Source organism: Callospermophilus lateralis, chromosome 7 (assembly GCF_048772815.1).
Source record: "Callospermophilus lateralis isolate mCalLat2 chromosome 7, mCalLat2.hap1, whole genome shotgun sequence".
Taxonomy (NCBI): Eukaryota; Metazoa; Chordata; class Mammalia; order Rodentia; family Sciuridae; genus Callospermophilus; species Callospermophilus lateralis.
In genome coordinates this window covers 10,895,338-11,039,516 of record NC_135311.1, presented here as the reverse complement: position 1 = coordinate 11,039,516, position 144,179 = coordinate 10,895,338, and the positions used below count along the sequence as shown (strand labels likewise).

The 144,179-nt window shown below is 38.0% G+C and overlaps 4 protein-coding genes across 5 annotated transcripts; 3 read left to right on the top strand and 1 right to left on the bottom strand.

Annotated features, from left to right (window-relative positions):
* Positions 1-6,684: 6,684 nt before the first annotated feature.
* LOC143403812 (olfactory receptor 6K2-like) lies at positions 6,685-17,176 on the top strand. Its single transcript, XM_076862050.1, has 2 exons — positions 6,685-7,587; positions 17,123-17,176. Exons 1-2 carry the CDS (start codon positions 6,685-6,687, stop codon positions 17,174-17,176), a joined length of 957 nt encoding a protein of 318 aa, XP_076718165.1.
* Positions 17,177-30,397: 13,221 nt separating this feature from the next.
* Positions 30,398-31,318, top strand: LOC143403870 (olfactory receptor 6K3-like). Its single transcript, XM_076862151.1, has one exon. The coding sequence runs from the start codon at positions 30,398-30,400 to the stop codon at positions 31,316-31,318; it is 921 nt and encodes a 306-aa protein (XP_076718266.1).
* Positions 31,319-57,309: 25,991 nt separating this feature from the next.
* Positions 57,310-128,783, top strand: Spta1 (spectrin alpha, erythrocytic 1). Of its 2 annotated transcripts, XM_076861554.1 has the most exons (52): positions 57,310-57,333; positions 58,515-58,754; positions 60,045-60,170; positions 61,915-62,055; positions 62,837-62,983; positions 64,988-65,121; positions 65,677-65,821; positions 69,095-69,249; positions 70,287-70,422; positions 70,559-70,660; positions 71,977-72,114; positions 72,746-72,856; positions 74,846-74,923; positions 75,064-75,219; positions 76,635-76,839; positions 78,250-78,431; positions 81,657-81,900; positions 82,686-82,808; positions 85,965-86,182; positions 87,070-87,162; positions 89,634-89,771; positions 91,707-91,858; positions 92,391-92,577; positions 93,968-94,069; positions 97,859-97,950; positions 99,900-100,044; positions 100,850-101,031; positions 103,073-103,172; positions 103,283-103,480; positions 104,216-104,359; positions 104,903-105,006; positions 105,703-105,865; positions 106,081-106,212; positions 106,712-106,849; positions 107,034-107,138; positions 108,414-108,622; positions 109,706-109,826; positions 110,481-110,602; positions 111,275-111,407; positions 115,360-115,458; positions 116,141-116,303; positions 116,875-116,951; positions 118,497-118,706; positions 121,130-121,426; positions 122,175-122,287; positions 123,374-123,391; positions 124,198-124,249; positions 125,481-125,668; positions 126,555-126,608; positions 126,997-127,143; positions 128,022-128,166; positions 128,658-128,783. In XM_076861554.1, exons 1-52 carry the CDS (start codon positions 57,310-57,312, stop codon positions 128,781-128,783), a joined length of 7,254 nt encoding a protein of 2,417 aa, XP_076717669.1. The 2 variants fall into 2 exon arrangements, with proteins under 2 accessions (XP_076717669.1, XP_076717668.1); XM_076861553.1 differs by lacking the exon at positions 57,310-57,333 and having other exon boundaries at positions 115,360-115,457; positions 116,131-116,303.
* Positions 128,784-135,261: 6,478 nt separating this feature from the next.
* LOC143403294 (olfactory receptor 10Z1) lies at positions 135,262-136,203 on the bottom strand. The gene has a single exon (XM_076861263.1). It carries the CDS (start codon positions 136,201-136,203, stop codon positions 135,262-135,264), a length of 942 nt encoding a protein of 313 aa, XP_076717378.1.
* Positions 136,204-144,179: the final 7,976 nt, after the last annotated feature.

Below are 144,179 nucleotides of genomic sequence, written 5' to 3'. Positions count from 1 at the left end.
ACCCTTCTTGGGTTGGAGGGTCGATGTCTCGGGCATGGGTGTGTCTTGCTACAGCCCCATGGGTGAAGCTATGCTCACCTGTTCCTTTGTAATACAACCCCTTGCCCTGTTTAGGATAATCTTCCATGGAAGTGCCTTGTGTGTGTACCCTTCTCTTACTGAACCCTTGGGTGTGGCCTACCCAGGTGTCAGTCAACCTGCTGACAGTGGACATCATGAAGATAGACTCAGTCCCCTGAAACCTGACCCCTTGCCTCATTTGAATAGCTTCTCCTCAATAAAAGGGGTCAGCGCATGCTCTAGCTCTCTCTCTTTCTGCGGACCCTTAAGATCAGAGGAGCTATCACAGTGACCTCAAATAAAAAGATATTTGTGTCTCTTGTGGGGTTATTTCATGCAACCCAATTAGCTAGTTTAACTGGAGTGACCCCTGAGCCTTTTAGTCACGAGAACTGAATCCTGGCACACAAAAATAATAATTCTATGCCTCATAGAAATATTTTCTGTTCCCCTAATGTTTCTTTATTGATTTTTTTTTGGTACTGAGGATTGAACCCAGGGGCATTTAACCAGTGAGGCACATATCCAACCCTTTTTATAATTTATTTAGAAACATGGTCTTGCTAAGTTGCTTAGAACCTCATTAAATTGCTGAGGCTAGCATTGAACTCTCCTGGTCCTCCTGCCTCAGCCTCCTGAGCCTCTGGGATTACAGGCTTGTGCCACGGTACTTTATTTTATTCTTAATACTACAGAGAAGCATGTACTTCAGGTGCTGAGATCATAGGTCATATTTGGTGTTGGGTTAATTACTGTACAAACAATTGAGTAGGTGACATCTTCACCTTTGAAAATTTACTATTCTATGTAGAATTAGTCCAAAAGATGGTTAAGACATAATAAATGCATATACTTACAACTATAATCAAATTAGTAACATTTAATCCATTAATCTAAAATTATTTTCTCTTTCCATTGCAGTGCTGATCTAAATGATATTATATTAGTTTTAATATAATAAATACAGAATCTTCTTCTTCTGTTTTGTTTTTGAGACAAAGTTTCACAGGATGGCCTTGAACTTGAATCCTCCTACCTTAGCCTTCCCAGTAATTAGCATGATTGTCCTGTGCCACCATGCCTGGCAATTTTATAATCCATGTTTCTATTAACTCAAAATTATATTCTGACTCTCTTGCAAGCCACACAGTATTTATAGCCCCTTGTTTAATCATAGTGACATGTCTCCTTCATTGGATATACAAATTACCTCTCTACCTTGAACCTTTATATGGTTTTCTGCTTATCATCATTCTTATAAATATTGCAAGAATCATGTTCTTACATAAAGATCTTTGGATTAAAATTGTTTCAAGATAAATTTCAGGAAATTGATTTATTAAAGAAAAATGTGCAAATATATTTACAGCTCTTGATAAAAACATTGTTTTTGTAAATAGTCATACAAATAATACATTAGTTTAACACTTCCAACACAATTTCAATAGTATGACACCTTGCATAGAGATTAAATGAAGAACTGTAGTTGTGGTGTGAAGCACATCAATTCTTTTGACTGGCAAGTTAAAGTTGTAGCATTACTATAACAAGAAATTGTGATAAATTGAGTTATAGATCTCAGTTCTTCATATCCCTGTGACAGATTTATAGATCCACAAACTTGCAATGAAAAGACTCATGGTAGGTCGTGTGTATTTTCAGGACTCACTATATGGGACTGCCTTTTTCTCCTTACTAGGCTATTGGGATGTCAATGGACATTGGGAGTTTGAGTGTGTCCTTTTGTATTTGGGTTTGTCCCCTGATAGCTGCTTCCCTTTCAGTCTTGAACCCTGTGAAGTCAGTGCCCCAGAGAGTCATTCAATGGTTCACAGAGTGAAAGACACAAGGAGCTGATGTGAATTCCACCTGCTGAAAGGAGGGTGCCCGGGGACCAGAACCCAGAGTGCAGAGCCTGCAGTTTAGCTTAACTCCTTCCAATGGAGCTGACCTACAGGAGCACAAAGCTAAATCATTGTCATTTCTATGCCCATGTCCATGTGTAACACACTTGATGAATTATGACATTCTGCTGTCTATGGGCTCCACTGACCTTATAGCATCCTAAGATTTTAGACGTTTTAGTTAGCTCTTACTACCTGATTCTTCAGGTAAGGGTAAAATAAAAAATCTCTGAAAATAATGTGTATGTAACATACTTGCACACCATATTGAAGGACTGTAGAATTTTCTACTTTTCTTATCCCTGATGCTTGCCGTATGTACATAAACAAATGTTCAGTTCAGCATAGCACAACATTCATATTATTCTATGTAATATTGTTGTGTCAGGTAAATCATACTATCATTTTTATTGCATATACATTTAGATTTCAACAAGAGTTAGGTAGTGGTGAAAAGTCATTAGACTTCTTGATCATCATTCTGTGAGCTGCTTCTCTTTGCCACATTCTTCCTCCATGTTCAGCCTCAACTCCAGCCCTGAGAAATGAAGCTGAACTTCTATGGATTTAGACCTCTGAAACCCTGAGCCCTCAAATAAACTTTTCCTCCTCCATAATTGTGCTGGGTGGGTCTTTAAGTCACAGCAGCAGCAATGAAAAAGCTGACTAAAACGGAAATTGGTACTGACAGTGGAGTTGTTGCTGTGACTAACCTGACCATATGGATCAGAAGCTTTTTGAGCTTTTTGGAATTGGTGCGAGGAATTTTGAGATGCTTAATACTGCAAGCTAGAAATGCTTTAGGTTGTTGCAAGGAAAGCTTCATGGCTAATTCTGGTGGGAGTTCAGGAGACCAGAAGGCCAATAGGACTGGGGACAATGAAGACAGGGCTCAAGTAGGTTCAAAGAATGACTCTATTGGAATTTTGAGTGAAGACCATTAGTTTGTTATGTTCTGGCAAAGAAGCTGTTTTCATTTTGCCTATGTCTAGAGACTTTCTCTGAGACTTTTTTTTTTTTTTTTTTTTTTTGGTAAGGCTGATTTTAAAAGCAAAAGACTTCTTTATCTAGTGAGTGATATGTCTAGGACGCAGAGCATTCAGGCTCTGGACACTGCTGGTGGCATCAGGAGCAGAACGCAGAACAGAATATTTGAAAAAAAAAAGTGTGTCACATTAGATTGGATAGAGAGAAATGATGGGAGGGGAAGGGGGGATAGGAAAGGCAGCAGAATAGAACAGACATTATGATTGCTGTATGTATATAGGTGACTCTATGACCAGTGTGATTCTGCAATCTGTACAATCAGAAAAAGGAGAAATCATACCCCAATTGTTTCAAATGTATGAATTGCCAAGATCATTGTATTGTCATGTGTGGCTAATAAAAAATAAATTAATTTAAAAAAGTGGACTTGAAAGGCCTGAGTAAAACTAGGGCTAAGGCATTTACAGTTATTAAAGACCTTACTGCCACTAAAGAAATGCTCAGGACTTTGCCCAGAGACAATAGAAAGATGGCTTGAGGGCATCTCGGGAGCCACCAGGACCACACCCATCTCAAGCTCAAGGGAGTAAAGTTGAAAATTATCTTTTGAAGAGACCAGTGGGGCCCCCTTCTTGTACACAGGGGCCTGGGAAGGTTTTCAACCTGCTCAGCCACCCAGACACTCAGAGGCTGCTACAGCAAAGGTCCTGGAGGGAGGACTACTGCTGTAGATGGCAGCTGAACTTGGCATCATCCACATGGTGCTGGTTGGGCAGGAGTACAGGTTGCTGGACTTAGGGGGTCCTGGGGGCTTCCACCAAGATTTCCAAGGAAGGCCTGGGAGGCCAGGCAAAGTGCAGCAGGGTCAGAGTCCCTGCAGGCACCCCCTGAGAAGACAAAATGTGGACATCATCCTGGGAAGGCTTCAGGAATTGAGCAGAGACAAACCAACAGAAAGATGACTTGGGGTTCAACCCACCAGGCCACAGGGGTGGAGCTACCCATGCCCTTTGGAGAGAACATTAAGATCTCACTGGCCCAAGATTCTCGTCTTGAAGCTATAGGACTTGTTTGCACACCTGGGTTTTGAATTTTGATTTAGTCCTATCCCATGTTTCTTAATTTTGTGAATGGAAATGCTTATTCTGTACCATTATATATTGGATGTTTGTAAATTGCTTTTAGGTTTATAGGAGCTCACAATACAAGAATACCTTAAGCCTCAGAGAAGACTTTGGACTTGAACTTTGAGCAACCTCAGAGCTGTTTGACCATGGGAACTCTTGGAAATAGAAAAAATTGTATTTTGCATTGTGAGATGGTTGTGAGCTTTTGGGGCCAGGGGCGGAATGTTATGGTTTGGGGGTGAGGTATCCCTTAAAGCTCACGTAGGAGAAAATGCAGGAAGGTTCAGAGGAGAATTGATTGGGTTGTAAGTGTCTTAACCCAATCAGTATTTTAATCTTCTGATTGGGATTAACTGAGTAGTAACTGAAGTGGTAGGGTGTGGCTGGAGGAAGTGGTAATTGGGGTATGGCTTTGGGTATGGATTTGTGTGTGGCAAGTGGAGTCTTTCTCCCTGCATCTTGCCACACACAAATCCATACCCAAAGCCAGTTACTACTCAGTTAATCCCTCTGCCATACTCTTCCTCCATATTCAGCCACATCTCCAGCCCTGAGAAATAGAACTGGCCTTCTATGCGCTTAGACCCCTGAAACCACGATTCTCAAGGAAAATCTGGTACAAACTAAAGTGAACTCAGGAGTATCCTCTTTCCTAGTAATCCTGTTCCAAGAAATGTTTAAAAGACACTTTTGTTTATTTGTAAGTTGACATGAATGAAGATACTATTTGAGGTGGAAGCAGTTTGGAGCAATCAAGGGCCTATAGTAGGGAAAACATGTAGTCAAAGGCTGAGTGAACCTTTCAGAGCATCATAAAAGTGTTTGATCCTGTGACACTAATGAATGCAAAGAAATAAATAATTCTAGGTGAACACAGGGATATCCTGTGGTTCCTGGGATAACCGATGATTGCCTTTATTCATAGAATTTTCAGCCTTGACTGTGGAAACAATGTGTGATATTTGAAGTTCCATTTTTGAGCCATTCGTAAGAGACCAAGAGAATCATTTGTCAATTAGTAGTCCAGTGAGCTAAGAGCATTCTCACCTCACATAAATGTAAAACGAGTTTTAAAGCAATTAATAACCCTTGTCTGTTCCAATATATGGTGAACATTAAGTTGAAGTTGTCAACATGAACAAGTGAGTTTTAGAAAAATATGTTTCTATCAGTTACCATATGCAATGATACTCAAGAAAAAAATGTGATGTATTTTTTCTAAAATTGACATTTGGGCTGCTATTTGCCATTTTCAAGAAAAGAACTAGAACTTTTTGAAGAAGAGTGCATTCCATATTAGAGGGCAAGAGAAATTCAAGGGGACAATGGAATATCTTGTAGCCTTTTGACAAGATTACTTTCAAAATTCCTAAGTAACATGTAAACGTATAAATGGGAACATTTTAAAAAATCATCAATCTTATAAAATCCATGTGGTTATATGATTGCTTTTATTCATAGAATTTTCAGGAAATGTTATAAGGAAACAAAAAAAGAGCAATTCAATTGCTGATGTGGGATATACAGAGCTACTGTGCTAAGACAAACTTTCTTTGATTTTCTGTTATGGTTTCTTTTTCCCTGAGTCCTCCATCTATACTAAATTTCTTTCATCCATTGGTAATGCATATATCTGACTCTCCCTATATAGTCTTTCTCTCTCTCTCTCTCCCTGTCTCCCTCTCTATTTCTTTTTCTGAACATACATAGAATGCTGGAGTAAACATATAGACTCTCTTGGGATTTCTACACAAATGACTCAAGTAGAAAAACATCCCCATAATGGCTCCAGTTAGGAAAACAGCTCAGGCTGGTAATTGGGAAAACCCCCAATCCCATGGAACTCCAAACCAATCCCAAATGAGATAGCTTGGGAACTCTAGGCACTGGAATGAAATTACTTCTCCTCTTGTCTGTTTTTCCTTCCCTTACCAGGTACTTCTGGTTGGACTGACTTTTTGATGCATTAAAATTCTGAAAACACAAGATACAGATTTTGGCAATCTTGATACTGTAGTGAGGGATTCCACATAGATGCAGCAATGGAAGAAGGGCGCTTGGTTATTACTTGGTTCTACTTGACTTGGTTTAATTTAGGAAACACAATTGCAATTGCACATTCTGCCTACTGATTTCATATAGAAGTCTAAGGCTAATATTTTAGCTAATAATATTAATTTTCATCTATTTTACTTCCATAGCTGACTTCCAACAACTATATTTTTCTGAAAAAGTTTAAAAAACACATTAAATATTTAACATTACCTATAAACTATTGGGTTCTAACTCAGTTTCATTGAATTAGAAACTCTTGGGCTGAGAACCAGCAATCTGAGTTTTAACAAGCCTCCAAGTGGTTCTGATGCATGCTAATATTTGAGAATCACTGGTTCAAAACATTGGATGTGCTTTCTGACTACATTTTTTCTTACTACAGTTGCAGAGTGGTAAGCAAGCATGGAGTACAGGCCATCTGATTTTTCAATTGTATTTCTCTACATCCCTGATATAGGGGTCTACCCAGAGGCATTGTCTCTCAGAATAGTAGACACTGTCTGGAAGCCTTGCGTGCACTAGGAGTTGAAACCTTCACTTTTTCCCTGGAGATGGAGAGCCCCAATCGGACCAGTGCTCAGGAGTTTATCTTCTCTGCTTTCCCTCATTCCTGGGGAGATTCTGTCCTCTGCTTTGTTCCCCTGCTCTTCATCTATGCTTTCATTGTTGTTGGGAACCTGGTTATCATTACCGTGGTCCAGCTGAACTCTCACCTGAACACCCCCATGTACTTCTTTATCAGTGCCCTTTCTTTCCTGGAGATTTGGTATACCACGGCCACCATCCCAAAGATGCTTTCTAGCCTGCTCAGTGAACGAAGGAGTATTTCCCTCAATGGCTGCCTCCTGCAGATGTATTTCTTCCACTCCACAGGCATCAGTGAGGTCTGCCTCTTGACAGCGATGGCCTTTGACCGCTACCTGGCCATCTGCAGCCCTCTTCACTATCCCACCATCATGACCCCCAAGCTGTGTGCCCAGTTGACTTTGGGTTGCTGCGTTTGCGGCTTTCTCACACCACTCCCTGAGATTGCCTGGATCTCCACCCTGCCATTTTGTGGCTCCAATCACCTGGAGCATATCTTCTGTGACTTCCTCCCAGTGCTGCGCCTGGCCTGCACCAACACACAAGCCATCGTCGTGATCCAGGTGGTGGATGTTGTCCACGCAGTGGAGATCATCACAGCGGTGACCCTCATCGTCCTGTCCTATGTTGGTATTGTGGCTGTGATTCTCCGGATTCGCTCAGCTGAAGGTCGCCGCAAAGCATTTTCCACGTGTGTCTCCCACCTCACGGTCTTTCTGCTCTTCTTTGGCAGCGTGGCTCTCATGTATCTCCGCTTCTCTGCCACCTACTCTCTCTTCTGGGATACAGCCATTGCTCTGTCCTTTGCAGTTTTATCTCCCTTCTTCAATCCCATTATCTACAGCTTGAGGAATAAAGAGATAAAAGAAGCCATCAGAAAGCACATGGGACAAGCCAAGAACTTATTTCATAAGACCAAGGACCTGCAGTAAGGTCTTTCAGCTGTGATTATATATGGGAACTGGTTCTTTTTTTTTTATCCTCAACTCTCAGAAATAAGTATTTCAGTGAAACTGGTCTCCTAAAGCTCCCTAGTCATCAAACTTTGCTAACAGCTGATTCTGACATCTTCTCTTCAATCTTTGTCCAATTCCTCATACTTTTGATTCTAACTTTGTTTATTAAACTTCATGTCAAGTTGAAGTCAGTTCATTTTGTTGAAATGATCTGGGTGAAAACTTTAATTCTGATAGAATCGAAACATTTGTTTGTAAGATAGGGTAACTGAAAATCATCTTCCTAAGACTAGTTTTCTCCATGGGGCCTCCAATGGAGATATTTGAAGAATGACCCCACGTTATAAATTGAGTATTCGAGTATTGATGAAGAAGCAATCTGGCCTCAAATAGTGCATCCAATAATCTGTTTCTCAGGATAAATTAAAATCCTAATCTTTGTTTTCACTGTGATCAAATGCATTGTACATTTTTTTTTTTTTTTTTTTTTGTGGGGCCTGTATCGGGGATTGAACTCAGGGGGATTCAACCTCTGAGCCATGTGCCCAGTCCTATTTTGTGTTTTATTTAGAGACAGGGTCTCAATGAGTTGCTTAGTTCCTTTCTTTTGCTGAGGTTGGCTTTGACATCGTGATCCTCCTGCCTCAGTCTCTGGAGCTGTGAGGATGACAGGTGTGTGCCACTGCACCCTGCTGTATTGTACATATTAAATAATAAATTCCTGTTGAATGAATAAGTCAGCATCACCATGCTAAATTTTGATTGTTCTGGGCAATTCATCTATTGTACTGAACAACAATTATTTTTTTCAAGCTCTTTTCTCCCTTGGCTTTTAGGATTTTGGATTCTTTTTTATTCTACCTTGTTAAGGAAGCACTCCCTTCTGCTGATCTTCCTTCTTTCCTTCCTCCCTCCCTCCCTCCCTCCCTCCCTCCCTCCCTCTTTCTCTCTCTCTCTCTCTTTCTTTCTTTCTACTATATGAACTTCATGAAGACCAATGCCTCAGTTTGGATGGGTAAAACTTACAATAGTGCAAATGCTGGGATTTCTAGCTGTCTCCTGCCCACCAACACAAACTCTCTAGTTGTTGGCCTCATTTCCTTGCTTCTGTGGCACAGTCCTTCCCTGAGCCTCACCACTGAATCGTGGATACCTGAGAGCTGGATGGAAAGACAGAAGTAAGGGAGAAGGTCATAGTTTTAAAAAGATCAATGCTGTCTACTAATGAGCTGGAATGGAGCAGAGACAGAAAATCAGAGAGCAGCTGTAGGTCTTGTGTGGAAGAGAGACACACAGAAGGAAGGCTTCAGAGAGCACTAAGTTTTAAAAAAATGAGGGAAATCAAGAAACACTGCTGAGTTCACTTAGCATATTTTTAATGTTCTGCAAAAGACATGAGAGAGCTAGGGTTATGGCTCAGTCATAGAACACTTCCCTAGCAAGTGTGAGGCCCTGGGTTTGATTCTCAACACCACATATAAATAAATAAAATAAAAGTCCAGTGACAACTAAAAAAATTTATTAAAAGACATGAGAAATGGTATTACTTTACAGATTGGGTAACTGTTCTAAATTTACTAATATTTTTATAGAATTAATACACATGACCATCCATTGTATAAAAGGGCAATCCTCTTTGTTCTCTCTGTTTTTTTTTTTTTTGTATATATAATACCTTCCTAGATGTACATGGTATCTGTAAATAATTATAGCTAAAATTACCTCTTTTATTTCCATACAGGTCTACATTCTAGCTAACTTTCCCTCTGCAGACTGGGTTACTTCTTAGCACTCTACTCTCTTCCTAAAACCTTCCATGATTAATTCAAATTTCACTACAAATGATTAGTTAAAGTACTTTTACTAGCAAACCTGTGCATGTGTGTGCTCATGAGAGTGGATTTGTGTGTGTGTGTGTGTGTGTGTGTGTGTGTGTGTGTGTTGGGTAAGAATTATTTTAAACTGAAGGAAACAATAGAAAAGAAAATAGTAAAAGGAAGTTTGTGGTGAGTTGACAATAATGTTACCTTTTCAAGATGTCCTTAGTGAGTGCAGAGAATTATGGAAACAAACACATCTTCTGACTTGTAGAGAGCTCATGATGCTAACTCATTCTTTTTTTTTTTTTTTCTATCTTGACAGTTTATTTTGAAATGATTTAGTATCAAAAAAGAAAAATTAACAAAGTGTATGGGTTTCCAAAATAGCAGACTATGCCTGACATGGACAGTTTCAAGTTTCCAATCAAACAATATGCACACATTAATCACAGGCTAACTCATTCTTTATTGACTTGAAATATATTTCTTTTCCTCCAAATTTTGTTGCTTTCATTAACCAAATTTTAACTGAATTTTATTGGTAATAATAAAAAACAATATGAATCTACATAATTGTAATTTATTTATTTATGTTTTAATTTAAAAATTTTTAATTTGTTTTAATTAGTTGTACACTACCATGCATTTATGCATTTTGATATGTCATACATAGATGAGGTGTAATTTCTCATTTTTCTGATTGTAATGTTGTAGAATCACATGGGTCATGCAGTCACATATATACATAAGGTAATAATATCTGTTTCATTCTGCTATTCTTCTTATCCCCACATCTCCTACCATTCCCTCCCTTCACTCCCCTCTACCTAATCTAAGGTAATTCTATTTTTCTCTATTTACCCTTCTCTTATTGCATCTGCATCTTAGAGAAAACATTCAGCCTTTGTTTTGGGGGGATTGGCTTATTTTGCTTAGTGTGATATTCTCCAATTCTACCCATTTACTGGCAAATATTATAATTTCATTCTTCTTTAAAGCTGAGTAATATCCCATTGAAAGTATATATATATAAAACTATAACATTTTCTTTATCTATTCATCTATTGAAGGACACCTAGGTTGGTTCCATAGTTTAGCTATTGTTAATTGAGTTACTTTAAACTTTGTCATGGATGCATCACTGTACTATGCTGATTTTAAGTCCTTTGGGCATAAAATAAAGAGAGGTATAGCTGAGTCAAATGGTGATTCTATTCTGAGTTTTCTGAGGAATTTCCATTCTGCTTTCCATAGAGGATGGTTGCATCAATTTGCAGTCCCAGCAGCAATGTATGAGTGTACCTTTTCCCCCACATCCTCTCCAACATTTACATCGCCTGTATTCTTGAAGATTGCCATTCTGACAGGAGTGAGATGGAATTTTAGTGCAGTTTTAATTTGAATTTCTCTAATTGCTAGAGATGTTGAACGATTTTTCATATATATGTTGATCAAATGTATTTCTTTTTCTGTGAAGTGCTTGTACACTTCCTTAGCCCATTTATTGACTGGGTTGTTTTTTTTTTTTCAGTGTTAAGTTTTTTGAATTCTTTGTGTATCCTAGAGATTAATGCTTTATTCAGGATGCATGTGGTAAAGATTTTCTCCCTATCTGTAGGCTCTCTCCTCACATTATTGAGTGTTTCCTTTGCTAGGAAAAAAAGCTTTTTAGTTTGAAACCATCCATTTATTGATTCTTGATTTTACTTCTTGCACTATTGATAAAAATGCATATGTCCATGTTTTGGGAACTCTCCATATTAAAGGCATTGTATTTGTAACAATAATTTGTAATAGATATTATCATTTCTGCTGTTATTTATTTTATTTTTGGTGATTCTGGAGATTGAACCTGGGGCCTGAAGCACACTAGGCAAATGTTCTACTGCAGAGCTGCATGCCCAGCCCCTCACTTCTGTTTTGAAAGGGAAGAAACTATGGCTTATCAGGGTTAAATGATTTGTGTATGAGTTACCCAAACCTTCATTCCTGAAGGGTCAGAGCCATTAGTAGTCCTGTCTGAATTGGACTGTAGTTTTCCATATACTGTAATCATAGGTGTGGTGACACTAGGAGACACTCCTAAACACCTCCTGTGTTGCACACATGCTCCTTCCTTACTCTATAAAATAACAGAGCAAACCACCCTAGGTCATCTGAATCAGCCACCTGGCCAACCCTGTAACTTCCTTCTTTGTGCATTAACGCAAGCATGAGGAGTCCCAAGGTGCCCAGGTGGCACTTCACTCCCAGTTAGTGAAATCAGTGCTGAGTCTCCCGGTAGAAGCATTATTCCCATTGGAACCAAAGCTCTAGTCTAGCAGAACATAAAGTACTAGGAGTGGAAAGCAGAACTTTCATGAGTGGCCTGTGTGTACCCTAGCAATATCTGGTGATCAGCAGTGAGGGTTTACAGGGGAGGACAGTGCTGTCTTGCTGGTGGAACTGGCCATCCTATTATATCAATCCTTCAGGCCCCTGGTTCAATCTCCAGAATCACCAAAAGTAAAATAAATAAGTAACAGCAGAAATGATAATACTATTACAAATTATTGTTACAAATACATTGTTACAAAATACATTGTTAAGTATTTTGCATTGTATTCTTTCACTGTGCTTCTCATATCATCAAATAATTATGTTCATTACAATTTAACACATTTTTGAGACATATGCATGAAACCCATGATACTATATACATCTTCAAATATGTAGTCACTTTTTCTAGGAAACCATTATCAGTTTTATGTATGCGTTTTATCACTACTTTTATTTCCATTATTTAAAGCCTGAGGAATAAAGAAATTAGCAGGAAAATAAGGATGCTATGTACACAAAATATTTTCATGTGTAAAATATGTTAATAAAAATTTGGATGACTTTCTTTTTTTTCTCTTTCTTTTTCTTTTCTTTCTTTCTTTTTTTGGTACAGGGGATTGTACCTAGGGAGACTTACCACTGAGCTACATCCCCAGGCATTTTTATTTTTTATTGTGAGAGAGGTTCTCCCTAAGTTGTTGAGGGTTTTGCTAAGTTGCAAAGGCTGTCCTCAAACTTATAATTCTCTGGCCTTGGCATCTAGATTTGTTTGGATGAGAGGTGTGTGCTACCCTGCTTGGCAAAACATAGATGACTCAAATGTGAACTTTAGGATCATTTGTGGAAAACCTCCCATAAGCAATAAAACATGGAATCTGAAGGTTACCATTTATGTTCAATGTTAACTATTTGCTATCATTTTTGGAATATCAGAAATCTTATGAATCTATTAAACCATTAATCACTGAGCAGTTTTTTATCTTTCAGGCAATATAGTTAATTTCTAAGTAACGACATGAACTTTGTCCTTTGTCCTACAAAAGCTTCCATTGAAAAATTGTAGAGGCTCATGAAAGTGCCATATGAAAAAGAATCACAACAAAATTCATAATAGAGGAAGTAGTAATTGTGCTTGGTGAATCAAGAAAATCTTCAAAGAAAAATTATGATTGCTTTGAGTCTTCGAAAGTATTTAGCACATGTTTATCTTTAGATATCTATCTCCATTTAACATACAAAGAGTTCTTGGCAGAAACTAAGGGCAACTGGCCACTTTTAAAGAATGCTTTGCTTTTATGCTTTGCCAATAATAGAGAGGGAGAACTTTTTCTGGGAGGCATAAAGAACACCTCCTATTTAGTATTTTCTCTTGATCCTAATGTAACCAGGAGCTGAAGTGTTCTCTTATCTAGGACATGGCTTTACCTCTGAAAGAAGTTAAGAGATAGTTAAGTCTCTTCCATTGAAATGTTTTCATTACATTTTCAATTCCAGTAACCAATATCAGCTCTCAACGATTTGGGCAATAATTCAGAGTCTTATGACCAAAACGTAACTGACATCTTCCTTTGGCAACACAAATGAGATGTGCTATTTATCTATTATTGTTGTCTTTGTTGTTATTATTATCATCCATTACTCATGCACAGAATAGTATAATGATAAAAAATTAGAAATATCACAATGTCTCATGGATATGGAAAATATGCCTTTGGGCAAATAAGGTGTAAATATTGCTTACAATGAAACTTTTGATGTTTGCAATACATAAAATTTATTTTTTATTCATTTATTACTTTAGGAAAGATTTACCAATATCTTTACATCTATTAAGAAAGGACGGGTTCTTGCACTTTAAAAATAGACATTTAAGGCTGGGGATGTAGCTCAGTAATAGAATATATGCTACACCCTGGGTTCAATTTCGAGCACCACACAAAAAAAATGGGGGCATTATTCCATATATTATTATATTATCATGATGTCTTGGAAATCAGAAAATCATTTTGTTTGGTTTGGTTTTGAAGATTGTTGCTATCATTTCCTTTATTCTAATGTCCTTGCTTCCTCACGTTCCTACCTAAGTGGGTTTTGTAATGAAAAGGCACATCTCTGGGCCAATTGCTTGAAAAGGTATTTTCTCCAAAGTCCCTTAAAAATGTCTCTGAGTGTCTTAAAATTCTTCTGAAAACAATCTAATAATCGGATCCAAGTGCCTTGTAGGTTTAGGAAGAGCTCTTTATCCCTCTCTCTCTATTATTGGCCATGAAAGACAGCGAAGCATTCCTTGAAAGTGGCCCATTGTCTGTCCTTTGAGTCCCAAACTCTCTCATTCAGAATTCAGGTAGAAGTTGCCATAGTTACAACTCCAGCCTGTTCACCCTATATTGTCTGTCCTGATAATTATTGACATCCACATTCACTGAATATTTACTAGTGAAACATCAAGTTTACAAAAGTATAAAAATTAACTGATGAAGCAAACACACTATTGTAATATCAGCCATAATATTTAAAGTAAAAACCTAATTGTCATGGGAATACTTAGGAGAGCATATCTTAATCCCAGTAGAATCACTTACAGTATGTATTAGTGTGCTCAGTCTGCCATAAGAAAGTACCACAGCCTGGAGGTTTAAACAAATGAATTTTATTTTCTTACAGTTCTGCAGGTTGGAGATTCCAAGATCAAGGTGCCAAGCTGATTGATTTCCTGGTGGGGCTCTGTTTCTGCCTTGCAGCTGGCCACGTTCTCACTGTATGCTCCAGTGGTGGAGACAAAGCTTCTGTCTCTTCCTCAGGATAAAGGTGCAAACTTTTGGAACTAGAACCCACCTTTATGAACACATTTAATTATGTTTAATTATGAGTTCCTACTCACCAGCTCAATCTCCCATACAGAGATACTGTGATTAAGGTTTCTGCTTATAAATTTTGTGGGGCCAGGACACACATGTTAAGCCTGTTATTGTGTGTGTATGTGGAGGGTGGTGTTGTAAAAGTTGAGCTGGATCATGATTTCTTCTTTTTCTGAGTAGAGGAAACACTGATATAGAGGAACCAAGGTGAATGATATAAATTCTTCTTTTTATTGGTTCTTTATAGTTTTACATGACAGAATCCATTTTGACATAATTATACAAGCATGGGATATCTCTTGTTCTAATTCAGACTCCAGTACTTCTCCTTCCCCTTCCCTCTCCCCACCCTGTATTTCCTTCTCTCTCTGGATCTTTCTTCTGTTTACCCATGGTTATTTTTAAAACTAATTTCTAGTGGATGTACACAGTGCAGAGATTCACAGTGGTATGTCCATGTATGTACATAGGAAAGTTATAGCAGATTCATAAATTCTTTTAAAACAGAATAGAAATGTTAGGGGAATATTTTATGCTTATTATGAAAGTGTGTTTGTGGTTAGAAGAGGCAATTGACTGTTAAGGTGAACCTCATGGTGTGGCTGGCTAGGGAAAATAGAGCCATTATGTACTGGAAATGCTGGCTCTATTCTAGTGATTCATTTCATGTTAGCATGTTGCACAGGACACCGAATATAGTAAGTACTCACCAAATATTTGAGTGAACATATAAAATACATTATGAATGGATGAGTTGAATATCTAAGTAACTTGCAAAACTAAATTTCTAAGAGCCCCATTTCTTTTTTTTTTTTTTTTTTCATCTGAGAGGATGACAATTAAGAAGCTAATTGGATTAGACAATGGTGAATGAAGGTAAGAGGGAAGGTGGGTTGGAAATGGGAAAGCCAGTAGAATGAATTTGACATAAATTTCCTATGTTCCTATATGAATACATGATCATTATAACTCTGTATCATGTACAATCACAAAAATAGGAAGTTATATTCCATGTATGTATTCAAAATTCACTCTACTTTCATGTAGACTGAATTTTGACATATTAAAAAAGAGCACATTAAAAAGAGAAAATTAAACAAAAAATATTAGCACTGAATTTTATGCTTTTACGGGAAAGTGGGGTCTTTTCTTCTTCATTTACGTGGTCCTCCTCGCTGGGAACCTTATGGTATTCTTTGCCATCAAACTAGAAGGATTCCTGCTTGCACACCCCCATGTATTTCTTCCTCATTATCCTCTCCTTCCTAGATATCTGGATACCAAGACCATCATCTCCAGATGCTCTCCCATCTAGCCAGTGAGTGGAAGACCGTCTCCCCGCTGACTGTCTCTTGCATATGTATTTGTTGGCCTTCTTGGCCTTCCTGAGTGGTTTAGTCAGCTTTTTCACTGCTGTAATAAAGGACTTGACCAGACCAACTGTAGAGGAGGAAAGGTTTATTTGAGGACTCACAGTTTCAGAGGTCTTAGTCCATACAAGTCCTCAGGGCTCAAGGTGAGACAGAGTGTCATGGCAGAAGAATGTGCAGAGGGAAGCAGCTCACATGATGGAGAGAGAGAGAGAGAGAGGGAGGGAGGGAGGGAGAGAGAGAGAGAGAGGCAGATAGACTACATTACACTAACCAGATATAAAATATATACCCCAAAGCCACGTCCACCCAATGACCTCCTCATTCCAGGCACACCCTTGCAGCCTTCAGTTACCACTCAGTTAATGTCTATCAGGGATAAATTCACTGATTGGGTTCAGCCTCTCACAACCCAATAATTTCTCCTCTGAACCTTGCTGCATTATCTCACATGTAAGCTTTTAGGGGACACTTCACATCCAAACCATCACATTCTGCCCCTGGCTCCCAAAAGGCTCCCACTCATCTGACAATGCAAAATACATTTGGTCCATTCCCAAGAGTCCCCATAGTCTCAACAGTTTCAAGATTGCTCAAAGTTTGAGTCCAAAGTCTTCTCTGAGGCTCAAGGCAACCTCGCCTTGTGAGCTCCTGTAAAATTAGAAGTAATTTACAAGTATCCAATATATAATGGAATAGAAAAAATATTTCCATTCACAAAATCAGGGCCATAGAAAGAAGGGATAGGACCAAAGCAAGACTGAAATCCAGCTGGGCAAACAAGTCCTGTGGCTCCATCTCCAGCATCTTGGGCACATGGCAAAGTAGTCTTCTTTCTTAAGAGCTTGTTTAGCTCCACCACTATGGCCATGTTGGTTGCAGCCCAGGTGGCCTTTCTATTGGCTTATCTCTGCTCAATTCCTGCAGCTTGCCTAGAATGATGGTTACTGACATTTCTTTATCTTGGGAGGGTCTCCAGTGCAGCTTCAGTTCCTCCTCAAATCCCCGTTTTGTTTGCTGTTCTTGCCCCATTTTTTCAACCCAATAATCTATAGTTTGAGGAATGAAGACATGAAAGAAGCTATTGAAAAAAATGTTCTGTTCTCTAAACATGTTCAGTGTCTCTGGGAACTAGTGGGAATTCACCCAGATCTGTTCAGAGAATTCATCTACATAAGTTCAAAATGCTAGCAAATAGATTTCTAAAATTACTTGAGGTTGTTAGTGCACATTTTGTCTTCATGTTGCTGATTGGGTGTTCTTTCCAATTTCCCAACTTAGGAACTATTGTTGGATCTAATAGGGGAAATCTCCTGCAAATGTACCTCTCCTTTTATCATTCTCAGATTATAATGGATATTTGTTCTGCTTTGCAACCACAAATAGTGTAGTGTCATCTTCTCAAAGTCAATGAAGATTCGTGGCCTAAGCAATAATCATATGAATGATTTGCATTCCTCAATGTTTCCCTTTTGCACTCTTTCATCCTGTTCCCTGTTGTGAATATAGGTTCTTCTTGTTTCACTTAAAAAATGTTAATGAGATGCACAGCAATTTTTGCTTGGGAAAGAAGTCTGCTTTCCTAACATTCAGCCCAGAGATCTTTACTCCTCTGTATTCTGAGATACCACAATGATTATGTGGCGCATGGTGTCATTGACTTTGTGATGTTTGCATCATGTTGCTTTTATCAAGTCCTTGTGGGTTAATTTTCACATTGTTTTAAAGGTTCCAGAACAAACATTCTTGGACATTTCAAGATCAAACACACACACACACACACACACACACACACACACACACATTTACTTGAGACCAAGAAAATAAACATACAAATTACACAAATATACTGTTATACTTTGAAATTTTAAAATACTATTATCAGTACACTTACCAATGTCCTCTGCTATGTTTTATGTTAAAATATCATGCCACTTTCATAACTCAATGTCTTTGTTCTCATTATATTTTAGCTTTGGAATGTTTGTTCCTTCCTTCTCTGCTTTGTAACCTATACTGATCTATTAAAAAGTTCACACACATTTTAATTGTTGGTGATACATGTGTTTGCCTTTCTCTCCTGAAACACCACTAGCAGTTTTGGGGTTGAGTAAATATCCTAGCTCCTGGGGACAGAAGAACAAAGACTCAGGGCAATTTCCAGAGCTATCATAAAGTGTAGGGTTCAGCTAGAGGTGTGGAAAGAAGAAGAGGTGTCAAGAATGGATATATCAGTAATATTTGACCCCAAAATGCCTCAATGTGTTGCACTCAGTCAGGTAGATAAATCCTTGGACTTACTTAGGAGTGTTAACCTGGAAGAAATTCCTTACTCCCAATTTCAGGGTAGTCTCAAACTCTGTTTCCTGGTGGGCTTTGAGGACCACCTCTCCTTTTTCCTCTTTAACTCCTGTAAAATAAAATTCCCTCCTACATGTATATGGACATTTTGTTACATATAAGGAAACATTTTCATGAAGAAATATATATCAATTTCTTCATATAAAATTTAAATATCATAGAAATTTTATAACCCTTATAGTGTAAAAAGAGAATTATAAAAGATGATTGACCTCAAACCTTCTCCATGTTTCAATACTGTGATTAACATGGTAAGATTTTAACTTAAAGTCACCTTAAACGTGTACATTTTTAGTATAAATTTGACCTCAATAAAGTTGGGTTTAAAAATTTCATATTAATTACAAATATGGAACTAGAATTACAAAGTAGAGAGTTACTATGGCGGTCCATGCCTATAATCCCAGTGACTCAGGAGACTGATGCAGGAAGATGACAGGCAAATTAGACCCTCTCTCAAAATAAAAACTAGAATGGATGTAGCTCAGTGATGAAGCATGCCTGGGTTCAATTCCCAATACTGGGAAAAAATATTTCAAAGTAGATTTCCACAAATTATTTTAGTTCCAAATATAAATAATAAATTTAAATATCATTAAATATTTAAATACTAATATTAAATGTTAGTACTAAATATTTCTATACTTAGCTCTAAAATCATGCTGGGTTTAAAAAATGCTAACCCACTGAAGAAATGATCATGTGACTCATTTTTAAAATTCATGCAGCAAGAATTTACTAAGGGTGCTATGGATTACTTAAGGTACTTGAAATACTACTGACAGGAAATTCTTTGCTTTTATGTAGCTGATATTTTAGGGAGGAGAGATATTTGGAACAAGCCAAAATATGAGAAGAGTACAAATTGCATAAAACTTGTTTTGTAGGAAACAGAAAATGAGTAGAAGTGAGTAGATTAATCCATTTGAACCTCACTGAGAAGGTCACATTTGAACAAAGATTTGAAGAGAAAAGCTAGCCATAATGATACATGGAGGAAGAAAAATCCAGGCAACAATAAAAGATAGGGGGAAAAATCCCTACAGTGAACAGTACTAAGGTTGTTTAAGATACCAATGTGTCCACTGTGGAGGAATGGAGTGTAAAAGGGAATAGAAAACTAGAAGATGAGTTCAAGGGTACTAAAGGGAGAGGATGATACTGGGTATTGAGAGCCATTTTAAGAGTTAGAGTTTCTTAATTTGAGAATTGAAGAGCCTTTGGAGAGTTTGAAGAAGAGAAGAGACATTATCTGGTGTAAGTTTAACAGAATCATACTTGATTCTGTGTTGAAAAGAGAATAATGGAAGGCAAAGTTGTGAAATCAAGTCCTTAGGGAGCTATGGCAATAATCCTGGTGAGAGATGATGGTGATTCTGATCAGGAGGGTAGCCATGGAGATGGAGAAGTGTGGTCCACTTTTAGATACAGTTTAACAGAGCAAGCAGAATTTCTTGAGATATTGCAAAGAAAGAGTGAAAAAGAGAGAAATCAAGAATGACCAACCAAAATGGTGGAGGTGCGTTTAACTTAGAAAACATTGTAAGAAGCAGCTGTGGGGAGAAAGGACATCAAAAGTTTGGTTTTGTATATTTTAACTTTAGCTAGACTCTTAGACATCTAATAAAATATCTTGTGATCTATTTTATGAGTTTATACTCAGAAATGAAGGCTGGTATAGAGATGTATGAGTGAATCATGAGCCCATCTTAAGGATTAAAGCCATGAGACTATGTGAGACTACCAAAGGTCTGGGGCACTCCAGTATTATTAATTTGGGGAAAACATAAGAAATCCGAAATTATGCTTCAACAGGAATCAATGATAAAATACAAAGGAAAGCCAGTCTCCTAAAAGTCAGGTGAATAAAATGCATGCAGGAAGAGAAAGTGGTCCACTGTTCAAGGAAGAGAAAGTGGTCAACTGTCAAATTCTGCTAATCATCAAGTAAGATAAGTAGTGAAAAGTGATCATTGGGTTTAGCGTAAGTGGTCATTGTTAAATTTACTAAGAGATGTCTGAGTGGAGTAGTGAAGCCAAAATCCTGACTAGAGTAGTTAGTAGAAGGCTAATGAAAAATTGGAAATTTTAATTATAAACAACTATTCCATAGAATTTTATTTACAAATGAGATCAAACAACTGGCATAATATGAAACAAGCATGGTTACTAAAATACTTTGTTGACCATGATTCAAAACAAGGAAAACAATTAAAATCATATTTTAGAATAAAAACATAGGTTTGCACATTTATTTTTCTATTCATAGTTATACATACTTTATGTGATATTTCAAATTGTATTCATTTTTTCTTGATCTAGTTCATTAAAAACATTTGTGAAACTGATTTCACCAATTTTTCCAAGGTTTTAAATTTATCTATAATAATATCTTGTATTTTATTAAAAGACAATTTTTGGTTTTCAAAACATGATCATTTAAATGTGATAAAGAAGATGTATGCTCTCTGACAGTGGTGGCATGATATTCAAGTGGTGTAATCCTTTCTAAGTCAATTTAGTAATTTGAATCAAAAGAATTACATACATGGATATACATTTAGATGTAGGCAACAGAAGACTTTTTCAATGAAGTAAGTTGAAAACTGAAGATTCAGAAGAAATTAGCCAAGAATACATGTAAGATAAAACATGTTGCAAATGTCATGAGGTTGGAAACATTGAGTGCATCATAGAAACCAGGAGGAAGGATATTTGTGCAGATGAGGCACAGAGAGCAAGAGTCCTAAGATGAGAGCTAAGGGTCGAATGAGAAGAACCATGTAGGTCATTTTACAAGATACTGGGTTCAAGTCAAGTGAAGACATTGAAATTTTAAGACATTATATTCTTAGAATAACATTCTTGATGTGATATGAATAGTAGAGTTTGGGATGATGAAAATCTGCCTAGGAAAGGGAGAGTTAAAATACTATTCAAATGTAATGTTTGATACAGATGAAGACACTGTGTTTGGGCAAAGAGAAAAATGTAAAATTTGGAAATGATGATTGGTAATTCACTTCAAGAAATAATAATTGTAATGAGGCATATGAATTTTAAATTCTAGTTACTGCCACATTGCTCTAAAGATCACATCAGGTTGCCCTCTTGCAATATGTGACAATGCTTTTTTTAATCCTTCTCCTTGCCTTCATAATATATTACTGCATCTTTTCATCTTTAATTTTCTTTTTTGGATGTAGTCTTTTGTCAGTATCATGTTGCCCTGGCTTTGCAAGCATTTTGAAGATTTCTTTCCTTGTGTTCTGGAAATATTGAAATACCAAGTGGATTATCACTTTGAAAATTTGGTTGCATTTACCCATGAAATTTTTGGTGGTAAGTTTTGGCGGTATCATTCTTTTAACAGTATTGTCAGATAATCTGCTGATACCATGTCTTTTCTTGTTCACTTTATGTTACTGATTCTCCAAGTTGTGTACAATTGTGTCAAAAGTCTTTATTTTTCCTAGCTTTTTGAATACTGAATTAGTCTACTTCATATGCCCTACCCCCACTTCATTCCCATTTCTACCCTGCATGCCTTGTTCCCTTCTCTTTCTTTAGCCCCGCCTCTCCTTTATGGCACCATAATGTTTAGAAATGCTCTGGTCATCTATTCTCAGACTAAGAACTTGCTTTCCCAAGTAAGAAAGATAGTTGTCCTAGCATTCTGGGATATCTGCATAGTGTCGGAGAACTCTACACTGCCTGCAGTCTTCTCAGTTTTCTCCCTTAGCCAGCTCAAGTGTTCATTGTATTTATTCACTCTGCTTCATAGATTGTGTGTTTGGGATTGGAATTATTTTCTAGTTTTATTGAAAAACGCATTTTGTTTTTGTACTCCTTTTACATTGGCTGGTTTAAGCCAAGAGACCAGGGCAGAATTTCTTTTGTTCAATTTTTAATTTAAAAATCTGTATGCATTTTAGAGTTAGAATGTTTGATAAATCCACAGCTTGTCTTTTCTAGATGATTTTTTATCAAAATAAAAAAAAAACTGTGGCATATTGTTGGTTCCAGGATTTTTATTCTTTTTCAAACCTTCAGTTGTTTTTAATATGTTTATAGTTATGAGATTATTAATTGTTGTCTGATTATGGAAACAAAAAATATTTTAGAAAAAAGCATATTGTGTAAGTTTTGTTAAGAGTAAAAAAGAAAATATAAGCACCCTGAAATTTCACCACCTAGAAAAATAGCTACTTTGTGTAAGTTTTTTATTTTAATTGTTGTTGATTAAGAGCCCATTCTAAAAAGTAGCTCATATATGTGGTATTGAAGTAGGGATGGTAGCCAATATTCCATCTAGTTCTTCAAGTTTTCATTCTTGAAATCCTATTTTGATTGGTAAACCTTTTCAAAAGGTTTCACTCTTATTATAAATTGATCTGATAGATAATAAGCATTGAATTTGATTATACTTTATATAATCAAATACATCTGATTTTTGTAGTTTTTTAGTCAGTTCGTGAAAAATAACAAAATGGACAGTTTGACAATATTAACTGTTCATCTGAAGGACCAAATTCGTGATCGCCAAGATGCTGCATTATTTTCTGAGGTGTGCTTTTCCCTATTACACAGGCCATCAATAGGACCCGAGCTCTCAGGTGTCAATCAGAAGACCCACATCTGCTTTAGTGCTGATGACCTCATGAGTATAGATCTAGCAGAGCAAATGGCAAAGGACTCTGATGACAGCATCTCAGCAGGACCCAACAAAGGAAGAGAACTAGGCAGAGGTCGAAACGGAGGCAGAAGGTAGAATTTAGCATCAAGAGGAGGGTCTCAAAGAGGCAGAGGTTAGTACTGAATATTGTCTTGCACACTGCAGACTTGGAAGTTGAGTGGGAAGTACCACCTAGTATCTTGTGATCAGAAATGAGTTACAAGGTTTTTTTTTTTTTTTCTGGAATATGATTCTTTAAAAAATGTTTTTTTTTTCTTTTTTTGTTTGCCATATGGGGATTGAACCCAGGATCTTGTGCATACTGGGCAAGTGCTACACTTCTGAGCTATAACCCCATCTCTTTTTATCTTTTATTTCAAAACAGAGTCTCACTAAGTTTCCCATGCTGACCTTGAACTTGTGATCAACCTGCCTCAGTCCAAATAACTGCAATTACAGGTGTGCACCACCATGCCCAGTTACAACTTGATTATTATAATGCAAAAGGCAGTGTAAGTTTTGACATGTACCTTTTACTTAAGTGAATTTTGAATGGCCACATGCAACATAGAGGTGTTTTTTTTTTTTTTTTTTTTGGCATGAGGGATTGAACTCAGGGGCCCTCGACCAGTGAGCAACATCCCCAGCCTTATTTTGTGGTTTATTTAGAGTCAAGGTCTCACTGAGTTGCTTAGCACCTCACTTTTTGCTGAGGCTGCCTTTAAACTCATGATCCTCCTGCCTCAGCCTCCTGAGATAGTAGATTGTATTGTAACAATAGTGGAGGTAGAAAGGATGATTCAAGAGACTGTATCAGCTATCTTTTCCTGTGGAACAAACCACCCTAAAAATTAGTAACTTAAAACGGAAATTGTCTCATATTTCATGGGTTGGCAATTTGGGCTGGAATGACATGGGTGGTTTTTCTAGTCGTTGATCACTAAACTCTTTGATCAGGAGTCAGAAGCTGGTTGTTTGGAACAGACTGAGGTGGGACAACATGGGCTAAGAGACTTGCATTCCCTTCATGTGATCACCTGATGACTGGTTAGGGTATTGAGTTTAAATGTGCAAGACCTCTTGAGGACTTGGCTCAGGACTGGAAAAGATCCCTTCACCTACACTGGAAAATGGAGGGGAAGGAATGGAGTCTGTTCTCTGATGGGAGGCGGTGTCAATACACTCTGCAAGGAGCATAGGTAGAGGGAAGAGTTTGTGTTAGCCAGCTTTTTTTTTTCTTTTTTTTGTGACATAGAGATTGGTGTCCTCCCATTCTGTTAAAATATACATTGAAACTAATGTATGTGTGGGCTAAAATGGTGGGGCAGTGATGTATATTTATAATTTGTGATAATGGAATATGTTAAGGAAAGTAAACAAATTTATTATAACATTGCCTTTATATAGTCAATTTTATTGCTATGAAAATTATAACTACTGTATTCATATATCCTGTCGGATAGAGCAAATACATCAATGGAGATGCACACTTTACTAAGACTCTTGGTGTTCTTTACACTAAGGAGAAATAATGAGAAAAAAATCAGAGGAAGTTACAATTAATTAAGCCCTTGGGAAATGAAGTTGCTGTTTTCCCTGATTATCTTGGGGAAATACCTCAGTAGAGAAGTCTTCCCAAGAAACCTTTAGAAACAGGTATAATAGTCTTTCCTATTGAATTGAAGTGTCTTTAAACTGCATAAATCCAGAAAAGGGAGGGAACTTCTGATCTGCTGGAGGTAAGAGAAGAATACCTAGAGGTGCAACATATAGATAAACCATGTGTCAAGGAGAAGGTCAATTGCCTACTAGATAAAGGAAGAAGCACACTTTGCTAGTGCTCCTTCTGTTATTTTAAATGACAATATTTGGGAGTACACTCAGATTGCATGTGGCTGAATGGAATTGGTATCAGGGGAGGAGACACAGGATTAGACAACTGATATAATATTGTATTTTGATGGGCATGATAGTTGAAATAATTAATATCTTTTTAATGGTATGATATAGTTCCTCTAAGTTCATACCCACAGAGGTTTCTAAACTAAATTATGATACAGGAAGACAACATTTCACATGCTGGCTTCAAGTTCCTACCAAATAAAAACAAACCAGTGAGATCTACTGCAATAGTTAGAGATTAGACACATCAGAGAAACCTATTACTACTGATAGGTACCGATTCAAACAAAATGTAATCTCTACCTATAGATCAATTTTTCATTCCTACCTTCCTTCTTCCCTGTGGAATTGTGACAATTTATTTCTCTCCTTCCAGTGTGGAACAGATAAACGTCTATTTGGCATATTAATCTCTATAGAGTAGAACATCGATTTTGCTAAAACCTAGGCACCCCTATTCCATTAAAAGGTTAAAACCAACTACCTTAGGGAAATAAACAGAAAAGCCAGAAATGCAGTAAGGTCATAATTTGACTGCTTAGAGATCCAATGTCTCAGTTCTCAGGAATTTCTATTAGTAGTCTTTATACTGATTTGCAACTGAACATGGTGTGAATGTTCTTAGCTCCTTCTTTTAATCACTTTGTGTATGTCTGCAGAGGCCTCCTCTTTAATTCAGGAACCAGAGGCATGATGGGAGATGGAGAAAAAAGAAACAGACACACATATAGGAAAAGCTGTGACCAGGTGGTTCATCCAAGCTCTAGTGGGGGAAGACTGACACCTGAGCTAGCTCAGTATGTTTATCATATAGGTTTGTCATCAAAAGGTTGTTTGTGAGAAAGTTTTAGCAAAGCAGGAAGTCTGAAGGATGCAGCAAAACTTTCGAGACATTGAGGTTGTCTTGTTATGCCCAGAATTCCCTACCTTGGGGAGTTAGTATCTGAACCCAAGCTTCTTACTGTTGGAGCCATGTGCCTTTCTTTTGCAGGTAGCCACCCATAGCAACTGGGGCATCTTGATTTGCCCCTGTGCACAGGCAGCTCCCAGAGCAAACATAGCCATGAGAGTCTGACAGTCCATGATTTAGATCAGCACTATGCACATATGTCCACTAGGGACTGACAGCTAAACTCTGAATCAGGGAAGTTTGCAGTCGTCCATAGGCCCCACTAAAATGGCACTTATTGCACAATTGTCAGGGATTGGAGCAGAGATGTGTAAATGGACAACACACTAATACCAATCATATATTTGGTAATAGAAACCATAACAGTGGAGGTTAATAGAGCCCAATGGGACCCACCCATGTCAGGCATGGGCAAGGATCTGGGTGGTGGTGACAGAAGAGAATGCATCTGTTTTCCTTTCATTTTTGTGCCAGTGATTGTGGGAATCATAGTCACCTGTGCCTGGGTAGCTAAAATGCTTAAGAAATACAATTTTCTTTTCTCTATTGAACTTTAAATTTGGCTTAGGGAATCTGATCCCCCACTAGGGACAGAAGAACATTGGCCTATCTTCTAATCTCATTTCTCATGGAAACTGAGAAGTGTGGGCAAAATCTAGTGGGTGGGATCCTCTAATATATCTTTAAACCCACAAGGAAGGACAGAAGGAACAGGGATCTTGTCAGGTATAAGAGCCATAGGTCAGGATTTGCTCCAAGTTTCCTGGGACAGAAGCACAGAGTGGAGATACAAAGGAAGCAGAAGGTTGATGGTCAGCTGTTTTGTGTTTGTTTGTTTTAAGTTTTTTTCTAGTTTTTTAAAATTATTATTATTATTATTTTTTAAATTTTACTTTTGGCCAGGATTTCTAGGGGTTTGCATACAATTCAGTCAAACTTCCCAAGCTGTTTGATCCTTATTGTGACCCACTAGTGGGGCTCTGCTGGGGAGTCAGGGACTAAAGAGCAGGACCCAAGTTCTCCCTCAGAACAAAATATATAGAGAAACAATTCACTAGCATCCTCTATGAATGCCCCCTAACTTCTACAAGAACTTGCCTAGACCCACCAGCATGAATGGAGTGTCCCACTAGATCTGCTTATTCTTCTCAAGGCCCACAGGCTGTGTCTGAGAGGGACCCTCAGTGTCTTGCAAACAATGAGGTAGCACCCCCTGGAATATGCCCCACACTCCTCTTGCACCACCTAGGTGCCCTGTGAGATCCTTCTGCTCTTGGCTCTTGCAGAATGGCATTGCGCTTCTTTGCTTACCCTGCTAACTGCCCTGATTTGCCAGGATCTCAGGTGAGAGAAAGAGATGCTGTTGAGCTCTCAGGGGTAGTTGATCAGAGCAACAATGATGGAATTAACAATGAAGGCATTCATAATTTAGTACAATAGTATAAGGGGCTAAATTAGAGAATTGATTCTCCCCAGTTTTATTTTCTCCATGAAATGAAATCTGAGGATCAGGTGGATCAGAGCAGAGATGGGGTCCTCACACAGTACAGAAAATGCTGGATGTAATGCATGAGATAATAAAGCTACCAACAAAAGTTAAGGTGAATAATGAGTCCACTGCTTGCAGATTCTCTAATTGCACCCTTCAAAGCTGACACCTCCTCTCACTCCATCCCTAGCCATTAGCTATTTCTGTCCCATGCTTTCCCATTTTTCAGAATGTCAGATAAAGAGATTCAAACAATATGTAAACTTGAATTTCTTGCACTTCACCTAATGTATGTGACATTTGTTCCTGTTGTTTCAGTTTTTAAAATTTTGATGCATATTTCATTTTTTTAAATTTTTGAATCATATTACCCTATCAGAATGTATCAATTTATCTGTTTATCAACTGACTACCATTTTGATTGTTTCAAGTTTTATAAATAAAGCCACTATAAGTACTTTATTTCAGGTTTTAGATTTAACATAGATTTTCATTTCAGTTGGGTAAATATGTTGGAGTATAATTGCTTTATCAATATTAAATGTATGGGGCTGGGTTATGGCTCAGAGGTAGAGTGCTCCCCTGGCATGCATGAGCCACTGGGTTCAGTCCTCAGCACCACATAAAGTAAGATAAAGACATTACGTCCACCTATAAATAAAAAAATAAATATTTTTTTAAAATAATAAATGTGTGTTTAACTTTAAAAGAAACTTTTAAACTTGTTTTCCTACCATCTGTGACATTTTATATTCCCACCAACGAAATATGTGACATTTAGTTGCTCCACATTCTGCAAAGGACTTAATATGATTAGGTGTTTTGGTTGTCTTTGCTAATAAAAAAATCAGTAGTCATTTGAAAAAAATGTATAATGATAAGGTATTTCTTTATGGTCTTAATGTACGTTACCGTATTGACCAATGAGTCTTTTGAACATATTTTTATGCACTAATTTGATATCTATACACTAATTTGATATCTTTGGTGAAACATATGTTTAAATCCTTTGCTAGTTTCTAAAAGAAAATGTTGGGATCTCCTTTTTATTAGAGTTTTGAATTTTTATATATTTTAGATATATCTTATTAAATCTATGTTTTGCAAATATTTTCTCTATATGAATTTCTCATAATTTCTCTTAAAATTTAAGTTTGAGAAAAAAAACTTTTCAATGTTGGCAATGTTCATTTTGACAGTTATTTTTTCTTTTATTGACCTTGCTTTAAGCATGTTTATGTCCAATTGTTTTAGAACCACTTGCCAAAAGCCTTTCTTTTCTCTATTGAATTGCCTAGCCATGAATGAGGGAATATATTTCTATACTCTCTAGTTGTTTCCTTGATTTATGTGACCATAGTAAATATTTTCATGTTTTAAGTATTCTATCTGGGTAAACTGACATAATTCTTAATATAACTTTGTAAGTTAAGTGTTCTTATCTCCATTTTCAGATGAGAAAACTGAGATAACAGAGAATTCACCCAACTGACTTCATATTACAGAAATAAGAAGTGTTAGAGCTTTGATTTGGACCTTTCAGTCTCTATCTAAATCACCTGCCTTTATTATATATTTATTTTTTAATGGTGCTGGGGATTGAACCCAGGGCCTTGTGCATGCGAGGCAAGCACTTTACCAACTGAGCTATATCCAGCTTTCAAGTTACCTTTCTTTAAATACTATCTTATTTTATTTCTTCATGCACTTTTTTATTATGAGTAAATCATGTATTTAAATGAATTAACCCATTCCCATGTGCCATTACATCCCTCCCCCCAATTTTCCACTGAAGTTTCTCTGAATAAGGTTAGTGATGATTTCCAAGTTGGTTTATCTGGAAGATCCTGTATTTCCACCTCTGTATGGTCCTCAGTATTTGAAACTGTCACCTGCTACTTTCTTCTTTCCTCTCTACCTTTCTAGTCCTCCTTTCCCAATTTGCTTTTCATGATTCTCTTACCTCATTTTTGTTATACACTGGTGTTTTCCCAGCTCAATTCTCTGCTGCACCTCTTACCTTATCTGTGTACTCTCCATGTAGACCTTCATCTCTACTGGACTGTCTTGCTCTGCTTACACATGGGCATTACCTAAGCACATATCACCTGTGGGAACTCTCTCTGAACTTCAGGCTTGTCTGTTTATCTGCCTATTGAATGCCTTTCTTTGTTGGTCTCATGCATACTCCAGAGTCAACCACTCTAAACACAATTCTTCACTTTCTCCAAATTTGCCCCTCCTTCACAATTGTGTTACAATTCCTTTATATTAATTTTATTTTAGTATAGTAAAAGCACTCTTTTATTTTTGATATTTTAATTATTTATTGTTCAGACCCAATAAGTGCAGTACATGGTGGTGAATTCTTGTAATAGCAGTGACTCAGAAGGCTGAGGCAGATTTCAGGTGAGCCTGAACAACTTAGTCTATTGAGTTCTTTTTGTTTTTTTGTTTTAGTAGCAGAGATCAAACCAAGGGGTGCTCTACTACTGAGCTCCATTTTCAGCCCTTTTTATCTTTTTTTAAAATTTTTATTGTTGGTTGTTCAAAACATTACATAGTTCTTGATATATCATATTTCACACTTTGATTCAAGTGGGATATGAACTCCCATTTTTACCCCGTATACAGATTGAGAGAGGGTCTTGCTAGGTTGCCCACGCTATCCTTGAACTTGTGATCTTCCTGCCTTGGTCTTCTGAGTTTTGGGGGTACAAGCATGTGCCACCTGTGCCAGACTAATACATTTTTGATGTGTTATTTTATTGTATCCTTCATTAGAATACAAGCTTTGTGAAAGTGAGATTGTTTTCTTCACTGCGAATTCGACAAATACACAGATGCTCTAGGCACAAAATAGGTTCTAAGTAAATAACTTAGTATGAGTAAAGAGGAATACATGTTACATAAAACCTATTTCATTGACTTGTATATTAATCAATGCATTTGATTTTTTAAAAATTTTACCTAGGAAGGAGTTGAGCCTTTCTCCCCACAGCAGTTAAGATTGCTGACCATGGTGCCAAGTAACCAAACTACTGTGGTAACAGAGTTTCTCTTCTCTGGATTTCCCCAACCTGAAGATGGCATCTTCTTCTTCATTCCTTTGCTCCTCATCTACATATTCATCATAACTGGGAACCTCACTGTGTTTTTTGCAGTCAGGATGGATTCCCGCCTCCACAACCCCATGTATAATTTCATCAGCATTTTCTCATTTCTGGAGATTTGGTACACAAGTGCCACGATTCCCAAAATACTCTCCAACCTTATCAGTAAGCAGAGGACCATCTCCATGATTGGCTGCCTCCTACAGATGTACTTCTTCCATTCGCTGGGCAATTCCGAGGGGATTTTGCTGACCACCATGGCTATTGACAGGTACGTTGCCATTTGTAACCCTCTCCGCTACCCAACCATCATGACCCCCCAGCTGTGTGCTCAGCTCTCTGCAGCTTCCTGCATCTTTGGTTTTCTCGTACTGCTCCCAGAGATTGCCTGGATTTCTACCCTGCCCTTCTGTGGCCCCAACCACATTCATCAGATCTTCTGTGACTTTGAGCCTGTGCTGCGTTTGGCATGCACAGACACCTCCCTGATCCTGATTGAGGATGTGATCCATGCGGTGGCCATCATCTTCTCGGTCTTGGTTATTGCCATTTCTTATGTCAGAATCATCACTGTGATCCTGAGGATCCCCTCTGTTGAAGGCCGCCACAAGGCTTTCTCTACCTGCGCAGCCCATCTTGGGGTCTTCCTGATGTTCTATGGCAGTGTGTCCCTCATGTACCTGCGATTCTCAGCCACTTTCCCACCAATTTTGGACACAGCCATTGCACTCATGTTTGCTGTTCTTGCTCCTTTTTTCAACCCTATCATCTACAGTTTGAGAAATAAGGACATGAAAGTAGCCATTAAGAAGCTTTTCTGTCCTTAGAAGATGTTTATTGCATTTGCAAGTTAATTCTGGCTCATAGGAATCAATTCCTGTAGATGTTACTGTAATGTCCTATACCCATAAAGAGAGCAAATACCACATTCAGTGTCACGCTAATATTTTGTCTCTTTATTTCAGTTCTCCTTCCAATGCACATTTTTACTTTTATGTGTGATTTATTAAGAGAGCATATACTAACTGTGTAGTATGGCACAGATGGATAAAATGTAAAAAGCAAATATGACGGTTAAGCCATTAAAATAAAAGAATAATTGTCTTATTACTTTTATATAAACATTATTATTACTTAAGCATTATATTTTATAAGCATCAATATATTGATCATGACCACAGATATAAAATATAGTAGTTAAATGATAAGATGTATGAAAGAGGGGCTGGTGTTGTGCCTCAGAGGTAGATCACTTGCCTAGCGCATGTGAGGCACTGGGTTTGATCCTCAGCAACACATAAAAATAAATAAACAAAACAAATATATTGTGTCCATCTACAAATAAGATAAAAAATGAAAAAAAACAAAGATCTATGAAAGAGCTCAAGATTCCTATTTCACTGGTACCACACAGTCACTTTAAAAGTTGTTAAATTCTCAGTATTTTAGTTTCATTGTCTATTGCCATAAAAGTAATACATTTTAAAATTGGGACTACATACATTTTAAAAATATTAAGTAAGTTATTTTGTGCTGGACTTAGAATATTGCATAACAGTAAAAATACAAAATGAATATTATCTATTATTTGCCCCTATTTATTAGTATTCTTTTGATGTTGTAAAGATTTGTATAATAAACAATGATATATTAAAAATGAAATCACAATCTTAGCTATAATGAGCTATGAATGTTATTTATAATGTTTTCATTGCTTATTTTTCTGAGGCCCAGTAAAAGTCAATCTTTATTTTGCTTTAATTATTATGGTTGAATTTGTGCAATTTAATTGAATTACACTATTTAGTTGGAAACTGTCTCAAACACATTCAGGAGAGAGAGGTGATAGATTAGGAACAGAGATAGAGATATGACTTTTCCAAGTATTTTTGAAGGACACTTGCTTTCATTTTTGTGTCCTTTGAAGTGCTTTCTATGCATTCCCGTCAGAAATTAATATTCTGTTTTTTCTTCTTACAAGTAAAGGTTTAATCAGGAAAAATAAAAGGGCTGGGTTGTCACCTCCAGGTGAAGAGACAGACTTGATTGAAATAGAAGTCAAAACTGCCCATAAGTGGCCTAGCCTTTTAAAGAGTGGCAGGAGCTAGGAGGGTTTGGCACTGTTATGGTACAAATTTTAAGGAGCCTTTCTCTTGTAGAAGATGTCTTCTGACATTTACCTGCACCTGGTGTTTGTGGTTCTTCTGGTCTGGAAAACTGGCCCATTGGCACAGACCTGTATTCTCAGCTTACGTGGGAGGCTGAGGCAGGAGGATCCGATCACAAGTGGTAGACCAGGTCTGGGTATATAGCTCAGTGGTAGAGTGCTCCTAGGTCTCTACTCCTTAGAACTGCTCATGAATGAGTAAATATTAATACAATATCAATGAGAAATTCACAAGAGATAGAGATTTTTTTGAAAGGAACCAAAGAGAAATCATGGAAATAAAAGGAAGAATATCTGAACTTGAATAGATGTCTTTTAAATGTCCCTGTCACACAAGAAATGAGAAAAAGAAGGAAAAAGGCAGGCAGGCAAAAAAAAAAAATGAACATAGCATTCAAGACCTTCAGCATAAATTTTTTAAAATGTACATTTTTAAAACACGTGAAGGAGAATAAAATGTTAAGGGCACAAAAATTATATCAAAGGATATCTTAAAATGTTGCTCATCTTGAGAAAGATAATGGGTATCCATATAGAGAAGGATTATAGGGCCCCAAATTGACATTAATGAGAGGTCCTCACCAAGGAATACTATATCAAATGGCCAAAAGTGTAAGACACAGAAGAAACTACTAAAAAGTACAAGAGAAAAGTATCAAGTCACATTTAATGTTACCCCTAGTAGACTATTAGCAGGTTTCTCAGCAGAAATCTTAGAAGCCAAAAACAAATAGAATAAAATACTCCAAGTCCTGAAAGAAAATGACTACCAACCAAGAACACTGTACGCAGTAAGGTTATCCTTCAGAAACAAAGAGGAAATAAAGTCCTTTCAAAACAACAAAAACAGGGCATTCCCCACCACCAGAGGAACATTATAAAGCCCACCTGCCAAAACTGTTGTGATGTAACAAAAGCATAACTCAATGGGAGGTTTATAGCAACAAGCACACACACACACACACACACACACACACACACACACACATATATATATATATATATGTATAATATGTGGTTGTTTTATAATATTTCAAATAAATAATAATGTGAAGATGCATTTTGGGGAGAAGGTATGAGGTATTGAACTCAGGGCACTCAACCTCTGAGCTACATCTTAACCCTATTTTGTATTTTATTTAGAGACAGAGTCTCACATGAATGAGTAAATATGAATGAGTTACTTAGTGCCTCGCCATTGCTGAGGCTGGCTTTGAACTTGTATTCCTCCTGCCTCACCCTCCTGATCTGCTGGGATTACAGGCACGAACCACTGTGCTCAGCAAAATGCATCTTAATGAATTAGAAATGCAAGGAAAATTCCAAGCCTGAATTTAATAGAAAGAAATAAGTTACTAGAGTCAAAGCATAAATAAACGAAATAGAAACTAAAACCAATAACCAAAACCAAAACCAACTCACAAATCAATGAACCAAAAACAATTTATCTTTTGAAAAGATAAATATGACAGACAAAACTTTGGCTAAAGTGACCAAGAAAAACAAAGAGAAAAGTTAAATAAAAGTAGAGATGAAGAAACAGATATTATTACCAGTATCATAGAAATGTAAAGGATTACTAAGGCTTATAATGAACAAGTTTATGCTAACAAATTGGAAAATCTAGAAAAGAAGGATAAATTTCTGAACACATGTGAACTACCAAAGTTAGACTGTCAGGACAGAACAAAACCTGAATAAGTCAACAAGTAATGAGATTGGATTGTGACAGTGGAATACTTCATGCTTTGACTATATCACTCATTGCTCTAAAACTGATGTATTTTTTTCTTTTTCCAGAACTTCCCTTCCCAGACTTTCTCCTCCCTGACCTTCTTCCTCCCTGACCTTCTCCTCCCTGACCTTCTTCCTTCCTGACCTTCTCCTCCCTGACCTTCTTCCTCCCTGACCTTCTCCCTCCCTGACCTTCTCCTCCCTGACCTTCTCCTCCCTGACCTTCTTCCTCCCTGACCTTCTCCCTCTCTGACCTTCTCCTCCCTGACCTTCTCCTCCCTGACCTTCTTCTCCCTGACCTTCTTCCTCCCTGACCTTCTCCTCCTTGACCTTCTTCCTCCTGACCCTCTCTGCCCTGATCTCCTCCCTAGTCACTCCTCCCTAATCTCAGGGTACAGGATTCCTCTGAATCACCACTTTAAACACCCCCCCTCCCCCGTACCCATGATGGGGAGAATCACACACTCTAGAACAAGAGTCCCATTGTTGCTCTTTTGCTAACAAAGCAATAAAACTTCCTTTTCATTTTTCTCAAAACCTTGCTTTTGTTATTGGATTGGTTGGGCGAGGATCAAGCTTTCAGTTACAGAATTAGTAATGAAAAGTCTTCCAACAAAGAAAAGCTCCAGACTAGATAGCTTCTCTGTTAGTTGGGCACGCAATCCCAGGTGGCTCTGGGGAGAATTTGGTGACTGGGTTGATCTTCTCTATGTCCCCCAGGGAAGACAGTATTTTTTTTTCTTTATTTTTCATCTATGCCTTGATTGTGATTGAAACCTGATGAACTTCTTTGCTGTTCCTCTGGTTGGACATTTCACAGTTCCATGTCTGTATGTTCTAATTTTTTCTCTCTCTTTCACTGGCCACCTCTTGCAGATTTGTACTTCTCCTTTCACTTGGAAACACTGAACACAGCTGGTGAACTGTCATGGCTCTTGACAGATCTGTTAACTGCAACCCCCTCTGACCATCAAGACCCCCCACTGTGTGCTCAGCACTCAGCAGACCCTTGTACCTTTGACCTCCTAGTCCTTCTATCTCAGACTCTGTGGGTTTCTACCCTATCTTTCTATGGCCCTAACCCCATCATCAGATCTACCATTTCCTTCCTTTATTGGCTTCAGGCTGTTAGAGATGCCTCTGAGACCCTATTGCAAGGTGGGATCTGTGCTCTCAAGCAATCTAATAACTGCCCACATTGCTGTCTCCCTGCTGATGTTCAACAGTGCAGTCTTCAGGTGTCTCAGGTTCTCTGCTACTTATGTGTCATTCTGGGACACTGCTATTGCTCATTCTCTGTCTCTGATCCCTTTCTCAATCCCATTATTTGGAGCCTGAGAAATAAGGACATAAAAGATGAAATTAACAAGCTCTTTTGCTCCTTAATGTATCAGGCAGATAATTTAGGCTAAAATTCTCTTGACCCTAATGAAAACCCTTCCCAACATATTGATCTTATAAAAGAGTAGGAGTTAAAATACAATTAATCCAACTGTCTTCCCCAGTGAGCTGATAAATAGCTTCAGAAAGTCCTCTGAGGGTTTATATAGATCACAAAAATAACCATTCCATGCCTTACATTCTAGGGTCAGTGAAATATTTTCTGTCCCCCTAATTATGCTTGTTTTTATTGTATTCTTCTTATTTTTATTTATTTATTTATTTTTGGTATTGGAGATTGAACCCAGAGGCACTTAACCACTGAGCTACATCCCCAACCCTTTTTTATATTTTATTTAGAGCCAGGGTTTCGTTAAGTTGTTTAGAGCCTTGCTAAATTGCTGAGGCTTGGCTTTGAACTCTCAGTCTTTCTTCCTCAGCCTCCCAAGCTGCTGACATTACAGGAATGTGCCACCGTGCTTTATTTTATTCTTAATACTAGAGAGAAGTATGGTATATAACCCAGGCACTGAGATCATAGGCTATATTTGGTGTTGGGTTAACTACTGTACAAACAACAATAGAGTAGGTCATATCTTTACCGTTGAAAATTTACTATTCTATATAGAATCTATGCAAAAGATGTGTAAGACATAATACATATAAGAGTAACATACACAATCAAATTCATTAACTATTTAATCCATCAATCTAAAATTGTTCTGTTCCTTTTCTCTTCTATTACAGAGCTCATCTGAATGATTTTGCATTAGTTTTAATATGATAAATACACGATTTTCTTCTTCTTTTTTGTTTTTGAGACAGCCTCACTAAGTTTCACAGGATGGCCTTGAGCTTGAATCCTCCTCCCTTAGTCTTCCCAGTAATTAGCATGATAGTCCTGTGCCACCATGCCTGGCAATTTTATAATCCATATTTCTGTAAACTCAAAAATATATTCTGACTCTCTTGCAAGCCACACAGTATTTATAACCACTAGTTTAATCATAGTGATATGTCTCATTGATTGGATATACAAATTACCCCTCTACTTTGAACCTTTATGTTGTTTTATGCTTATCATTATTCTTATAAATTTTGCAAGAATCATGTTCTTACATAAAGATCTTTGGATGAGAATTATTTCAAGATAAATTTCAGGAAATTGATTTATTCAATTTATTAATATGTTTATAGCTCTTGATAAAAATATTGTTTTTGTAAATGCTCATACAAATAACACATTAATTTAACACTTTCAACACAATTTCAATAGTATGACAACTGGCATAGAGATAAATGAAGAACTGTAGTTGTAGTGTGAAGTACATCAATTCTTTTCACAGGCAAGTTAAAGTTGTAGCATTTCTATAACAAGAAATTGTGATAAATTGAGTTAAAGGTCCCAGTTCTTCATATCCCTGTGACAGGTTTATAGATCCACAAGCTTGCAATGAAAAGACTCATGGTAGGTCATGTGTATTTTCAGGACTCACTATATGGGACGGCCTTTTTTCTCCTCATTTGGCTATTGGGATGTCAATGGACATTTGAGAAATTGAATATGTCCTTTTGTATTTGGGTTTGTCCCCTGATAGTTGGTTCCTTTTCAGCCTTGAACCCCGTGAAGTCAGTGCCCCAGAGAGTCATTCAATGGTTCACAGAGTGAAAGACACAAGGAGCTAATGTGAATTCCACCTGCTGAAAGAAAGGTGCCGGGGGACCAGAACCCAGAGTGCAGAGCCTGCAGTTTAGCTTAACTCCTTCCAATGCAGCTGACCTATAGGAGCACAAAGCTAAATGATTGTCATTTCTGTGCCCATGTCCATGAGTAACACACTTGATGAATTATGACATTCTGCTGTCTATGAGCTCCACTGACCTTATAGCATCCTAAGATTATAGAGATTTTAGTTAGTTCTTACTACCTGATTCTTTAGATAAGGGTAAAATAAAAAAAAAATCTCTGAAAACAATGTGTATATAACACACATGCACACATTTTGAAAAGGCTATAGAATTTTCTACTTTTCTTATCCCTGATGCTTGCCATATGTACATAAACAAAATGTTCAGTTCAGCATAGCATAACATTCAGATTATTCTATGTAATATTGTTGTGTTAGGTGAGTTGTCTTTATCAAAAATCATAATATATGTTTTTATTGCATATACATTTAGATTTCAGCAGGGGGTAGGTAGTGGTGAAAAATCATTAGACTTAAAAAATGCTCGATTAAAGACATAAGACAATGTAGAAAATTTGAAAGTAGATTGGCAAGCAATATTGCTACACAATTTTAAAAATGATAAATTGCAAGCACTAAGAACTGCATAGAGAGATGCTTAAGCTCTTTATTAAGACCAATTGCAAGACAGAGTATGAAATCAAATTAATATACCTGAGCACTGATGGAAGATACACTGTGTCATGGTTTGGATATGAGGTGTCCTCCCAAAGCTCAAGTGTGAGACAATGGAAGAAGGTTTAGAGGAGAAATGATTAAGTTGTAAAGTCGTAACTCAATCAGTGTTTTAATCCCCTGATAGGGATTAACTGAGTGGTAACTGAAGTAGTATAGGGTGTGGCTGGAGGAGGCGGGAATTGGGGCTTGGCTTGGGTAAGTATTTGTATCTGGCAAGTAGAGTCTCTCTCCCTGCATCTTGATCACTTTGCTGTGAGCTGCTTCCCTTTGCCACACTCTCCCTCCATGTTCAGCCACACCTCCAGCCCTGAGAAATGGAACTGGCCTTCTATGAATTTAAACCTCTGAAACCATGAGCCCTCAAATAAACTCTTCCTCCTCCATAATTTTGCTGGGTGGGTCTTTAAGTCACAGCAGTGAAAAAGCTGAGTAAAACACCCTGGTAGAGTCTGGCAGAAAATCTGGCAGAAACTAAAGTGAACTCAGGAGTATCCTCTTTCCTAGTAATCCTGTTCCAAGAAATGTTTAAAAGACATTTTTGTTTGTAAGTTGACATGTGTGAAGATACTATTTGAGATTGGAGCAATCAAGGGCTTATTGTAGGGAAAGTATGTACTCAAATGCGGAGTGAACCTTTCAGAGCGTCATAAAAGTGTTCGATCCTGTGATGCTAATGAATGCAAAGAAATAAATAATTCCAGGTGGATGCAGGGATATCCTGTGGTTTCTGGGATAACCGATGATTGCCTTTATTCCATATTTGAGCCCTAATGAAAAGTCCAAAAGAGTCATTCATCAGTTAGTGGTCAAGTGAGCTAAGAGCATTCTTACCTCACATGAATGTAAAACATGATTTAAAGCAATTAATAAACCTTGTCTGTTCCAACACATTGTGAATATTAAGTTGAAGTTGCCAACATGAACAAATGAGTTTAAAAAAAATGTTTTTATCAGTTACCATATGAAATGATACTCAAGGAAAAAAATGTGATATATTTTTCTAAAATTGACATTTGGGCTATTTTGTATAAAGGAACTAGAATTTTTGAGGAAGAGTACATTTTATATTAGAGGGCAAAAGATATTCAAGGAGAGAATGGAAAGACTATCATGCAGCCTTAAAACAAGATTAATTTCCAAATTTCTGGAGTAAAATATAAAGGTGTAAGTAGAAACTTTAAAAGAATTGTCAATTAGAGTTGGGGTTGTGGCTCATTGGTAGAACTCTTGCCTAGCATGTATGAAACACCAGGTTTGATTCTCAACAGCATATGTAAATAAATAAATAAAGTAAATGTCCATAAATAATTAATAAAACTATTTTTAAAAATTGTCAATTAAATATAACCTTATAAATCCATGTAGCTATAAAAAAACAAAAAAGCAATTTTCTCTTTAAATAATTAATATATGTGTTTTAAACTTATTCAGAAAAATATAATTCTTGGAAGTCAGCTATATGAAAACTGATAGCAGAATGGAATTGATCTTGATAAGATTGGCATTCAACACTGTTAATTTGCTTCAGTCTTTGGGAGACCTCTCTGCCTATCATTTTTTTTTTCCTGGAGAATTCTCTGACCTTTAAGCACATGGAAATAAAACAGGAGAAAATCAATATTATTATGTCAAATAGTAGCCTTAGACTTCAATATGAAGTCAGTAGGCAGAACTTGCAATTGTGTTTCCTAAATTTAAAAAAGTCAAGTGGGACCAAGTAGTAAGCCAAGCGCCCTTCTTCCACTGCTGCATCTATGTGGAACTCCTCACTCTACAGTATCTAAATTGCCAAAATCTGTATCTTGTGTTTTCAGAATTTTGATGCTTCGAAAAGTCAGTCCAACCAGAAGTACCCGGAAAAGGAAGAAGAAAAAAAAAAAACAGAAAAGAGAAAAGTAATTTTATTCCAATGCATAGAGTTCCCAAGCTATCTCATTTGGGATTGGTTTGGAGTTCCATGGGATTGGGGCTCTCCTAATTTCTAGCCTGAGCTGTTTTCCTAATTGGAGCCATTACAAGAGAGCCTATATACCCATTCTAGTATTCTGCATATGTTCAGAAACAGATATACATATACAGAGAGAGGGAGAGAGGGAGAGGGAGAGGGAGAGAGACAAACAGACAGACAGACAGACAGACTATACAGGGTGAGTCTGACCTATGAAGGAAATTCAGCTTTTCAGGGAATAAAGACATCAGGGTAGGAAAAGATAGAAACTTCCCTTATATTTATTTCAACAGCAGCAAGGTCAGTGGATCAATTAATTTTGGGGAATGGGAGATATCCAGAGAAAGAACAACATACCTACTTAACAAGGGCGAGCTTCCCTGAGCCTGTAGATATGGTAGGCAGCCTTTGAGAAGGTTTTGAGAAGTGGGGAAAGTGTTACAAGGGAAGTTAGTACACAGTGAGGCTTTGATTTTTAAATTTCTCCAGCAGTGGGTGAGATACAGGTAGGGCCAAGCTGGAAAGATCACTTTGAAGTCTCAGGTGAGCAATGTGATTGATTTCTGAAAAGTTTCAGGAACAAGTGGTCCAAGAATCAGATGAGCTATTCAGTTGCCTGTTGGGCAGTTAGTGTCCCTGGTATATGCACTAGGGCCATCTTTATTGAATTTTTGGATACATATAGAGAAGGTTTCAGTGGGCAGTGTTTAAAACTTTTTCTTTTAGGTTACAATTTTCATTGTCCTTTTTTTGCCCTAGTGATTTTTATTATTATTATTATTGATTATGGGGATTGAACCCAGGGGAGCTTTGCCACTGAGCCACATCCCCAGCCCTATTTTGTATTTTATGTAGAGACAGGGTCTCAATGGGTTGCTTAGTGCCTTCCTTTTGGCTTTGACGTCATGATCCTCCTGCCTCAGTCTCCTGAGCCGCGAGGATGACAGGTGTGTGCCCCTGCACCCAGGTGTATTGTACATATTAAATAATAAATATGTGTTGAGTGAATAAATAAGCATCACCATTATAAATTTTGATTGTGAGGGATCTTCCTAGATCTTCCGGGCAATTGATCTATTGCATTGGACAATAATTCTTCTTCCTCCCTTAACCTTTAGGATTCTGGATTCTTTTATATTGTACCTTGTTAAGGAAGGACTCCTTTCTGCTGATCTTTTTCCTTTTTTTCTTTTGTTTTTTTTTTTTTTTTTTGAATTATACATGCTTCATAAAGACCAATGCCTCAGTTTGGATGGGATGAAACTTACAATAGTGCAAATGCTGGGATTTTTAGCTGTCCCCGGCCCACCAACACAAACTCTCTAGTTGTTGGCCTCATTTCCTTGCTTCTGTGGCACAGTCCTTCCCTGACCCTTACCACTGAGTCGTGGATACCTGAGAGCTGGATGGAAAGACAGAAGTAAGGGAGAAGGTCATAGTTTTAAAAAGATCAGTGTTATCTACTAATGAGCTGGAATGGAGCAGAGAAAGAAAATCAGAGAGCAGCTGTAGGTCTTGTGTGGAAGAGAGACACAGAGAAGGAAGGCTTCAGAGAACACTTTGTTTAAAAAATGAGGGAAATCAAGAAACACTGTTGAGTTCATATAGCACATTTTAATGTTCTGCAAAAGACACCAGAGGGCTGGGGTTGTGGCTCAGTTGTAGAGCACTTCCCTAGCACGTGTGAGGCCCTGAGTTTGATTCTCAGCTATAAATAAATAAAATAAATATATAATATTCATTTTATAATAAATATAAATAAATAAAATAAAAGCCCATTGACAACTAAAAAAATGACATGAGAAATGGTATTACTTTACAGATTGAGTAACTGTTCTAAATTTACTAGTATCCTTACAGAGTTACTACACATGACTCCTGTCCACATCCCACCTGGGCTGTGGAAATGGGGTTCCCTTCAGTGGAATGGGCTGGCTGCAGAATAAAAGCTAAGAAAAGTAGACCAACAAACCAACCCCAGGACACAGAAAATATTTTCAGGAAGCGGGGGCAGGAGGGCTAGCAGGTCACACAGATTGAGCTTCCACAATACAATGGGCAAAAAGGAGCCTGTGCTTGCTTTATTTATATCAGAGAACATCAAAGTTTTTCCATAGAGTGTTCTTCACCAAAGAAAGGTAGTAGGTGGGCTGTTCAGTTCCCAGCGGGTTACTACGCCCATCTCAGAGCTACTGTGAGGGATCTTCCTAGAAGAGCCGAGATAAAGGTCACGTGCACTGGGCCATCTATTGCTTGGGGGAGCCACGGATAGTTCTCAATGCAAACCTAAAATCTCCCTGGCTGCCATTTCCAGTGAAGACCCTCAAGTAATTCAAGGTGGTTCCTTGCACATGACCATCCATTGTGTGAAAGGGCAATTCTCTTCTCTGTTCTGGTTTTTTTTTTCTTTTTTTTGTATATATAATCCCTCCTAGATGTGACCATACCCATAAATAAATATGCTAAATTATGAAGTTTGTGGTGGGTTGACAATAATGTTACCTTGAAAATATGTCCGTAGTCAGTGCATAGGATCAAGGAAACACTTGTCCTGACTTGTAAAGAGCAGATGATGCTAACACATTCTTTGTTGACTTTAAATATATTTATTTTCCCCTAATGTATATTGATTTCATTAACCAAATTTTACTTGTAATGATAAAATTACCGTATGAAGTCACATAATTGCAATTGTATTTATTAACAGTAATGCAAATGTCCATGTTTTTGGAACACTTCATATTAAAGACATTGTATTTGTAACAACAATCTGTAATAGATATTATTATCATTTCTGCTGTTACTTATTTATTTATTTCTGGTGATTCTGGAGATTGAACCCAGGGCCTGAAGCACGCTAGGCAAATGTTCTACTGCAGAGCTGCATGCCCAGCCCCTCACTTCTGTTTTGAAAGGGAAGAAACTGTGGCTTATCAGGGTTAAATGATACATCTAAGGGTTACCCAAACCTTCATTCCTAAAGGGTCAGGGCCATTAGTAGTTCCGCCTGAATTGGACTGGAGTTTTCCATACACTGTAATCATAGGTGTGGTGACACTAGGAGACACTCCTAAAGACCTCCTGTGTTGCACACATGCTCCCTCCTTACTCTATAAAATAACAGAGCAAACCACCCTAGGTCGTCTGAATCAGCCACCTGGCCAACCCTGTAACTTCCTTCTTTGTGCATTAACACAGGCATGAGGAGTCCCAAGGTGCCCAGGTGGCACTTCACTCCCAGTTAGTGAAATCAGTGCTGAGTCTCCCGGTGGAAGCTTTATTCCAATTGGAACCAAAGCTCTAGTCCAACAGAGCATAAAGTACTAGGAGTGGAAAGCAGAACTTTCATGAGTGGCCTGGGCATACCCTAGCAATATCTGATGATCAGCAGTGAGGGTTTACAGGGGAGGACATTGCTGCCTTGCTGTGCCTTCTTATTATATCAGTCCTTTGAATTCACATTATTAAGGATTTTGCAATCTGTTCTCTCGCTGTGCTTCTCATAACATCAAACAATTATGCTTATTATAAGTTATTATATTTTTGAGACATATGCAGAATTCCCATGACTATATACATCTCCAAATGTCACTTTTTCTAGAAAATCAATATAAGCTTTATGTATGCATTTTATTACTACTTTTAATTCCATTTCTTAAAGTCTGAAGAATAAAGAAATTAAGAAGGAAATAAGAATGTTATGTACTATACATAGTGGAATATTACTCAGCCTTAAAAAAGAATAAAATGATGGCATTTGCAGGTAAATGGATGGACCTGGAAAGTATCATGCTAAGTGAAATAAGTCAAATCCCCCAAACCAAAAAACAAATGTTTTCTCTGGTAAGCAGAGCTGATCATAATGGGAGTGGGCGGAATGAAGGGACTTTGAATTGTGCAGAGGAGAGTAAGGAGAGGGTAGGGGTGAGGGGATGATAAGGACAGGAGAATGAGATGGACATCATTACCCTATATACATGTATGTTTACACTACTAGTATAACTCTGCACCATGTTCAGCCAGAGGAAGGAGAAGTTGTCCTCCATTTGTATGAAATATGTCAAAATGCATTCTACTGTCATGCCTAACTAATTAGAATAAATTAAAAAATTAAAAATTAAAAAAGAATGCTATGTACACAAAATATTTTCACGTCTAAAATTTGAATGACTTACTTTTCTCTCTCTCTTTCTCTCTCTCTCTCTCTCTCTCTCTCTGTCTCTCTCTCTCTCTCTCTTTTTCTGTTTTTGGTATGGGGGATTGCACCCAGGGGCACTTTACCACTGAGATACATCCCCAGGTAGTTTTATTTTTTATTGTGAGACAGATTTCCCTAAGTTGTTGATGGTCTTACTAAGTTGCTGAGCCTGGCCTCAAACTTATAATTCTCTGGCCTCAGCCTCCTGATTTGTTCGGATGAGAGGTGTGTGCCACTGTGCTTGGCATTGTATAGATGACTCAAATGTGAAGTTGAGGATCATATGTGGAAAGTCCCTCATAACCGATAAAAGAGTAATCTGAAGGTTACTTTTTATGTTCAGTGTTAACTCTCTGCTATCAGTCTTGGAATATCAGAAATCTTATGAATCTAGGAAACCATTAATCATTGAGCAGTTTTTATTTTTCAGGCAATATGGTTAAGTTTTAAGTAAAGACATAAACTTGGTCCTTTGTCCTACAAAATCTTCCATTGAAAAACTGTAGAGAGGCTCATGAAAGTACCATGTGAAAAAGAATCACAACAAAATTCATAATAGAGGAAGCAGTAATTGTGCTTACATTATTTCAAAGAGAAATAATGTTTGCATTGAGTCTTCAAAAGTATTTAGTATATGTTGATCTTTAGATATCTATCTCCGTTTAATTTAGGGCAGACAATGAGCCACTTTTAAGGAATGCTTCACTTTTATTCATTCCCAATAACAGAAAGAGAAAACCTTTCTGTGAGGGATAAAGAACTCTTCCTATGTAATGTTTTCTATTGTTCCTAATGTAACCAGAGGCTGAGGTGTTCTCTTGTGTAGGACGTGGCTTTAGCTCTGAAGAAGTGAAAAAAAGTTTGAGAGATTGTTAAGTTTCTTCCATTTAAATGTTTTAATTAAATTTTTAATTTCAGTAGCCAATTTCAGCTCTTAATGATTTGAGCAATAATTCAGAGTATTGTTACAAGGTCATAACTAATATCTTTTGGCAATGCAAATGAGATTGTGGTATTTACCTATTATTATTATTCATTATTCATGCACAATATAAAGATAAAATATTACAAACTGAGTATCTTATGGTAAGGAAAATATGCCTTTGGGCAAGTAAGGTGTGAATATTGCTTACAATAAAACTTTTCATATTTACAATACATAAAATTTATTTTTTTATTCACTTATTACCTTAGGAATGATTTTCTCATATCTTTATTGACAATTAAAAAGCTGATTTTGGCTGGGCATGGGGCTTGGTGATAGAGCATATGCTAAGCCCTGGATTCAATCCCTAGCACTTAAAAAAAAATGGAGGTATTATTACATATATTATCATATTATCATGATGTCTTGATACTGATGGTATGAAAATGGTTAAAGAAATCAGAAAATCTTTTTGTTTTATTTTGAAGACTGTTATCATCATTTCCTGTATTCTAATGTCCTTGCTTCCTTGTGTTCCTACCTAAGTGGATCTTGTAACAAAAGAGCACATCTCTGGGCCAATTGCTTAAAAAGGTATAAAACAGCACAAATCCTCTCCAAAGTCCCTTAAAAATGCTTCTGAGTGTCCTAAGATTCTGAAAATAACTGATCAAAGTGCCTTGTAGGTTTAGGAAGAGCTCTTTATCCCTCTCTCTCTATTACTGGCCATGAAAGACAGTGAAGCATTCCCTAAAAGTGGCCCATTGTCTGTCCTTTGAGCCCCAAACTCTCTCATTCAGAATTCAGGCAGAAGTTGCCATAGTTACAACTCCAGACTGTTCACCATGTATTATCTCTCTTAAAAATCATTTATAACCACATTTGCTGAGTGTTTACTAGTAAAACATCAAGTTTCCAAAAGTATAAACATTAACTGTGGAAGAAGACATGCTATTGTAATATTAACCATAATATTTAAAGTAAAAATCTAATCGTCACGGGAATACTTAGGAGAGAAAACCTTAATCCAGGAGAATCACTTACAGGCATATATTAGCGTGCTCAGTCTGCCATAATAAAATGCCACAGTCTGGGGGTCCAAACAACTGAAATTTGTTTTCTTTCAGTTGTGCAGGTGGGTGATTCCAAGATAAGGTGCAGATCAAGGTGCCAAGATGATTGAGTTCCTGGTGGGGCTCTGTTTCTGGCTTGCAGATGGCCACCTTCTCAGTATTACCCGGTGGGAGAGAGCTTCTGTGTCTTCCTCTCATAAGGGTACAAACCTTTGGGATTTGAACCCACTTGTATGAACACATTTAATTAAGTTTAATTATGAACAACACCTACTTCCCAGCTCAATCTCCTGTACAGAGACACTGTGATTAAGGTTTCAGCTTGTGAATTTTGTGGGGCCACGGCACACATTTTAAGCCTGTCATTGTGTGTGTATGTGGAAGGTGGGGTTGTAACATTGGAGCTGGATCTTGATTTCCTCTTTTTCTGAGCTGAAGAAACACTGATATAGAGGAACCAAGGTGAGTGATATAAATTCTTCTTTTTATTGGCTCTTTATAGTTTCACATGACAGAATCCATTTTGACATAATTATACAAGCATGGGCTATCTCTTGTTCTAATTCAGAACCCAGTACTTCTTCCTCCCTTTCCCTCTCCCCATGCTATTTACTTCCCTCTATGGGTCTTTCTGCTATTTACCCATGGTTATTTTTAAAATTAATTTCTCATGGATGTACATAATGGAGAATTTACAGTGGTATGTCCGTATATGTACACAGGAAAGTTATAGCAGATTCATAAATTCTTTTAAACCAGAAGAGAAATGTTAGGGGAACATTTTCTGCTTATTATGAAAGTGTGTCTGTGGTTAGCAGAGGCGATTGACCGTTAAGGTGAACCTCATGGTGTGGCTGGCGAGGGAAAATAGAGCCATTATGTACTGGAAATGCTGGCTCTATTCTAGTGATTCATTTCATATTAGGATGCTGCATGGGACACAGAATATAGTAAGCATGCCACAAATAATAATTCATAAACACATAAAACATATAATAAATGAATGTATTGGGTATCTAATTAACTTCCCAAACCAGATGTCCAGGAGCCCCATTTCTCCTTTTTTTAGCTGAGAAGATGACAATTAAAAATCAGATAGCACTGACTGAATTTTATTCATTGGCTAAATGTTATTCATTTACAGGAAGGTGGGCTCTTGCTTTTTATCCTCTTGTTCCTCATTTAGGTGGTCATCATCATTAGTAAACTTACAGTATTCTTAGCCATCAAACTAGATGGCTTCCTGCTTGCACACCCCCATGTATTTCTTCTTCATTATCTTCTCCTTCCTAGGTATCTGGATACCAAGACCATCTTCCAAGCTGCTCTCCAATGTAGCTAGTGAGCAAGAAACCGACTCCCTAGCTGGTTGCTTCTTGCATGTGTATTTGTTTCCTGTAAGGAAAATAAAAAGAGACACAGAGACAAGATGCAGAAGCAGGAGAGACCATACTGGCAAGCTTCATTTATATCAATAGATTACTTTAGGTCATTAGTGCCATAACTACTCTATTGTCTGGTGTTCCCTTATTCTCAGGAGCTGAGTGTCTCGGATCAAGGTCCAGTCTGATAAGAGTCTAGCACAGGGCCTCTTCACAAAGCACATTACCATAGCAACTGGATACCGCATCTGTATTAGTTATAATACTTGCTCCTAGGAGACACTGCAGGGCATTCTAAGGGTGGGTAGGAAACCGAATGCCTGTTAGCCCCCAGGAGTTTGCTCACCAGAGGAACGCTACCCTCTATATTTCCACAGTCAGAATCCCTATAGTTTCCTCTTTGGGTCTCACTGAGGTTTGTTTATTCACTGAACCTGGCTCTCAACACAACATCTATAACCCCATCTGCTTCCTCTCAATTTTGAGCCAGAGCTCTCTATACTCCACTGACTCTAGGTTGTTGTTTCTGGGGCTTATGCACGCCACCCCCTGATACCTTTTGGATATCCGTACTGCCACTTTGTGAGCCAAATCAAATTCAGAATATCTCCTGTGACTTTGATCCCATTGCACATTTGACATGTATGGACACTGGCACAGCATTGTCCATCAAGGCTGTGGAGATGATAGTGGTAATGCCACGGCTTTGGCTTGTGTGCGGGTCACTGCGGTGATTCTTTTTTTTTTTTCTTTCTTTTTTTAAAATTTATTTCTTACATACATGACAATAGTGGAGTGCATTACATTCATAATTATCCATTCACAGCACTGCTGGTGGGACTGCAAATTAGTGCAGCCAATTTGGAAAGCAGTATGGAGACTCCTTGGAAAGATGGGAGTGGGACCACCCTTTGACCCAGCTATCCCTCTGCTTGGTCTATACCCAAAGGATCTAAAAACAGCATACTACAGGGACACAGCCACATCAATGTTTATAGCAGCACAATTCACAATAGCTAAACTGTGGAGCCAACCTAGATGTCCTTCAGTAGATGAATGGATAAAAAAAAAAACGTGGCATTTATTTACTGCGGTAATTCTAACCATTCTACTTACGCTTTCACCTTGCTTTTTTATTTTATTTTGAGAGAGAGAGAGAAAGAGAGAGAGAGAGAGAGAATTTTTTTAATATTTATTTTTTAGTCTTCGTCGGACACAACATCTTTGTTTGTATGTGGTGCTGAGGATCGAACCCGGGCCGCACGCATGCCAGGCGAGCGCGCTACCGCTTGAGCCACATCCCCAGCCCCTCACCTTGCTATTTTAAAAATATTGTCTATGGAAATATTCTTAAAATAGCAACCGCCAACTACTCCTGTTTCTGGGACACAGCCTTGTATTTGCATTTGTTGTCACCATTCTTCAACTCAGTTATCTACAATCTAAAAAATAAAGAGAGAAAGGAAGCCATAAAAAGCATGTGCCAATTGTATGAATTCTACTGAAGAAAGCAAAATCCATACCTAGTGATCAATCAAGTCCATCGATGCAACTATCTTTATTAATGTTCTCAGCTATGCTTATGTGTTCTGTGCAGACAGAGTAAATTGAAAATTTAGCCATTCCTTTTTAAATATATTACTTTTTTAAAAATGCCTTTATTTTATTTATTTTTATGTGGTGCTGAGGATCGAACCCAGGGCCTCGCACATGCTGGGCAAGCATTCTACTGCTGAGCCACAGCCTCAACCCCAAATATTTAGCCATTCTTTCTGTCTCTAAGAGCTTAATAAATGTTCACAGATGTTGATTAACCGTGGAATTCAAAGACAGTGAGATCAAGTATTTCATTTATTATTTTTCAAACCAGAGGGAGTCACATAAAATTCTCTCTGCTCTGGTGCCTTCTCTAACCTATTGAAACAGAAATATACCCACTTTTTTCTATGTTTCTGTAATACATTGCTTGCCTCTCTACTTAGCATTTTTAGTCCTTTTATATTATAATTTACATGGCCCATGTGACCCTCTAATTTATAAACTACTTTAAAGTAGATATCTTGTTTTATCTGTGTGTATTCCCAATGTCTCATAGAATATTAAACACATAGAAATACTTGAAAATGGTTTGCTAAAAGAGTAGATGAATGTGTGTGTGTGTGTGTGTGTGTATTTATATTTGGTACTGGGGTTTTACCATTCAGTCATATTCCCCAAATCTTTTTATGTTTTATTTTGAGATAGGCTCTGACTAATTTGCTTAGGACCACACTGAGTTGCTGAGGCTGGCCTCCAGCTTGGAATTCTCCTGCCTCAGCCTCCAGAGTTGCTGGGAATAGAGGCATGGGTCACTGCACCTGGCTAGTCTTTATTTCTTGAAGTTATAGAAAAGAAAAAGAGCTCAGACTATTATCGCATGCAACAGAGAATGGCAGGGGACTGGAGAGAATGGGTAAAGACAAGTGTATTTGCATTAAGTATAGTTTTTGATAGTAAGATGAAACTACAGAAGAGATAATCCACTCAAAATTCCATGGCTGACATATTTAAGTAGGATATTCCTTGGTATCCTTGGAACTTGGTCTCTTAAAAATAGTAATTAAACGTCATAGTTTAGTCATAGCTTGGAAAGGAATATTTGTTTAGTTCCAACACTGGATTCTATTTCCTTCCTGCTCACCTCTGCTCTAAAGAGAAACCATATTTGAGTTCTTATTTTCCCGAATGGGACCAGGTCACTGAATATGCTGGATTTACAAGCTTCGGAAGATTTAGGCTTAAATGATTTCCTTAAGTGTCTCTACATTCAGAGATAACTATTAGTGGATAAGAGCATCAAGCAATTTTAGTTAATATTTACTACTGATAGATTATAAATCATTCTTTCATTGAAAAAATACTTGGCTTTATGGAAGTTATCCCATACCAGATCTCTGCCATTTACATTCGGATTTTAAAATCTGATCATGAAATATAAAAATTGATGTAGGTAAAATATATGCCATTGACATTATTTATTTCAGTTAGCAATGATACTTCTTTTTTTTACTATGTGGACTTAAATGTAAAGTGCTTTTTCATCTGCTACCCAAATTGAATCACATATCAATTACCTGTAATAGGTAGATTAGTCATTACTCTCTCCATTAACAGCTTAATGAAATGTAAGTAAAATTTTCAATAACCATTTGATTATAAAATGGTGAGACTGAGCATAAAAATTAGGAGGTTCAGCTTCAAGCCCACATACTTTTCATTATGCTAAGCTGTCTTCCAGTTTTGACTGTATAGTTCATTGTATAAGAAAAAATATACCCTAGTGTTTTGGATTTTCTTAATCCAATAGCACTGGATTTAAAGCAGAACCATCTGATTTGAATGCTCAGTTCTACTGAGCATTTAACGGTCAGTTGGTTATTGGAAATTTAAATTTTATTAAGAATATAATGGGCTTAGTAATGATTAATCTGCCTATTATAGAGAGTTGAAACAACTTTTTTATTTTTTAGATAATATTTGTACTGTCCTAAATCATTTAGCAATCAAAAACTGGATAAATTTTAAATTAACAACTATTTCTGAAGAAAGAAAAAGTGAAATTTTAAAAATAATAGATTAATAATGACTTCTACTAGATGGTGGAAAATTAGTTTGACATTAAAGGTAACATAATTATCTTTGATGGTGCATGAATCAAGGAAGTTAGACTCCAAAAATTTCACAGTAAATAAACGTATAGAATTTGGGGGGTGTCTGAGCCAGGAGAAGATCAAACACATCACTTGGTTGTATTGCCTGAGCAGGGGCTGATACAAGGTGGTCAGGGCAGATTACACTACAGTGAGAAGGACAGATCTGCTCAGAGCTGATAACCATGGCCAAGTACAACGACCCTACAAACCAGCCCCACCCTTTTAAAATTGTACACAGGACTCCCATTTTAAAAACTAGTTTTCTCTTAAAACTTTCTCCATCTTCTGACTTCTAAATAAGTTGAACAGTAAATAATTTCATTTGATAGTCAAAAGGTCTTTTTGCAGCTGTCTTCTCTTAACATTTTATAACTCCGATTCCTGTAAATTTATTTGTTCTTCAATTTATTTGTAAATGTATGTGGCCTTGCAAATTTGTAAAGCTCTAATAATAACAACAACAACAACAACAGAATTGCCTCCTCTTACTTTCTCTTTAAATTAAGCTGTCTTTGACCAACTCCAATGTCTCCTGTAACCTCTCAAATCTTTTTTGTCCATTGGATTGCACACAATTTTATAGATTTTTTTTTTTTTTTGTATTTTTGTGTCTCTACGAAATCTGCCATATATTCTTTACCTGAGTTGAGTCTCATCATTATTTCTATGTGATCAGAGTTGATAAGCATTCTTTCTCTCTTTTCATATCTTTTATTAGTTCATTAGAGTTGTACACGATGATGGATTTGTGGTTTCATATTAGTACGTGCACATAACAGAACAATATAGTTTGATATCACTCCCTAGCACTCCCCTCTTTCTTCCCTGTCCCCTACCCCCCTGGTCCCTTTCTCCTACTGATCTCCCTTGGGTTTTCATGAGATCTGACCCCGTCTTTCTTTTCCTTTTTCCTATCTAACTTCCACTTGTGAAAGAAAACATGTGACTCTTGACCTGCCAAGTTTGACTTATTTTGCTTCACACAATGATCTCTAGTTTTATCCATTTTCCTGAAAATAACATAACTTCATTTTTTTTTCTTCATAGCTGAATTAAACTCCATGGTGTATGCATACCACATTTTCTTTACCCATTCATCCATCGATGGATACCTGATCTGTTCCATGGTTTGGCTCTTGTGAACTGTGGTGCTCTAAATATGGGTATGCAAGTATCATTGTACTTCGACGACTTTAGATACTGGGAAGTGGTAAAGCTGGGTCTTAGGGTGGTTCAGGGTCTAGTCTTTTGAGGAAACTCCATGTTAATTTCCCCAGTCGTTGTACTAATTACAGTGCCACAAACAATGTAAAAATGTTCCTTTTTCTCCACACCCTCTCCAGAACTCATTATTGTTTGTATTCTTGAGGACTGCCACTTTGACTAACGTGAGATGAAATCTCAGGGTAGTTCTGATTTGTGCTTCCCTAATTGCTAGTGAAATTAAACATTTTTTTCATATAAATATAGTTTTCGATAGTAAGATGTTGGCCATCTGTATTTCTTCTTTTGAGAAATGTCTGTTTCCTCACATATTAATTGGGTTGATTTTTTTAGCGTAAATTGTTTTTTGAGTTCTTTACGTGTTCTAGATACCAATCCTCTGTCAGAGGTGTAGCTAGCAAAGAGTTTCTCCTACTCTATAGGCTCATTCTTGATATTCTTGATAGTATCAGATGATTGCAGATGTGTGGATTTGTCTCTGAGTCTTGTCTTCCGTATCAGTGGTCTATATATCTGTTTTTATGCCAGTACCATGCCGTTATTTGGGTTATATGGGCTGATGAGCATTCTTGGAAAGTGATATGAGTCCAAGGAGAAGGTCAGTGGTCTAAGTGTTAAACCACTAAGACATAAGATTTTCTCATCCTGTCCCCCGTCCATCCCAAGGACATGTCTTCATACTGTATTAATAATAATAGTAAACAATGGTTAGAGACTGGAGAATCTATATCACATTCAAGAGAGTAGAAATACAGGGTATATTGAATTTAAAGTCAACAGTAGCCAGAGTAACAGCCAAAGAGCCATCAGCAACTTTTACAGTGAATCTCTCGGGGCTATAATGACTGAAGCCTGAAGAACTCATCTGCTTTCATAAATCAAACTTTTTCCCTGAATGTTTTGTGTGGACTTCAACATTGCGACTTTTTTCTAAGGACTGTGGTTCCTATCGACATTTAAAAATTTTTAGCCAAAACAATGTGAAATCTACCCATTAAAAAAAAAATTAAGTGTACAATACTGTACTCTAAGTGTACAAAACCTTGTAAGGGCTTTTATTCAATAAATATTAACATGATATTGCATAAAGGCCCTTACAAGGTTGGATAGCAGATCTTTAGCTAATTTGCATATATGAAACTTTATATCCATTGACTAGCAACTCTTTATCTTCTCTTCCACTAACCCCTGACAATAACTATTCTACTCTCTGCTTCTATTACTTAAACTATTTTATATACTTTCATAAGTTGTATCATTTGTCCTTCTGTGATTAGTATAAGTTCCTCATGTTTCATCCATATTGTCCTACATAACAGAATTTCCTTCTTTTTTTTTTTTTAAAGAAAATAGTCCACTGTATGTCTGTATTATGTACTTATGTTTTGAAATGCTGGGGGAATAAACACAGTCCTCAGGCATGCTAACACTGAGATCTTTATTTTTTTTAATTGTTTCTCTCTAGTTTTAAATGAAAGTAGAATTAATTTTGACATAATTATAAAAGCATGTAATACAATTTGTTATAATTCAGTTCCCAGTACTTCCCCTTTTCCTCTCTTCCTCCCTCTACTCTATTAATATTTCTGCATTTAGTTATTTTTTTTAAATTTCTTCTGGCTGTTTGAGACAGAGTCTCACTAAGTTGTGGAGGCTGTCCTCAAACTTGCAATCCTCCTTCCTTAGCCTCCTGAGTCACTGATATTATAGGCATGTACATCATGCTTGGCTTGCCGTGTCTTTATAGACCACATTTTTTTAAAAAAAAATCTATTCATCTATCATGGACATTTTGGTTATTTTCATATTGTATCTGTTGGACATAGTGTTGCAATACATGCTGGAGTGCAAATATCTCTTAAAGATTTCTATTATTTTGGATATATACCCAGAAATGGAATTGCTGTATCATAAGGTAGTTAGATTTTTATTTTTAGCAACTTTAATATTGGCTGCACCAATTTATATTTCCACCAACAGTGTAAAAAAAAAATTCCAATTTCTCCACATCTTTGGCAAAACTTCTCTTTCTCTCTCTCTCTCTGACAATAGCCATACTCACAAGTATGAGGTGATCTTCATTGTGGTTTTCATTTTCATTTCCCCAATAGTTAGTGATACTGAACACCTTTCATGTATCTCTTGGCCATTTGTATCTCTTTGGAGAAACGTCTATTCAAGTCCTTTGCTCAGTGCTGTAGATTAAACCCAGGGCCGAGCGCTACCTAGACAAGCATTCTACTTCTGAGCTCCATCCCCAGACCTGTTTTTATATTTGTTTGTTTTGTTTTGTTTTTATTATTGTTGTGTTTGCCATTGAGCTGAAGGACTCCTTACATGTTTTGGATAGTTAAACCTTTTATCTAATAGGTAAGATCATTTTCCTCTTTATGTTGTAGCTTGCCCTTTAATTTGCTGGTTGATTCCTCTGCAGAAGTTTTCAGTTAGATCTAGTCCCACTTGTCTTCTTTTGCCTTGGTGGCTTATGCTTGTATCCCCATATCCATGATATTATTGCTAAAGCCAATTTCATGGAGTCTTCCCCCATGTTTTCTTCTAGAAGGATAATATGATTTTATTCCATTCAAATCATATTTGACACTAAAGGTGGAAACAAAAGTTTAACAATTGTGTTGTTTCACATGCTCTAGGGAACCTCAGTCTGGAGTTGGGGTGAGGAGAGAAAATTATATTTATTCAAGAGATAAGAACAAACATCCATTGCATATCTACCATATATATCGGTGTGATTCATTTACACTAGTTTCTAATTCGTTTCCAATTTTTAGAAGATTCTGTAAATCAGGTTTTATCATTCCCGCTTTTATATGATAAAGCAGTCTCTGGAATGTCAAGTCTCATTCTGTTGTTATTTGGTTTATGAATATTCACACAAGAAATCAAATTCATGTCAATATAACCATCATGACTACTTTCTGCTTTTCTTTATTTTCAGTTAAACTTCTCTTAGTATATCAGCATTTCTGGGTTTTTTTTTCCCCTGTTTCTTTCATCTCACTAAAAGTGCCAAACATATAATAATAACCTTTTGGCCAAAGATACAGGATGGCCTAGTTAATAGGACTGACCACCATGAAATAAAAATAAAATTGTGTCTTCAACATATGGTGTTGGGAAAAATCACATGTTCACATACAATTGAATTCTTATCTTGCACGATATCCCCCAAATCAGCTCAAATTGGACTACAGACGTAAACATAAACTCTTAAATGACAAAACTGCTAGAAGAAAACATGGAAAAACTTCAAGACATGGGTCTTGGCAATGATTTGGGGGAGGTGAGAACAAAAGCTTAAGCAACAAAAGCAAATGGAATGAAGTTTGGCTTGGAAGGTTCCACTACTTTGTAAGGAGATTTTAAAGCCATCTTGCATTTTTTTTTTAATTGCTTATTTGCTTCACTTTAGTAAGGTAGACTAAAAGAACTATGCCTTTGAAAAGAGCTTCTTCCTCCATGGAACTGGAGAATATCAATCCCAAAGAACAAAAGGCTGAATGTTTTATCTGATAAGTGGATGCTGATCCATAATGGGGGAGGGGTGGGAAAAAGTGAGGAACTGTGATTAAGCAAAAGGAAGGGAGGGGAAGGAAGGGCCCATGGGGGCAGGAAAGGTGGTGGAATGAGATGGACATCATTACCCTAGGTGCAGGTATGACAGCACATATGGTGTCCGATGCTACATTGTGTACAGTCAGAGAAATGAAAGGTTGTGCTGCAACTGTGTATAATGAATCAGAATGCATTCTGCTCTCATATATGCCTACTTAGAATAAATAAATTAATTAATTCCTCCTTTAATAAATAATAAATAAATAAATTTCCCCTTTACTTTTAATTAAAAGCAATATGTAAAATAATGTGGCTTTTATCTCATATATTAGAAGTCAGTCTTGTTTTCAAATGTTCTGTGAGGCACAGTTTGTTAAATGCAGTATCCTAATTGTTGTTTCATTAAATGCAAAATGAACACATTCATATACTCACCTGTTTTTCCTTCTATTTAGATGATCAATTTCAAAAACCCAATCTATGAGGTCACAGAGAAAACCGTCTCTCTATTTTCAAAAATGAACTTCCAGAAAAAGTCAAGATAATCTGTTGACTTAAAGGCTGCTAAATGCCTGATGAAGTTGTTGAGTTATAGAAATGCATCAGAACAAGAATCTATGTGTATGACTCCAGCTCTTAGTTCTGCCCAACAGAGTCAAGAATGAGCAATCCTGAATCCCTTCCTGATCCATGATTCTCAGACATTATCAAACTTAAAACTAGTCAAAGAAACAAAACACAATCCCAACACAGCCTTTTGTCTTATGTCTATGACTGTCTTCCTACTTTTTCATCTGGAAGCGGCTTGCACTTTTTTCCCTTTAAGTCCTATTGAGACACTGAGTACCATAGACTCCCCAAACTGATGAGTCACTACATTGTATCTGTGAAAGTTAGCAGCTGCCTCAGCTGGTTATGTCTCCTGAAGATAATGTTGATTGTCTCTGCTGGCCACATTTTTTTTTTTTTTTTTTTTGCCACATTTGTAACGTTTCTGACATCCCTGTTTGAATGAGAGTAGTCAGTTCCATGTGAATTCTTTCTCTCTTTCTCTTTCAAACATTTTATCTTTCCAAGTTCTAGATCTTCAGGAAAAATGGAACACTCTCCAATGGAAACTGTGAGTACAGAATTCAATTCTCAGTGCAATTTGTCACTAATATTATTGAGAAATCTGTCTGCTTTGAATTTTCTATACTATCTTTAACAGGGTCATTAAAAATTGTTCTTACTTTCTCTCCTTTCTTTGAATGTTTCACTTTAAATAATAACCTAGGACTTATGCCCATATAGCAACAACTTGTTAAGTCAATTCACATAGAGAAAAAACAGGTAACATGAAAAAAATAATAAAGATTTGAGTCCCCATGCAATTTTATAGCTGCAATAGTAATTGTGATCTGCAAAGAAGCAATTATATTTAGAAAGACTAATGAGAGAATGAAATTTAGTCTACGTTGAATGTTCTGATTAAGGTATGCTAGGGAACAGTATTTATGTCAACATGAGTGAAAGTGGACCCTAGGAAATTTTGCTGAACATTGTGACATAGGTTGGATCCCGTTAAAGGAGAGGGTTATTTTATGTTGTTTTGTACAAGATTTTACATTCCAAAAAACAAATACTGAAATACTAATAATTAGAAATTTATGATAAGTGGGTAAAAGACAGGTTGAAGTTAAACTTTGAATGTTTTTGAATAAAGCAAAGAAAAAGAATAAGTAACACTTGACCTACATTTTCAAGTATGAAGAAACAAAAAAATTGCAATATTGTATATAATTCATTAAATTAATTGCAAATAATTTCTAAAGATTTAATCAATTAAATTTAGAATGCTCAGCACTTGCCAGTGAGTGACTTTTTTTTGCTCTTAGAGGCCATAAAATTTCATTTCTTTTCTATCCGTCTGAAATTCCATGATTTTGCTCATTGGACTTGCTCCCTTAGCTCACTTTCATTCTATCTACGGAAAAATAAAATCTTGGTACACATTTATGGGAAAAATTGAGAGAGTGTTTTGGATGAAAAGAGTTCTGTGGTTTAAAATTATATAAATAAACTGCAGTGCTTCAAACAATAAGCATTCATAGGCTTAAAGATATCTAAACAGAGATCCAACATGAGTAAATAAAAGCCTTGGGATATATAAGAAGGACAACGTGCTAAAGAAATAAAAACTAGCAACAGATAAAAGCATTTTATTTATTTATTTTTAATTTTAATTGATGCATAATAATTTTCCAAGTTCACAGCATGCATTGCAATAGTCTAATCATGTAGGGGCTTTTTAACTTACAGATGTTGGAGAGTAGTGGGCCAAAGGTTTTGGAGACAGCAGAAGAAATCCAGCAGCGGCGTCAGGAGGTGCTGAATCGGTATGAGAGGTTCAAGGAACGGGTTGCTGAGAGGGGCCAGAAACTCGAAGAGTCCTACTACTACCAGGTTTTCAGGCGAGATGCAGATGACCTGGAGAAGTGGATCAAGGAGAAACTCAAGATTGCAGAGGAAAAAAGTTATGAAGATCCCACAAACATACAGGTACTTCAGCTCCACAGATTTCCCCACAGCAGACCCTAGGCTCCCGATGGAGGGAAATAGGTCTTTCATTCTATGCTTGTTGAGGTGCAGGTGTGAGTGCAATCGGGTTCCATTTAGAGACAAAACCAGAGTAAGTAAGCCAGTGGAGTGGGAAGTTCAAAAGTTGAATTAAAGGAAAAACCTAAAGATGCATTTCCCATTATAAATTTGGAGAGATGAGGCTGAGAAAAGAAAAATCAAACAACAAAAAATGGCAGTCTGTCAGTTGTTGAAAGTAGAAATGTTTCTAGGCTCAGAACTCACATTCTTGTGATTTAAGTCTCTAGCTGGTTAGTAGTAGTGGATTGATGTAATAGAAAGATTAGATTCCCTGTTAAGGACCGTAATTAGGTCTCTAAAGGACATACGTTTTTAACTACTTAACCTTCAGGGTCTTATTTACAAAGGAAACACATTCAAGATAGTATTTGAAATTAAACCATGGACAAAGAGCTCAAGGAATCTCTGATGTACCATGGGATTTCAATATTTTGTGACATTGAGGACAGAATCGTGATAAGAAATCGTAAATGCTTCTAAAGCATTTGCTTTCCATTCTCTTCAGAATCATGGTTTTTCTCCAAACTGCTACTTATGGCTCTTGTTAAATTCAAATCAAAAGTCCCAGGAGGAGGTGTTAGGTGGAGACTTCCACACCTATCTGTTGATGTGGTATTATAATACGCGCCATCATCTTGATCAGAAGAGGGTAATTCACAGGTTGACAGGACAGGGAGTACCTGGAAAAAAAAATCAAAACTTGTGCGTTAAATGGATCAGTTCACACATGACAGCAAGAACAGTCCAGGATGCAAATTTAAAAATCCATTATTATGACTGGCATCTTCTTCATTCTGTTTTCCTCTCAGTGGAACTTAGCTATTCCTAGCTTTCTTTGAAGGAGATGTGTCACGTCTTTTCATTCTCATAGGACTCTGTGAAGCCTTTAAAATAATAGGAATTTGCTAAAGATTCCCCAAAGTCAGTGAGGACAGGAAAGGACCGACCCTCTCCATGGAGAGATCATAGAGAGATGTGGACCCTGGGATCCTTTGAAAACCTATGTTTAGGGGCTTTACCCAAAGTGACTATTTCTTCTAGAATAGCACAGTTGCAACTATGGCCACGGCTTGTTAGGTTAAGGAGCAAGTAATTCTGTCTGAAAGTAAGAGGAGAGGAATGAAGTTCACTTTATGGCCAGGGAGACAGTGATTCATTATCTATAAACTAACTCTGATTTCCAAACTTCAGGGGAAATATGAGAAGCACCAATCTGTTGTAACAGAAGTGCAAGCAAAATCCAGAGTCCTTCCTGAACTGGAAGAAACCAGAAAACTCCGATTTACTAAAGATCACTTTGCCCATGAGGACACCAAGGTAAATGTATGGTAGGGGTCTCATGGAGAAGTTTCTCATTGTTAAATTTGTTATTAGGGTTTTAACTGATTATACCAGATATAAACCTTGATGTAGCTGGCTTAGAATAAGGGCGTCTGCCTCTGGTGTTCTCTTGACATTGAGGGAGAAGAGGTGATGGGGTGTCCTCGTGTTCCTTGGAGTAGGAAGAGAACTGTGATTGGCAGATGTCATCAAATGGTACTACATTCCTCTTTATGCCACTGTAGGATTATTGGTTCAAGATCAAGACCATTTCAACCTGTTCCACGTTTCTCAGATGACTAATAGCTTTTCCCAATGACTTTTCTATTTTTTCTCAACTTCAGTCTCCTTGGCTCCTAAACTCTTTGAACAAGTGATGGTCTCCCCTTTGAATCTACTTTGAAATCTTTCCTCTTTGTCTGTGAAAGTTCTTTCTCTTCCCACCCCATGCCTTATGACTAATATTATACATTTTCAAACTCTCCTTTACTTTTACTACAAAACCCCTAAAGTTCCATCTTCAGAAAATATTCCTAGAACTAAAGATAACATTTTCTAACTTAACCTGTGCACTCTAGATATTTGCATTGATATAGCCATTTATGATCTTTTATTTTATTAGTGAACGTTTTACTGTTTACGTACTTTTAAGTTGTCAAAAAATTCATATTACATGTTTTCAAATTGGGGATTGTCTTTTGGATGTGGCCTAAAAATTCTATGCCTGGAATCCCGGTAATTTGAAAGACTGAGGCAAGGGGACCACAAGTTTGAGGCCACCCTCAGCAACTTAGAGAGATCCTGTCTCAATAGAAAGGACCAGGGATGTGGTTCAAGGGTAAAGCACTGCACTGGTTCAGTCCCAATACAAAAAAAAAAAAAAAATCTAGTCTATTTTACTATCAATAAAATATGATAAGGGAACATAGACTTTAACCAGAAAAGAGTCTTATTAGAAAGAACTCACAATGAAAATTTCAAAATTTATGTAAAATAGAAACAATTTTGTATCATTTGGTAACTAATATTCTACATTGATTAGAGAAATGATAAAAATATCTACCATCTGTCAAAATCATTAGGGCTATTAGAGAAATGCAGTCCACATGCTACCTTGAGCAACATAGCAGCTGAAAAAAATATAATTCTTAAAGGTATGACAAAGATGGCAACTTCAGTTGTACAAGAAATGTGTTACATGATGTTCTGAGCTGAAGTGGCAATCAAAACACTCTATATGGTCTCAAATTACACAGCCGCCAAATACTCTTACTGTTTTGGTGCTACTGATTTCCAGTAACTCAGCAAAATTATAGCTTTTCTACTTTCTGTCAAACGGTCCGTGCTGTTTCTTCTCAAGGATTACCACAGTTATTTGCTATTCTTAGAACATTTTCTACCTATCATCTACCTGTCAAAAATCTTTCTGATCCCTAAGGTTCAGCTCAAATAAGCACTGTACCATGCATCTGTCTTCCTGTTCATTTTATTGTCATTATTCCACCTTAAGACCCCAAGGCGTTTTTGCAAAAATTTCTCCCATGCAAGATTATATTTGGTTTAGTTTAACAGCTGTTTTCATATGCATTCTATTTCTTTCTTTAAATATTTGTTGACCAATTAATGCATGAATGAATGGGAAGAAGAATCATTAATCCAGCTCTTTTTCTGCATAAGTCTCTGAGTCAGTACCTGCTCCAAATCCTCTGTGCCTAAATGATTCTGCCTCTGTCCCACAAAGGTCCATCTGGAAGAACTCTCCCACCTGTGGGAACTGCTGATGGAGTTGATGCAGGAGAAAGGCAACCGGCTGTTGCAGATCCTGAAGTTCCAACAATACTTACAGGAGTGTGAAGATATCTTGGAATGGATTGGAGACAAGGTAAAGGACAGAATGCATACAGAGCCTCCCTTCCCTCTGTCCCAGGAACTTCATAGCAACTCCCTGCAGACTGCTCACAAAGAAGTCAGAGTGTTTGTTCTTGGCATTCATTCCATGGGAGGCCAGGGAATTCTGGCAAAGATTGAGAGATATTTTGGAGATTGCCATTGTAGGGCATAAGCTTAAACCTATGGATCCAAATATGGAGAAGTCTTACATGAAGAATACCACTTGAAATATGATCTGGGCTTGTCCCTGTTCTACCTCCTGTGATCTTTAACTTCTAGGTTTTTATTTATACTCTGGTGCTTGGCTGAGAGTATTTACAGCTCTTTCTCTAATCTCCTCTCAGTTCCTATATCCATGGGTTTTATTTTTCTAAATGCTTAGAGAATTATCTCATAGTTAAGATTGAATATATACACAAACGTGTACCTGGTGCAAATTGTGTTTAAGATATTTAGTATTTACAAAAGGGTGTCGGAGTAGAATCAGAATGAATTGACTCTTCACCTTCCAAAAACATAACAGGGTACTTCCAGAGGCTTTGGCCAACAGTGCACCTGATTTTACTGAAGATTTCTTTCAGAGATCCCTGTCCCCTTGGCCAAGGTACCCATTCAAGAAGCGCACTCTGATTTCTGGCTTTTCCTGGGGTTGGGGGCTGTTTTCCCAGGTTCCCCCAGTATCTGCATCTCAGAATGCAGAGGTTTTAGTCTTGCCACCTGCAGAAACTCCTAAATGTTTATTAGTGGGTCTGTAAACTTTTCTGTATCTACAGGAGGCTATAGTGACATCCGCTGAGCTGGGTGAGGACTGGGAGAGAACAGAAGTTTTGCAAAAGAAGTTTGAAGAGTTCCAAAAAGAACTGGAAGCCCGACAGGAGAGAGTGGATAGAGTGAACCAGTATGCCGACGAGTGTGCTGCGGTAAGACGGGCGTGAGAGTCCTTTCAGGGAAAGGATTCTGGCCTCCAAGAATTTCTGGCCACAAATAGGTAGGATAGGAGGGCAATCAAGCATTGTGAGAAAACAGAGGGTAGCATATTCCTGTAGTAACATGACCTGAGCACTTTCCTCTCCCCTTTGAATCCATCCACCCCTGGCCAGTTCATGGAAATATATATATATATATGTGTGAATCTGTGTGTATGTATGTCTCTGTGTGTAGAGGAATTAAGTCTATAAGGAGCAATGAATTTACTGATGTACTATGCAGTACATTCATTACACATATTTATAGAGCACTCTTTGTTCATGAAAAGAAATAAGAATAAATTAGCAGGGAATACAAAATTATGTGTGCTTATACACCCACCCACACATACATACACAGACACACGTGCTTATACACAACACGCTATATCATTGTAGATGAGTTTTAGGGGGTGGAAAGGAGAACAGAGTTAGTTTTATCATCATTTATAAAGAAATGACTGAAATAAATTTGTAATCTCTGATTAAGCAAAGGGTCAATGTGGGAATATGTGACTTTAGTATATGCAAAAAAACTGTGTATCTGCATGGAATCAGTCTTCCCAGTTTTCTTTTTTCTCTTTCCAGAAGGATAGAGAGAGGAAAGCCAGGGTTTCATCTAATACACACACACACACACACACACACACACACACACATAATCTCTTAACAGTTGGCTACATTGTGCTTACCCACTTTCAGTTTCATGATGATCAAAACCCAAGTAGGAATGTTCATATCTCTTTACTAACAAGAATTCAGAAGAATGGATTCTGAAGAAGGGAAACCAGCTAATGTTTCCTAATTTTTTTCCAGGCCACGTTACCAATACTCTACATTTTCCCTCTCTACCATTTTTTTTTTCTCTTGTTGTACAAGTTTCCCATTTGTCTATTACTTCTTAAAAAACCAACACAAAATCTGAAACAACAAACGTGTCTTATGTTCATGAGTCCATTGGCCGGATAGTTGAGCTGCTGGACTGGGCCCTTCTCCTGATCTCACCTGGTCCTCTCGTGTGATCGAAGTTCCTGGTGGCTCAACTCAGTGGGGAAGGACCTAAGATGGCTTCCACCCTGTGTTTAGGCTCTGGCCAGGAAGATTTTCTCAATGTGGTCTCTCATTCTTCAGGAGGCCACTCTTCTTTATATGCCAGTGTCCCAAGAGAACAAATGGTTTCTTGAGACCTAGCTGCTGGAACTCATAGAAAATTACTTGTATCATATTCTGTTGGTAAGCAGGTTAAAGGTTGACCCTAAGCCAAGGTGTGAGGAAACAAACTCCGTCTCTTAGAGGCAGAAGTGACCAAACAGCATGATCTCCATTTTTTTTTCCCAGTCTACCACAGAAAAGATGAGTCCAGTACAATTAGAGTGGATCTTCTGCTCCTTGGCGTGGGTCTATACCATAGAGCAGATGGGACCATACACCTTAGAAGGAGGATGTAGAAACTATGTATGAAGAAACTTGGGAATGGGAATGGAATGGGAAAGAAATGGGGACAAGAGGAGTTGAGGACTTGAGCATATAAGAACTCGTCAAAGTTGAGTCATGACCACAAAACAGTTAAGAACCAAAGTCCTAGGATTTTGGAAAATTGTCATACTGCACAAAGGGGATTTTCTTTTCTTCTCCTTGGTTTCTAGTTTACAGGGGATTTGGCAGGCATCAAAATTGTGGAGCTCTGAAAATAACATGACAACTGGGCAGTCTGCGTTAGCAGTCTAGTCCAGCACTGTAGGCAAAGGATCTAAAGTCTGGCAGGTTGGTTTTGTGTGTTTTGGTTACGGGGATCAGGTTAGAGCCAGGGAGCAGGGCTCTGGTGAAGTTCAGTATCTACTTGTGGTGGTCATTTTCTACTTCTGACAAAGTACAAATGGTATGAAAAAAAAATGTGTTTAAATGACATTTGATGTGACTTCATCTTTGCATAACTCCAGTGCTGATTTCCTTCCACAGGAGAGCCATCCTCAGCTGTCTTTGATAAAGACAAAGCAGAATGAAGTGAACGTGGCCTGGCAGCGTCTCTGTGATCTGGCTCTCCGGCGACGTGAAAACCTGTACAGTGCTGCGGACCTCCAGAGATTCAAAAGGTGTGGATCTGGTCACTGGCTTATAGAAGACTATTAAATAGCGGCATGACATTTGGCCTCTGTCTACTCCTCTTAGCAATTAGTGATCAATAACTCAAACCAAAGTGCATCATGTGCTTGCCTTTCAGATAGCAAAAGAATTAAGAAGACTATGATCCAGTCTATAGCCAATGCTGTAGTGAGGTGAAACCAAAACAATAACCACGGGAATAACAGTCCTTGCGTATTAGCGATAGGAGCTCTGCAGAAAAGTGATTAAGAATTAGATCGGGGTAGAAGGTGGATTTAGGAAGAAGGAAAGTTTTCATGAATAGCTGATTCAGATATGGGAAGCATCTCTGGATGCTCAACCATCAGGAGGCATAGTTTCTTAACATCTCAATGGAAACAAATAATCAGAAAAAATATTTTAAATTACTTTTTGCTAGTATGCAGGAAAGTAGGTAATTGCTACCTGGGAGAATGAGGCTGGTGCATGCTTCATGCTCTGTTGCTCTGTTTGTCTTGCAATGCCTGCCATCTTTTTTTCTCGGAGCTCATGTTAATGTCTTATAGGGATATGACTGAAGCCATGCAGTGGATCAAGGAGAAGGAGCCTCTAGTCACTTCTGAGGACTATGGCAAAGATCTTGTTAGTTCTGAGGCACTGTTTCACAATCATAAGGGACTTGAGAGAAACCTTGCTGTCATGGAGGACAAGGTAAGACACTGTTGAAAGAATGGCTGACCCCTGCAATTAGAAAATGTATTTGATAGACCTCTTGCCTAACTCCTTGCCTCCAAAGGACACTCCAAATCCACTATTTTCAACAAAGGAGAAATTATGTGGCAATTGAATAGATTTATTCATTCTAATTCCTGCTTATTCATGGGATATTGAATAGTCCTTAATTTCATTCAAATTAGTTTTATTTAAATATACTTGTATGGTTTATATTCTGTTGTCTTCTGTTATATATTTCAGAATATAAAAATAAAATGGAATCTTTGAGGATGTTTCTCTAATCTCTCTCAGTAAACTACCATATGGCTAGAATCGTCTGTCCACATTTTCTTCTGTTGCAGTTGAATCCTGCTTCTTCCTGTTCTTCACTCAGCATATCAGGGAAGCATTTTCTTCTTTTCATTCTATGATGAACACTGAGACTCTTCAGGTAAATCTACCTCTAGGTTTCCTTCTATAAGCTGAAAAGCCCCAGTTCCTATTTCTAGAAGACGAGACACATGCATCCTAGAACTTGGAGGAAGCCTACCTCCTAGAATGTTTCTTGTCCTTTATTTCCTCCCTTTATAATGTTAGCCACAACTGAAACCAATTACTACTGAGTGTCCACAGAGCAATCAACCCACAGAAAGATTCACACTGCTGTTCTTTAACTGTAGCCCTGTCCCTGTGACCAGTTTTTACAAATATCCACCATACAACTTCTTTCATTCTCTCTCATTTGTTTTCTTGTTTTTGTTCTTTTTAAAAATAATAATAAATAATTATATCCTAGGATTTGATGAATAATGATAAAAAAATGCCAAACCATACAAAATACCTGATTATATTTGAGTATGATGAAAGAATTAATGGTAACATGTGGAAAGTCACCTGTATCTACATTTTGACATAATACTCTATTCTTCAGGAATTGTGAGTATTACTGGAATTTTCTTTGCCTTGTGGGCAGAAATGTTTTTGTGACTCCCACAGTAAAATTTAGGGAGACAATATAAAGGAATAAATGCAGAAAACTTGCTGTCTCAATTTCATTGATTGACATTGTTCTGTTCAGTTTTCTATATCCACATGGCTCAATTTGGGTAGATCATATGTGTCTTAGTAATTTGTCAATATTATCTAGATTTTTCAGTGTATTAGAATATGAAACTTCAAAATAGTTTCTAAAGATACTCTGAAATTCAGAAATGCCTCTCTCTCTCTCTCTCTCTCTCTCTCTCTCTCAATCAATCTTGCTTATAGTTTTAAAGAACTGATTATTTGTTGCTTCAATCATTTTACAGTGTTTCATTCTCAATTTCATTAATTTCAGCTCGGATTGTCATCATTTCCTGTCTTTGATTGATTTTTGGCACTTTTTAGGTCTTTTCTAGGGTCTGGAGGCATAACATTATCAATTATTTATTTGGGATCTTTCTTTTTTTCTTTTTAAAGTAGGGACTTAATGCTATAAACTTTCTTCTTACAACTACCTTCATATTGTCCCAGAGATTTTGATTGTTGTATCACTGTTCTCATTTTAAGAACTTTTAAATTTCTTTCCTGATTTACTCCTCATTTAAAGGTGCCTTGTTTTATTTCCAGGTGTTAAAATAATTTCTGTTTTTTGTCTTTCTGATTTCTAATTTCCATCATGATCTGATAGGATGCAAGGAATTATTTCCATTTTTGTAATTTCTAAGTATTGTGTTTTGCTCTAAAATAAGATCTATTTAGAGAAAGTTTCATGTGCGGCCAAGAACAAAATGAATTCAACTGCCAGTGGATGAAATATTAATTTGGGCTTGTAGTCTACTTTGATCTAGGAGTAGCCTTTCTGCTTGCTTTTGGTCTTCATTTGCATGGTATTTCTATTTCCATTCTCTCATCTTCAACCTAAGGATGTCTTTGCCTATTAGGTGAATCTCTTATAAGGAAAATGTGGCCGAGTCTTGCTTTTAAAGCAATTCTGCTCCTTTATGTATTTTGATAGAACAGTTTAGACCATTTACATTCAGTTTTATTAAGAGATACGATTTATTTCTTGCCATTTTGATTTTTTTCTAATGCTTAATTCAGGCTTGATTTTTCTTTAATTCATTATTATTACTAGTAATATTCATCCCTATGTTGGCTTTTATTTTTATTTGTCATTTCTTCTGCATGAAACATTGAGTATGTGTTGTAGTGTAGGCTTAGTAGTTATGAATTCTTCTAGTTTCTGCTTATCATGGAAGGTTTTTATTTCAACTTCAATTCTGAAGAATGGTTTCACTGGGTATATTAATTTTGGTTGGCAACTGCTTTTAGTCAGAGCTTATTATATATTATTCCATGTCTTCTTGGATTTTAGGATCCAGGTTGAGAAAATTCTTTTTGGCTTACCTCTAAACGTGACCTGCTGTTCTTTTCTTATGACTTTTAAGATCCTATCCTATTTTGCTTGTTAGACATTTTAATTATAATCTATCTTGGAGAGGATCTTTTTTGATCTTACCTACTTGGGGTTCTAAATGCCGCTTGTATTAAATTTCCCTCATTCCTGGGTTGGAAAATTTCTGGAAATTAATTTATTGCAAAGGTTATCCATTCCTTTAGTTTTCATTTGGATGTCTTCATTTATGCCAGCCTTCTTTAAAATGGCATAGAAAATTGTGAGTATCTGCAAGTATGGATCCTATAACCGCAAGGTGTCTGGGGGAGGAGTGTGGTACAGAAGTCCCCACCATGGCCGATGCAGATTGCCAGAGCACTGTTCTTGTGACTGGGATAGAAAGTCAGTTGGCCTGCCTATATCTGAGCTCCTACTGTCTGCAGTTGTGAATTGTGGGTGCCCACCTCTTTTCATTAGAACTTCTTTGGAAGGATGCTACCTAAGCAGGTGGAGGTTGTCTGCAAGTGTGGGACCTGCAGGTGCAGGTTCTCTGGGGGTCATCTGGGACACAGAAGCCTCCACCAGGGATGGTTCAGTTTACAGTGGCTTTGCCCATCACAGGGGTGGGAGTAGGAAGTCATGGGCCTGACTTTGAGTTCCTGCGGAGGCTCTCTGCTCAGCTGCTTCCTTTCTAGGCTGTGGAGGGGTTGAGGGTTGCAGCCTAGAACCACTCCACCCTCTTCTATAATCTCTTAATACCCCAATTCACATATATCAACATAAATATGCTTGCAAATTATTATTATTCATATGATCAGTTACACTGGTGCCATGACACTTCGCCAGGAGTCAGAATGCTTGATCTCCTATGAGGTTTCATTCTCATTCCAAAGGTAAAGGAGTTATGTGCCAAAGCAGACAAGCTGATGGTTTCCCACCCTTCGGATAAACCTGAGATCCAGCAGATGAAGGAGGATCTGGTCTCCAACTGGCAGCACATCCGTGACTTGGCCACTGCCAGATATGCAAAACTGCAGGCTTCTTATGGGTGAGATATTCCCTCTTTCCTATTGCTCCGTTTACCTCCGCAGGTGTCAAGTGTAATGTCCAAAGAAGAAAATAGTGAGGGTCTCAGCTCTCCTGTCTATTTAGCGGGGGGGGGCAAATAAAGTTTTAATTTGCAAATGAGATACTCAGCATAACACCTCCACCAACCTGCACCCTTGACTTCACCTGCGTGTATCATTGCAAGGTATTGTAAAGTGGCCCATGGAGCTGGAAAGGCAGATGATATGACATTCCAAAATCCTGGCTCCTGCTGCAGAACTGGAATAAATTTCCAAGCTAAAGAGCATAGAAATAACTCCCAAATCATTTCCTGAACTACAGGTTAAAAGCTAACAAAAACACGGTCACCAGGCACTGTTTTAGTAATTTTGTTAATTTTTATGGTTAGTTGTTAAATTACCAGAAGATAGTACTTATCTTATTGATATGACTGCAAATCAAAAATTTTTGAATGGGTAACCATTGTTTCATTTTTTGGAATTATTTTTATTGGTACAGTATAATCATACACAACAGTGGGATTCTCGTTGTTAATGTGTTCACATGTGCACACAGTATAACAATAGAATTCATTTCCTACTACCTACCCTGAAGTTTTTGTTTTTTATTAATAGTGTTAAATGTGAGCTAAGATACAAGGAATCCCATCTCAATCCTGGCCCCTCTCCCACATGGTGCTTTCTGTTATTTATATGACATCTATTTATAGATTGGTCATATGGTATTTTATTCAAGTACTGCTGGGGTTCTGTGACCTCGTGGTGGTAGAGGTTGAATGACTGAGCATTGCAATCCCCATGACACCTAGGAATATTGAGCCTGCTGTGAAGGACTTACCACCTGCACCACTAAAGGTGTGCTGACTGCAAACCACAGGAAGTCCCTCAGGGAGAGGGAAGGGAAGGATGAGGTTGAGGAACATCTCACCCATCTGAACTCAGTCTGACCCTAACTCTGTTCAAAGTCCTCTCACTTTCGTTTTTCTCCTTCCTCTCCGTTACCTCACCTTTTCCGCAGGTACCAGCGGTTCTTATCTGACTACGATGAGCTCTCAGGCTGGATGAAGGAGAAGACTGCTCTGATCAACGCCGATGAGCTGCCCGCCGACGTGGCTGCTGGGGAAGCCCTGCTGGACAGGCATCTGCAGCATAAGGTAGACAGGAAAGGTCTACCCAGTCAAAGGAGGAAGGAGGAGTTTGGATCCTCAGCGAGAATGTCCGGAGGAGGTTTTCGGCTGCGTTTGAGACATTTTTATTTTTTGTTTGTTCGTTTGTTTTGTGTGGCCACAGCACGAGATTGATTCTTATGATGACCGATTTGAAAATGCTGAAATGACTGGTTGGGAGCTCTTGGATGGCAACCATGAAGCCTCTGATGAAATTCGGGAAAAGGTAACCTAGTTTAACAGGCTTTCTGAAACCTTTTTGCATATGCTTTCCCTAAACTGTGTCACCTGACAACATGATGAGTGGGTGCTTACCTTTGAGCCTATTTCATTCACTCTGTGACTTCTCCCTAACTTAAAACCTCATACTACTTAGACTCTTCTATACGCTTCACTTTATCACATCCTCCTCCTCGTATCTAGATTGTAAATTCAGTGAGGTCTGTACCTTCTTAAAGTCCAGGTCCTCTGCAGTGCCTAGCTTGGTGTCTGCCATATGGCTGCTATCTGTACCTTTTCCTCTTTCCTTTTTATCTCAAATTATGCTGTTTTTCCTACATCCTGTATACCTCGAAATTTTCAACACAGAAGTCTGAGGAAATCAGATCTGCCAGCATTCTAACATTCCAGAACACAGGGAATTATCTTAAACCCCCAACCCAGAGATTTTGATCCAGTCACAGATCCAAACAGTCCTGGAGGTGATAGTCACAATAAGATTTGCATGCCTCTTTTTATCCTACTAGACTCCAGCCTCCAGCTCTGTGTGGTGGGTAAGGTTGAGATAAACATATTTTCAATTTCCCCAGAACTCTGTGGTAAAATTATAATATGGGTTTTATTCTTTGGCAGAACCCTAAATCCATGAAAACCTAGCCATTATCCTGAGATTCTGAAAATGTGTGCTGCTTTTTTGATGAGGTTTATAGCAGCAACTATAATAAACTAGAATTTCTTGGGCAGATGGTTGGTCAGAAACAAAGACTATTTTTTCTGTGTTTGAAAATGTGTTCTTTTTTTCTTTCTTGGATTGTTCTTATTTCTTTTTCAGTGTAAAAGGCCAACTCCTCAGTCTGACATTTTAAGTGCTTTGTGAAATTCAACTTCATGAACTATCTAGCGATTAATCTACCTATTACATTGTCTTCTACAGCATATTCTATAACCTAATTATTAGTATTAGGTTCCCAGTGTTATGGCCTCCTACAATCCTAATACTACCCCTCTGTTCTGTTATTTAAATCTCAGTTTTGTACAATACTTCTCATACTTTCTCCTACATTTACTCCCTAATTAATCCAATCTGAATTAATCTTTTCTTTCTTCTTTACATATACAGTACATTTAATCTCTTTTGTGGCATTTATCCCAGTTTCTCTGTACCACAACTATTTACTTAGATGTTGGAATCTAATCTAATCCCATTTTCTATTCATTTTTGTAACATTCAAAAGGGTTTGCATTTATAAGCTTCGTAGTAAATATAAGATAAAATAAATTAATCAAATGTTCTTCTGATACATTATCTTCTCCTTCCCAAAGATGACAACACTTAAAAACAACTGGATTGCCCTGAGGGAGCTGTGGTCCAAGCGTCAGCAACAATACCAGCAATGCCTGGACTTTCATCTCTTCTGCCGGGACCGTGAGCAAGTGGACAGTTGGATGAACAGACAAGAGGTAACTGGAAGGTTCCAGTCAATCTTAAACCACTTCTTGCACCCTTCATTTACCACCACAGCTGTGATCAACATCTCACAACCACGACTTTGGGCTCGAACTTGTACTGGGGAACTGAAGGGTGACCCATGACAAAAAGTAAATAGTAGCCCCCCTCTATATGACCCCTACAATCCTCTCATGGGCAAATGCATAGAAAAATATTTAAAGACAGCACACAGGCTTGAGAACAACTGAATATAAGGTTAAAGGAGTGTCAAATTGTTAAGGTGTCTGGTAGAAAAAATTGTAACAAGTCAAGCAAGGTTAATCAGATAAGATGTCTTGGAAAAAGGTAAGTGGTCCTTTGGAGATAGTTTTCTTCAATTGAGACGATGCCTTGATTGGTGGAGTGAATTCCATGTGGATAGACCCAGTGATAGAGGGCCTGTCTATCCTCTATTGAAAATTGAAATCATCAGGAAGGATGTCGACAGCTCCTGCTATTTGAGGTTAATTCCTACATACCCTCCTGATTTGCACTAAATCCCACCTTGCACTCCAACTCCCTTTGCTTTTTTCCTTAGATAGGCTAAGAGGAATATTTTTCACCAGTGAGGACATCTGGGATGTTTCTTTCTGTCTTCTACAGGAATTCCTGAAAAATGAAGAGCTGGGAAACTCTCTGGGCAGTGTAAATGCCCTTCTGCAGAAGCACGATGACTTTGAGGAAGCCTTTACGGCCCAAGAAGAGAAGATCACAGTAAGAAATGGGCCCTGACTGAGGCATTGGCTTCCTGATGGTGTACAACACTTTATCCAACAGTTGTCCGTAGGTGGAATCACTCCCTGTAATGCTCAGGCACAGCATGAGGATGATTCTTCATAAATTTCCATCCCTAAGTTGAGAGCATCATGTTAAGCGATATAAGCCAAACTTAGAAAGACAAAGGTCATATGATTTCTCTCATCTGGAAGCTGGGGAGGAAAAGGGGGGAAAGAGTTGAGGGGAGGGACTCTCATGAAAATAGAAGGGAGATCAGTAGAACAGAGGAAAAATAAGAAGAGAAGTAGGGAGAGAAAGGGAAGGTATTGAGGAAATAAAAACCTGATAGTATCATATATATTGTTATTTTTGTGCACGTATAAATTCCACTGTTATGTACAATTAGTAAAAAGTAAAGAAAAAAAAAGTTGCCATCCCTTGTTTTGTTTTAGCAATATTTACTCATGTCTTTAAAACTCCTTGATTAAATTTTATAAACGTAAATTTTTTAATGTAGTTTGAAAACTAAAACTTATTCAGGATTTTTCTTTAGATAAAAGGGAAAAAATCCAGAAAAATAATTATACATTTTTTCTAACACATTTCTTCCCTGCAAAACATATTTAGAAAGATTTTTAAGATGGTAGGCAATTATTTCTTCTGATGAAGTGAATGATGGCTATTATTTTTTTTCTGCAGCATAAATAAAAACTATTGGGTCCATATTTAATACAGAATTATTACTTAAACATTTGAATTTGTTTTTGTTTCTCCATTCTAGTAATATCTTACTATAATTTTCTTTTGTAATATCTAGATATCTAAGTAACATCTGTTCTTTTCCTTTATGGTATATTTATCCTTTCTACTGTGTTTTCATCTTTGTGTTTCTCATCTAATACTATGATTGAGATATTTGGTGAACCATTGGTAATAATGTTTCAGAAAACTGATCAATATATAAGCAATATATAATATCTCTATCTCTCTATCTCTCTCTCTCTCTCCCTCTCTCACACACACACACACCCTGTTGCCACCACCCACCAGCATCAAAAATGACAGTCAAATTCTAAGTCTTCCCTTTTTTAAATGAATGGATTACTTTTTATTTATTTTATTTCAATTTTTGTTTTAATTAACAATATTAGTGCATTATAGTTATGCATAATGTTGGGGTTCATTTTGACATAGTTACATAAACCCGGACTATCATGTGCTCTGATCAGTCCCCAGTACTTCCCCTTTCCCTATCTTCCTCCCTCCCCCTATTTTCTTGCCTAATCCATTTGGTGATTAATATGGTTCCTGATTAATCCATATGCTTATCTGTTGATTCTCAAAAACTAACAATATATAATAATTTATTTTTATAGTATTATCATTTGATTTATATTATTTTCCTATTCTAATCCATTAATCCATTTAAAATATAGCAATTTGGGGGATATGAATGAATATGGGTAAAAATTCACTCTTACAATTTCTGACTCCCCTCCCCTATATAGCTGGCGATATATATTATAGGTTAATTAATGGAGTTGGGGGGATGAAGACTCAGAAAGAGAGAGATTATATAGATACTGGCCACTGGACATGGCTTTATATAAATAGCCACTTGTTCTATTTGAATAGATCAAATATTTACCTTTTAGTGACATCTGCATTCATTCATTCGCTGTAGCCTGGATTGAAAAAAATATTGTGGTGCAAGTGTATGAATATGTAACAACAAATACCACTATTCTGTGTAATAAAATTCTGTATAATTATAATAAAAAATGTGGCACAGAGAAGCTAATTGACATGATTAAGTGTATTTTGAAATACAATTTATAACAGAAATAAGAACTAGGACCTAGATCTTCTGGCTCTCAAACTTGTTGTGTTCCCACGTTGCTATGTTTCATTTTTAAACAGTGACTCAAACTGACTGCTTGCTCAGTGGTCTCTAAAGAGAAAAATCACTGTATTTTTTTTTCCCAGACCTTAGACAATACTGCAAACAAATTGATTGACAATGACCATTATGATTCGGAGAACATTGCTGCTATCCGTGATGGGGTAAGTCCAACGGCACAAAACTTCTAACTGCCTGTGCACTGGGATGGGGAAAGTTGGGTCCTGGTGGCCAGGGTGGGCGATGAATCTCAGGCATCCATATTTGGTTTTGCAGACAGTAAGTTTACTCATGGTTTTTGCAGTTGCTGCGCCGTCGGGACGCCCTACGAGAAAAGGCTGCCGCTCGTCGTAAAATGCTGCTGGATTCGTATCTTCTGCAGCAACTATATCAGGACTCAGATGACCTAAAAAACTGGATTAACAAGAAGAAAAAGTTGGCAGATGATGAAGATTACAAGGTAGGCAGGGTTTCCAGGTCCTGGATATCCTCATGAGCAGTTGTTTTCATGGAATTACAGTCTTGGGACTGAACAGATGGATGGTGATCCCCATTTATAGATGAGGTAACAAGATTTGGGAAAAAGGTATTGACTCTCCCCTAAGGAGACTCTGTGTAACCTCCTTATAGTAGAAAAATATTATGAATGAATCCCAGTGATACATTTCAAATTAAAAGAAAAATACCATCAACTCAAAAGGAACCCAAGAGTTTGACCTAATGTAGACTTATTCCGTTTTGCCCTTGAGAAGGAACAACCACTTCTTTTATACAAGGAACCTAGAATCCAATTGGAAAAGGTCCCAAGTTACCTAGTTACTTAGAAGGTGACTTAACATAAAGTGTTGAATCATGAATTCTAGAGAAGATGAACCAGGGCCTGAATTCTTGCCCTTTACTATTGAAGTTTGTGTGACTACAGAGATTGCTGAATGATCTGTGGCCATGGATTTTTCTTCCTTGGGGTTGTGGCAAACACATATTTTAGGCTCACAGAAGTTATATAATATAAACTATTATGCACATACATGTCTTTGCATACTATTTGTAAACCTTCACATTTACAGTCAGGGCTAGAATGAGTCTCTCAATTTCTAGTCCAATATCTACTGATAATAGTTATTTTTCCAGATATAATTTGATCTTAAGTGGTTACCTGTGATCCTTATGATCCTATCTATCTATCTGTCTATTTATTTATATCAGTGGTTCAACCACTGAGCCACATCCCCAGCTCATTGTTTAATTTTTTATTTTGAGATTCACTAAGTTGCTTAAGGCCTCACTAAGTTGTGGAGGCTGGCATTGAACCTGCTATCTTCCTGCCTCAGCCTCCTGATGTCTAATATGACCCATTCAAAATGTTATAAAAGGGTTCCAATATTCTGTTGGTTCTTACATCTTGATAGAACTATAAATCTTGCTTGTAGATTTCATTCTGTGAAACCAGGAAGCAAGTGTTTGCATTCCAAATGGCTCCCGTGTGTTCAGAATAAACAGATATTTATATATATTTGGCAAGTAAATGGAGGGCTTAAGGGCTTATGTACTAAGAGAGGAACAGAAAGTGATTTTATCTTTCATGATAGCTCTGATTGATTGTTACTGCTTGCATGGGGTGTCACATTCAAAGTGATCTTCAGGCCCTCTTCAGACTCAGTAGAACTAAATGCTATGTTGGTTAGCCATTCTTCCATGTGTGTAGAAGGAGGGATTGATTGCATGAGTCCAAGCACTGGGAAAGGACTCTTCTCCCTTGTGGTGTCTTCTTAGTACAGTTAGATTTATATGGAGAGCAATTCCTTGTCCTCAAAATTTCTGTCCCTCATTCTCCAGACAATGATTTTCGTCACTTATTTTGACATCTTCTCTCAGGATACACAGAACTTGAAGAGCAGGGTTCAGAAGCAGCAGGACTTTGAAAAGGAATTGGCAAATAATGAAATCATGCTCAATAACCTGGAGAAAACTGGCCAAAAAATGATCGAAGACGATCACTACGCCTCTGATAATGTGGCTGCTCGTTTGAAGGAAGTCACCAGCCTCTGGAAGGAGCTGATGGAGGTGACCACTCAGAAAGGTGAGAAGCAGAGGCTTTGGTGGAAGGCTGCTTCCTACACCCTGAAACCTACCACGTTCACCTTCATAAGCATGAATTCACCTGGCGACCTCTATGGGTCGGGATGCTACCCCTTTCCATCCAATAGTTTAAAATACAAGCTAAATTTTCCCCTCTGTGCACCAACAATATTTTGTTTTCTTCACATAGGTGGGGTTTTTCTAAAGCCAAAATACTTGTGTTTTCTTCATTTTTTTCCCCCTGTGTTTTCTCTTTTCTTGAACCATGAGTTCAGCATTGGCTTTGTATCTGAATCAAGTGTACTTAAATCAGGTTGTATGTTTTGGTTCTATAAACTAGACAGAATGTCGGAACCCATTTGTAACATTTTGAATGGTTCATATTAGACCATTAAACATTGACATTAAGAGATTATACATGAACAGATTATTGATGTCACATGTGATTTTCCTATAGTATTTTATTTTTTTTAGGGTCTGGTCGCTTATTGCTTTTTCTCCTGTCTAAAACTGATCAAGCTATTCTCTAAGCTTTTTTAAAAAAATTCTCACATGTATGCCTGAATAGTCTTACTGATATTTTATCTTACTCTTACTCTGGAGAATTACTCAGTTACCAATAATTAACATGAATAGTAAGTTTTCTCTATCACTGCCTCCATTGTTATGAACATCATCTGTAGATATTACTCTCTCCTGGTTACACAAGAGATATGTTACATGGATTTCTTTGGCTGTCATCTAGTTTTTGGTTAGGACAAAGAATCCAACCTGGTTATACCAATAAGATATCACTGCCATTCTCATTTAGTAGTTGCTTTACTAAGATGTCATCTAGTAGTTGCTTCACAGAAAAATAATGCAAATAATTGATATAAAAGCATAGATAAAAAATGTATCTAAAAATACTGTGAATAATCAAGACTTTTTGGAAGAAAAAAATATGGGGCACGGTTTGTGATGAAGGACAGGCATTAAGAGAGGGCATAGCAGAGTTCAAAGAAACTTCAAAATTTCAAACTGAACCAGCCCCACATTTTATGTTTGTCACAGAAAGTGTGACATTTGGTTTTGAATCTCTTCAAAAGAAAATTCTTAATAGACTAGTAAATGACAAATGAAAATATCTAGGAAGGTTAAAATCTGACACAGAATAATGATATTTCACCAGGGGTTATTACTTTATTGTTTATTTTTGTTTTGAAAACATTACTATATTTAAAACCAAATACCATCAGAATTCTCCAAGTTTAAGGTGACGTTTTATATAATGACATGTAAAAGGGTTATCCTGTTTTTTTCTCTTTGAAATATCAAAATACTATGTTTCTCTTTTAAGTTGAGAAAAGGTGTATCATAGTGTATAAAGGAACAAAGTTTTTAGTAGCTTAAGCCTAATGTCTTCTCCCAGGAACCCAGTTGCATGAAGCTAACCAGCAGCTACAATTTGAAAATAATGCAGAAGACTTGAAGCACTGGCTGGAGGAGGTCGAGGGGCAAGTTGCCTCTGAGGATTATGGGAAAGGCCTCGCTGATGTTCAGAATCTACTCAGGAAACATGGCCTCTTGGAGTCCGCTGTGGTCGCTCGTCAGGTTTGTTGTTAGCTCTTTGGCCAACTGCAGGCAATTGGTGTCTATCCTCTGACTGCATTCACTATTATTATTGTTAAGTACTAAATAACTATTTATTAAGTAATTATTATTAACAATTATTATTGCTACTAAGAAAACAAGGAACCAAAGGTAAACTGAAATTCTAGTTATTCAGCTGCCTTTTCCCAATACTCCTCCAATCCAGTCATTCTCCTGAGTCATTCGTCTTTCTTTATTATCTTTTCTAAACATAACACAGTTCACTTAATCCGGAAGCCTTAATGTCTTAGACAACCTGTCACTTACTAGTTGTATGATCTTTGGTAGGTCATTTCATCTTCTCTTGCTTCTGTATCCACACTTACAAAATAAGGGTTTTGGATAAAATTTGGCTCAAATTTCTCATTCTGATATTCTATTCTTCAAATTTGAAAGTATAGTCGATCTTATCAATCTTTTGTAGTTAATAAAATTAAAGTCCATACATGTAAACTGACTTTCCCAGCATCACTGAAAAAATGAACAAGGGTAGGACTGTTCTACAGATATCTAAAATCCTAATTTCAGGGTTATTGGCCCTAACATCCCACTGGACTGATATTTAAAAAAAAAAAATTATCTAGTTAGTTTCCATAACATTTATATTGTGAGTCTGGAAGAAGTCAGTAAAAATTCACTTATAACTGATTCAATTTCTTATCCCAGGAATCTTAGCTTTTATTTGAAAATGATTCTGCTATTCCCTAAGTCATATAAATCTGTACTCCTACAGTACACTTCTTAAAATTCTGCTCTTTGGTTACCCTGACTTAAATAGGGAAACACAGAAAAACCCTACTGAAAAAGGAAAAAAAATAATAAAAAAAAAAAACCCTCAGTCATTTATATAGCTCTAGGCATGGCTCAATAGGCTTTCAATAAGGTAAAAGGGTAGAGAGAGGAAAACCATACAAAGGTGATATATTAGTCAGCTTTTTTTTATTGGGTCCAGAAGACCTGCCAAGAACAAGATAGAGGAGGAAAAGTTTATTTTGAATTACAGTTTCAAGTGTACAGTCCACGGTTGGCAACTCCATAGCTCTGGGCCCAAGGTGAGACAGAGCATCATGGTGGAAGAACATGGCAGAGGAAAGCATCTCAGGACAGACAACAGGAAGCAAAGAGAGCTTTGCTCACCAGAGAAAAAATATGAACTTCAAAGATATGCCCCCAGTGACCTAGCTCCATACCAGAGAATCAATCCATTGTTAAGACCAAAGTTTTCATAATCCAATCATTTCACCTCTAAAAATCCCAACATTGTCTCAAACATGAGCTTTTGGGGATACCTCATACCTGAACTATAGTAGATGAATTTGAAATCTACACAGTCGGAGAGAGTTTGAAACAGATTTTTTTTTTCAAGGAGGGAAGAAAAGATTTCTTTACTTGTTTAAAATTTACTTATTTATTTTTTTGTTTGTTTAAAAGTACATGAAAAAGAACAACTTGTAAATGATGAATATCAGGTATAAACACTTGAAAAATATTTGGGAAAAATAAGAGTAGCCAATCACTAGGAATTGTTCTCCTAGTAGAGGCTAAATACATTTTATTCATTCACTTATTTCTACAGTACTGGGGATTGAATCCAGGGCCTCACACATTCTAGGCAAGTGCTCAACCACTGAACTATATTCCCACTCTGCAAAATTGATTTTAGCTATAGATTGTTATGGTTGGAAAATGTCTTCAGTGTTTCCTATAGGAGAGTAAGTTGAGATCAAGACAGGTGAACAAACTTTCCCAGGATCAAATTTCAACTAACTGTCATCCAGGAATAGAAAGTAGGCCTTCCGTCTCCCTGAGGGCATTCTACAATACATTAGAGATTTTTCAGCGTGTAACGGATCCCTAGTCGTAATGATGATGATGTTTGAAAATCACTCTATTATACTATTATGTTGTCCAAAGTATCCCAAGAAAATGTGGAAAATTATCTAGTGAGAGATTTTAATTTTAAATCTTTATGGGTCCTTTAATTTTTTACAGAATAGTGAGTTTGCATTTTAAGAAATAATTGACAGTCAATGTTTTGTTCCAAATTGAAGAGAGACGTCAATCCTTGGATAGGCCGATCATTGGATGATAAAACAGAATATTTAAAAACAATGCCTCATCTTCCTCTTTTCTCAAAGAACTTCTTGTATGCAAAAAGCTTCCCTCCTCAAAAACAACAAAAATGAACAAAAGAAGTAGATAAGCAACTGTACCATTTTTATACAAGGTCAGCTATAGCTCATCTCACTAACAAACATGAAATTAATCTCATATGTCTATTTTAACCCACAGGCATATAGCTAGAATTTTATGTCCAGGAGGATCATTCTCAGTCTCAAATGGGGACAACTAGGTTGCTGTCACGGCCAGTGCAGATGCATCAGTTTTGTTGGGGTTTTCTGATCTTTGCTTTGGAACACTATATTCCATTTTATAGACTTTGTTCTTATGTAACAAACTGAAGCCTCAGAAGTTCTCATTTTTAATTGGAAGATGTAGCTCATTTCAAAGGGAGAGAAAGCATGGAAGGGAAACACAGAAAAAAATCTTCCTACTTCTTTCCTTGGGTCTCCAGTTCATCAATACTCAGAATTAAAACATTACAATTTTAATTTGTAGAATTTCTTTGGAGCATTTTGTCCTTCTGAATGTGGTGTGACAACTATTGTCCTTTTTTTCTCTCATTTTTTATTAGTGCATTATAATTATATATAATATTGTGTTTTATTTGGACATAATTATACAAGCATGAAATATAATTTGATCCAATTTTATCCCCAGTACCTCCCCTTTCTCTTCCCTGTGTCTTTCCCCTTCCCCTATTCAATTTCCTCTACTCTACTAGTCTTCCTTCTACTTATTTATAGTTATTTTTAATTAACTACATTATGGATTTGCACAATGGTGAAATTCATTGTAGTATATTCATAGATGTATGTAGGATGATTTTGTCAATTTCATTCCACCAGTCCTCCCTTTTCCCATCTCTCTCATGAAAGAGGTCTTAGCTTCATGAGGTGATCCTCAGTATAATAGTCCATCCCACTCTATTTTACTTGGATTTAATTGGAAGTCTTATCATGCCACATTTGGAGATCTCCCGCGGCCCCCTCTTATCACATTGAAATCCAGGCCCTTCTTCCTAAATGCTGGTACGTCCTGATGCACTTTCTGTTTCTCCCTCAGGATCAGGTGGACATCCTCACAGATTTGGCTACACATTTTGAAGAAATAGGCCATCCTGATTCGGGGGACATGCGGGCAAGGCAGGAGTCCTTGGTGTCCCGATTTGAAGCTCTGAAAGAGCCATTGGCCACCCGGAAGAAGAAGCTCCTTGATCTACTCCATCTGCAGCAGATTTGCAGAGACACAGAGGATGAGGAGGCCTGGATCCAAGAGACTGAGCCTTCAGCGGCATCCACCCAGCTCGGTTAGTACAGCCTGAGCAGTCTGAGCCTGGGGAAGCGGACCAAGGGCTGCAGATTGAGAGATCTGGGACAGAGTAGGGTTGGAGTAGAAAGTTTACTCTCGGCTCCAGTCACCTCCAGATCTATGATAATTTGTCCAGACCTCCATCTAAATAATGCCAAAACATTCACCTCCTGAAACTGGACATGAACAATGCTGTGAATTCAGGAGTTCTGGGAAGATCTAGAGCACTCAGCTTTTCACAGGTTGTGAATGTTATTGACGCACAAGTCATGGCTAATGTTTCAAGATATCAAGTTAGTTTTTGTCTAGGTTATGGGTAGCATAAAAATTTTGAAACTACAAGAACCCACTATGAAGATATAAAAGGAAAAGTTAGCAGACAGGGTGCAATTGTCTTGTCCTTGGTAAGGTATTAGTTCACAAGTAACTACGCCAGGATTCTTAAAGAACAGAAAAAACAAATAAAGGGTTAGTCTAGGAAAACTTCGTAGAACAGAAGAGCTTGAGGCTAATTATAAAGGCACAGAGTTCCTGGAGACGTATTTTGAATAGGAAGCACGGGAAAGAAAGTTTGGAGGGGAGAGAAGTAAAGAATGTTTAGGAAACAAGGGAAAGTGAAACAGGCAGGAGGGAGAGAGATTGGGGATCTCAAAAGATGGAGGAAATTCACAGTAATTGTATTTGTTGTGAAATGTTAATGTCAGGCAACAGGTGAGTCACTTTTTATAAATTCCTTTCAGATGCTAGGATAATCCCCAATTTTAATTTTGTTTTTCTCTATAGGCAAGGACTTAGTTGCAGCCAAAAATCTTCTGAACAGGCACCAAGTCATCTTGGCAGACATTGCCATCCATGAGCCACGCATCCAAGTGATAACAGAGCGGGGAAACAAAATGGTACAGGAAGGTATGCACGATTCATATGGAGTTGGCTAAAATATCACTGGACCAGACCCGTGGAAAGAGGCTTATACAGTCTTAGAGCTTCAAGGAAATTTTAAAATAACTGATCCATTTTCCCACTCGATGCAGAAATTCCTTTTAGAAATTTCTGACAGATGATATACAGCTTTGTTTGCATATTGCCAATATTAGAAATCTCCCAACCTCATTCTCTGATCCCCATTCTTTTTATAAAGCCAAAATTATTAAAATAGCCCTAATCATCAGTATGCTTCTCTGTAAAAGTTACAGAACTCAAGAACCTAAGTTACAAAATCTGTTATGAAAGACCTTTTCCCAAGTACTAGCTTCTAGTTCTGTGAAGATTTAGGTTCCCAGTGTCTTATTATCTTAATGGTAAACAGTGACCTTTCTTTGAACTTTTCACTTTATATAGTTTTTAATGACTCTCCTCATTCTGTTTTTCCATATTCAGAAACATCTGCTATTGAAATATGATGTTCATACTTGAACATCATAGGCCAGGTAGAGTGTAAGCAATGCAGATTGAACTGAGATTTTCCCTTTGCTGCTTGAAGAATCCATTTCTGCCACCCAGTGTCTAGTTTTCAAAAGTATAGGTTAAAAGAAACTTTGCTAAGACAAATTCAGATCCCGATTGAGTGATTAAAATTGACAAATTTGGGGTTTGGGGTTTGTATGTTACTATAGTAACTCACCTTTTATTTCTCTAAATATATGACTATAATTGGAAACTAATTTTTTTCTTCTGTCTGTTTGTTTTATGTATGTATGAATTTTGAAGCTCTGTTATCATATATATTTAGGATCATTCTGCCTTTTTGATTAATTTAAATCTTTACATTATGAAATGTTCATCTTTATTCCTGGTGATATTCCTTATTCTGAAATTGACTTAATGTGTTTTTAATAGAGACATTTGAGATGTCTTTTGATTAGTTTTAGGATGGTATCTGTTTCTTGATCTCTTTGCTTAGTTAGGCCTTGCGTATTCTGTATAAACTGGCATTCTCTCCATTTTAATCCAAGTGTTGACAACATATACACTTCACAGTTATCATAATGGCTGCGTTTAAATCTAGCATCTTGCCATCATTTCCCTCTTTGCCCATCAATTTCTGTCCTCCTGGAATTATTTCTGTATTTATTATGAATTCACTTTAATCCCCATGTTGGCCTAGTAGGTACAGTTCTGTTTTGTGCGAGGATATGTTTATTGTAGTGCAGATATTTTCTAGTTGTGGTTTGTGGTGCTGGAGATACTTTCAGAGAGTGCACATTGTCAGGATACTTTGGAATAATGCTAAGATGTTATTTTTTTTCTTACACATCTTCTTTTATTGGCATATATGAAGTTTCCAGAGCATATGCAAGATATGCATGGATATCATTGCCCAAATATCTACTAGAATACATATTGGTATATTTTTTGAGTCTCAACATTTTCTATTTTGATTTCTCATATAGTAACTTTCAATAAGTAGGAGTGTGAGCAAAAGTGGTTTAGTGTCCTCATTAAAGTTGTGCATTCTAAGAGAAAATATTTGAGAGTCATTTCTCTAGGATTTAAAATATAGATCTTTAAATTATGATACCCTCACTTCAAATTGTATCACATTATTTCATATGTAATACAACACCCTTAAATGGATACTCCATTTCCCCATTTATCCTTGGTGCTCCTGGTATCACACATTTTAAATTTATTTATGTTATAAATACCATATTGCTTTTCATTATTTTGCTTGGATATGCCACTAGCTTTGTATAAGATTAAAAAGTGAAAAAAGATTACTAGTGTATTTGTCATTTCCAGTGTACCTCAGTCTTTGTATAGGTAAATATTTCATGTGTATCATTTTCTTCTGCTTTATGAGCTTGTAGTGCAGGTCTGCTAACGATGAAATCTCTTGGCTTTTGTTCATCTGCACATATTTATTTCACTCTCCTTTTGGGACATATTTTCACCACATGACATTCTTGGCTAACGATTTCTTCCTTTCAGAGCGTCTTTAAAGAGGCTGCCACACTGTCTTCTGACTTGTGGTGTCAGATGAGATAAATCTGCTGCCATCATTATCTCTGTTTCTCTGTGTGTGATGGCCCCCTTTCCCCCCGACTCTTTTAAGTTTTTCTCTTTCTCACTGGTTTTCATCGGTTGGGTTATATTGTAAATTCATTTGGTTTTCTTTGTTTCCTTGGCTTGGAAGGAAACATTGAGCTTCTTAGGTCTGCTTTGTTGTGGTTCTTGCAGGACAGACTTTATCTTACGACTAACGCACAGATTAGTCTAATACTAAGATATTACCCTTCTAAAGATTCAACTCGTGTGTTACAATGTCTTTTCACTTTGCTGTCTGGTAGTTTAATTACTTCCTGCATTATGTGAGCTCTAGGAGTTGTTGGGTTTTTAAGTCATTCTTTCCCTACCCTTTAGGAAAGTCCTTTCACATGTGTGCAAAAAAGTAATCAATCAGAAAGTTGAGGGACTTTTCTTCATGATTCCAAAGCTCCATCTCTGTGCAGCACCCTTCTCTTTAGTGCTCTGCCTCACAAATTGTAATTGTCTTCTCTTTTGCACACTCCTATTTCTGTCTCCTCAATTCAGTATGACTATGAGTTTCCATTTTAACTCTCCTACCACTCCAGCCCCCAAACTGCAGAGGGCATAACCTACAGCAATGGTAAGATCTATCTTCTTTCTTTCATTTCTTTACACCTTGCATGAAAATCACTGTATATAATACGTTTTTCCTGTTTTCTGATTGTTTAAGGTGGAAGTGCAATTCCTATAATTTTTCCCTTATGGACAGAAATAGAAGTCTGTTGATTTTTCTGTTCAGACTAGAGAAGACACAGTTTTGATACTCTGAGTAAAAACTACACATGGGTGTTTTCTTTTCAGATCTGCATTGCTTGGACTATACCAACCCATTTACTACCACGTATACACGCTTGTTAGACTTAGCTGCTCATCTCACTTTGGACTTTCCATTTTCCAGAGAATTTATGAAAAGTGTGACATTGACTAAATTCAGCACCCTTCTTAGTCCTTCCTTTATTTCCCCATATGGGAAAGACCAGAGTATGTAAGACATTCATGAGGGTCATCCTCACCTTTTCTATAACTACTCCACAGGACACTTTGCTGCAGAAGATGTCAGCTCTAGGGTTGACAGTTTGAACAAGAATATGGAATCTCTCAATGCTCGAGCTAAGAGAAGGCAGAATGATCTTGAGGCCAATGTCCAGTTCCAACAGTACCTGGCTGACCTGCATGAAGCAGAAGCATGGATCAGAGAGAAGGAGCCTATTGTGGACAACACTAACTACGGAGCTGATGAAGAAGCCGCTGGGGTAAGGCAGGGGTGGGGTGAACGTTGTCTAGTGAATACTCACCAAATGCTACCAAATTACTAATGTAGGTTTTTTTTTTTTTTCGTATTATGGGTCAAATAAAGGTTCTGCTTGATTATTTGGGCTTTCCAGAATGATCACCTTTGGCTTTCATCTGCTGAGATACCCTCAGAGTTATCAGGGATCCCAAAAGATGTACCACATTTTTCTAATGCTCTAGAGATTTAGAGATTTTTTTGGAGAGTATTTAAACCGAAAAGGTGCCATCAAAGATCTATACTTATCTTGGTCCTATTCTGAAACTGCTCATAACTAAAATCAAACTTTCATAAAGCAACCATGGTTTTCTGATATAGGCATCTTTATTTCTTTATTTAAATATAAAAGTCATACAAGCACATGGGGCAAAAAGAACCTCAAAGATCATAATAACTCTTTATATCCATTTTGTTTATTGTCCAACAGGAAGTCAATATAGTGTTTTACAAACCTAAGCCCTAGAACTAATTGAAATGTGAGTTTAAGGTTATGCTGATGCTTATCCTATAAGGTAACATAATTATTATCACTGTCTTTCAGCTGTGATGTGTGGGTTAAAACATGCGCAAATTTAAAAGGCCAGAAATTTAAATAATTAAGTGCACATAGTGCAGATGGAACACACGAAAATATATGTAGCAAATGTATTGAAATTATTATTTATTAATTCCCATTTTTCTGGAGTCTTGCAAATTTAGGATTAAAAAGAACTCCACAATAGAAAGTGGCTCTTCCCAAGATTTAAGGCTATCAGTGTAATTCAAAACAACAGAAGTAAATGCATCTTCCTGATGTGGTTAGCGTTCCTGCTACATTTGTTCTGATGATCTTCTCATCAATAAATACAGGCTCTCCTCAAGAAGCATGAGGCCTTCTTGGTGGATCTCAATGCATTTGACAATAGTATGCAAGCGCTACGGGATCAGGCAGAAGCCTGCCAGGTAAGAAGGACTTCCTGACGGCAAGAATCATGTTCCTCACCACAGAAGCAAAGGGATTTTCTTATCACTGATTTTACTTCCTACAACCCTCGTGGAGTTGCAAACAAAATAAAAAAAAAAATTCTGTAATCCCGTTAGGCAGGAAATGTAACATCTACAGAGGTTTAGTCCAAAAGAAGATTTCGATAAACTTTATTTATTATGTGTTCATTGATACCTGGTTTTGACTTTCCTCATTCCTCCTTTTAATACTATTCCTTTCCTTCCTCCCTCCCTCTCTCTCTCTTCCTTTCTTCTTTGTTTGCCTCTGTTCCTTTTGATCTTCCTCCTTAACTCTTTTCTTTCCTTTATTAGTTTTTTTTGTAACAATGCTTATTAAATGTCTATCATCTGCAAGTAGGAACAAAAAGTAATACTGACTTGCAAGAAATTTACACTTCATTAGGAGGCCAGAAATTTAAATAATTAAGTGCACATAGTGCAAATGGAACATACACACACACACACACACACACACACGCACAAAGTCCCAAAGAAAGGAATCTTCTGTTTCCTGAAATAGGAGTGCTGGAAGATAGAAATTTTTTTTGTAGCTGAGATGAGCCATTTTATCTGAGTTTTTTTTTGTTTGTTTGTTTGTTTGTTTTTATGAAATGGGAGGTTTTCTATGCAGACAAAAAGGAAAAGAACTTTTCCTTTATGGCAATATAGTCTTAAAGTTATTTAAGTTATTTATTAGTGCATTATAGTTATACATAATTGGGTTCGTTTTGACATATTCATTAATACATAGAACATAATTTGCTCCATTTCAATCCCCAGTACTAACTTTTCTCCTCCCATCTGCCCTTCCTGATCCCTTTCCTCTACTCTATTATCCTTCCTTTCATTAATTATTTTTAAATTGGTGTCTTATAGTTATAAGGTGGAATTCCCTGTGATATATTCATACATGGCACATAACATAATTTGGTCAATTTCATTTTGAAGTTCCTCTTCTTTCCAATCCCTCCTCCCTCCTCCTTAACCCCCTTCCCTCTATGCCACTATTCTTCTTTCTATGTTCACGCAATCCCTTTAAAAAAAATCCTTATTTTACTCTCACTTCTCCATATGAGAGAAAATATTTGACCTTTGGCTTTCTGGGTCTGACTTATTTCAGTGAGCATGACGTTCTCCATTTCCATCCATTGACCAGCAAATGTCATAATTTGATTCTTTTCATAGCTAAGTCCAACCCCAATGTGTGTATGTACCATATTTCTGAGTCTTTCTTCAGTGAATTTTTTTAAACTGGTGAATTATGACTACACATACTAGTGGAATTCATCACAACATATTTGTATATGCATATAACACAATCTGGTCAATTTTGTTTCTCAGTACCTCACCTTTCCTTCCCTTCTTCCTTCCCTGGTTCCCTTTCTACTGTATTCATCTCCTGTCTGATTTCATAAGATCCTTCCCCCACTTTTTTCCCCCCTTTTTATCTCTAGCTTTCACATAGGAGAAAAAAAAATATAGCCCTCAAATTCCTTCCATTTTCCTGCTAATGACATTTAGTTCATAACCCATGAGGGTGGATGCACTGAGGAGCGAAACAATTATATAAGTGTATTTGGGAAATGGAGATTGGCTGAGAATGTGTGAACAGGGAGGGCGTTGGTGAAAGGGAGTGTTGTGAAGGGCGATGAGTTCCAATCAAGTGAATGATAGAATCAGTGTCTCCTCTGGGTACTGGAGAAAAAGAATGAGACACGCTTCTTACATTCAAAGAATCTCTTCTAATGACAGTCTTGGGATTCACACACTGGGACCAGACACAAGACAGATTCAGCACATCAGGTCAACAGACAGATGACAGGAAGTGGGACTTTAACTTTGTTAAAAATTTTCTAAAATGTCAATGTGTATAATCCGTCGGGGCCTTCTTGTCTTTCTACTGTTTAAATTGGTGCATGATAAAATGGAGTAAATTATGTTCTATGCATTAATGAACCCAATTATGTATCACTATAATGCACTAATAACCAGATAATCATATTTTTACCACTCAAGTTATATATAAAATAGTGGAATTCGTTGTGATACATTTGCATAGGCAGGTAACATAATTTGGTCCATTTTGTTGCCCAGTACCTCCTCTTTCCTTCCCATTACCCTTCTTTATCCTCTACTGGTCTACTTAAGGAGCACTTTAGGAACCGTGGCTTAAAGCATTTAATATTTCTGAGACTAGATGTTTTTCTTGTTCACTCTGAGTTCGTGTTTCCCAGCCTGCTGGTCTCCTGGTAAGTGTTACAGTATTTCTGGAAACCACGTATTTTAACCTCTGGCAGCCACATAAGAGGTTCCAGACTTTCTCCTCCTGTGAGGCCCCAGGGAGTGTCCATCACTGGGAGGTTCCACAGGGAGATGCTTCCAATGAATGACTGACATCTGTCCCCCAACCCCCCTTTTTTTTTCCTCAGCAACAACAGGCTGCACCCATGGAGGATGCTGCTCAAGAATCAAGGGTTGTGGCTTTATTTGACTTCCAGGCCCGCAGCCATCGAGAGGTCACCATGAAGAAGAACGATGTGCTAACTCTGCTCAGTTCCATCAACAAGGTGACTTGTCCTAACCTTATTTCTATCAGTGAAGAGGCTTTTTCATAGCCGTTCTCCTCACCTTGCCAGATAACCAGATAATCATATTTTTACCACTCAAAATTTTTTTTTTCAGTTTTGGGGATTAAACCCAGTGTCTGGTGCATGCTAAGCAGAAGCTCTACCACTGTGCTACACTCTCATTCCTTTTCCTTTTTAATATTGAGCCCAGGCTCACCTTGAACTTGTGGTCCTTCTGCCTTAGCCTCCTGAGTCATTCGGATTACAGGTTTGCACCAACATGTCCAGCCTCAACATTTATATATATATATATATATTTATTTATTTTAGTCGTTGATAGACCTTTATTTTATTTATTTACTTTTATGTGGTGCTGAGACTCAATCCCAGTGCCTCACACGTGCTAGGCAAGCGCTCTGCCCCTGAGCCACAGCCCCAGCCCCAGCTTCAACATTTTTAATCACTTTGTTTTTTAAATGATTTATAACTTACCAAGTAGCATACTTTCTTCAGATATTGTAAATCATCCTCTAAGGCCTTGTGGGATTATAATCCTAATCTTCATGAAAGAAATGAAGAATCAAAGAAGTTAATAATTAACATACAGATATTTAAGGCGGCAATTCCTAAATGGATGACACTATAGGACTAACTTCTCCCTTCCTTCCCACCTCTTTGCTTGTTCCCCCTCTGTGCCAGTGTTCCTAGTGATGGACAGCAATATGTAGGGTCAGGAGAGGCCTGATAACAGAGGGGTCTTTTGCCAGGTGGGGTTGCATGCGCCTGTAATTCCCAGTTTGAGGCCAGAGTGAGCAACACAGGAAGACTTATAAGAAAAAAAGAAGGAAAGAAGGAAGGAAGGAAAGAGATTTTAAGATATTAGTTCATGTACTGGCAGTTCAAAATTTTCAGGGTAGGTTGGTAGAAAAGAATAAAGTAAAAAGGGGAAGGAAGGAAGAAAAAAGGAGGGAAGGGAGGAAGGAAAGAAATGATTTTTTTTATTAACTTGGTTTTCTTTAGACTTTATGACCATAAAGACAAAGGTAAAATATTGGGCTGGGATTTTAAATATATTTCTCATCAGCAGTCAAGTAATTCTTACATTCTAGTATCTAATTAAGTTTCAAGAGGTCTCCATAAGAAAAAAATTTGGCATATTGTTGCTCTGAATGTTTTTGGAGAGACAAAATGCTGCATTATGAAAAACACTGCGTGTTTAGGCCAGGGCTGTAGCTCAGTGGTAGAGTGCTTGCCTAGCATGCATGAGGAGCTGGGTTGGATCCTTAGCCCCACATAAAAGTAAACAAATAAAATAAAGGTATGCTGTCCATCCACAACTACTAAATAAATAAATAAATAAAACCAAAAATCCACTGTGTGCCAGCCCACCCACCCCCTTTTCTGTTTGCCTAGACCTCTTTATTTCACCATGTTTTTCTCTGAGAAAATGAACTACAGAGAAGTTAGTACAATACCATTAACAAAAAAAATAAAAGAAAAAAATTACATTAATGAATCTCAGGACAATTGACAATTTTTCGAACCTCTAGAAGTGGGATAGGGAAAAGAAATTTTGATGCAATATTATCTACATATGATCCACCCCCAAGAAACTTTGTTGGATTCCTGGTGAACAAAAATGCACCATCATTTGAAGAGCTAGGTTTGATTTTTGAAACTCTTCCTATAGTTTAGGGTCTGACATAAAATACCATATTATTTTATTTCAGGGGCTTACCTCTGCAATTCCTGAAATTCCACAGTAACTTTCTTTGTGGTCTATGGAAATCACATGTCCACCCATAAGTGATGGTTAGCTTCTCTTGGCCACCAGCTTGTACCTGTACCTAAAGACTTAGTTATGAGAGTCCAATCTCTCTTGTCTGTGGGTTTCCCAAGAACTGAAAAAGGAGTGGGAATCTGTTCTCCCTTCAGGACTGGTGGAAGGTTGAAGCTGATGATCATCAGGGCTTTGTCCCAGCAAACCATGTCAGAAAACTGGCCTCTGATGAGCTCCCCATGGTCCCAAAGCGGCGGCGAGAAGAGCCAGGCAGCATCGCCCAGCGCCAGGAGCAGATTGAGGAACTGTGAGTTCTGGATGCTGGAGAAATGGACCATGTTTGGCAAAGTAGTTCCTATTGAATGAAGGCACTCTTCTCATGATTTTGCATCTGTTAGATTAGAGATACAAATTAAAAGATTTCAAGAACAGGAAAGAAACTTAGGATCCTTCAAACACTTAAGTTTTTATATGAAGAAAGGGATCCCCCAAACCATTCATTCCTTTAAGGTTGATAAAATGTCTTCTGACATCCAATGTGGACTTTGTTTACTTGTTTAATATCTAGGCAGCACATAAGAATTTCACTTTGATAGAAGAGGAAGGGATATTGCCAGCCATACTTTCAGGTCCCTAACATTTTCATTGTTATTAAATGTGATACTGTGTTTATCTCTCTGCTCCTAATGCTTTATTTTATGCCATCTTTATTTCACCCACTCTTTTACTGATCTTTTGATTTTATTATTCCTTTCCTTTTTGTCTCTTTCACTCTCTACTCTTCTGTATCTTTTCCACCTTTTATTCCATTTTCTCATCTCCATAACTTTTCCACCCAGGTACCGCTCTCTCTGTGATCGGGCAGAAGAACGCAGACGTCGCCTACTACAACGTTATAATGAATTTCTTTTGGCCTATGAGGCAGGGGACATGCTGGAGTGGATTCAAGAGAAAAAAGCAGAAAACACTGGAGTAGAACTTGATGATGTTTGGGAGCTGCAGAAAAAGTTTGATGAATTCCAAAGGGTAAGAAAGAGGAGCTATCTCTGGGTGTGGTGGTGCACACCTATAATCCCAGTGGCTCAGGAGGCTGAGGCAGGAGGATCCTGAGTTCAAAGCCAGCCACAGCAACAGTGAGGAGCTAAGCAACTAAGTGAGACTCTGTGTCTGAATAAAATACAAAATAGGGCTGGAATGTGGCTCAGTGGTTGAGTGCCCCTGAGTTCAATCCCTGGTATCTTATTTGACTGCTGATGAGAAATATATTTAAAATCCCAGCCCAATATTTTACCTTTGTCTTTGAAGTCTAAAGAAAACCAAGTTGATTTAAAAAAAACATTATTTCCTTCCTTCCTCCCTTCCCACCTTCTTCCACAATTCCTCAAAAAAAGGAAAGAAAGAAAGAAGAGCTTTCTCTAGACACCTTTTGAAACTTATCGTCATTTCTTTTTATTCTATTTCTCCTCTTACATGACTCTTTAATTGATTTAATACTTATTAAATTTTCTCTGCAATGCTACTGAGAACTCCACAATTTAGATCTTCCCCAGTTTATTGTAGTTGTTAGTCACTGGTTAGGAAATGCAGAAGAAGAAACTAGCTACTCTAACTTTCAAGCCCGCAGACTCTGCCACTCCCAAATCCTCTTGGGTGTGCCAATCTCCCAGAATTCCTCAAAATTTGCTCTGTATCATAGTGTGTTCTTCATGCCCAGGGTGAAATGGGGTGTTAAGATGGGACTGTGTGCAGAGTCTAATCATGGGACAGAGATTGGGGTGGGAAGAGAAGAACGACCTGAGTTTACAGTGAGAAAATTTCTGAGTATTTACCTAGCTAAAATCTTGTGATCACCCTTTTTCCTCTTATTTTTATTCCATTATCTTACCTAGCACTGAATATAAATTTCTTCCTTCCTTCCTTTTCCTTATATTTCTCATTGTGTGCATTGTGTATGTATATATGTGTGTGCGCATGCATATAGATAGTATATGTGCTCCTTTGTGATGATTTTTACAATATCCTTTAATATAGAAAAATTACAACTCAGTCAATGAAATTCTATAAAGATGGAGGTATTTATAAGGATAGAAAATAATATTACACAACTCAGGTGCAGATACATCTGACAGCAAAATTCAATATAGGGGAAGATTTTAAGAAATCTAAGAAGATGGATATGCTTCATACTTCCGATGAATAATAGTTCTCTTGGCAAGGTTTGATAGTTACTGGGTGTCAGGGAGTTTAAGAGTATTTTCTCAGTGGCAGCTAAGAAGAAAGCAGCTTGTGTAATGTAAGTGAGGTTACCTATATGTTTTAATAATACTTAGCCAAATGGATATGAAGATGAACAGATAGATATGGATTATTTTTGAGAAGAGGATTGACACTGTTTTGGACAAATTTTCTCATCCAGGATTTAAAGACCAATGAGCCTCGGCTAAGGGACATCAACAAGGTGGCTGATGATCTGCTGTGGGAAAAACTTCTGACACCAGAAGGAGCTCACATTCGGCAGGTAACTGAGATTTGGTAACTAATAGTAAAATAGTCAACGGATCAGTTAGGATAAGCAGGAGTGGACAGCAGTGTGAAACTGACTATGGCAAAGGTCCAAGGAGTTCAGCCATTTTTGTTATCTAAATGGACTGAACTAAAGAATGTTTGTTGCCTATCATTTACTGAGTATCCTCTGTTTTCTCACATTGGTTTTGTTTTTTTTTTTTTTTTGGTGAAGGGAGGAAGACAAATGTATTGGGACCAGAAATTGAGATCTAGTTTCAAGAAGCAGTTTCAGGAAGTTTAGAGACTATTGCGTTGGGCATCAGGAAAACTGAGCTTAAGTGCTGGCCCTATCCCTGTCTGACTATGTGTTCTTGGGCAACTCATTTCATTTCTGAGATCTTCAGTGTCCACATCTGAAAAGCAAGAGTGTCAGATAGCAAAATCTCTAAATTTTCTTTTAATTTTCTACGCTGTTTCAAAAAGCTGAACATAAAGTTTTGCCTTCCATCCCTATCTCAAATATAACTTTTAAATTAAAATTTTGAAATACATACACTTGAACTGATAGGAAATTCTTAAATTACAACAATCATTTCCCTTTTATTACCATCCACATAAGAGATCCATTGCTCAAATACATGAATGCAAAGAAAGTGCAGATAAAGAAGCTGTGATACTCTTTATGTTCAAAACGCTAGAAAAACTAGGGATAACAGGAACTTACCTCAACATTGTAAAGGCTATCTATGCTAAGCCACAGGCTAGCATCATTCTGAATAGAGAAAAATTGAAGGCATTCCCTCTAAAATCTGGAACAAGACAGGGATGCCCTCCCTCACCACTTCTGTTCAACATAGTTCTCAAAACACTGGCCAGAGCAATTAGACAGACGAAAGAAATTAAAGGCATAAAAATAGGAAAAGAAGAACTTAAATTATCACTATTTGCAGATGACATGATTCTATACCTAGCAGACCCAAAAGGGTCTACAAAGAAACCATTAGAGCTAATAAATGAATTCAGCAAAGTGGCAGGATATAAAATCAACACGTATAAATCAAAGGCATTCCTGTATATCAGCGACAAATCCTCTGAAATGGAAATGAGGACAACCACTCCATTCACAATATCCCCCCCAAAAATAAAATACTTAGGAATCAACCTAACAAAAGAGATGAAAGACTTATACAATGAAAACTACAGAACCCTAAAGAGAGAAATAGAAGAAGATCTCAGAAGATGGAAAAATATACCCTGTTCATGGATAGGCAGAACTACCATCATCAAAATGACGATATTACCAAAAGTTCTCTATAGGTTTAATGCAATGCCAATCAAAATCCCAATGGCATTTCTTATAGAAATAGAGAAAGCAATCATGAAATTCATATGGAAAAATAAAAGACCCAGAATAGCAAAAACAATGCTAAGCAGGAAGGGTGAATCAGGCAGTATAGCGATACCAGACTTCAAACTATACTACAGAGCAATAGTAACAAAAACAGCATGGTACTAGTACCAAAACAGGCGGATGGACCAATGGTACAGAATAGAGGACACAGAAACCAATCCACAAAACTACAACTATCTTATATTTGATAAAGGGGCTAAAAGCATGCAATGGAGGAAGGATAGCATCTTCAACAAATGGTGCTGGGAAAACTGGAAATCCATATGCAACAAAATGAAACTGAATCCCTTTCTCTTGCCATGCACAAAAGTTAACTCAAAATGGATCAAGGAGCTTGATATCAAATCAGAGACACGGCGTCTGATAGAAGAAAAAGTCGGCTATGATCTACATACTGTGGGGTCGGGCTCCAAATTCCTCAATAGGACACCCATAGCACAACAGTTAATAACTAGCATCAACAAATGGGACTTACTCAAACTAAAAAGTTTTTTCTCAGCAAAAGAAACAATAAGAGAGGTAAATAGGGAGCCTACATCCTGGGAACAAATCTTTACTCCTCACACTTCAGATAGAGCCCTAATATCCAGAGTATACAAAGAACTCAAAAAATTAGACAACAAGATAACAAATAACCCAATCAACAAATGGGCCAAAGACATGAACAGACACTTCTCAGAGGAGGACATACAATCAATCAACAAGTACATGAAAAAATGCTCACCATCCCTAGCAGTCAGAGAAATGCAAATCAAAACCACCCTAAGATACCATCTCACTCCAGAAAGATTGGCAGCCATTATGAAGTCAAACAACAACAAGTGCTGGCGAGGATGTGGGGAAAAGGGTACACTTGTTCATTGTTGGTGGGACTGCAAATTGGTGCAGCCAATCTGGAAAGCAGTATGGAGATTTCTTGGAAAGCTGGGAATGGAACCACCATTTGACCCAGCTATTCCCCTTCTCGGTCTATTCCCTAAAGACCTAAATAGAGCATGCTACAGGGACACTGCTACATCCATGTTCATAGCAGCACAATTCACAATAGCAAGACTGTGGAACCAACCTAGATGCCCTTCAATAGACGAATGGATTAAAAAAAATGTGGCATTTATACACAATGGAGTATTACTCTGCATTAAAAAATGACAAAATCATAGAATTTGGAGGGAAATGGATGGCATTAGAGCAGATTATGCTAAGTGAAGCCAGCCAATCCCTAAAAAACAAATGCCAAATGTCTTCTTTGATATAAGGAGAGTAACTAAGAACAGAGTAGGGACGAAGAGCATGAGAAGAAAATTAACATTAAATAGGGATGAGAGGTGGGAGGGAAAGGGAGGGAGAAGGGAAATTGCATGGAAATGGAAGGAGACCCTCAGGGTTATACAAAATTACATACAAGAGGTAGCGAGGGGAAAGGGAAAAATAATACAAGGGGGAGATATGAACTGCAGTAGAGGGGGTAGAGAGAGAAGAGGGGAGGGGAGGGAGGGGAGGGGGATAGTAAAGGATAGGAAAGGCAGCAGAATACAACAGACACTAGTATGGCAATATATAAATCAATGGAAGTGTAACTGATGTGATTCTGCAATTTGTATATGGGGTAAAAATGGGAGTTCATAACCCACTTGAATCAAAGTGTGAAATATGATATATCAAGAACTATGTAATGTTTTGAACAACCAACAAGAAAAAAAAAAAAAAGAAGCTGTGATACTGGGAAGAGTATCAAGAAAGTTTCCTGGAAGAGTTGGGTTCTCATAAACACAATGAAGAAGGAGAAGAGAAGGAATAGAGATGAGAGAGAGAAAATTCTTCATCTGATCTGTGTCTTGACCTATGACTGCATAAAAGACTGATGAAATTTAATAGAAAGTCCAGTCTGTGAGTTGTCATAAACTAGTAAAGAAGAACTCCCTTCTTCATCCCATGGTGATTGTCATGGATAAGAGGAAAAAGTAATGTGCTTAAAAATAATATGTGTACCCCCTACAGAAAGTAAGGCTCTTAGACCACTAGGTCTATTCAATTCAGAATGCAGAAAGGTATTATGCTTGCCCCAGAGAACTGTAGCAGATTCTAAATACCAAGGCAACACATTTTACTCATTTTTCAGAGATTATATATAATATGGTCTAGTGATAGCAAGCATCAATTATGGCTCTAGGGTTGATGAGTTCAACTGGGAATCATCAGTTTGGAAGGAAAGAAATCCCTTTCTCTGCTGCACCAGCATAAGACCAAGCCCAGCCTGAGAAAAAAGTAAGGCAAGGCGATTTCAGAAGGAGAAAACATGAAAGCAATGATTTAAATCCAGCTAGTCAATAGACGCCATTGAGCTATCCGAACCAACTCCTTGTCCAAAGTCTGATGTGGCTCTTCTTTTAGGAATTGAACACACGCTGGGATTCCTTGCAGAGGCTTGCAGATGAACAGCAGCAGCTGCTAGGCAGTGCACACGCTGTAGAGATGTTTCACAGGTAAGAATTAATTCTAAAATGCTGTGCTACTCTAGAAAACACTCACATAACTCACAAGTCCAGTAACGATGTGTGCTAGTCAGCTTTTCATTGCTGTGGCAAAAATATCTGCCAACAACAACTAGAGGAGGTGAAGTTTGTTTGACTTCACAGAGGATCCTGCTTATGGTTGGCCATCTCCATTTCTCTGGGTCTGAGGGGAGGCAGAACATCAGCGGGCTTGGAGGAGGAAAGTACTTAGCACATAGCAGCGAGGAAGCAGGAAAAAAGAGAGGAAGGGACCAGTCTAGTCGCCCAGCCCATGCCCCTAGTGACCCTTTCCTGTAAGCCATGCCCTACCTGCTTACAGGTACCAACCAGTAGTCCATTCAGATGATTAATCCATCAAGTAGATTAATCCACAGATGGTCAAAATTATCATAATTTATCTTTTCCCTTCTGAACACTTATGCATTGCCTAACATATGAGTTTTTGGGGGGGGACATTTTAGATCTAAACCATAACACTATGGTAACGATACCTATTCGTGCAACCCTTTTTTCCTGAGCTAGAGACAGTTTGCAAATAGGAATCAGGCTTTTTTAGAAATAGATTCCTCACTTGGCACATTAAATACTCCAAGACAACCTACTTCGATTTATTTTTTTATGTATTGAATGTATTATTATTTTATTTTTTGTGGTACTAAGTATTGAATCCAGGGGTGTTTTTACATTAAGCTACTCCCCTAGACCCTTAAAATGATTTTTTTAAACTTTTTTTTTAATATTTATTTTTTAGGTGTAGATTTACACAGCAGAATGCCTTTATTCTTATGTGGTGCTGAGGATCAAACCCGGGTCCCACCTGTGCTAGGCGAGTGCTGTACCGCTGAGCCACAATCCCAGCCCTTTTTTTTTTTTTAACTTTTGAGACAGGATCTTCCTAAATTCTCAGACTGGCCTGGGGACTTGCAAACCTCCTGCCTCAGCCTCCAGAGTAATAGGGATTATAGGCATGTACCACCATGCCTAGCTCCAACTTTAGTTTTCTAATGTCTGGCTTGGGCCCTGGCACATAATTAATATTTTATGAATGCTTTCATGATAGTGCATCGATTTGAAGTATAAACAAATGGTTTATACTTATAGTCCTAGACTAGAAGCAGACAGTAAAGGACAACAGACCATCACATTGACTTTGTTCATTGAATTTGTCTTTGATTACCAAACCCATACTTGTACTAAGAAATACAACCGTAACCGATGTGATTCTACAATCTGTATTTGGGGTAAAAATGGGAGTTCATAACCCACTTGAATCTAATGTATGAAATATGATATGTCAAGAGCTTTGTAATGTTTTGAACAACCAATAAAAAAAAAAAGAAATACAACCACACGTACAAGAATTAAACAATTGAACAAAACATAAACCAAATACCTTCCTATGTGCAAGGAAGGGGAAAGCAGAGAGTCAGGTGGGTAGGGCTGTTTAGAATAGCTGAAAAGAGAAAGCATGAATGTAATTGTTAAACACTTGGCTCTGAAGTTAGACCTCTTGGTTCAAATGTAGACTTCACCATCTGGCATTGATATTATTCTGGTAAACAGAGGTGGTGGTGGTGATGATGGTAATGGCAGTGGGAGAGGTGATGTGTTGTTGGTGGTAAAGGTGGTGGAAGTAGTAGTCATGGTGGTGTCAATGGAGGAGGTAGAGGTGGTGATGGTGGGGGTGGTATTGATAGTGATAGTGACTGTGATGGTGGTAAAGGTAGCAGTTGTGATGATAGTGGAAATGGTGGAGGTGGTGATGGAGGTATTGGTGTTGGTGGTGCTGGTGGTATTGGTGATGGAAGTGGAGGTGGTAGATTTGGTCACATGGCAGTAGTGACTTCCTTCTGAGCCTGGTCAGTTTCTCTTTGGTACACATCATTATTCCTAAAGTCTTTTATTCTCTTGTGGACCAGAGATATAGATGACACAAAGGAACAGATTGAGAAGAAGTGCCAGGCCCTCAGAGCTGCTGACCCTGGCTCCGACCTGATCAGTGTTCAGGCGCTTCAGCGACAACATGAGAGCTTTGAGAGAGACCTCATCCCTTTGGGGGAAAAGGTGAGCCGTGGGCTTCTGAGCTTTCTCAGCACCTTCCTCTTTGCTTTTATAACCATATCAATGCCCCCTATTTTGCTTTCTTTTCCAGTCTTATGCTTTTGTTTCTTTATCTTGCACGATGCTTGTTCTTGCACTCTGTCCCCAAAGCAAGACCAATAAAAAGACATACCCCCAAGACCATTAACATCAAGAAAAATGCATTGAACTGCTACCATCTAAGTATTTAATGTCCTCTTGCCTGTTTAGTGGGTATCAAGTGATCAGAAGTTGAGGCAATTAGTTACAGGACAGTGGCCTAAGAGAAATAGCAACTATACCTACCCAGGATGGCTAGGGCTATGCCTGAGCTTTGTGCATGTTTTCTCAGTCAGGAGTTGAATAAGGTTACTCCTACTTCAAAACACAAAAGAAGAGTAGAGTTTTCCAGATACCCTGGAGGCAACATGAAGCTTGGCCTTATTATACAGAGCAAAAAGAAGAACAGAAAATATCTCTATTGGAAATATCCTCATTTAAAGAATAAGACCTTTGGGTACCCTGGTTTTGCTACTAGCCAGAAGAGTCATTTAACCATCTTTCTCCAAAAACTTGTTACTTTTAAAAGAAAAATGGTAAGGTCAATTTTGAGTACTTCAGAAAGTTATCATGTAAACTAAGAGGTTGATATTATTTTATTCAGTAGTAAGATGTGATGGTACATTGCTGGCATCTGTTTGGGGAGATTAAGACCAGGACTCAGGACTCTTATTTGCTAAGAATCGGGTTCTACAATAGTGTGATTGCCAGAGCCCTTGCACCTCCCCAGGTGACCATACTAGGAGAGACAGCAGAGCGGCTCCGTGAATCCCACCCAGATGCCGTCGAGGACCTGCAGAGACGGCGAACAGAGCTGAACGGGGCCTGGAATGACCTACAGGTGCTCACAGAAGATCGTAAAGAGAACCTGAATGAGGCCCAGAAATTCTACCTGTTCCTCAGCAAGGCCAGGTAAAGTTCAGAAGGTGGATTTTCACCCTGTGGGTGAGCGCTTTTTCATATCTGGCCCTAAGTAGAGCATGGAGGAACACTCTGGGTAGAGGTGCCATCAACCCATGGGTTTGGAAGGTACCACTCTGGCCAAATATTGCCTCTGGTGAGGCACAACAATGTTAAATTCAGTACTTCAGGCCATAAAAGTTTGATGTTTGAAGAAATGTGAAGTCACATAGGCCAACCAATAACCTTCTGCAAAGTATATGGCACAAACGAGGAGCTATAGATCATGAGATGAAGATCAAGGGGGCTTTCTTACCCCTGGAGAGACAGAGAAGAATGTGGAAGAATCTGTAATGGTGAGACATTACAAAACACACATCCTAGCAAATAAAGCTGTGAAAGTTCAGAGATAGAGGGAGCAGATGAGATTCCCTGCACTCTAGAGGAGGTAGCATTGGATTGCATATCAGTCAGGATTTTGGTAAAAGAGAATGCTATCCCATACAGATGGGAATGGGCAAGACTCTAAGGATGAGAAAGGCTGGGGAAACTGGAGAATAGGGTTTTTTGTTTTTTATATTGAGGGTGTTAAGCACAAGTAGCAAAAGAAAAATTTAGAAACATTGGAATCAAATCCTAGAGAATTTTCATTGTTGTGCTACAGTCAGAATATTTTCACAATATGAAATTCCCCTTGCAAATATACACTGTGTGGGATGACTCTGCCCCATTGTTTCAACTTGCTTGGAAGAGTCTTTGGAATTGAAGGTCCAGGCAGTAGCTACTCACAAGGTAGTGCTTTTGAAGAAGAAAAGGAAGCAAATGAGAAAGATGATTATAGTTGCTTTTGGTAACTCCTCCCCCACTTTAGCACCCCTGGAAAAGTGTAGTTTTTCACACAGTGTAATTAAATAACATCTATACCCATTCTTCAAAATCATTTATTTCCATATATATTACTAAGATTCCAGAATAAATGATGGCCCCTTCTTACAAATTTTTATTCCTCGATATTGCACAATCACAGTCATGTTCTCAGCTTCTGAGAAACACTAACACCTCATTTTATCCCTTTATAATAATTTATATTTCATTTTTAATAGCTATGAGTGTGTATGATCCATTCGCTTACCCTACCCCTGATATAAATAAAGTATGATCTCCTAGAAGGTAAAGATATATCTTTTTCAAAATATTTGGTACTTAGTAAGCAAGAAATAAAACCTAGATGTTTGGATAAATGAAAAAAAATATTGTATAAAGAAACAAAAGACCTCTCTTTCCTAGATTTAAGGATTAATATTTAGCAAACAAGACTAAATATATTCTTTATGGGATTGTTATCTTAATATCATGATAACTTTTAAGTCAATGCATGGTTGACATTTGCTCTCTGGAAGAATAAATCTTAGCTTGCCTTGTCTAAATTCTTGACTACTAAAACAATAAGAAATAAATCTTGATTTAATCAGTAATGTAGGAAATGTATGACATGTATATATGTTTATGTGTGTATATATATGTGTGCTGAGCAGAAGCATGTATTAGATTTTTTTGGGAAAAAGAAAAGATGCGCCTCCCCCAAGACTCCATAAGCTGTATCTTTAAAGCCCAGAAAACTGTTGAAGGAACAGGAATCAACAGCAGTCATGGAATACGTTCTGTTCAGAACTCCAGAGGTCTGGGCTCTAGTCTAGGTAGAAAATATTCTAAGAACATAGTCCATATGTCTGGTTTTAATTGCACCACATTAGCAAATTGCTTACCTTCTCCAAGCTGACTTCCTTATCTCCAAAATGGAAATAGAAGAGTTCTTATAATTCTCTACAGGATTATTTCAGGAACTAAAAGAAACAATATGTAAGACAAGATTTTCAAATGCAAGGTAATGCTATCGTTAACACAATGAGAACACCAAACATGATGCGGCATGGAAGCATAGGAAGACATAGAAAATGTTATTCTGGAAATATTTTCTAAAAAGTTATAGGATAGATAACCCTGTAGAATGTGGCAAGGTCTTTTGTCCATCCCAATATACCTGTTTCTCTAGGGACCTTGAAAATTGGATGAGTGCCATTGGTGGCATGGTATCCTCACCGGAGCTAGCTGAGGACTTAACGGGCACAGAGATCTTGATAGAGCGACACCAGGTATGGCTAAAAACCCACAACCACTAATCACTTGACCTGATAACTTTGCTTCATTTAAAAAAATTTCAAAAGGATTGGCTTCACCAGTCCACTTCCCCATTTTCCAACAGGAGCATCATGGCGAGATGGAGGCAGAGGCCTCCACTTTCCAGGACTTAGAAAATTTTGGCACAGAACTTATAGACAGTGTGCACCGTAATAGAGCTGAGATTGAAAATAAACTTCAAGACATTCAACTAAAGAGAGAAGATTTGGAGAAGTCTTGGGAAAAACGCAAGAAGATGCTAGAGCAATGCCTGAAATTGCAGGTACAGCAGGTTTCCAGTAGTGAAGCCCTACTCTGTTCCTTGTAAGCAGTTATATTTGGATATCACAGTCACTCAGAACACAGAGTTCCCTTTTTGTAGACAAAAGGGCATCTCTTGATTATGTAATATTATGTTCTACAGTCTGATTGTTTTATTCTCTGCTCTTATCCCTGTTAGAAGAGATAAAGAAGAAAGTGATCGGTCCTAGACATGACAGGGAATGATTGTCATTTATTGATTAATTAAGGGGTTGATTGATTTTCATTGAGAATCTACTGTGTGCAGGCCCTTGTGTCACAAAAATTAGTAAATTAATGTTACTATTTTTAAGTAGTAAAATTAGACATGTAGTACAGATAATTCTAATATAGGACATCATTTCGTAAAACAAAATTCTTGAAGGCTTTGAGGGTAGGGAGGAAGGAATGATTACAGAGGGAAGAGTATGGGGACGTCACAGGCCAACTCTATGGGTAACGTTCAGCAGAGTCTTAAAGAAAATAACCAGTCAGTATCTTCCAGTTGTAAGATATGGGTGTTATAGCTTATATAAACACAGAAAGGAAAGAGTAGAAAATTCAATATAGCTAAGATTCATTGTATGAATGTTTCTTAAAAGAACATAAATACTCCCTGCAGGATCCTTGCTGTTCGTGTCACAGGAGAGGGGTAAGACCATTTCCTCTGTCCACCCAGAATAAACATTGAACATACCTCTCATTTCATCCTCCGTAGTCGTTCCGAGGTAAATGTGAGCAGGTTGAGAGCTGGATGACGGCACGTGAGAATTCCCTGAGGTCGGATGACAGAGATTCCTTAAACAGCCTAGAGGCCCTGATGAAGAAGCGTGATGATCTGGAGAAAGCCATCACTGCTCAGGTAACAACAGGGAATGTAGATATTCCAACGATAGTGGTTGTGGGCATAACAGAAATCTTATACATTGGTCTGGTATCATGACTCACGAGTATTTTGGCTCACATTTACTTCTTACAGACAAGTTGGAGGCAGGCCAGGTGGATTGACACGAGGCACTGTCTTATCCGAGTCCTATGTGTGACTGAACTTTAAGTCTGTCATCCTGAAACCCAAATTTGAGGATTCAAATTGACTTTGTGTTCTTAGTACCTATTTCAACATCCTGCCCCACGTAGGCCTCACTCTAGACAACAGTCATGAGGAACGACTGTTCTTCAGGGAGATCCTTACCACACAGATAGCTCACCTCAGTAAGATTGTTAGATCTGTCTCCTCCTGTTGAGTTAAAATACACCTTCCTATAGACCTTCCTATAAGGCATTTACCTTTGGAGCTGTCTCCTGAAGGCAAAAAGGTTATTACTGTTCTTCCTTAGGAGGGAGTCTGAGATTGTACCCACAGTCTAATCTTCAGGCACCTGGTCTCTTGTTTTCCTTTATTCAGGAAGAGAAAATTAAGGACCTAAAAGATTTTGCTGATCAGCTCATAGATGATGACCACTATGCGAAGGAAGAGATTAACACTCGGCTCCAACAAGTGCTAAGCAGGTCAGTCCCGAGGCTACCGGAAGATGTAGCAAAGTGACCCCTTTGCTAGCATTGTGACGGGGAAGACACTCTGAGATTTTGTCCTTTCTAGATGCCTTAAACTATCTTGACATCTTGGAAGCTGTCTGTGTTACCTTTTCATCACTGTGACCAAAATACCTGACAAGAACAACTTAGACAAAGAAAACGTTTATTGGGGGCTCATGGTTTCAGAGAGTCTCAGTGCATGGTTGGCTGACTGTACTGCTCTAGGCCTGAGGTGAGGCAGAACATCATAGCAGAACAGTGTGGTGAAGGAAAGCTGCTTAGAGAACTATAAAGCAAAGAGAGGGAGAGGAGCTAGGGACAAGATATAGTCCCAGGTCACATCCTCAGGCACCTGTTTCCTTCAGCCACATCCCACCTGCCTACACTTACCACCCAGGAGTCCATTCAGATTATAAATCCATTAAATGGAAACTGGTCATTTTATTTCTGAACGTTGCTGCATTGCCTAACACATGGGCTTTTCAGAGGCATTAAAGATGCAAATGATAACACTGTCTGATCTAGACTCATGGGATGAAAGACATGGAAATTACACTAGAAATTACGTGATTTAACCACTGCATTTTGTATCTAAAAACAGTCAAACAGTAGGAAAGGAAAAAGAGCAGGTTGCAAAATGGAAAAAATTCATCTGGCCCCCTCCCACAGATGGGATGCGCTCAAAGCCCTACTGATGGCTGAACGGACAAAACTTGGAGACTATGCTGATCTGAAAAGATTCTACCGTGACCTTGAGGAGCTGGAGGAATGGATCAGTGAGATGATGCCCATAGCCTGTGATGAATCCTACAAAGACCCCACCAACATTCAGGCAAGTTCAAAATAGGAATCTTGGAAAATGTTACCAGTCTCACTCACATTGTTGGCTGAATGAGCACCCCCACATACTGAGTCTAACATGAAGCAAGTCCTTTAAAATCACCGATATCTTGGATGTGATAAAAATATCAACTCTTCCTTTTATACCTGATTTTTTAAAAATCTCACTTACCTACATGAAAAGATAAGTTTTTGCTTTGCCTTCAGAGGAAATACCTGAAGCACCAGACCTTTGAAAATGAGGTCCGGGGTCGAACTGAGCAGGTGGAAGGAGTCATCCACCTGGGCAACTCCCTGATTGAGCTGAAGGCCTGTGATGGCAATGAAGAGACCATGGAGGTAAAGGTTCTGCTTGGGATGAGCTTTGGGCTGCAAAGGCACATGCATAAAAATCTTTTACTCTTTATTGTTCTCTGGGTGGGGATCCAGCATGTACTCTGTGGTTACTCCTCCTCTCTCTAGACAAGAAAGGAAGAAAAGCAAAGAAAGCAGTAATGCTCAGACCACCTCTCCCATCCTACATAGCTCCTAGAACTCCAAGAGAGCTTTCAACTGAATTCCCAAGTTTTCTCATGCTTGCTTTGCATTCTCTATCCCTCGGCCGAGAATTTTTTTTTTTTTGCACTTGGATGCCAGTCATTGCAATCAGTGCAGGATCTTTGTTTCAAATGTTTCCTGTCATCCAAAACTTCTTGTTTTTCCACAGTGAGCATAACTACTTTGAAATGTCTGACATTCAATTGTCAGCAAATTTTGGCTAATCCCAACATAAAGAAACTCCCTACATTCTCCTCTCGAGTTGTCACAGTGCTCAGAATCCTCACTTTCTTTGAGTTAGGAGCAACTGAGATTGCTAAAGGAACACTGGGTCAGCCTCCTTGAGAGAACCATTGACAAAGGAGAGAAACTCAATGAGGCTAGCCGCCAGCAGAGGTTCAACACAAGTGTCCGGGATTTCGAATTCTGGCTCTCAGAGGTAATTGCACCTGGAGGTGGTGGGAGGATGGTAGTTTCAAGAACACTTGTTAAATAAAAGAATTTATATGTGAATGGTTTTCTTGAGCCTTCTTGGGAAAAGACTGTAGACTAGATGCTAAATGTTATTCTCCTTACCCACGGTTTTCATCTATGAGCTTTATTACTTATTATTTTGTCTCCAGGCAGAGACACTTCTGGCCATGAAAGATCAGGCCAAGGACTTGGCTTCTGCAGAAAACCTGCTCAAGAAGCATCAGCTGTTGGAAAAAGAGATGTCGGCTCGAGAGGCAAGTAGTATTGAAACCCTTTGGATAGGATGAAACATTTCTTATTTTCCTCCCTTATTTTCTAGGAGACCATTTGAGAACGTAGCCTTGCAAAACTGAGCACGGTGGCTCAGCCATCATTCATTTTAACCAGGTCAAATCTATGGGCTGCAGAGCCACTGTGACAGTCACTGTCAATTATCACTGAACTGCAGACTCTAAAACTCCAGTAAGTGGATCTTAAAAGCTGCCTTGTTTATCTTTTCACTAGTTTATATACATGCATCACTTAAAAGACAAACAAGACAGCTTTTAAGATCCATTTCCTGGAGTTTTTCCATAGCTATATATTTGATCTGGCCTTTGAAAGAAAATGCAACTTTATTTTACAGAATTAGAGAGAGAGGAAAAAAAGAATCAGTTGGAACATGTACAATGAATTTGAAATACATATACACTCTAGAAAACCTGTGAAGAATTCCATTTGCAACCTAATATCAACCAAAAATTTGCCCTGTGAACAGTGACCAGGTGTTCATTTCACACAGACATTTATGGTGTCATTTTTATTTGTTCCAGTTCTTCCATGCAGAAAGGACAAGTCAAAGGCTTTCTAGATTAAAGTCTTCAGTCCTTAGTGGTACCTCCGGTTGTATAACTAGGAGGCTGTGTTAGGATGGGAAGGGTCTGGGTGTGTTCTGTGGGCAAACGAAGCTTTCTACCAATACAGTTGTTCTCGTTTAGTATTTTGCTGTAAAGGAAGATAGTCCTGTATGGTGAGATTATTCCCCAAGATCTCATTTTCTAGCTATGGATACAGGTGAAAATCAGAAGGAAGAACCAGGAGACACAGAATAAATGTACAGTTTGAGTAATAGAGTCGTGCTATCTGTATCGCTCTGTGATCTAACTCTTATTCAATCTTAACATAGACAAATATGTGTAAAACAGATAATAGTATAGAACATCAATTTCGCTACCTTTTTTTATGTGTGTATGGCATTGGGGATTGAGCCCAGGGGTGCTCTATCTACGACTGAGCTCTATCCCAAGTCCCTTTTGATTTTTGTTATAAGATAGGGTCTCACTAAGTTGCTGAGCCTGGCCTCAAACTTGCAGTCCTTCTGCTTTAGCCCCCTGAGTTGCGGGGATTACAGGTATAAGTTACCTGCCCAGCTTAATTCAAACTACGTTTTAAAAGCAATCTATTTGACCTGGTCTTTGAACCAGGACCAGGGGTGTTTCAAGTCTGGGGTCTATACAATACCATTCACTGAGCATGCTGGGGTTTTCTAGGAGGCACTCAAGGACCTGAACAACTTGGCTGAGGATCTGCTCTCCGGCGGAACTTTCAACATCGAGCAGATTGTGGAGAAAAGGGATAGTATCAACTCGCGCTTTGAAAATGTCCAGAACTTGGCAAGTGCCCATCATGAGAAACTGAAAGAGGCCTATGCCTTGTTCCAGTTCTTCCAAGAACTAGATGATGAGGAGTCCTGGATCGAGTACGTATCCCCAGTCCAACTCACAATGTGTGGATGATCCAAGAGATGTGACTAGAAAACCACCTAATGAAATTTCAGTGTAAAATTTGTATGGCATTTTAATCATGTTTGTCTCTGCTTAAAGTTAATATTGGTTTTATATTTTTTTCCCAAATTTCATTACTGGATTTAGACAGAAGAAGAGAAATGTGGAGGGAGTGGTGAGCAGTTCATATACATGTAGGGAACCAAATTTTGAAGCCATATATGTTTGCTCTATATAGTTCATAGAACGTGTAATACTCACTGAGCTGAGTATTTATAGATTACCAGCTAAGATCATTGGCTCTATTCAGTCTATATCCAGTATTACCCAGTAACACTGAACTGGACATAAAACAGAGAATGTGATACACTATCTACCATGGTTTCATTACTAATTCTACTTTTCTTGTAAAAAATATGACTGGGGAACTCTTAGAAAATTAAAAGATTCTGCCCATATTACTGTTGCATCTTGCTTCTCTTCTGCAGATCTGCTTATTCTTATGAGTAATGAATGAATTAGATGGAAACATAGTACATTGGGCAGCAAAGAGGACACCTTAAAATAGCATCATCTTATTTATTATCTTGTATTTCATGATGATGTTCTAATATTTTATACTTGGAGCCATTTAAATTTCATGACCCCTATAATACCAACTCTTCAAAAACTATTCTAGCTAAGTTTTTATTGAAATTGATAGATGAAAATAATAAAAGCCATAGAGGTCATGCACATTTTCACTCCCCGCCCCCCACAAGAGTAGCATTAGTATATGTTCTTAAGCAAAGAAAATATACAAAGGTGGACAGGCAAAATGTTCATGGGAAGGCTTTTTACAGGTGTGTGCACGGTGGACATCAGTATTTTAGTTTGTACTAGAACCACTCAATTGTTTATGCTGAAAACATCAGCCACTACTTACCTTTTGGCTATTAGCATTAGAATATTCCAGAATTTACCACCTCCCTGCCCACATACACTTAGAAAACTATTGCTCTTGAGTGACCTTGGATGTCTAAACTTCAATTTTTTTTTTATTTCTTCCTTGGTTTCAGGGAGAAACTGACACGAGTCAGCTCCCAGGACTATGGGAGGGATCTGCAGGGCGTTCAGAACTTACTGAAGAAGCACAAACGCCTGGAGGGAGAGCTGGTGGCACATGAACCTGCGATCCAGGTGGGCATAGAATGATCAGACCTGAAGAGAGAAAATAATCTAATAGCTAGCTGTCTCTCATGGTGTAGTCAAATATGTGGGTGCTGCAAAATGTGAATGCAGAATTTATTCCAAGGTCACAGAGAATTAGTAATACAGTTCACAGGTGTTCTTTTTTTTTGACCACATTTTATCTTCTCTGAATAGAAGGATTCTAGACAGGAGGTTGTACTGTTCCCTGGAAGGAGCATTTTTAGCAGTGTTGGGAAGTCAGTGACAATTGGGATGCAGGTTGGGACATCTAGTAAGGCTGTATGTTAGCCTTTTGGGAAGAAAGATACTCTGGGTCTGACCTGGCAGCAGAGTCCATGTGTGACCATAAATAGTCTATAAAGCAGCTCGTGTGCTGTATAAGCATAATGCAAGCACCAAGGTATTTGCCAAAATACTTGGAAACGTTTAGCAGGGCAGACCTTGCTGCAGTTCCATTCCTGCTCCCAGGGTTTCTAGGACTACCCCAACTGTCCAAAGTAATGGAGCCAGTCAGGCATGAAGACAGTTCTAGGAGGTTATAAATGATCCAAAGGGCAGGAAGGCCTGGGTACTTTTCCAGGGACTGTGCCTGAATGGGGAGAGATTGTGGAGTGATGGGAAATGGATGGGTGTGTCCTTCAGAATGTGCTGGATATGGCCGAGAAGCTGGGAGACAAGGATGCTGTGGGGCAAGAGGAAATCCAGGAGCGGCTGGCTCAGTTTGTTCAACACTGGGAGAAACTCAAAGAGTTGGCCAAGGACCGGTGAGTGGGAGGCCCAGTTATCTTCCTATGGGCTTCATTTGTTAGGCAGCTGTTGGGAGGATGCTTTGACCATCCTCCCTGACTGCCTAGCTTACAAGTCCCTGCTCAAAACCCAACTCTTCCGTGGAGCTGTCCACCATTTACCCTAGACAGAAATGATCACTACCTCTGTTCTGAAAATACCTTTCTTCCTGCCCTGACCTGCAGCTGTCATTTATCACTAATTTCTTATAAGTGTCATTCTTCATAGCAGGTTATCAGCACAACTTCCAACTATCATCCCATCCTGTTGGTGAGAGGCAAACATTTCTTCCTGGGGAAAAAGGGAGCTTCTAGCTTTGTCGTTCCTGAATCATAGACTGTGGATAGTCTTTGACGGTGAAGTCTTAGCATTTTAGTTCTGGGGGTCATAAGGTTTCTTTTCTTTAGCAGATTTCCTAGATAGTAGGTGATGACTCAAAATGGACATCTAGGGCAAGAGTCTCCTCTGTTTCACAGGATATCTGCCCCACTGACCAGCAGGCCCCTAGCAGACTGTGACCTGGTCCAGGTTGACCGTGGCTAACTTGTGGAGTGTGAGCAGGTCTGCTTGGATGAGACTGGGCCCCCACGCTGTCATCCTACTGCTAACCATCCCTTCTTCTCCTTGTCTGCCTCACTACCCCGTCACAGAGGGCTTCGGTTGGAAGAGTCCCTACAATTCCTGCAATTCATGGAGAACGCGGAGGAAGAGGAAACCTGGATGAGTGAGAAGGCGGCCATGGTGGCCCGAGGGGATTCTGGAGACACACTGGCTGCTACTCAGGTTGGGAACAAGCAGAATGGATCGGTTTTCTCTCTCTAAATGGGATCATTAAATAGCCAATGTCTTCACCTATAACATTAGAAACTTTTCCTGGTGAGAGAAGGAGAAGAGGGATTATGGATAATTCTGCCAATTTTAAGTATAAAGATGTAAATATCTGAAGGTATCAGTGAATTGTCCAAAGTCATGGAACCAATCAGGCATGAAAACAGTATTCAAATCTAACTCTCTAATCTGTGGTCTAGGAATCAAAAGGACTTTATGGCTAAAGGGTGTTTCTGTTAGGTTGGATTCTTTACAGGTCATACATTTTATAAAGGTTTCCTAAAACCGTAATGTTACACTAATTTGAAAAAAAAAATTTTCTCTTATGCCTGGATATTGGTCATAAATTTCAGAATATATCATTTTTAGGAGATAAAGAATTTTAATGTATCTACTATAAATAAACAGCTCTAGTTAAGAGATGCCATTTTATTTTATTTATTTTTATTATTTTTTATTTGTTCTAATTAATTATACTTGATAGCAGAATGCATTTTGATTCATTGTACACAAATGGAGCACAACTTTTCATTTCTCTGGTTATATACAATACAGAGTTGCACCACATGTTCAGTCACACATGTACCTAGGATATTGATGTTAATCTCATTCCACCATCTTTCCTACCCCCCATGCCTCCTCCTCTTCCTCCCTCCTCTTTACCCAATCAAAGTTCCTCCATTCTTTCCATGCCCCACCTGATGAGATGCCATTTTAAATACAGAGCTGGGTTTCCCAATTAAGAAATAAAGTTTACAGTGTGATCTTGAGTTAATGTAGATTTGACAGCTTTTGAGAGAGTGATTATAAAACAATAATGTTCTAGGAACCTTGAGAACTGTGCTTTCTAAAAATTGGGAATTTACACAGAACTCTATGTGGAGATTAATTCATTTCTATATGATGGCATAAGGAAAACTTAGGTTTGCCAAAGAAAGCTTAAAATCCAAACAGCGTATAGTTCAAATTATCAACTCCTGTGGTTTGAAAATTTTTTAGAAAATGTTCATGCACACCCTGGACTTGTTGAAGCACTTTAAGGTTTCACATCAAATACTCCAAAGTGTTTTCTTTTTTAAAAGTTAAGCCCTTTGATTTTGAGAATTATAGATTCACATGCATTTTTAAAAAAATAATGCAGAGCTGGGGGCAGTAGCACACGCCTGTTATCCCAGCGGCTCAGGAGGCTGAGACAGGAGGACCACAGGTTCAAAGCCAGCCTCGCAACTGGCGAGGCACTAAGCAACTCAGTGAGACCCTGTCTCTAAATAAAATACAAAATAGGGCTGGGGATGTGGCTCAGTGGTTGAGTGCCCCTGAGTTCAATCCCTAGTACAAATAATAATAATGATGATGATGATGATCCAGAGAGATCCTGTGTATCCTTTACCAAGTTTCTTCCAATGGTAATGTCAAGAAAAACTATAACCAGAAGATTGCCACTGCCAAGATTCAGAACATTACTAACACCACAAATATCTCTCAGGTTGCTCTTCTATGGCCACACCCACTTCCTTCCTAACCCTGTCCCATTCCTACCAACTGGATACCATTAATCTGTTCTATATTTCTAAAAATTTTTTGTCATTTCAAGGCTGTTATGTGAATGAAATAAGATTATATGTCACTTTTGGAGATTGGCTTTTTCACTCTGCATAAAATGCAGGTGATTAATTCAGCTTTTTATATTACAACAATAGCTCATTCCTTTCTAGTGCTGTATAGTGTCATGGTATGAGCAAACACAGTTCAATCACTCACCTGTCGAAGGACATTAGGGTCATTTCTACTTTCTAGCTACTTTGGGAAAAAAAAACTATTATAAATATTCATATACAGATTTCCAAGCAAATGTGATGCTGCATTTCTTGGGGACAAATGTTTAGGAGTCTAATTACTGTATTATAATCATCTATTAATTTATTTTTTTAAAGCCAAACTGTTTTACATAGTGGCTATACCATTTTACAGCCTCATCACCAATTGCACTAGTGATAAAGTTTCTTCATATCTTTGCTAACATTTTGTGGTTTTGCTATTTTATTTATTTTCACCTATCAGAGAAAACATTCAACCTTGGACTTTCTGAGTCGGCCTCGTTTCACTCTTTTTATTCTGTTTGTTTACCTCACATAAGTACAATCAAGCTATACTTCTGTTTGAAACTGACTGTTTCTAGTTTGTTAGGAACTTTTATTGTAAAAGGGTACTGTTGTTCTGCCAATGGGTGTATCACAGATATTTATCTGCATGTTGAACCATCCTTGCCTGCTAGGAAAAAATCCCACTTACTTATCGTATATAATCCTTTTAATGTATTGTTGGATTTAGTTTCCTATTGTTTTGTTGAGGATTTTTGTATTTATATTCATCAAGAACGTTAGCTTATATTTTTCATCTCCTGTGAGTTCTGTCTGGCTATGATATCAGGGTAATGCTAGTTTCATAAAGGTATTTGGAAATGTTCCCTGTCTTCAATTTTTTTAACTTTGATAAGAATTAGCATTAGTTCTTTAAGTGCTTGGCTGAATTCATCAGTGAAGCCATCTGGTCCAGGGATTTACTCTGAGGTTTCTGATTTCTGATTCAATCTCTGTACTATTTATCAGAGTTTTCTGATTTTCTGTTTCTTCATGACTTAGTCTTGGTAGGCTGTATGTTTCTGTTGAGAGCCACAACCAAGTCAAGATGGCGCCTGGCATTTTGCCAGAAGGAGTGGTTGAGAAGTAATGCCAGCGAGCCATTAAGATATGATAATTGAGTTAAGCTGTGTATAATTATTAAGATAATGACTGATTGCTGAAACTGGATGATGCTAAATTGAAACAAGCTGTGTATTCAGTTGGGTATATAAACCTCTGCTGTCCGGCAATAAGGCGGCTCCTGCTACCTTGGGTGCCCGCTACTTTTGAGTTCTCACGGAGTTTCCATGGAGTTCCAGTAGAGTTCCTGTGGGGTGCTGGCAATAAAGTAGTTCCTGTTTGAACCTACAAGGGGCTCATGACCTCCGGGTTATTTTTGGGCCCAGCCAGGCTGCGGCATGTTTCTAGGAATCCGTCCATCCAGTCTCCATTTATAGCTTCTGGAAAAAAAAAGGGGGGGGGGGACATAAAATATAAGGCAGCCCTTCTTGTTTTAAAAGGAGTCACCATCTGACAGAAATGCTTAAGATCATCGTGCATTGAAAAGGTTTTGTTTTCAAATGGTGAATTTGAAAAAGTGTATCTATTTCTTCCTCTAGCCTGGGTTACTATGGTGTTTAAGATAAAATATGAACGAGATGCTGTATGACAAGAGGAATGCAAAAAGGCAGCAGTGGTGGTGGTAACGAGGACTGGTATAGATATTTCTTAGGAACATACAGCAAAAGATGGAAAGGCAGTGCTTTTCATGCCTCTTTCTCTCTTCCCTTTCCACTCTGCCAGCTGTACAGAAGCCATGTTCCCATTGGGCAGTTGGACACACAGAAGGTTTGCAGTGACACACAAAGACATTTTCCTTAACCCTCTTTGCACCACTTTTGAATAAGTTCTTAGTTTAGGATACTCTTAAAATTTACTATTTTTTTCTGATAGATGCAACATTTCACAGAATTGTATAAATCTCAGTACAGAGACATCTTTATATATTACCCTCATTTAAAAAAATCAGAAAAAGGTAAAGGTCACATGATAAGTTAGAAATGGTGTCAGTTACATTACAAGTTCTGTTTTCCAATAAGACTGCCCTCAACGGAAGACTCTTGAGAGGAATTTTGTACAGTTTTTCCAGAGAGTGTAGACACTCATCCAGTCTGTCCGTTTACCTGAACCAATCCTGGTGAATAATATTACAATGAGCCTGAATGTGGGTAGAGACAGGTTTTTCAGCCTGGATATTCTGATTTTCACTGATTTCCTTTATGCAGAACATTCTCAAGAAGCATGAAGCTTTGACCAATGACTTTACTATCCATGAGACCAGAGTACAAAATGTGTGTGCACAAGGAGAAGATATCCTGAGTAAGGTGAGCTCACCCAGGGACTCCATGTCTAATTTTTATTTTGAGAAAGAAAGTGCCCCAAACATATTCATGAGTAATGCTGAAGTCATACACAGAACTTTAGCAACCTCTTAAATTCTTTTGTTGTTTTTTTGTTCCCAAACAACTAATTAGCTACTCAGTTGCTGTTTTCTGGAATTTTGTTCTTCAAATTCTTATATGTATACCTTTGACCTTTCCTTAAATCCTTTGTTGACACTTTTGCTGTGCTACTAAGATCTTGTCACTGGCTTTGGCCCTAGAGTATTCTAAGAATACAAAGGAACAGAAACACACCTATACTTCTTTGTAAGTTGAGAATTATTCTTTTGCTTACATATCATTTTTACAAAACCTCATTGATCTAAGTGCTATGTGGAGACCCCTAAAGAGAAATGACTTCATAACTTCTAGAAGCTCACATCAACTAAGAAAATGACACTTACGTATACAAACATGACAAGCTCCTCAAATACTAGAGTGGAAATAACCTTCTTGGGAGTGGATGAATAATGGGATGATTATACTAGACTTAGAAGACCGTAGGTATATACTTGGAATAAAAGGGATGAGAACTTTTAATAGTGCTCATGAATTCACATTTCTAGCCTGGACACTCATTAGTATATATGTCTGTTTTCCTCTCCCCTCCACCTTGGTGTTGCAGGAAGAAATTCAGAATAAGGAGAAAATTTCTGCCAAGATCCAGGTACTGCACGAAAAGGTCCCTTCTCTGTCAAACGCAATAGAAGCTTGGAAGTTGCAATTGGAAGATAATTATGCCTTCCAGCAATTTAACTGGAAGGCTGATGTGGTGGAGTCCTGGATAGGTATGTGTCAAGGCTGGGGTCCCTTAGATTCAAGAAATCCTGATAAATTTCATTTTAGTATAGTCTCTGGGGATTTTTCTTTCACAATTAAAAAAAAAAGGTGCTCCCTTTATTACCCACACTTATCCATTCTGGATGCAGTTATACCCATGTGTATACACACACACACACACACACACACACACACACACACACACCTAGAGGAACTGATAATTCCACAGAACCCTTTTTTTGCGGGGGGGGATCATCACAAAATATTCTAGGAAATAAACTGCAATGTATGTTTGATACACTTATAATTTATATCCAGTTTTCATTTTTCCTTTTGTTCTATGAAACACTTAAAAGTTTTCTTAGCCCTAGATCTGTTTGTCATTTTTATCCTTCATCAGTTTAGAAACATCAACCATTTTATCCCCCACCCGCCGCCCATCCCACGAACCACATCCTTGGAAAATCAGGAGCTTCTCATGTTGTCTGTGGTAAAAAAAAAAAAAAAAACATTCTGCCAAAAAGGGTTCATTGACGACCAACGTATGTTCTCTTTTTATTCATTTTCTTTCCTTTTCAGCTGAGAAGGAAATGAGCCTGAAGACCAAGTTCCATGGTGAGGATCTCACTGCCTTCCTCACTCTCCTGGCAAAGCAGGTGAGACCAGGCTGCCATGTTGACAGGGGCCAGGGAGCCCTACACCCACATCCCACAGAAACTCAGTCCTCTGGAGATACTTCATTTCCAGGATCTGTGGCTTCGTTGTCTGTAGCATCTGTAGTGTGTTCCCTTTTTCCTTCTCGGTATTGATAACTTGCCACCTCTCTCTGTTTCCCCCGACCTCTCTCACCTACTAGCTTTGTGGCCTTGGCATTCATCATCTTGCAGAGAATCAACTTTTGGCTTTAAAATTTTTTTTTCTCTGTTTATCTGTGCATTCTATTGCACTGATGACTGTACTAGTCCATTTTTGGTTATAAGGCAGGTTAATTTCATCAAGAGGGGAGGTTTATTTAATTGAAAGTTTGAGGATGGAAGTCCAAACAGCATAATGACGGCCCCAGAAGGAATCGTAGGAATGTGTGCAAAAAGAAGAAGTCACATCTTCATACATGTATTTTGTATAATGATGAGGGTCTCCTTCCACCATCCTTGCTATTCCCCTTCTCCCTCCCTTTCTCTCCCACCCCTCTTCCCTATCTAGAGGTAATCTTCCTCTCCTGCTCTCCCTCCCTACCCCACTTTGAGTCACCTTTATACCACAATTTATCATATCTGTGATTGTATAAAAGGTATGTTGACACCAAATTCACATCTTCATACATGTATTTTGTATAATGATGAGGGTCTCCTTCCACCATCCATGCTATTCCCCTTCTCCCTCCCTTTCCCTCCCAACCCTATTCCCTATCTAAAGTCCTCTAATCAGGACTGTTTTGTCTTGATGGATCCTGAAGTCAGCGTTGTAACACTACCAAAAATTCTACTTGGCATTTTAGATCATTATCTATTTCTGTTTGGCTTCTAGGACGCGTTTCCTATGCAGTTTAGGAATTTAAAATGCCTTAAGAGGGAAGGGAGGCCAATATTGAACCAACTTTTCTACAGTTTTTTTTTTTTAATGTCCCTTTCAATCTTTGGTTACCCAGATTTTTTTTTTTTAATCCAGGTGCTAAAATTGTTCTCAAAGGAAGATTTGGTCTAATATGAGGCAACATGTAAAGCTAGAAGTAAAATTCCTGAATTTTGCAATGTTGGTATTAACAGTTCCACAAAAATTTAATTTGTGTAACTGGAACCTGTATGAGGTCTTTTGTAGTTTGTGCACATCCAAAGTCTTTAGTAGGACACTACTACTAATTAGAACAGAGTGTATAGTAAGAGATGTAAGAGAGTCTGGGAAAGTGTGCATGCTATAGAAAGGTTTAATTTTGATGGGGAAAATTTGGAATGTGATATTATGATCCAATATTCCCTTAATATTAGTTTTTATAACTAGTCTAACATCGGATTATAAAGTCTACATACAATGGAACATAGCCAAAATTCCAAATCCAAGTGTTCCCTTAAGCCTCTAAGTCATGTTTGCTGTTTCTTGACCAGCACCCTTATTCTTGTCTTGTCTGAGTAAGCCAGATGTGAATGACCTCCTGGAACCCATATGTTTTTCCTGCTGATTGCCTCTCTATTGGTCTTTATCAGGACACATTGGATGCCAGTCTTCGGAGCTTCCAGCAAGAGCAACTTGCTGAGATCACTGAGCTGAAGGACCAACTGGTAGCTGCTCAGCACAGCCAGAGCAAAGCCATTGAGGAGCGCCATGACGCCTTGCAAAGGCGCTGGGAGCAGTTGCTGGAAGCCTCTGCAGCCCACAGAGAGAAACTGCTGGAAAAGCAGCTGCCTCTACAGAAAGTAAGGAAAAGGATGAGGCACGGTTAGGTCTCAGCCACATGAATATTAAACATGGAATTTAGAAATAGATACTGGGAACCCTGTTTGGAAAATCTAAAGACAAATTAGGGCATTGAAAAAGATCAAGAAGATATTCTGATTGAATGAAAATGGGTCCTTTTTTTCTTAGATCAAAAGGTGGGCTTTTAAAAATGGATTGATGGGTTATACAACCAACTTGAGAAGGAAGTCAGAAACGTGTAGTAAGTAGAAGGGGTGGTTGGAACAGAAGGGTAGAAGGTCTTCACACATTTAGAACTAGAACTGGCAGGGAGGAGTGAAGGCTGACCTTGTAGTTTTATCTAACTCAAATACAGGGAGCACCCGATAGTAGCCGTAAAACATGTTCTCAACTCATATTGACATTTCCTAGGTGGGAAGCCTTTATATAGGTCAGGTGACATTTCTTTTGAAACTTGCTTCCCCGTTTAAGGAAAAGGACAATATTGCCAACCTCTCCTGACTTCCTCTGTCATTACTCCTAAAATAGATGATGGATCTAAAAATGCAATAGAAACCACTAAATTCTATATGGATATAAGTGATTAAATTTTTTTCCAGTGGCTGCTAAGGCATTGTATATGTATTATAAAGTATATCAATAGTAAAAGAGGGTCAGGGAAATTTTTGAGCATCCCCAGACCAGAAGAAGCATTGTACTTGGCAATAAGTTAAGGCAGGGAGTTCGAGAAATTGAGAAACAAACACACACATGAAAGTCAGTCTGGACCCTTAGTTAATTTCTACTCTGTTTAAGTGTTAGGTAGCAGTTATACATAATCAGTCAGTCAGGGGTTGAAAAAAATAGTACAGAGCAAACCAGTCAATCAACAGCTCTGCCTTAGTGGAGTTGTAAGGGCTGACAAAGATAGGTCTTTCAGGACCCTTGCCTAACCCCAGCTTTATAAACTATTCCTCTTACTACAGGAGAAAGTGCAGATAAATTCAGGAGGTAAGAATCAAGGGTGAGTGTATGCATTAAAAGGGCCTGATGGCTACAAAATCCTAAGCAAGATCATGCTCGAACAATACAGACCTGAGATTCACAAACTTGGAAAACAGGACAATTGAGACCAGCTTATACTGACAATAAATTCTGTAAACCCACGTTCTAACTAGAACCTGTCAGCTGGGTCAAGATGACCAAGACTTGCCATTAGGCTGCTAATAAATGTAGTCTGTAATAGTCTGTAAATCCAGAGCTTGACGGTGATACTTGAGTGGAACTTTCTATCAACTCTGTCCTCATACCCCAATAAAACTGAGCTCACAAAAAAAGATGTTGCCACTCAAGATGACCCTTCTTCTCCCTTGGGGGTACCTTTTTTTTTAAACAGACTTTGCTGATTTTACTACATTTTATGCCTTTCTTGAAATTCTCTGCTGCAAGAATACAAGAAACCCAGAACACAATGCAAATCTCTATTAATAAAAGAACATAGGACCTACAGAAACAAATCTTAAATGAAAAAAACAATAAATCAATTAAGCATATATATTGTTGAAATAAGTTCACAAGATAAGAAGTGATGTATAATACCTTTGTCCATTTCCACTCCATTTAGGTGAATTTTCTTTAAGTCTTTCGGTGGGTAGGAGAGGAAACCCATTTTCATATTTTCTCAAGATAGATCTCCTTAGAAATACAATCTGCTGACCCAAAATCTAGGTTGCATTTTAAGTCTAAAACTATTTTTATCACCTGCTGTTTGTAAAAATCCGTGCTTTTTTGGAAAGACTCTTGTAGTAATATAGACGATTCAGTCTTTCAAGAGCATGGGCAACTTGAGACAATACGTAGATTCATGCTAAGGATGTAGGTCAAGTGTAGGAAATGTTTTAAAGCAGTGGTTTGAGAAGCTTCCGACATGAGATTAGATCCAAACAAGTGCTAGTGGGAAGTTAGGAAAATGACTAGTATGCTCAGAAATGTCAGCAGGATGTGATCTGCAGAAAGTTGGAGGAAAAGAAGAGGAAGTGGATAAAGAATAAAAGAGTTGCCTGATTTGTGATAATTTTTTCCATGTATTTGTTCATCATCCATTTCTGTGTGTCTTGTGTGCACCAGGTAGAACCTGAGCTCATGCTACCATAAGAAATGTAGTTGTAAACTACCTTGCCACTCTCCAACTCTTAAGAGGTGAAATGACTTTCAGAGTCATTCAGGTTTTCATTTGTAAATAATGAAAGACTTGAATAGTTTCACACAGAAAATTCTAAGCCCAGGGCTGTTCCTCTCCTGTTCGTTCATCTGATCACACGGTCCCTCCTGGTTTTAGTTCATCTCTTTGAGATGCAGACAGTCATAATTTTTATCCTCAATCTCCTCTTCTGCTGAGAAGCTTTATCAGGAGGGATGAGTCTGTCTGGTTTTTCCTCTGCAGGCTGAGGAGCTCTTCATGGAATTTGCACACAAGGCTTCAGCTTTCAACAACTGGTGTGAGAACGTGGAGGAGGACCTGTCACAGCCTGTGCACTGCGTGTCGCTGCAGGAGGTCCGGCAGCTGCAGAAGGAACACGAAGCCTTCTTGGCCTCCCTGGCTGGGGCTCAGGAAGACTTCAACTATTTGGTGGCGCTAGACAAGCAGATTAAGGCCTTAAATGTGCCTTCTAGCCCTTACACCTGGCTGACGGTGGAGGTGCTGGAAAGGATCTGGAAGCAACTACCTGACATGATCAAGGTAACTTGAGGCAGAAGAGTGACTTTTGCCTGCAGTGAGCATGACCCCTTAATTTGTCATCCAAGTTGGTGTCTTACAAGAAAAAAAGAAACATTGTTAGTAATTAAACTGAGAAAGGAGCCACAAACTAACAAACACTAAGAAACATTGGGCAATAGCTTTACCAGGTGTGTGCTTATGTATGTATTCATAAGCCCTGTCTCTCCCCCTATCCAAGGCATCTCTACTTTTATGAGTTTGTTTTTTAATTTTTGTTATCTATGATGATGGGCATTATTGGAACTATGATAAGTGAAAAGATGAAAGGTTAACTAATAAAAACTCACTCCATCACCATTTTTTTAATGGCAACTCTTGTTACTATCTTTACATTTAAAAATAATTACCTGTTCTTTTAAATTTAATTCTACCCCCCACACACATCAAAAAGAAAGAAAGAAAGAAAAAATATCGAGAGGAGGGGAATTTTGCTGTTATTAATCATTTACTTGTTACTGGGATTGGTCCTAGATACTCTTATAAGTTCTTTACAAATTGCTTCCTATCTCTGATCTTACCTTACAGGTCTTTTCTACATTTTGGAGGTGAGAGGAGGTGGGATAAGAAGAACTATTAATATATAGACATGTGCCTGTGGAAGATGGGTTAGATTTTGGAGAGGGATGTCCAACTGAGCTGACAAACTGGTTCTCTTATGGCAAAGGCAGGTTTTTCATGTGAGTCTTACTGTCTGTGGTTTGGGTTTTAGGAGCGGGAGCAGGAGCTACAAAAAGAAGAGGCAAGACAAGTCAAGAACTTTGAGATGTGCCAAGAGTTTGAGCAGAATGCCAGTGCCTTCCTTCAGTGGATTCAGGAGACCAGGTGTGCTGGGCTCCCTCCAACCCCACAACCCCTCTGCCACACACAATATTTGATGACATGCATTCCGAAGGGGAGTGGAGAGATTTCCATGGCATGTACTATGTCCCCAAATCACATACTGACTGTGCTATATGGATTGGATTGCTTTAATCCTTATAGCTTCAAGAGGCAAGAATTTCATCCTTCCACCCATATGAACCCTTCTTTACTCTCTCCTTAGTATTCTCAGTTTTCCTCCTATTGCCTATAATTGCAGTCCAAAATAATAACAATCCTTATGTTTACATGCCACATTGAACTTTACAAATTGCTTCCTATCTCTGATTTTACCTTTCAGAGCAACAATGAAAAATGCACGGAACAAATATTGTTACTTCTAAGTGTGTGAAGATATTCAGCTAGTAAATTCACTTGCTTAAGGTCACATATGTACTTATTGGCACAACAAGAAACCACCTAACATGAAGCTCTTATTTTGCCAGCCCCCTAAAGTGTAATGAGAATCAAGTGAGCTACTAAGGGGTACAAAATGTTCTATACATGAAGATAACGTTTGTCACATCTCCTCAGGAAATGACCTGGAAAAGTGAAAATTTAAAGGATACAGTTGTTAGAACAAATGATCCAAGTTGGTAGAATGTATCTATTAGGTAGGTCAGAATTGAGGTGTTTTAATGTTTAAATGGGTGGCTGGCCAAGCCATAACATGTGCTACTTCTATATACTCATTGGTAAGGATAAATGAGATGAACAAAAAGAATTCTTGCATCATGTCTAAAAATACATAGGAAATACCCATTCTCCTCTGTCTCTGGTTCGGTTCCCTTATCAGGACCTGGCAGTGTGTGCTCAACATTAAACATCTGTGCTCTTTACATCTGTGCTCTCGATACTAAAGCAAGGAGCTTCAGTGAAAATCTTAGAGTTTCTCAGGGTGGGAGAGACTTTGGAAACGGAGTGGAAAGCTTCATATTTTATGGCAACAAATAATTTACAAGGAAGGAACAAGATAACTGAAGTGATCCATGTTAACATATGATCTCTCTTTTCTCTCTTCCAATTCATGTTCCGGTCCTTCGTATCCAGGGCTTATTTTCTGGATGGGTCAGTATTTCATGCTATCATGTTTGTTTTCTTATATTATTCTAGAAGAATTAGTTAAGGCGATCTTAGAACTGAGGCATCATGATCCCATTACATTATGATAATGCATAAATAAAAATGCGGGATGAGAAAGAACCTGATTTATTTTATTTTATTCTACCCCTATATTCCAGTAGGTGGAGCCTTGTTGACATTGTTTAAGTGTGTAGAGTCAGCCCAATATTCACGGGATCTGCATCTGTGGTTTCAACCAAATGTAAATTGAAAATATTCGTGAAAAATATTGTCTGTACTGAACATTTATAGTATTTTTCTTATTATCACCTAAACAGTGTGATATATCAACTATTTGCTTAATAATTACATCATATTAGGAATTGCGGGTAATCTAGAGATGATTTAAAGTGCATGGGAGGTGAGGGGGGGGTTATATGAAAATATGTGCCATTTTATAAAAGGGACTTGAATAGCCACACTTTGGGTATTCATAGGGATCCTGGAACCAATCCCCATGGGTACCCAGGGATGACTGTATGTAATAACAGAACTAGAAATACACCTGCAAGTCTTCTCCTACGCAGAGAAGAAAGAACTAGGCAGTCCTGTGTCCTTCTCATCAATCTGCATGATTGCCACAAACAGAAGGTTTGGTTTGAAAATCTAGTTTTGTGAAACTTCATTTTATAGAAGCCATATAACTTGGGAGAAGTAGAAGCAGAGATGTGTAGGGGCTTCAAGTTGTTGTGTCTGCGTGAAATATTGTCCTCTGATATTATGACTAATGTATTCCTTTGATTCTCAACTAGATCTTTACTCAAAGAAACAGGAACTCTAGAAGCCCAATTGGATGCAAATAAAGTAAGTAATGATTGTTTATTCATTGCCAGAATTAAAAAGAACTCAAGAGAAACCACTTAACAGCAACATGGTGATGTTTTTAGGGAACTATCATCCCAGACCCCAAAGCTAAGGATGCAGTTCCAACTCTTGCCATCAAGTGGCACTCTAACCACAGGCCACCACATTGTAGATGTGGACCTCAGTTTTGCATTTATACAATGAGCTAATATCTCCATTACAGAGTTGCTGTAACAATTAAGTAAGGGAGCAGATAGAAAGGTTCCTAGCGTACAGCCTGGAACATCAGTGAATCTGTGCTGTTACTTAATGTGGTAAAATGATATAACTGAATCTAGATCATCTCCCAACAATTGAGTGAAACAATGGGCATAGAATAGTGTTTCTCCATCTTATTTTCAATTGCCTTTTCCCAAGAGGAAAATGAAATAAATACATTTAATTAAATTTAATTTCTTCATAACAACAGAAGAGTAAGGTGTCAACTAGAGTTGATAGTTGGAGGACCCCCAAGCCTTATAACATCTAACTTTTCTCACACAACCCTCACCATCATCATATCCAATTCATCCCTCCTCTCCTTGGGGGACAATATTCCCTCATTGAGAAATCATAGGCAAGATGCAGAAATTTGCCATATAATGTGCTTGGGTAACAGCAGCAGCCCATGCACATCTGCAGGCTAATGAAAGGGCCCAGGATTGAACACTTGGAGCTCAGCCACAATCAATAATGCAGATAATTCACATGCAATCACAGGGAGTTGATGATGCTTGAGTCCCAGAAATTCTGCTCTTCTTTATTTCCAAGATATGGCTATTAACTCTAAACTTCATATTTTAAAGAATAGAAGGGAGACTGGTAAGGTAGGAGAAGGGTATCAGGGGAAGGCAGGAGGAGAGACAGGGGAATGAACTGGGGAATTAAATTGATCAAATCTAAGTGCATGTATGAATATGCCCCAATAAAAACAACTAGAGTATAATTATTATGCACCAATAAAAACATTTAAAAGAGAATACCAGAATGATAGGCATCACCTCACCTAAACATCCCACTATTCCAGAAATGAGGACTACAGAGTGAAGTGATTTTCATAAAAGAGAAGCAGGTTCCTGAAAATAATTGAAAAGGAGCAATTCAGTGAAACTCAAGTTCCTCGGCCTCCTCACTTCTGTCTCCAGGTGTGGAGCTGGAAGTCTGACTGACCACCTCTCTTCTCTTTATCCAGAGGAAGCAGAAGGAGATCCAGGCCATGAAGCGTCAGTTGACCAAGATCGAGGACCTGGGAGACAACATGGAAGAGGCTCTGATCCTCGACATCAAATACAGCACCATTGGTCTGGCCCAGCAGTGGGACCAGCTCCACGAGCTGGGGATGCGAATGCAGCACAATCTGGAGCAACAGATCCAAGCCAAGTATGGAGGATGGATAGCCAGGGCAGGGATGGTGCAGGAACTTAACCAAGGGCTGGGGGTGGGGTACTAGGTTGAGAGCTGCTTCAGAAGTACTGCACTCACCTCCAGAGCCAGTGGTCTTTCTCATTTCCACAGAGGGACTATTTCACTTTACACTGGGATCTATAACAAAATAAGACACATGCCTTTTCCCCTGAGTCTGCCCATTATCTACCTCGATAAGTGACACCATCCAATTTTTGGAGTCCCTTCACCATCTTGTGTGATCTATTCAGAAAACATTTCCCTTTAGCAAAATGTCATTCAAAATATAATATCTAGAATGGGAGAAATATTCAGGTATGGCCTAATAGAGCAGAACAGTAAAAATGTTTTTTAAAGATAAATTATCTCAAAGCAGCTTTTTTAGGCCTCAATGAATTTTTGGCAGTTTTTTTTTTTTTTCTATATCAGGAATTGGCAAGGAATCCTGTAAAGGCCTTGTTATAAATGCTGTAGTCTTTGTGAGTCCAGTGGTTTCAGTTGTAGCATTTCAACTTGATGTAGTTGCAAGGTAGCCATAGATCATTCATACAGGAATGAACATGTTCCAGCAAAATTTTATTTATGGACACTAAAGTTTGAATTCTATATAAATTTCAGGTTTCATAAAATGCTCTCTTTTTTGGATTATTTTCAACTATATGAAATATGGAAACACCATTCTTGACACATGGACTGTAAAATCAGAGGGCAGGCTGGCTTTGGCCCCTGGAGCACAGTTTGTCAAATTCTGAGCTAGATGACTCAAATAGTAAATGTTTCTTAAAATTCCTCTCTCTTCCATGTGGGATGTCTTTTGTTGTTCTTGTTTTATTTCATGGATTAATTTCTGCTTTCCTTTCAGGGATACCATAGGTGTGAGTGAGGAGACGCTTAAGGAGTTTAGCACCACCTATAAGTGAGTAGAACTTCCTAGTTGACTGGTGCTTTGTTTCCTAGACCATTCAGAATTAGTTGAAAACTAACTAAACCTTTTTTTTCCCCGCTGAGTGACTTGATGAGATCTTAAATGAAGATCTAAATATGTTAATTTGCTTCAGCTACAGCTTTTAATATGAAATGCCTATAAGATTCTTGGACTAAATACACTTCATTTATGCTCAATTCTTTATGATTTTCCCTCTATTCATTAGGTTAAAAAAATACAGAGATACAGATAGCCTCTCTAATCTCTCAAGACCTATGACAATCTAAAAACCTGTAGCTAATGCAACAAGAAAGACCTGTTCCTTTCTGTTTTAGTCCTGGTTCTCTCTTGAGCTTGATAACATGTTTTTATTCTTTAGACACTTTGATGAGAATTTGACAGGGCGCTTGACTCACAAAGAATTCAGGTCCTGCCTGAGAGGACTCAATTATTACTTGCCCATGGTGGAGGAGGATGAACCTGAGCCTAAGTTTGAGAAGTTCCTGGATGCTGTGGATCCAGGAAGGTAAGAAGAGGACCAAGAGTCAGATCCAGGCAGGGATTGGGGCTTGGACGGTGTTTTAATCAGTTTTTTCACTGCTGCAACTAAAAGATCTGATCAATTGTAAAAGAGGAAAAGTTTATTTGAGGGCTCTTGGTTTCAGAGGTCTTAGTTCATAGAAGGCTGGCTCCATTCCTTGGGACTTGAGATTGGGCAGAGGAGGAAGAGTGTGGCAGAGGGATACGGCTCATATGATGATCAGAAAGCAGGGGGAGGGGGTGGGGGGAGAGGGAGAGAGAGACCATAAATGAATTGGGCAGCTCTTGATTTTCTGTCATGAATAACTCAGAAGTAAATGGCATTAATTCCAACTCAGTCCCTCATTCTGCAATTCATGTTTTATGTTTGATTTATGCTGTTTTCAAAGGATGTTTCAAAGGATGGAACTTGAGAGAAGAATCCTTTCACATATATGAGATCTTAAGGAATGTTAGATGATTCAAGAGCTAACCCTTGAGGGTAGAGGTGTGTGTACTGTGAGAGCGGTGTAGTCAAAGACAGAATAAGTCACTGTTTGGGACCAATTCTTTCTAATACGGAAGACCAAAGAAGACAAGCCATGATTTAAATATGTGGGACTGGTGCTGATGGGAAATTCCAAAACTGTGTAAAGAGAACAACCCATGCAGAACAGGGTCTAGAGCTTATCAATGTTTATTTGTCTGTAAGGTGGGTAGATTATCAAGACAAAGAGCATAGCCCCTAGTCTCAGAGAGCTTACTGAAGGAGGAACCTGGAGAAGAGAGCTGCTCTCTGTCTTCTGGACACTGAATGGCATGGAAGAGAGCCTGCCTTCTTCTCTGTCTTGGGAAGGTCCATCTTCTCCTCCATTTCTCCTACAGGAAGGGCTATGTCTCCCTGGAGGACTACACATCATTCCTGATTGACAAGGAGTCGGAGAACATCAAGACCAGCGATGAGATAGAGAATGCTTTCCAGTCCCTGGCAGAGGGCAAGGCCTACATTACCAAAGAGGACTTGAAGCAGGTCAGATTCCCGTTCTTTCATGATCTGGATTATGGTCATCTCAGTCTTGGTGGCCTTCCTTTGAAAACCCCACCCACTTACCCACATTTTCTTTTCCCTCAGACTTCCTTTTTCACAATATGTCATTTTTTTGGTCACTTCATTTGGTCTTAATGAAGCTCAAAAACCTACAGTGCTTCTCTGATGACTAACAGAGTCAATCCAAAACCTGCAGCTCAGCTTTTAACGCTAATTCATTTCCCTTATATTTAACAAGTCAAACTTAGGCAATGAGAGACAGTGAATGGTGAAAATGAGTAAGCTCTTTCCTTGAAGAAAGAGCCATGCTGGAAATTTGAGTTGGTCTTTTTTTTTTATTACAAATCATGAATTTATGGAGGAGGAGCTTGCTCCTCCCTCCAAAACCTCTCTACACTTAGAGCATACAAAATGCCTCAGGGAACCAGCTATTTCAAGTCTCTATAACTCTTTCTATTTTTATGTTTTTTTAGGCCTTAACCCCAGAACAAGTGTCATTCTGTACCATACATATGCAGCAGTATATGGACCCACGGGGTCGAAGTCAGCCTGCTGGCTATGATTATGTTGGCTTCACCAATTCCTACTTTGGCAATTGATGAGCAGATTGTTGAGGATCATGGAAAACCTCAGTTTGAGGGAAAGTATTGGGAAATGAAGGAGACAAGGAGGGTGGAGGGTGAAAAGGGGTGTGTGTGTGTGTGTGTGTGTGTGTGTGTGTGTGTGTGTTACATTTATTGCAGGATCTAAAAAATATGTCAAGCTTGTGGACATGGGTGAGAAGTTAACAGAGTTGGAGGAGAGGAAGCTATGGGCTTATTTTGGAGGCAACTAGTCACTGCTGAGGAGTGCCAGGCTTTATTTTTAATTTGTTAGGTTTCGGTATACCTTTATTGTTTTCTTGTGTTCAGATTAGAAAATAAAGTATGTTTTTAAAGGGAGAAATGAAATAAAATATTTCTGACCCAATTGAGCTTGTGTATTACTGGAAACCATACCATTTTCAAAATAGGGACAACTAATTGTACTGTAAAGGATGGCTATGGTAGAGTAGATAAATAAAATCCAAGGTAATTTGCCATTTCTTTTTAGCTTTGGAATGTCTTTAAATTCTTACATTTGAAAATGAAGATATTTGATTTTCTGGGGAACTGCAATATTTTTGTCTGTAAAATGGAACCATATGGATATCAGCTTGAAGAACTTTTTTCTTTCTAATTTGTTCCTTTCATACTTCACCTTTATAGTAGATGTTATCTCTATGAGAAGGACAAAATTCCTTTATAGCAGGGCTCCCCTCCTTGTTCTCCAATCGCCTGAATTTCTTCATAAGTTTTAATGTAGTAAAAATAACATTTGTGTTATTTTTTAAATTAATCTTTAATTAAAAAGTCAATAGAGTTTTAATAAAATTACAAATTACAGAAAAAAACAAGAGGCAGTGTTCTCACCAGGAATTTTCAGGACAGGTTTGCTCTGAAGAAGTTCAAATGCTTATATATTCTGGCCTGATTTGTAAAAAGGTGATGGTGTCATTTGGTCATGAAAATTCTTAGGTCTTTTTTTGCTTTGTATAAAAGTCCTAATATCCCACATAAATAGCCCTCACCTCTCAATACATGCACACTCCATTTGATTACCATCTTGTCTCAATTCCTTTCTCTGCATGGGAATTAATCCTTCCTTCAGCTAGGGAAAAAACCTACCACAGGAGCCACTTAAAAGAATTGTGGTTAATACTAAAAAGTCATCTTTGCTGTTACTAAGTAAATAAGTATTAAATAAGTATTTCACTGACTTGGATGAACAATCAACTAATATGTCATGGAGTATGATAATAAGAAAGCATTTTACATATGAATGTCTACAAATATCTAAATTAATTACAAGTAGCTAAAAATTTTACAGTTGAAAAGAGTATAGTCCAGTAGGCCACCAAAAAATCAGTTTTGTGTAGTATCACCCAAGTATGGAGAGTCTAAGACCCTACGTTGAAATAATCAAAGGCAAAGGTAATCATGGTTTTACCCCCTGCCCCAAGATGGGAAAACTAGGCTACAGTTTCATGCATGCTAGGCAAGCACTTGATCACTGAGCTATACCCCCAGTCCTCCTGCTGGGGGTATAGCTCAGTGGTCAAGAATTTTCAAGACATAACTCAGATTTTAGTCATGTGATGGATGAAAAAGTGTTCTTTACAGTCAAAGACAACTAGTGCCATCTTATAAAAGAGATTGAGTAATATATATATAAAATATTTATCTAATACAATATTTTTCTGAAGAAGCAATGAAAATGCTTTAAAATAAAATGGTCAGACCTACATACAGTTCTTTCTGAAATCAGATCTGTGCAAAAAAGTGTAATAGAAATCCATATAATGAAATTAAATCCCTATCTCTCACCATGCACAAAACTCAACTCAAAGTCGATCAAGGACCTAGGAATTAAACCAGAGACACTGCATCTATTAGAAGAAAAAGTAGGCCCAAATCTCTATCATGTCGGATTAGGCCCTGACTTCCTTAAAATGTCTCCTATAGTGCAAGAATTAAAATCAAGAATCAATAAATGGGACGGATTCAAACTAAAAAGCTTCTTTTCAGCAAAAGAAACAATCAATGAGGTGAAGAGAGAGCCTACATTTTGGGAACAAATTTTTACCACACACACATCAGATGGAGCACTAATCTCTAGGATATATAAAGAGCTCAAAAATCTTAACACCAAAAAAAAAAAAAAAGACTAAATAATCCAATCAATAAATGGGCCAAGGAACTGAACACACACTTTTCAGAAGAAGATATACAATTAATCAACAAATATATGAAAAAATGTTCAACATCTCTAGCAATTAGAGAAATGCAAATCAAAACTACTCTAAGATTTCATCTCACTCCAGTCAGAATGGCAGCTATTAAGAATACAAACAACAATAAGTGTTGTCAAGGATGTGGGGAAATAGGTACACTCATACATTACTGGTGGGACTGCAAATTGGTGCAGCCAATATGGAAAGCAGTTTGGAGAATCCTTGGAAAACTTGGAATGGAACCACCATTTGACCCAGCTATCCCACTCCATGGCCTATACCCAAAGGACTTAAAAACAGCATATTACAGGGACACAGCCACATTAATGTTTATAGCAGCACAATTCACAATAGCTAAACTATGGAACCAACCTAGATGCCCTTCAGTGGATGAATGGATAAAAAAAATGTAGCATATATACACAATGGAATATTATTCAGCATTAAAAGGGAATAAAATTATGGCATTTTCAGGTAAATGGATGGAGTTGGAGAATGTAATGCTAAGTGAAGTTAGCCAATCCCCAGAAACCAAATGCTGAATGTTTTCTCTGATTTAAAGATGCTGATTCATAATGTCATTGTCGGGGGAAAGCATTGGAAGATTAGATCAACTGTAGATAGGGAAAAGGGGAGGAAGGAAAAGGGAAGGGGCTTGGGGGTAGGAAAGACGGTGGAATGAGATGGTCATCATTACCCTAAGTACAGGTATGAAGACACGAAGGGTGTGACTCTACTTTGTGTAAAACCAGAGCTATAAAAAATTCTGCTCTATACATGTCAGATGGATTGTAATGCATTCTGCTATAATGTATAACAAATTAAAATAAAAAATAAAATTAGAAAAGTATGATTTTTTAATCAGCATACATGATTTAGTAGGATACTATAAATATTCATTGTATAATATTATAACAACTAGAATTTATATCTAATATCCTTCTTAATCTCAAAGTTCTCTTAATTAATATTCATCTTTTTTTTTTTTGACCTTCTGTTTACTTACTTTAAACTGTAATTCTGGGCCCTAGATCTCTGGCTGCAGACTTGATTTTTTCTTTCTTAATACCTAGTGCTTGGTTGGATCTCCAAAATTTTATCATTTCTATATGAATATCCCTTTTATTTCTTATGAATCTTTCGGATTCCATCCATCAATTCTGTTTCCATACTCTGCCTACATATAGCTGGAACTCTTTCCCAGCATTTCATCCTCGCGTGTCTCTGGGATCTAGATCCATCTTCCTGTCTTCTCCAGTCAGGCGCAGTGCTGGGCAATAGCACTCTGTCCAGCTCTGTTGTGATATATAAAATTCTGGACACAGCTGTCTCTGGCTTATACCAATGCCAACTGGTAAAAAGATAAGGCCCTCTAAGCTGATACCAACTAGAAACTTCAAATAATAAGAGATGTACATAATGTGTATCAGGCTTTATCCTAAATACTTTATATTAATCTTCCCCCCAAATCCCTATAAAATGGATATTGTTATCATTCCATTTTGCAATTGAGGAAATGAAGACACAAAATGTTAAAGAAATTTTTCCTAGGTCACACAGTTAAAAAGCATCAGGACTTTCTCTCTCTCTCTCTCTCTCTCTCTCTCTCTCTCTCTCTCTCTTTCTCTCTCTGTATGTTTGTGTGTATATATCTAGAATGAATGTTTGCCCTTTTAAAGCACATGGTCAAATCCTTAATTAAGAGAGGCAATTTTCATAGCCTACTTCTATTGTTTCCTACCCAAATCAATTATGTCAAGTTCTATAGACATGGACCTCAGAAATGTCTAACAAACCCCCCAAGTGACTCCTAACCCTTCCATACTTTTGCCTGCTTCATTTGGAAGTTAGACATACCTTTAAATATTGCTTAATGATTCTTGGAGCACCCTTACTCACCACTGGCCAGTGGACATTTAGGGATTGTCATGCTGGATTATTGATAGGTTATGGAAATAAATCTTCTCAAGTCCCTCAGAGCAACGAGGTAGGATCCATCCTACACTGAAAAGGTCTCTAGGGTAGATGGGCCCTCTCCTCAGACCCTGACCTTTCTGCTATCTAAATAACTCACCTACTTCTCTGTGTCTCATTCTTTTCTCTAAGATGTAGGTCCCTTCTCCCAAACTTAATTTTCTAATTACCAATGTGGTGTTTTTTTTCCTGAAAACATAAAAAACTATGGATTCCAATTGGAAAAAAAAAATATCATCACAGACTAAATTCTTCCTTGATTTCTGAAGTCACCCCTCACTTCTCTCTCCTGGCTAAATCCTGTGGCTCTGGATCCCACTGTTTTAAAATCTCTTATGATTGTAGTTTTCTTCAGTTTCGGATGTTACCGCCCCTGTTCAGGCCTCTGCCTCTCTGGAGGATGATGGAAATGGAGTGATTACTGGTCCCCTTGCCTCTGGTTTCTCCCTGATGAAATCCGTCATCCTCCCTGCCACTGGTTCATCTCAAAACTCACCACAGATGCCACTTCACTATCGGCTCCCAGGTTTATCGTGTTCTATCTCCCAGTTCCCAAGGGGTCATATCTGAAGCAAGGTATTCAAATTGCTGCCCACCCCCAACAAATGAGTGCTAACCTGAGCAAACTTCACAGTAATTTGTGAGACATTTTCAGCTTCCTGGACCACTAACTCACCCTCCTCTGGACCAGGTCTATGTTGTCTGACCTCCCAACCTGTGGTCATTCTCTTTGCCCTTCTGTGAATGTCCTCAGTCAGTGCACTCAGGAGTCACTCATTCTCCAGGAACAAGGTCACATCCTACCTTAGACATGAAGCCTTCTCTGATCTTCCCCCTCCAGAATAAAATTTCCCTGAACACAATCCAACATCACTGTCCATAACACATTCATAACAGCAACTGAAATTTATTAGACGATCACTAAGGCTAGATTCTTTACATTCATGATCCCCTTTAATCACCAAAACAAAACTATGAAGTTACAACCATTTTTTTCAGATGAGGGTTTTGAAACTGAGGGAAGGTTAAGCGACTTATCCAGGGTTATACAGTCAGTTAAGTTGAAGGGCTTACTTTCAGGCTCCCACCCGACAGCCTTAGGAATTCACTACTGTGGAGACAAGTGCATGGAGTGCTGCGTACATGGCATACATTAAGGGCATCTGAGTGGCAGACCACTCCCCTGTGCTAGGCGTGTGAGCAGCAAACCACTTACCCCATAGGCACAGCCCTGGGCATGAGGCCATGTGTGGCAATCCCTGTGCTTGCTCCATGGCCCACTCCTCAACTGGTCACTGCAAGGACAGTTAGCAGAAACTGCATTGGTGGCTGCCTGTAACCTGCTTAGCTACTGCCTGAGTATATATACATGGCGACTGCGCAATAAAATCAGACCTGCTTCCTGCTTGGTCTCCGGAGGTCTTGATTAGCAACTCTGTAACCACACTCTCCTCTACCCTGTTCCGTGGACCTCCTCGCTGGATGAGAGAGAGCCCACAAACACTACACTTTCACTTATCCCTAACCATGACTGGCAGTGTGTGTGGAACATTGTAAGTGGAAGTCTGGATAGGTAGAATAGATAGCTACATCAGATTCCAAGGGTAATACCCTAGTCAGGGAGAAAGGACTGTCCTTGACACCAGAGAGCAACAGCACTTACCAAGGAGAATAGGAAAGAAATACATTTTCTGAAATAGAATCTTCCCATCTTACATAAACAATTAAAATGAAGGAAGTAAACTAATAATAAGTCAGAGATAGAAAGCTCTGCAATATAATAATATAAAAGATACCCAGTGAGAGGGGGAATAACTTTTCTTTTCATTTTAGAAAGCTATCATTCTGTCATACTGCTTTTCACTGAATTCCAAACATTGGAAGAGCGTTCGAGGTCAAATATTCTAATCATGGTATGATTTTGTAAAACTCTCTAGTGACCTTGCTAGGGTTTCTGCCAGCCAATGCCCTGAACTTGAATACTCCAAATTTATTGTCATGATCTTAATGAATGAAGAAAAGCCTTAATTCTTAGTGGGTTTCAGTAGCTAAGGAGGCATCTATGAGGCTGAAAGTGAAAATTCCTATTTTGTGCTCACTGTGAGTTGAACGCAGAGAGCAGAGTCAGAAGCCCTCCCTCTGCTGTGTCAAGTAGCCTGGGAGAAAAGACCGGCAGGATGGGCTCTTCCAGTGGCTGCTGAGTAGGACACCTTTGACCCGAGGTATAGAAAATCTGGCCTGTTGGTCTGTGACCAGCTTACACAGAGGCGAGTGTCCCTTTGAGCCAGTCTTCATCCTTTACCCAGGAGGCTCCCTTGGAAAGCATTCCTCACCGCTGTCTGCACAGCCCGGTTCCTTAGACTATAAACAATAGGATTGAGGAGAGGGGTCACCACCGTATAGGTGACAGCAATAAGCTGATCCCGCTCAAGAGAGTAGCTGGCTTTCGGCCTCAAGTACATGAAAGAGGCGCAGCCGTAGTGAATAACGACCACCGTGAGGTGTGAGGCGCAGGTGGAGAAAGCTTTCTTCCGTCCTTCGGCAGAGGGGATCCTGAGGATGGCTGCCAGGATATAGGCATAGGAGATGGTGAGGAAGAAGAAGGAGGCCAACAGGACCAGCAGGCTGAGCAGGAGGATCCCCAACTCGCTCAGTGCTGTATCTCCACAGGCAAGGCTCAGCACGGGGGGCGTGTCGCAGAAAAAGTGCTGAATCTCATGGGAGCTGCAGAATGACAGATGGAAAATGACCAGCGTCATTCCCAGCCCAAAGAGGTACCCACTGAGGAAGGAGGCACCAATGAGCTGAGCACAGAGGGTAGGGTGCATGCGGCTGGCATAGTGCAGCGGGGTACAGATGGCCACGTATCTGTCAAAGCCCATGACGGCCAGAAGGAAGCAGTTGCTACAGGCCCATGAGGCGGAGAAGAACATCTGTACAGCACAGCCCACATAGGAGATGGACTGGCCCCCCACAACCAGGCCAGAGAGCATCCGAGGGATGATGCCCAGAGTGTAGCAGGTCTCAGAGAAAGAGAGGAAGGAAAGGAAGAGATACATGGGCGTGTGCAGATGGCTATCCAGCCTGATGATGACAATGATAAAGACATTGCTGGTCAGGGTGACAAGATACAGACAGAGGAATAAGGTAAAGAGCAGGAGTTGCAGTTCACCAAAGCTGGAGAATCCGAGGAAAACAAAGCCCCTCCAGAAAGTCACGTTGTGTAGCACCATTCTGGGGGATATTCCTGATCGGCTTGCCGATTGCTTACACCTTGATAGCAGACGCCTAGTTCCATCAAAAGGCAGCTGATATGGATTTGCTTTTCTTTGTGTAACCTGAAAAGAAAGGCCTGATTTAGACTGCAGTCAAGTTTCAGCAAGGTATTTGTTATACTAGGCACAAACATATATGAATCCATTCTTTCATGCATGTATGTACATATGCCTGCAAACAGACACACAGTCATCACAAACATTCATGTGCACACACTTGCACACAAATACATATATGACTACATATGTGTAGGCACATACAAAGCACTCACTCATAATTATGCACATTTTGCACATTCAAAAGTATGTGTTATTACATAATGGCCATGTCCACAAATACATTAGGGTTTCCATTACATGACAAATGCTTATGTATTGGGGTACATGCAAATATGAAGATACATGTGTCACATGTATATTCATGTGCCCTTCTTTAGACATACACATACTACTTATTAGAATCTAGAGGTGAACAGCTTAATGGATATTATCTTATAGATCAGGCAACAAAAGTCAAGAAAGGTTAAGTTAATGAACAGACACTTCACAGAAGAAGAAATACAAATGGTCAACAAATAAATGAAAAATGTTCAACATCACTAGCAATTAGAGAAATGCAAGTTAAAACTATACTTTCATTTTACTTCAGTCAGAATGTCAATTATCAAGAACAAAATAACAATGAATGTTTGCAAGGACTCAGGGAATAAAGTACATTTATACATTGTGGGCAGGACTGCAAATTGGTGCAAGCACTCTGGAAAGCATCATGGAGATTCCTCAGAAAACTTGGAATGGAACCACCATTTGATCCAGTTATCCCACTCCTTGGCTTATACCCAACGGATTTAAAATAAGCATGATATAGTTATGTGGCCAATCAATGTTAATAGCAGCTTAATTCACAATAGCTAAGCTAGGGAACAACATATCCATTCAATAAATGAATGGATAAAGAAAATGTGGAACATATACAGAATGAAATATTAGCCTTAAAGAAGAATGAAATTATGGCATTTGTAGGTAAATGGATGGAATTGGATGCTATCATAGTAAGTGAAATAAGCCAAACCCCAAAAAACCAAAGGCTGAATGTTCTCTCTGATATACAGGAGCTAACTCACAATAAACTCAGGGGAGGAAGGGGTGAAGACTCACCAGACTGGACAGAGAGAAACCAGGAGAAGGGAGGGGGATGGGAATGGGAAAGACAGTTGAATGATTTAGACATAAATGAATACACAACTAGTGTAACTCCACATTATGTGTGACCACCAGAATGGGAAGTCATATTCCATGTATGTATGATATGTCAAAATACATTCTACTTTCATTTATAACTAAAAAGAACAATTTTTTTTAAAAAAAGATGAAGTTATGAAGTCACACAGAACCAAGACTAGTGAACAAGTATGGTTAGTAGTTAACCTAACATTATTCTCCTCTTAACAATAATTTCTCTCTTCAATCTCTATGAGAGCCCAGAACTAATGCAGATTAAGAGATATCTTACTCAACTTTAAACATCCGTGTCTATACAGCCACTGCCCATGTCATTGCATCCTTTCTAAATCCCTTGGGCAGAGTAGGGGAGGATCCTTTTTCATGTTAAGACTATGTGAGTGCCGAAGGACGAATGGGGCCGATGGCTGACTGTGCATCAAGCATCCCTTAGCCCAAAGACCAGCCATTAGGCTCTGTGCCTCCCTGCCAAAGCATGGGAGAGCTCTGACTAGGGAAGATGCTGCACTCACCAAGGAGGTTCACAGTGAGAGCAAGTCCTACTTTTCGACAGCCACGAGCTAGCCAGCCTGTTCTGAGGTCCATTCCATAAACACCTATTCTGAGCACAACAATGTCTCCAAATGATACCCGAAAACCTCATTCCACATTTCTAGCCCCAGGTGGTGAACCATATTTGCTTCCATCCAAACAACTTTTCTCTCTAAGGATTCCCAGTCCCAATGGGTGCTGTTTCACGAAGCAGGTCTAATTTTGTTTTTTATTATGAGTTGGGAACATTCTTTTGGGGAAAGCAGAAAAGGGAATATGAACAAGGAGATGCTAAAAAGATCATGATTAAAGCAACAATTTGTACATCTATTGTGTGCTAAATATTATATTATTTGTACATGATAAACCTCTTAAAACCTAACAACCTAGTGAGCTAGTTACATTTGATAGATGAGCAAATTGAGTCCAAAATAGAGTTGAAGCAACCAACCCAAGATCACAGAGCTCAGGATTTGTGTTTTTAGATGCATGCCATAAAAGTGGAATAAAAACAGGGATTCGCTCTCCCCGCTGCTGCGGTCTCAAGATGTTGATATGGTATTTCATATAGTGTCTGCTTTCAAAGTCATTCTGACAACCATCCTGATCTCTTTCAAGGTCATTTTTCCCCTTTATTCTTATCTGTCTACTTTTTTAAGATGCTTTTTTCTTAAAAGAAACTTTGTCTTATTTTCATTCTCCTTCCCTTTTTCTTTCTCCTATGCTACCGTGATATCTGCATCCAAATTTCTAATCTACTTTACCCCCTCGGATTCTCTTGAAACCTCAAAACAACCCCTGCAATTGGCCTACGTTAATCACTTTGCCTGACTTATCACTACCAAAGGGCATGTTTCTCCAATATTTGCACCTGCAATCTACATCTCTACTCACTCACTGATTCAACAGGAACAGTAATAATGCTTGGTAACATGAATCCATACCAGACATTGACCAACTGTATTATGTGGATTTAACACTCGAAACATTTAGGGATTATTATCATTTTCTTTATTTTTTCAGACATATAACTGAGACATAGAAAAATGAAATATCCTATGATAACAAAGCTAATTGGTGACAAGTAGACCCAAGAATTTTCTCCTAGCTACCATACTATTTCTGGTTCCTTCATCATATACAGAATCAAAATATGAACAAGATGTGGTCAGGAGTGCAGGCCCACGCCTATATTCTCAGTATCTTGGGATGTTGGGACAGCCTGATTTCAAATTCATGCCCAGCCTGGACAACTTGGAAAGATGTTGCTTCAAAACTGAAATAAATAAATAAATAAATAAAAAGGAATGGGGATATATCTCAGTGGTAGAGTCCCCTGAGTTCAATCCCCAGTAAACCCCAACACCAAAAACAGAAAGAGAAGTAAGATTCAGAAAGAAGAATTAATACTAGGTTTATACCTATTTTTCTTGTACCAATTTTAGTTGTTGGTCTAGGGATTACAGCCTGCATTTTTATCATGAACTTAATATTTAATTTAATATTGAACTTAATATAGAATTCTTTCCATTAAGATACAGAAAATTTACAATGACATAGTCCTATTTTTATGAATCTACATATTGTTATATATTTTAAAACCATCATATACCATTATAAAGAAATTAAAATTCTGTGTATGCATATTCTTTTATACTTAACCAACATTTACCATTTTCAGTGCTCTTCTTCATTTTTGTATATCCAAGGTACCATAGGTTCGAATTTCCTTCAGTTTGAAGGACTGGCTTTATTATCTCTTATAGTGCAGATTTGCTGAAACACAATGTCTACATTTTTATTTATTTGAAAATATCTTCATTTTTTTCTTTAATTGCAAAATATAGTTGGCTTTTTAGGTTTTTAATTGCAATTTTATTTATTTTTAATTAGTTTTGCTGGAAATTAAAATCTGGGCCAACATGTGTTTTCCTTTCATCTTTTAATATGTCCTTTTCAATGTCTCCATCATCCAAATTTCTGATGCAAATGTTGCCATGAATTGTATAATTATTCCACTTTATGGCATGTTCCATTTTCTCTTGCTTCAATAGTTTCTCTTTACTATCAGCAATTTGACTATAATGTACATGGGTATACCTTATGTTGCTCTCTTATTTCTGGTTTGTTGAATATATTGGATTAATTGTTTAGCATTTTTCACCAAAATGGGATGTTTATAGCTGTTATTTCTTCAAATATTTTTCTCTTTTTTTCCTTCCTGAAATTTTAATTGTACAAATATGGACCTTGATGCTGTCTCAAAAAACTAAAATAATTTGTCCATTTCATCTTTGTTTTTCTCTCTAGATTTTTCAGATTAGACGATTGTTATTGATTTAGCTTTAAATTCACTTATTCTTTCTTCTATCATATTCAATGTTTTGTTGAGCTCATTTCCTGAAACTTTTAGTTCAGTTATTATTCCCCTATATTTTATTTTATTTTTTGTGGTGCTGAGGATTGGACCCAAGGCCTTATGCATGCGAGGCAAGCACTCTACCAACTGAGCTATATCCCCAGTCCCACTATAATACCTCTATAGCTTTAGATTTTCGATTGGTTCTTTTTTAGAATTTCCATTTCTCTACTGTTATACATTTGTGTACTTTTAAATATTATATTCTTCTTTTGTTCCTTGAATATATTTACAATTCCTGATGTGAATACTACAAAAGTCAAACTGTGTGTTCACTTGTGATCCCAATTTTTGTAGACTATTTTGCTCTCTGCATGGATTGTGCTTTACTAATTTTTTTGTATATAAGTAAACATTTTTGGTTGAAAATTGAACATTTTGGAATAGAAAATATTGCAGAAACTCTGAAATAATCTGTTTTCTTTTCTTTTCTTTCTTTAAGGTTGCTCTTCAGTTGGTCGTTAACACTCCTGAACTAAACATATCAACTCCTTCTCACCTGCAGTACTGGATACCTGTGATCCAACCATTTGACTTTAAAAAGCTGCTTCTTTTCTTCTGTCTTTACTTTTCAGGCTGGTTTCTTCATCTCCACTGTTCATGCACATCCTAGCTGTCTGTAGGTGTAATGTAGCTGTAAGAAATATTGGTACAGAGTTTACTCTCAGATCTTGAGACTCTTCTCTGCTGTTCCCTAAAGTGGTGGTTGCCTTGACACTCCTGAGTTCTGCATTTGATGCCTCAAACTAGTAAGGTGCCCATTTTCAGGCCTTCCAATTTGCGTGGCAGTAGAGGGATATACTTAGTCAAAAGCATATCAAACTCACAAATATTACCAAGAGCCATTCAGTCTTCTCTTGTTTTGTCTTTTTTGTGGTTGTTTATATTTTTCTTTTTATTTATTTACTTATTTATTTATGTTTATATATAACAATAGAATGCATTACAATTCTTATTACATATATAGACTCAATATTTCATATCTCTGGTTGTATACATAGTATACTTACACTAATTCCTGTCTTCCTAGATGTACTTTGCATAATAATGTCCATCACATTCCACCATCATTTGTAACCCCATGCTCCCTCCCTTCCCCTCCCACCCCTCTGCCCTATCTAGAGTTTGTCTATCCCTCCTATGCCCCCTCTCCCTAACCTACTATGAATCAGCTTCCTTATATCAAAAAAAAAAAAAAAACATTCGGCATTTGGTTTTTGGGATTGGCTAACTTCACTTAGCATTATCTTCTCTAACTCCATCCATTTACCTGCAAATGCCATGATTTTATTCTCTTTTATTGCTGAGTAATATTTCATTGTATATATATGCCACATTTTTTAAATCCTTTCATCTGTTGAAGGGCATCTAGGTTGGTTCCACAGTTTAGCTATTGTGAATTGTGCTGCCATAAACATTGATGTGGCTGTGTCCCTGTAGTATGCTATTTTTAAGTCCTTTGGGTATAGACCGAGGAGAGAGATAGCTGGATCAAATGGTGGTTCCATTCCCAATTTTTCCAAGAAATCTCCATACTGCTTTCCTTATTGGCTGCACTAATTTGCAGTCCCACCAGCAGTGTATGAGTGTATATTTTTCCCCACATCCTCTCCAGCACTTATGGTTGTTTGTATGCACAACAGCTGCTATTCTGACTGGAGTGAGATGAAATCTTACAGTGGTTTTGATTTGCATTTCTCTAATTGCTAGTGATGGTGAACATTTTTTCATATATTTCCTGATTGATTGTACATCATCTTCTGAGAAGTGTCTCTTCGGGTCCTTGGCCCATTTATTGATTGGGTTATGTGTGCTTTTGGTGTCTAGCTTTTTGAGTTCTTTATATACCCAGTGATTAGTGCTCTATCTGATGTGTGAGAGGTAAAGATTTGCTCCCAAGATGTAGGCTCTCTATTTACCTCACAGATTGTTTCTTTTGCTGAGAACAAATTTTTCTTTCACTGCACTCCCTGTGATATCAGGACTTTAGACACAGACAATATTCAGATTTGGCATTTCAGCTCTTTCTGTAGCTCCCTTATTTACAGAATCCCCACCTTTAAAATTCCCAGCATTGTTCTGCTTTAAATTCTGTTTGTTTGTTTGTTTGTTTTTTTGTATGTTAGGTGTGGTATGCTAAGGACCATACCTAGGCAAAAAAAAAAAAAAAAAAATTAAATTTCACAGTTCTTAACTAATGTTATAAAATAGTATTATTTTAAAATTAACTGCATCTCAAATTTTTTACTGACTTTGGTCTCTTTTCAATGACTTCAAATAGGTGTTTTTAAGGTTTCTGTCCATGATTCATTCATTCATTCATTCATTCATTTTATTTTATTTTTCCCTATGGAAAGAAACACTGAATTCCTTCACATCATCAACTGTCTCTTTTTTATTCTATGCTCAACACCCCAATTTGCCCTATTTCTGCTTAAATATCTCTCCCTCAATCCATATATTAATCTAAGATCTAATGGGCCAAGAGTTTATCAATCTCTGGCTGCAGTGATTGTTACAAGTAGTGGAGAGATGAATGAAGCTGAGCTAATCAATTTCTCTCTCTCTCTCTCGCTCTCTCTCTCTGTCTTTAAACATACTCATAGTCAAAGAATAATACATGAAGTTTAGAAAGAATATATTTCTACTTTAAAAACAAAAAATATTGTTAATATTTATGAAATGCACTCCATATTGTTCAAATAACCAATTTATAGTTTTAAATTCTCATATTCAGAAAAATGAAGAATTAAAACAATGAATGGTGATTAAGAGAAAAAGTAAGCCTACCCCAAAAAATAAGGAGAAGAAAAATATAATAAATATATAAATAATAAACAATAATTTTAAAAAAGAAAATTAACAATACCAAAACCTAGGTCTTGAAGTTCTTAGGGAAATTGATAAATCCTTATTAAGACTGATCAGAATACAGAGGGAAGAATTAAAAACAACCGGAGAAGGAATATTAATTCAGGTTATATAGGCAATTAGAATAAGAATATTATGAATAGGTTAGTGTCAACTTTAGAGAACTTAAAAAATTATTTTAAAAGAACTCCAAAGGTTGCAAAAATATAGAGAAAAACTGAACACTCACCCCTTTTGTTGTTGTTGTAGGAGGGGGGCGTACCAGGGATTGAACTCAGGAGTGCTCAACCACTGAGCCACACCCGCAGCTCTATTTTGTATTTTATTTAGAGACAGGTCTCACTGAGTTGCTTCATACCTCACTCTTGCTGAGGTTGGCTTTGGATTCGTGATCCTCCTGCCTCAGCTTCCTGAGCCACTGGCATTACAGGCATGCACCACTGTGCCCTTCCCAAAATATGTTTTTAAAAATAGACAAAAGTATTCAGAAAGAAAAACAAATTCATTTTATTACCTACAATGGGATTTAATTCATTTTTGTGGCTGAATAGTATTCTCTTGTTTATATATGCACCACATTTTCTTTATTTATTCATTGTGATGGACACCTGGGCTGATTCATTATTTAACTACTGTGAATAGTGCTGCAATTTCTGGCAAAATAGATGAAACTGGACAACATTATATCAAGTGAAATGAGCCAGACACAGAAGGATAAATCCTGAAGGTTCTCTCCATATGTGAAAGCTATAAACTTTGACCTCACAGAAGTGAGTAAAATAGTGATTAATAGATGCTGGGATGGGTGGGGGAGTGGGGAGAGGAGGGAGGTTAGGGGTACCAAAATACCATGAGATAGGAAGAATAAATT

What these genes read in the sequence shown, in the direction of transcription:
- LOC143403812 (XM_076862050.1), top strand. Translation starts at nt 6,685, where the DNA reads ATGGAGAGCCCCAATCGGACCAGTGCTCAGGAGTTTATCTTCTCTGCT. An exon ending in GGAATAAAGAGATAAAAGAA is followed by an intron (nt 7,588 to 17,122) that starts GCCATCAGAAAG and finishes ACATGAAAGAAG; the next exon opens with CTATTGAAAAAAATGTTCTG.
- LOC143403870 (XM_076862151.1), top strand. Translation starts at nt 30,398, where the DNA reads ATGGTGCCAAGTAACCAAACTACTGTGGTAACAGAGTTTCTCTTCTCT.
- Spta1 (XM_076861554.1), top strand. Translation starts at nt 57,310, where the DNA reads ATGGAACACTCTCCAATGGAAACT. An exon ending in ATCAGGCAGAAGCCTGCCAG is followed by an intron (nt 87,163 to 89,633) that starts GTAAGAAGGACT and finishes TTTTTTCCTCAG; the next exon opens with CAACAACAGGCTGCACCCAT. An exon ending in GAGTTTAGCACCACCTATAA is followed by an intron (nt 126,609 to 126,996) that starts GTGAGTAGAACT and finishes TTTATTCTTTAG; the next exon opens with ACACTTTGATGAGAATTTGA.
- LOC143403294 (XM_076861263.1), bottom strand. Translation starts at nt 136,203, where the DNA reads ATGGTGCTACACAACGTGACTTTCTGGAGGGGCTTTGTTTTCCTCGGA.